Source organism: Sapajus apella, unplaced genomic scaffold (assembly GCF_009761245.1).
Source record: "Sapajus apella isolate SASKATOON/1434 unplaced genomic scaffold, GSC_monkey_1.0 scaffold149, whole genome shotgun sequence".
Taxonomy (NCBI): domain Eukaryota; kingdom Metazoa; phylum Chordata; class Mammalia; order Primates; family Cebidae; genus Sapajus; species Sapajus apella.
This window is the reverse complement of record NW_022437089.1, coordinates 2,523,897-2,668,075: the sequence shown is the minus strand read 5'-3', so window position 1 is coordinate 2,668,075 and position 144,179 is coordinate 2,523,897. Positions and strand designations below refer to the sequence as shown.

At 41.4% G+C, this 144,179-nt stretch overlaps 2 protein-coding genes, 2 long non-coding RNA genes and 1 pseudogene across 10 annotated transcripts in view; 1 reads left to right on the top strand and 4 right to left on the bottom strand.

The window, feature by feature from the left end:
* The window catches only part of LOC116541191, a 3,488-nt gene extending 1,773 nt beyond the window's left edge, over nt 1–1,715 (top strand). The window contains exon 3 of the long non-coding RNA XR_004264744.1: nt 1,147–1,715. This is a non-coding gene — a long non-coding RNA (uncharacterized LOC116541191). The remainder of the gene's footprint in view (nt 1–1,146) is intronic.
* A 2,606-nt stretch (nt 1,716–4,321) lies between these two features.
* LOC116541192 lies at nt 4,322–16,633 on the bottom strand. Its single transcript, XR_004264745.1, has 3 exons — nt 16,618–16,633; nt 9,556–9,558; nt 4,322–6,622 (listed from the first exon to the last, which is right to left on the bottom strand). It is a non-coding gene; the product is annotated as an uncharacterized LOC116541192 (long non-coding RNA).
* A 1,235-nt stretch (nt 16,634–17,868) lies between these two features.
* IL9R (interleukin 9 receptor) lies at nt 17,869–24,974 on the bottom strand. Its single transcript, XM_032265187.1, has 8 exons — nt 24,687–24,974; nt 24,157–24,268; nt 23,796–23,974; nt 23,115–23,260; nt 22,231–22,432; nt 21,567–21,672; nt 20,411–20,495; nt 17,869–18,746 (listed from the first exon to the last, which is right to left on the bottom strand). The coding sequence occupies exons 1-8, from the start codon at nt 24,835–24,837 to the stop codon at nt 18,174–18,176; spliced, it is 1,554 nt and encodes a 517-aa protein (XP_032121078.1). The 5' UTR covers nt 24,838–24,974; the 3' UTR covers nt 17,869–18,173.
* Nucleotides 24,975–55,134: 30,160 nt separating this feature from the next.
* On the bottom strand, nt 55,135–133,912 carry VAMP7 (vesicle associated membrane protein 7). Of its 7 annotated transcripts, none has more exons than XM_032265323.1 (9): nt 133,756–133,863; nt 127,373–127,557; nt 125,625–125,779; nt 118,769–118,826; nt 116,236–116,373; nt 113,947–114,037; nt 98,554–98,621; nt 82,888–82,980; nt 78,783–80,813 (listed from the first exon to the last, which is right to left on the bottom strand). In XM_032265323.1, the coding sequence occupies exons 3-9, from the start codon at nt 125,768–125,770 to the stop codon at nt 80,745–80,747; spliced, it is 663 nt and encodes a 220-aa protein (XP_032121214.1). In that variant the 5' UTR covers nt 125,771–125,779; nt 127,373–127,557; nt 133,756–133,863; the 3' UTR covers nt 78,783–80,744. The 7 variants fall into 7 exon arrangements, with proteins under 7 accessions (XP_032121216.1, XP_032121215.1, XP_032121214.1 ...); XM_032265327.1 differs by having other exon boundaries at nt 125,690–125,779; XM_032265325.1 differs by lacking the exons at nt 78,783–80,813; nt 127,373–127,557 and adding an exon at nt 55,135–55,299 and having other exon boundaries at nt 133,756–133,902.
* Nucleotides 130,088–130,214, bottom strand: LOC116541280 (annotated as a pseudogene).
* Nucleotides 133,913–144,179: the final 10,267 nt, after the last annotated feature.

Here is a 144,179-nt window from a genome sequence, read left to right as displayed (position 1 = left end):
CCATGCTCATGTATCTGTGCCCCACTGCCCACCCCTTTGTATTAGCAGCCCAGGAAGAAGGATTGGGTAACTGAATGCACAGGTTTTGTTCCGCACTGGTTTCTTGCTGATTGACCCACATGGCATTGCAAATCAGTGCTGTCTATTTTGGAGCTTACTCATATTTGGATTTGTCTTACATTAAGAGGGCAGTAGAATGGCTAATAGCACGTGGTCTGGATCCAAACCCCATCTCTTCCTCCTCATTAGCTCCTGATACTGGGCAAGTCACTTAACCTCTCTACCTCAAAGCTTGGGGCCCCTACTATTGAACAAATCTCTGATATGAATGAACTTTATAAAATAGGGGCTGCCAGCCCCACCTTCCTCCCATGAATTGTTATATTGTATAGGTTTGCAGTGAGTTCATCCCTCTTACTGGGAGATGTTTTATACAGCTTCCCAAGTGGATCCACTGAGAACCACAGATGAGAAGAGCCCCTGGAGCCTGCTGCTCCCTGTCCTAGGCTCAGCACCCCAAGGTTCAGTTGTCTTAAGAGCTGAGTATGTCTTACTCCACCTTGTACCAGGTGCTTCTGCACACCCAGCCCACCTGCGTCACTTGGCTCTGCTGGTTACACCATCTGGCATCTTCCAACCTCAGAAGGTGCTAATCCCTAGAGTTTAACCATTTTTCTCAGGGTTTCACACATAGGCAGACTCCAAATTGATTGACAGCATGCCAGCTGTATGGCTTGTGGGAGTTTTTTTTTTTCCCCTGGAATGGTCATGTTGCTACCTAGTGTTAGGGTTTCCTTTCTAGCATGAAAAAGCTCCATCCTTGATGGAGTTGGGGCATCTACATTTGCATTTTCCAACTGCATGATGCCATTGATGACACTTGTCTGTAAAATCCTGTTCTGTGTTTTACCTCAGACTTCGATGGCCAGGACACACTCACATCCCCTCCCACCCCTAACCCTTCCATGGAGCTTGAACCAGTGATATGTGAAGCTGATCCTCTGCAACATTCCTTTGATTTAAAATCTCAATAACTCCAAAGAGAAGAGGAAGGAGAGGGTCCATTTCATCAAACCAAACACCCCTACTCCCCACTCCTTCCTTACCTCCCCTTTTATTGGTTTTTGCTCCTTACCCTGAATGCAGTCAGCCACAGCAGCTGTCCATGTATGCCCTGACCATGTACAAGCACACAGCCATGGTAGATGGCAAGACCATCCTTGTGGGTAAGCAGCACAGGACCAAGCCATGCTGACCCTCAGGAAAGAAGAAATGGGAGAGGAGGGGAAGTGAGGGAATGTTCATAAGGAGAGAATCCAGAGGAAGAAAATGAGACCCTAGGCAGGGACAAGAAGTGGCAGAGAGAACCCAGAGAGCCAGGAGGCCATGGAGGGTGGAAGGAAGCACACAGAGGCCAAGTGCCAGCTCTCCCACATGGTGTCCAGGCCAGCACTGGTGTGCAGGACAGGGTTCAGGAGTAGAAGTCCGGAGGCTGTACCTGTCAGAGGGAAGAAGAACATAAGAGGCCTTCAACAAGTCGGTAGTTTTCCTAGCTTTATTAATACTTAAGGAAGTGACAATTAAAACAATACTGAAATATCTTTGGGAGGCTGGAGTGAGCAGAACGCTTGAGGCCAGGAGCTCAAAACAAGCCTGGCCAACATGGGGAGACCCCATCTCCTCTAAAAATACAAAAAAAAAAAAAAATTAGTTGGGCGTGGTGGCTTGTGCCTGTGGTCCCGGCTACTTGGGAGGCTGAGGCACAAGAATAGCTTGAACCCATGAATCGGAGGTTGCAGTGAGCTAAGACTGCACCACTGCACTCCAGCCTAGGAGACAGAGCAAGGACCTGTCAAAAAAAAAAAGATCAGTAATATTTACTGCTGGGGAAGGCTACGGGCACTCTCTTGCTAACCCTAAACCCTGACTCTGACCCTGACCTCATGATACTGTTCCCTGCAATCCCTCAGGTATGTTTCCTTTCTGCTAATTTTTAGCCTCCAACCTTCTAACCCTTAATACTATAAATACTAAACCAACCCATACCCATACCCAATCCCATCCCCAATTTAATAATACACTAGGACTTGACATCACAAGAACAGAAAGGTATATAGATCAGTGTCTAGTATAATTATTCAATTAATAATGCTCAATAAAAGAATTGTAATTTCACATTAGCATGTTTTTAAAGATTACACGCCATGATAATTAAATCCTTTTCTCAGAAAATCAAGCTGTTTTTGCATACTAAAACCATCCCTGCAAATTAACATCAAATAAATAGAATGAAGAAAAAGCCCACATAATAATCTTAACAGATGCAGGAAGTACTTTCAACAAAGTCAATATAATTTCATCATAAAAACACCCAAAAACTAGGGATATGAATTTTCAAAACACAACCATGGGCCTTTAGCACCATCTCCATTGTTAGGGCCCAATGCTTTACTACTAAGATCAGAACCAAGGCACCAATGCTCATTTTCATCACTGTATTCGACATTGTACTGGAAGTTCCATGCAGAACAAATAGGAAAGAAAAAGTAGTAAAGAGCATTCATATGTGTAAGGAAGCAGTAAAACTGTCATAGATCACGTGATCTATGTTAGGTACAGAAAATTATGAGGAACCCCCCCCCCAAAATATTATTAAAACTAGTAAATAGATTCAGCAAAGTTACAACACAAAATGTCAATACACAATAATCTGCTGTTTTTCTAGACACTAGCAACAAACAACATGAGAATGTAATTAAGAAAACAATTCCGGGCTGGGGGTGGGGGCTCACACCTGTAATACCAGGACTTTGAGAGGAGGTGGGAGGATCTTTTGAACCCAGGAGTTTCAGGCCAGTATGGGCAACACAAGGAAACCCTCTCTCTACAAATAATTTAATAATTAGCTAGGTGTGGTGGTGCATATCTATACTCTTAGTTACTTGGGAGACAGAGGAGGGAGTATTGCTTGAGCCCAGGAGGTTGAGGCTGCAATAAGCCACGTTCACACCACTGCACTACAACGTGGGCAACAGAGCAAAACCATGCCTCCAAAAACAAACAAACAAACAAAAAAGACAGATAAGAAAAATAAATTCCATTTTTAAAAATCAGCAGGCTGGACATAGTAGCTGACACCTGTAATCCCCATGCTTTGGGAGGCCAAGAGGGGAGTATCATTTGAGGCCAGCAGTTTGAGGTCAGCCTAGGCAAGACAGCAAGACCCCAACTGTACAAAAATCAAAAAATTAGTCAGGTGTGGTGGTGCACACCTGTAGTCCCAGCTACTTGGGAGGCTGAGGCGGAAGGATCACTTGAGCCCAGGAGATAGGGGCTGCAGTGAGCTATGATCATGCCACTGCACTCCAGCCTGGGAAACAGAGTGAGACCCTGTCTTCAAAAAAAGAAACTGCTCATATAAATATGGGTTTACTTCTGGACCCAAAATTCAGTTCCATTCATCTATACATGCATCCTTATGCCAGAATCATGTTGTTTTTATTACTGTTGCTTTGTAGTAAGATCTGAAATTTGGAAATGTGAGATTATGAGGTTTGTTTTTTTTTTTTGACATTATTTTGGCTATTTTGCATCCCTTGAAATTTCATATACATGACAGGATCAGCTTGTGGATTTCTGCCAAAAGGACTTTGGGATTTTAACAGGAATTGCAATGAATTTGTAAATGGCTTTGTGTAATATTGCCATATTAAAAATTGTTAAGTCTTCTAGTTTATGAACATGAGGTATCTTTACATTTATGTATGCTTTCTTCAATTTAAGCAATGTTTTGAAATTTTCCATGTACATGTCTTGTACGTTGGTTAAATTTATTCCAAAGAATATGATTACTGTTGATTGTTTTTTGAGAGACTCTCACACTGTCGCCTGGGCTGGAATGCAGTGGCATAATCCTAGCTCTATAGCCTCAATCTCCTGGGCTCAAAAGATTCTCCCACCTCAGCCTCTAGAGTAACTGGAACTACACAAGCATGCCACCATCACTAGTTACCTTTTCAATATTTTTGTAGGGATGGTGTCTGGCTATGTTGCCCAGCTTTCATTCTAAAATTTTTAAAAATTCTAAAATTTTGGTCATGAATTAGGCATAAATACTGTGATGGTTAATTTTTTTTTTTTTTTTCAAGGAGTCTTGCTCTGTCACCCAGGCTGGAGTGCAATGGCACAATCTTGGCTCATTGCAACTTCTGCCTCCTGGATTCAAGTGATTCTCTTGCCTCAGCCTCCCAGGTAGCTGGGATTCCAGGCACACGCCACCACACCTGCCTTATTTTTTGTATTTTTAGTAGAGATGGTGTCATCATGTTGGCCAGGGTGGTCTCAAACTCCTGACCTCGTAATCCACCCACCTTGGCCTCCCAAAGTGCTAGGATTACAGGCATGAGCCACTGCTCCTGGCCTGTGATGGTTAATTTTAGGTGTAAACTTTACTGGATTAAGGGATACACAGCTATTAAAGCACTATGTCTAGGTATGTCTGTGAGGGTATTTTTAGAAAACATGTCATACTGGTATGACATATCATGGCATATCATAATACTGATATGACACCCACAAGACTGCTGTGACACCTGTAAGACTGATGTGACACCCACAATACTGATGATACCTGCAAGACTGCTATGACCCCCCCCATAAGACTGATGTGACACCTGTAATACCTGATATGACATCCATAAGACTGACATGGCACCACAAAATTCATATGACACTCCTGAGATTCAGATATGACACCCGTAAGACTGATATGATGCCCATAAGACTGATGTGACACCCACAATAGTGATATGATCCCCATAAGACTGATGGGACACCCACAATACTGATATGACACCTATAACACCAATATGACACCTGCAATACAAATATGATACACACAATACTGATATGACACCCACAATACTGCTAACACACCCCTAAGACTCATATGACACCTGTAATACTGATGACACCGTAAGGCTGATATGACAGCTACAATATTGATATAGCATCGAGATTCTCACCAGGGCTCTTGGTACACAGCTTCCACTGACCTGGATTTGGATGGGGTTTGGCCTCTATAATGAAGTTTGATGTTGTCTCTGCTTTACTGACATGGCATTGATGTGGTTGTTTATAATTTCTTTTCCAGTAATTTCATATTTCTAGGAATCTTGCAATAGCAGTGTAAAGTGTAACATCTCTTCTCTTAAAGATTCCCCAGCAGTTACTGCAACTCCACAGAAAATACTCCAATGTATTTAACCAAAGAAAGACAGCCTCCAAAGAAATACAAGGTTTCTACCTGACAGTCCAATCCACAGACCCATTTCACTTCACTGCCTGCCCCAACTGGGAGAAAAAAAATGTCTCTTTCCATTTGGATTCAGTCTCATCTGCCTACAGTCTCATCTGCTCTCATGTTCCCCCAAACCATTTACCCAATGTCCACCCTTATCAAATATGTCTAAGACACTGTCCAGCCAAATCCTTAAAGTCATAGCAGTTGTGATATCTAACAAGTTAACATTGTGGTTTTTCTAAAAACAAAAATGTATTTATTTGCTAGATAATCTGCAAGAATCACCCTCAATTTGTACATCAAATAAATAGTTTAATAGAACAAAAGTCCATATATGAGATAATTAGTAAAGAAAAACAAAATCTCAGTGTTGAATGAAAAACAAATGGCAAGACTAATTACTGAAACTTAATAACATGCTGGGCTGAGTGTGGTGGTTCATGCCTGTAGTCCCAGCTACTCGGGGGGCTGAGGTGGGAAGATGGCTTGAGGCCAGGAGGATGCACTGAGCCAAGATGGTGCCACTAAACTCCAGGCTGGGCAACAGAGCCAAACCTTAAAAACACTCCCCTCCTGAATCTCTTCAGGGAGCCAGACAGAATTCTCTCTTCTGCTGCCTCCCTTGTGTTTGAATATAAAACACAAAAATAAAAGCTTTGTGGAATAAATTTAACCAAGCTAAACAAAACACTTAAACAAAAGCTTTGTCTGGGAAACTTGCTCAGCCTCATCTCAATTTCTGTTACTGGAGAGCCAAGAAACTCTGGTCAGTAACAATACCACTGACAGCGGGGTCCTGCAAGAGGTACTGTATTAGGTAGAAATTAATTTAAAATCATTAAAGATTGTCATTGGGTCATGAGAAATTGTCAAATATAACAATTCTCTCAATTGAAAAGCTAAACTAAGAAGTATATTTTTAAAATATTATTGATGGAAACAGATACATAGGATTAAGAATTCTGTTGAAGACTAGAAAGAGATAAATTAGAAGTCAAGAGAAATTTTTTGAATCAAACTGGAAACCTTGGGAAAATGGGCGATTTCATAGTAAAAATACATGTTAACAAAATGGACTTTAAAGGAAAATTTAAATACACCAATTTTCATAGAAAAGCTTGAAATGATGCTTACAGATCTCCCATTAGAAAAGGACCTCAGAGACCAGGTGTGGTGGCTTACACCTGTAATCCCAGGACTTTGGGAGGACGAGGTGGGCAGATCACTTGAGGTCAGGAGTTTGAGACCAGCCTGACCAACATGGTGAAACCCCATCTCTACTAAAAATACACCAGAAAATTACGCGGCCGTGGTGGCACACTGTCGTTAGTCCCTGCTACTCAGGAGGCTGAGGCATGAGAATTGTTTGAGCCCAGGAAGCTGAGGTTGCAGCGAGCGGAGATTGTGCCATCACTGCACTCCAGCCTGGACAATGAAGGGAGGAAGAAAAGGAACCCAGGCCAGGCGCAGTGACTCACGCCTGCAATCCCAGCACTTTGGGAAGCCGGGGCGGGTAGATCACTTGAGGTCAGGAGTTCGAGACCAGCCTGGCCAACATAGTGAAACCGCTCTCTACCAAAAATACAAAAATTAGCTGAGCATGGTAGCAAGTGCCTGTAGTCCCAGCTACTCCAGAGGCTGAGGCAGGAGAATCGCTTAAACTCGGGAGGCGGGGACTGCAGCGAGCTGAGACCTGGCTACTGCATCCAGCCTGGGTGACACAGTGAGACTCAGTCTAAAAAAAAAAAAAAATGGAAAAGAACACCGCCATGTTCTCACTCATAGGCAGGTGTTGAACAATGAGAACACATGGACACAGGGAGGGGAGCAGTACACACTGGGGTCTGTTGGGGGGAAATAGGGGAGGGACAGCGCGGGGTGGGGAGTTGGGGAGAGATGGCATGGGGAGACAAAACCTAAAATGCAATTAAATAAATAAATAAATAAATAATAAAATTAAAGAGAAAAAAAAAAAACAAAAACAGGGCCATACAGGTTTACAGCTTAGCGTTAACTAACGTTAATGTGCCTATTTTTCTGTTTTGCTGTGTTGTTTCCACTACATTAATAAACAAGGGACTAAAACACCAAGCACTGGCCGGGCGCTGTGGCTCACGCCTGTAATCCAAGCACTTTGGAGGCCAAGGCGGCGGATCACCTGAGGTCAGGAGTTCAAGACCAGCCTGAACAACATGGGGAAACCTCGTCTTTAAAAAAAAAAAAAAAAGACCCCAGGGCCATACAGGTTTACAGCTAAGTGTTAACTAGCGTTAATGTGCCTACTTTTCTGTTTTGCTGTGTTGTTTCCACTACATTAATAAACAAGGGGTTAAAACACCAAGCACTGGCCGGGCTTAGTGGCTCACGACTGCAATCCTAGCACTTTGAGAGGCCGAGGTGGATGGATCACCTGAGGTCGGGAGTTCAAGACCAGCCTGACCAACATGGTGAAACCCCGTCTTAAAAACAAACAAAAAAAAACACCAAGCACTGATCCTAGGCGCCTGTTTCTGCGGTCTCAGGCTGTGGCCGACGGTTCCTCCTCCTCTCCCGGTACCGGGGTATCTCCCCAGAAGCGCACTCGCATCCATAACGGCATCTTGGCCTGTGTGGGAGTGACACGCCCAAGCCTCCAAGAACTGACGCTCCCACAAAGTGCCCAACGGAAAACGCGGCTGTGCTCCCTCCGCCGCACTCAGCGGGGACGGGAAACCTTTTCCTCACCTTGGACGCGGCCCCGGGTGTCTCGAAGCGGCCTCTCCCAAGCGGGTCCTGATGAAAGGAAGCTGAGTCCTCACAATACACGCCCAGGACGCCGCCATGCGGATGAGGCGCAGTGCGCACGCTCTTCTTTGGCAGGAGCCGGGCGCCCCCTTGCGGCAGGCCTGGGGAATCGCTGAAAATCCGCGTCTGGATTTTTCCAGGCCGCGATTTTGGAAATTTATTTTTTATTTTATATTTTATTTTATTTATTTTATTTTATTATTTTGTTTATGTTATTTTTTATTTTATTTTATTTTAGGTTTGGGGTACATATGAAGAACATGCAAGATTGTTGCATAGGTACACACATGGCAGTGTGATGTGCTGCCTTCCTCGCCATCACCTATATCTGGCATTTCTCCCCATTCTCTCTCTCCCCAACTCCCCACCCCCCGCTGTCCCTCCCCTGTTTCCCCCCAACAGACACCAGTGTATGATGCTCCCCTCCCTGTGTCCATGTGTTCTCATTGTTCAACACCCGCCTATAAGTGAGAACATGCGGTGTTTGATCTTCTGCTCTTCTGTCAGTTTGCTGAGAATGATGGTTTCCAGGTTCATCCATGTCCCTACAAAGAACACGAACTCATCGTTTTTGATGGATGCATAATATTCCATGGTGTATATGTGCCACATTTTCCCTGTCCAGTCTATCATCGATGGGCATTTGGGTTGTTTCCAGGTCTTTGCTATTGTAAACAGTGCTGCAATGAACATTTGTGTGCATATGTCCTTATAGTAGAACAATTTATAATCCTTTGGATATATACCCAGTAATGGGATTGCTGGGTCAAATGGAATTTCTATTTCTAGGTCCTTGAGGAATCGCCACACTGTCTTCCACAATGGTTAAACTAATTTACACTCCCACCAACAGTGTAAAAGTGTTTCTATTTCTCCACATCCTCTCCAGCATCTGTTGTCTCCAGATTTTTTAATGATCGCCATTCGAACTGAAATGAAATTGAATCCGCCGTCCCGTGCCTTGATCGGAACGCACGGAGGTAGCAAGCAAAGAAAATGATCAGTTCACGCCTGTAATCCCAGCACTTTGAGAGGCCAAGGTGGGTGGATCACTTGAGGTCAGGAATTCGAGACCAGCCTGGCTAACATTGCGCAACCTGGTCTCTACTAAAAATACTAAAGTTAGCTGGGCATGGGGGCACGTGCCAGTAATCCCAGCTACTCGGCAAGCTAAGGCAGGAGAATTGCTTGAACCCACGAGGCAGATATTGATCCTGTCACTGCACTCCAGCCTGGGTGACAGAGCCAGACTCTGTCTCAAAAAAAAAAGATGGTCAGTAGATGAAACTTAATTGATTTTCTTTCTTTTCTTTTTAAGAGAGAGGGTCTCACTCTGTTGCCCATGCTGGAGTGCAGTGGCATAATCGCAACTCCCAGGTTCAGCTTCCAGCTCCCCGGTTCTAAGAGATTCTCCAGCCTCAGCCTCCCAATGCACTGGGATTACAGGTGTGCACCACCACACCCGGCACCATCTGATTTTCTTTTATTTATTTATTTTACTTTTTAAGGGGTGGGGCAGGTCTAGCTATGTTGCCCATGCTGGTCTAGAACTGCCAAGCTCCAGTGATCCTCCCAACCAGGCCTTCCAAAGTGCTAGAATTACAGGTGTAATCCTAGCCACCACGCACTGCCTGATTTTCCCTCTATCAGCAGCAATGTATAGGAATAATTTGGACTTGAAATTTTTAAAAATACCATTTACAATAGCACCCCCACAAGTGAATTTATAGGCATAAATCTAACAAAATACATACAAATATGCATTCAGAAAACCTTGGATCACGGTTGAGAGGAATAAAAAAATATATAAATGAATGCAAATACTCCTTGTTTAGGAGCAGTACACTCATTAATGTTAGCTTCACCACAAAGCTAAAGTAATGAAGAGAGTGATATTGGTGAAGGAATGGACAAACAGATAAACAGAACACAATACAGAACCCAAAAAACCTGAGTAAATACAGTCAACTTATTTTGTCAAAGGGGCAAAAGCAATTCATCGGGGAAATAAAAGTCTGTTCCACAAATGGTAACAGAGCAATCGGAAACCATAGGGGAAAAAATGAACGTAGACAAAAACCTCATAGCTCATCCCAAAAAAACACTCAAGACAGTCTATAGACTTAAATTTTCAAATACAAAATTGTAAAAGTTACAGAAGAAAATCCACATGACTTTGGGTTGGTGATGACTTCTTAAATACCATATCAAAAGCCAGTCCATAAAAGAAATAAATGAGAATGTGGACTTCATTAAAATTTAAAATGACTACTCTGTGAAATATCTTGTTAAGAGAATCAAAAAACAAGCCACAGACTGAGAGAAAATATTCACAAAACAACCCTGAAAAAGACTTGTGTGCAAAATATACAAAGAAATTCTAATACTCAACAAGAAGAAGAAAAAAACCTGAATTAAAATATAAAGACACCTCACCAAAAAATATACAGATGCTATGCCTGGATGCAGTGGCTCATGCCTGTAATCCCAGCACTTTAGACAGTGGAGGCAGGTGATCACTTGAGGCCAGGAGTTCAAGACAAGCCTGGCCAGCATGGCAAAACCTCGTCTCTACTAAAAATACAAAAATTAGCCAGGCTTGATGGCACATGCCTGTAATCCCAGCTACTCGGGAGGCTGAGGCAGGAGAATCACTTGAACCTGGGAGGCAGAGGTTGTAGTGAGCTGAGATGATGCCACTGCACTCCAGCCTGGGCAACAGAGGAATACTCCATCTCAAAAAAAGAAAGAAAGACAGAAAGAAAGAAAAGAAAAATACACAGATGGCAAACAAGCATCCAAAATAATGCTCAATAGCACTTGGCATGAGGGAAAAGCAGATTAATGTAACAATGAGGACCACTGAACATCTACTAAAATGGCTAAAATCTTTTTTTAATGCAATGAAAATTGCAACAGTAACTCTCATTCAATGCTAGTGGAATGTATAATGGTACGTTGGCTTCAGAAGACAATTTGGCAGTTTTTCGCAAAGCTAAACATGTTCTCACCATAAAAGCCAGCAATTGCACTCCTAGCTATATAGATAACTGCTTTGTAAACTTAGGTCCAAATGAAGACCAATATGCAATTATGTACAGCTGATCTTTTCAAAATGGCCAAATACTTTAAGGAGTCAGGATGGCCTTCAATAGATGAATGAATAACCAAGCTGGGTACATCCATGGAATGGAATGCTATTCAGTAAGAGGAAGGAGTGATCTGAGGTCAGGAGATCGAGACCATCCTCGCCAACATGGTGAAACCTCGTTTCTACTAACATACAAAAAAACAGCCGGGCGTAGTGGCTCATACCTGTAGTCCCAGCTACTTGGGAGGCTGAGGCAGAGGAATCACTTGAATCTGGGAGGTGGAGATCGCAGTGAGCCGAGATCGCACCACTGTACTCCAGCCTGACAACAGAGCAGGACTCCTCAAAATTAAAAAGAGAAAGAGAGAGAAAGGGGTGACGCATGAAGCCATGCAAAGATGTGTATGAATCGACATATATATCACTAAGTGAAAGAAGCCAGTCAGAAGAGATCACAAACTGTATGATCCCAAAGGAAAAACTACAGATATGTTAAACAGATCTGTGATTGATAGTGGTTTGTATGGGGTAGAGGGGTGAGTTAAATAGGGGAATAGGACGATGGAAGGAGGCAAAATGGGCCAGGTGGGAGTGGACTCAGGTGGGTGAGATTGTGCTGGGTGTGTGTGAGAGAGCCTGGGGCATGCAGTGGCAGCATGAACAAAAAGGCTGCTTATCACTTTAGGAGATAAGGGTCTCCTTTCATCATACATGAAACTATTTCAGGGTAAGTTCTGAAGAAGACTGTGCTGTGTGCGGTATAATTTACCATTTTAATCATTTGTTGTGGGGAAAGACACATGACATAATAGTTACCATTTTAAACGTTTTTAAGTGTGTATTTCCGTGGCACTATCATCTCACATTCTCACCAGCAATGCACGAGGGCTCCAATTTCTCCATATACTCACTAACACTAGTTAGTTTCCATTTTAAAAAAAGATAGTCACTCCAAAGGGTATGAAATGGTATCTCATTGTGGTTTTGATTTTCATTGATCTAATGGCCAGTGATATTGAGCCTCTTTTCATGTGTTTATTGGCATTGGATTTAGCAATGATTTTGAGTATGACACCAAAAGCACAGGAAACAAAAGAAAAAATAGGTAAGTTGGACTTCATCAAAATTTAAAACTTATGTACAAAATTTAAAACGTGGAACATCAAAGGACACTACCAAGAAAGTGAAAAGGAAACCAATCATATGGGAGAAAAACATTGCAAGTCGTATCTCCTAAAGGTATAATATCCAGAACATATAAAGAACTCAACAACAAAAAGACAACACAATTTGATAATGGAGAAAGACTTGAAAAGACTTTTCTCCAGAGAAGATACACAAATTGCACATGAAAAGATGCTCAACGTTACTAGCCATCAGGGAAAAGCAAATCAAAATTATAATAAGATACCACTTGACACCCATTAGAATAACTATTACCAAAAACAACAACAAGAAGTCTGGGCACTATGGTTCACGCCTGTCATCCCAGCATTTTGGGAGGTTGAGGTGGGCAGATCACTTGAGGCCAGGAGTTCGAGACCAGCCTAGCCAACATGCTAAAACCCTATCTCTACTAAAAATACAAAACTTTGCCGGGAGTGGTGGCACACACCTGTAATGCCAGCTACTGGGGAGGCTGAGGCAGGAGAATTCCTTGAACCTGGGAGGCAGAGGTTGGAGCAAGCTGTGATTGTGCCACCACACTCCAGCCTGAGTGACACAGTGAGACTCCATCTCAAAAAACAAAACAAACAGAAACTAACAAGTGATGACAAAGAAATGAAGAAATGTGAACATTGCCGATGGGAATGTAAACTGGCACAGCCTATGGAAAAGTTTGGAGGTTCTGCAAAAGGCTAAACATAAAATTACCATAGGACCCAGCAATTTCATTTCTAGACACATCACAAAAGAATTGAAAACAGGTATTCAAACAAAACCACGTACGTAAGTGTTCATAGCAGCCCTACTCACAATAACAAAAAAATGGAAATGTCCATCAAGAGATGACTCAACAAACAAAATGTGGTATATCTATACAATAATATGAATAATAATATTCAGTCATAAAAAGGATTGAGGTGCTCATATTTGCTACAACCTGGAAGAAGCTGTACACAAAACGTCACAGACTATATGATTCCATTCATACGAAATATCCAGAATAGGTATCCGTAGCAATAGAAAGCAGGTGAGTGGTGGCCAGGGGTCAGAGGGAGGGCAGATTAGGTCATAGCTGCTTAATAGGTGGGACTTCCTTTTGGGATGATAAAAATATTTTGAAACTAAGAGGTGATGGTTGCACAATATTGTGCATGCACTCAATGTCACTGAATTGTACATCTTAAAACAGTTAATTTTATAGTATGTGATTTTTACCTCAATAAAAACAGGAGGCTGGGTGTGGTGGCTCACGCCTGTAATCCCAGCACTTTGGGAGGCTGAGGCAGACAGATCACAAGGTCAGGAGTTCGAGACCGACCTGGTCAATGTGGTGAAACCCTGACTCTACTAAAAAAATTCAAAAATTAGCCGGACATGGTGGTGTGCACCTGTAATCCCAGCTACTCAGGAGGCTGAGGCAGGAGAATTGCTTGAACCTGGGAGGCGGAAGTTGCAGTGAGCCAAAATCGTACCACTGTACTCCAGCATGGGCAGCAGAATAAGACTCTGTCTCAAAATAAATAAAAATAAAAATAAAAATAAAATGAATAAAAAGAAGAAAACCCAGTCCCTAGTATTCCCTCACCAGGAATTGGCCTGGCATTCAAGTTTGTCCACAGTCCAATGCTGCCTGGGCCTGGCCAACCACATTCTGGACCTGTGCTCCAACCACACCGTCCACCAGCTCCTAAACCCACAGCATGGTCATTTCGGGTCCAGGTCACCTTATCTCTGAGGCCTTCACAGATGCCCAGTGATCAGCAACACCTCCTCAGGGCTCATAGGGTCTTTCGAAACTTGCCCTGCTATAAACCACACCTCATCACATGATCTCCAAGAGTTGTCGCATCTCTCTTCTTTCCCTCTCTCTCTCTCTTTTTTTTTTTTTTTTTGAGACAGGGTGTCATTCTGTCACCCGGGCTGGAGTGCAGTGGCACAATCTTGGCTCACTGCAACCTTTGCCTCCCAGGCTTAATCAGTCTTTCTGCCTCAGCCTCCCCAATACCTAGGACTATAGGCAAGCACCACCATGCCCAGCTAATGACTTTTGTGTTTTTTGTAGACATGGGATTGTGCTGTGTTGCCCAGACTGGTCTCAAACTTCTGGGCTCAAGCAATCTGCTTGCCTCAGCCTCACAAAATGCTGAGATTACAGGCATGAGCCGCCATGCCCGCCCTGTCTCATTCCAATAAGGAATTATTAGCTTTTTCTGAGTACCACTGTGTGTAGGTGTCTTGCTCAGGTGAACTCATATCAGTCTGCTAGGTATGGCTAGTGCTCTATGCAGAGGGGAGGGCCAGGCTAAGGTGACTAACTCACCTACGGTGCCTCAGCCTCCAGTGGCTTCACACTCAGGTTCCAGCCCAGAACCAGGTCTCCAGGGGCCACTTAGGGAAAGTTTGTGAGTTGAATGAAGATGTGTCCAGTCCATACAGGAGTGGCATCCCAACTGTGGGTTCGTTTGTGTGATCATGAGGTAGCCCAGGTCCCACAAGGAGCCTCATGAGCCACACAGATCCTGTTATATATAAACCAGCCCAGGGCTCCCCAGAGCCTAGCTCCAGGAAGCATATTCACACTAGTATTTTTATACTTGGTTAGATTAGAGCTGAGGATGCCTGTACCTTGCTTCCATCCACACCCTCCCACTCTCTGGATGCTAAAGATGTATTCTGGGGCCTGCTTCACCTCCACAGACCAGGATCCAGCTCTGCTGAGGCTCCCCACAAAACCCCAGAAGCTCTGCAGGCATGCAGGGTAGAAGGGCTGCCTATCTGACCCAGAAGGGGCTTTTGCCTTTGGGAGCCTCAGACTGCAGGTACTTCTTTCTGCTCAGGTTGCAGGGAGCATCAGAGCCCCCAAGAGAGCTCAGGACCCAGAGAGAGAACAGTGTCCATTTCATCCTGCCTTCAAACCCCCAGAGTGCTCCCAACCCCAGAGTACTCTTGATGCAGGGAAGGTGAGTCCAGAAATTGGGGCTTAGTACAGGAGGGCTTTTGGCTTCACCCAGGAAAGAATTAAAGAGCAAGTCGGTGGTGTTAGACAGCAACTTTTATTGAAGGAGCCGTGCACAGCAGCAGCAGAGGATACCCTTATGGAGCAGGAATACCCCATAGGCAGTGAGCTGAGTAGCAGCTCAGAGGCAGTTCTGCAATTATATTTATACCCACTTTTAATTATATGCAAATTAAGGGGCAGATTATTTAGACACTTCTAGAAAAGCGGTAGTAACTTTCAGGTTATTGCCATGGAAAAGGGCAGTATTTTCCAGGTGTTACCATGGAATGGCAAACTCACATGGCACTGGTGGATGTGTCTTATGGAGGGGTACTTTTGCCATTTCCCTGTATCAGCTACTCTACAGTCTGGTCCAGAGTTTGAGCCTTCCCTCAGGAGTCAGGTCCCACCTCCTATCTGAGTCTGGTCACAGCCCTAGCTAGGCAGATGATCCAAATGCCAGCCTAAAGCCCTGCAGTCAGGCCCTCCTGTGTTATGCCTGGGGCACCCAGGAAGAGGATGGGGCACACTAGGAGATGCCATGGTGTGTGGAACCAGTAGTCAGGCCCTCTAGGTTGAAGTCCTAATCCCAGTACTTGTGAATATGACCTTATATGGAAATAGTGTCTTTGCAGATGATCAAGTCAAGAGTAAATCGTTAGGGCCAGCCTTAATCCACTATGATCATGATTTTAAAAAGGGGAAATTTGGCTAGGCATGATGGCTCACACCTGTAATCCCAGCACTTTTGGAGGCCAAGGCAGGTGGATCACGAGGTCAGGAGTTCGAGACCAGCCTGACCAACACGGTAAAACCCTATCTCTACTAAAAATACAAGGATTAGCCGGGTGTGGTGGCATACACCTGTAATCCAAGCTACTCAGGAGGCTGAGGCAGGAGAACTGCTTGAACCTGGGAGATGGAGGTTGCAGTGAGCTGAGATCTGGTCTGTGTCAGCAGGGTTATGCTCCTGCTATAAAGCCAAGATTGCGCCACTGTACTCCACCCTGGGCGACAGACTGAGACTTCGTCTCAAAAAAAAAAAAAAAAACCTTGGCGGGGGCAGGATTTGGAAACAAATGCACACAGGGAAAAAGCCATTTAAAGACTGGAGCTTTAGCCGGGCGTGGTGGCTCACACCCGTAATTCCAATACTTTAGGAGACCAAGGCAGGTGGATCACTTGATGTCAGGAGTTTGAGACCAGCCTGGCCAACATAGCGAAACGCCGTCTCTACTAAAAATACAAAAACTAGCCAGGCGTGGTATCAGGCACCTGTAATCCCAGCTACTCCAGAGGCTGAGTCAGGAGAATCGCTTCAACCCAGGAGGTGAGATGGAGGTTGTATTGAGCCAAGATTGTGCCACTGCACTCCAGCCTGGGCAGCAAGAGTAAAACTCCATCTCGAAAACAAAACAAAACAAAACAAAAAAATTGGAGCTTTGCTGTCACAAGCCAAGAAACTAACAGAAGCTGAAGAGAGGCCTGAAACTGATCCTTCATTAGTGCCTTCACAGGGAGCATACCCCTGCTGAGACAGAGCAGAAATGGGACTTGGCCCACTCCCACTGACCACCAGACCTTGCAGCACCACCCTCCAGGTGCCATACTAGCTGACCAGACCTTGCCAACTGTCTGAGAAAAAATAAGATAAGCATCATTCCACCATAAGGGAGTTGAGTCTATCATCTGCTGGTGCACAAAGTCAGGAGAATGACCCTGGTCTTATGATAATACTTACCCCTGACCTCATGATAATACTAAAGTCCCCACCCAGGGAGGGGCTTATTGCCATTTTCTAATCATGCAACGTATGTGTTAGCATGATTCTTTACTGCATCTGATCACCGCCCCCCATATGTGTAATGACACTCACCTAACCCATAAATTATGCATGTCACCCTCCTTAAGAAACCACAATGCATTCCCCTCGGGGAGCCAGCCAAGAATCCTTCCTCCTGCACTGTCTCTCTTCTGCGCAATCTTTTGGGGCATAAGCCTTCATAAAGCCTTGTCTGGGAAACTTTGCTTGGCCTTGTATCAACTTCTGTTTCAAGGGAGCCTAAGAACATGTGATCAGGAACACTGCCAACATCTTTATTTCCAACTTCTGGACTTCGAAGCTGTGAGACAACAAATCTCTGTTGTTGTTTTAAGCTGCCCATTTTGTGGCACTTTGTTACAGCAGCCCTGGGAAACAAATGCAGGCACATTCTGCTCCATCTGCGACTCTCTCCAGACCACAGCTGCTACCCAAGCCCAGACTATGACAGGCTGAGGGACAGAAGCAGGACCCTTCGCAGGCTGCCATCAGTGATGGATGGTCACTTCCAGCCTTGACTGTCTGGGAGCTCCAGCCTCAGCTCTCAGTTTCCTGGAGCAAGAGGGAGGATGAGGACAAGGAGGAAAGAGGGTGTTGGCCTCCCAGGAACTGTCCCTGATCTTCTACCCTGCTGTCCCTGAAGCTGCCCCTGAACCTCCACCCTGAGCTCAGCCGAGAGCTGTCCCTAAGCCTCCACCCTGCTGTCCCCAGAACAATCATTGAGCCTCCACTGTGCTAGCTCAGAGCTCAGAAAGCCCAGGGCTGGTCAAACCCCACCCCTCACTCCTCCTCTGGCCCCTCCTTCCAGTCATCAATACTTTGCAACAGCCATCAAGCCCCTTTTAATCTCTAGAAAGGAGGAGCAGGAGAACACTGGGACCAGCTCCAGCCTCCATCCAGACAGGACCTCTGATCACTGCTCGGGGCCCCTTCTTAGGAGGTTCAGTCCCAGACGAGGGCTCCAGAGACTTCAGTCCATTTTCCCAAATGGACATGATGCATCAGGGACCTAGAGCGTCCAGGACCGAGGCTTGTTGAAGACAGGAGGTAGCAACATGCCCCGGAGGTCCTCATGCAGCCTGGGCCTCTGGCAGTGACCAGCCAGCATCCAGGCACCTCCTTCCTGGGTCTCCAGGCCCTGATGCTCACAGGAAAGGCCACGGGCCAGGGTTGGGATGGACCCAGAGCTCTGCATGTTTCTAGGGAAGGTTGAGGGGTGGCATCCCCCGTAGCAGTCCAAGACACCACAGTAGTCACTGCTGCTGCTGCTGCCCTCTGAGTTTGGGGGAGCTGGCCTGGTGGGGGACATGGGGGTCCAGTCCTCCTGTGGCAGATAGGCAAGCGTCTGTGCCCTCCACTCCGTACACCCTGCTGGCAGCACATCCTCTGAGCTCAGAGTCCCCAGGATGCTGGTCCCAGTGTTCTCCTGCTCCTCCTCCACGCACACAGATTTCCAGGGATACACTGGGCCACAGGTGAGCAGTGCAATGGCCTCCTGGACGCAGGGTTCCAAGGCTCCTCGTGAGGTGCCAGCACAGTCTTGGTTCAGCAGCACGCCGGTCCTGTGGGCCCCCATCCAAGTCTGGAACAGAGTGCGGGAGGAGGGAAGGGGTCAAGCAGCATGTTGAGAACTCATCCTGGGAGCAGCTGCCTCCTTTCTGGCAAGCCCAGCCTCCCTCCTCCTCCAGGAAGCCCTCCTGAAGTCCACACCCAGAGGCCAAGCAGCACCTGTGTCTTGAACATTCTGTCTTTGCTCCATGTGCCAGCCCAGCCTCAACATGGGACCCTGAGTCCCTTCAGGCCCTCATGACTCCCCCAGCACAGGGCCTGGTGCTCACAACAGCCTGAACTAAGGTACAGATGGTGATATCTGCCCAGGATAGAGCCAACGCTGACAGCATGTGCCTCAGGGCCTTTCAGCAGCTACTGAGACTGGGCACTCCTACCTGAAACACACACACACAGGAGTCACTGTCAGGACTGGTGACTTTCAAAGCACTTGGCTAAGACCAGCAGAACTGGATCCTTCTGTGGGGCCACAGGAGGCCTCCCACATCCAAAAAGAAGCTGTTCCCTTGGTGGGACCAGGAGCCTCCAGCCCATGCACCACACACACCACACCCTCCATCATTGCACTACTCTCTGGAGACCAACCTATGGCACCAGATCCCCGCCCGAGGGTCTAAATAAACCCTGGCAGGTGCCCTGGTTCTCTAGGGAAGGGCTGGTGCCTGCAACAGGATGACAGTCCAGGTGACCGTCACAATCTGTGCCCTGCTCAGCCTTGTCCTAAGCTGCCCAGGTTCTTGACAGTCACACCTACCACCTTAGGGAAAAAGACGGGTACTGTGAAAAGAGCCAGGTGCCAGTTCATGGTTCGAATTCTATTTTTGGACAAAAATCTTGAAAACTAGCCTCCTTATTGAGAGGGAAAAAGATTTTTCTGCACAGTAAGCAAGAACCGTGGTGTGGAGGGGACATCCTTGCCACAAAGGGTCCAGGGATGCCCGAGGGCATCCGGGAGTGAAGATCTGGAGAAGAGGGGTCAGCTTGGCCCAGACCCCAGGGAGGGGCCCTCACTGCTTCTTGTCCTTTGCCCAAAATGAGGAGTCTGAAGGGAAAAACCAGAGACCACTCACTGGAGCCCTCCCTCTCCCCCTCCTCCCACCCAGGGGCCATGAACCTCCAGCCCAGCAGGGAGGGGAGGGCCTGATGCAACCCCCAAGTTGCTCACTGGTTCCTCGGTTGTGGGAGCCCAACTTGGGGGGAAGGGAGGGACGTGCAGAGCCCACTGCTCAGCTGTGGTGCCAGCATGCGATCCGAGGGGGACCAGGGGACCAGGCAGAGCAGGAGCCCAGAGGCAGTGAGAGCCCCAGTGGCAGTGCATCCACCACAGACCCTTCCCCACAGACATCTTCGCAGAAGGAGGAGGTGAGGCACATGGTGGATGCAGACAGGTATAAACCAGAGGGGACAGAGATAAGTCACGAGACATTTACATTTTTTCCATCAACAATGAGACTGGAGACATGAGAACAGAACGACATCAGCAATGGGAAATAAAGCTAATTTTTTCCCCATTTGGAACATGGTATAAATCAAAATTCACTTAATATACAAAAAGGGCTCCAAGCACGGACAAGGCTGCCACATTGGCTGCCAACCCTCATGAAAGCTATCATCTTGGGCACGCCAGTTTCTAGTCAAGCCCTGCCCCCCACACCCTGCCGTGTTCTCTGCACAAACCTGGAAGTTCCCATTGTGCATATTGTAGAGGGGCTGGAAGAACGCCGCTGGAGAGGGCACGTTCCGGTAGAAGGTTCTCTTCACCCTGAGGCCAGGAGAGGCCAGTCAGAGGCCTATGGCAACCCAAGTGGCCTGAGGTCACTGCAGAGGCTGAGCCTCTCTTCTATCTCATCACATCTCAACCCACTCTCAGGTCAGGACCCATCTGGGCCTCCTTGCCTAATGGCCACATGGGACTGATTTATGCCGAGGCACACGTCCTTTACAGCGTGAGCTGCAATGGCAGGTTCAGAACAGAGAGTAGACCTCGTCAACTTCCCTGCAAGCCTGTCCCCATTTTCCCCACCTCAGGGATCACCACTCATATCTCATCCAGCCACATGTCCCCTCTATTTCTCCTCCTAAGACCCTGCAATTCCCTCTACTTTCCTGCCTCCAGCAGGTCTCCCATGTCCCCTTGTCCAGCAATCCATCCTTCAAAAGATAAACTAGGTTGTATCACACAGTTTCACACTTTCCTTTGCTCCAAGGAGAAGCCAAGTGCCCTCCCCCTTGGCCCCACCCAACTGCCCTCTCCCCACACCCTCTTCCTCACATCTGCTGCCTGACACGGCCCCAGTACCCTCTCTTGAAACCTGATATGCAGTGCATGAGGCATGATGGTTTATTTAAGGAGCGCCCTTGTCCAACTTGTTCTCTAATGCATCTGCCAGGGTGAGAACAGTGTCCTGTGCACACCAGATGCCCCAAATGTCCTTTCATAGAATGTATGAACAGATGAACAAACAGAGCTCCTCCATAGGCAGGAGACCAGGACGTTGGGCTCCTGATCTCCGTGATTCTGGGTTTGGTTGGGACCAAGCTGTCCTTATCTTCAGCCTCTGCCACAGATCCCCCTTCCCTTCTCTCCCCTGACAACTTGAGAACCCTCTTCTGGCCCACAGTGAAGACTTGAAAAGCCCACACCACTGTTAACCTCGACAGTGGAGGGGGAAGGGAGGAACCAGACAGAGGTGGCCCTTGATACCCCACCCACCACACACTCACACATGCACATAGAGATACATCTGCACACATACACTAAGACATGTACACCCTTACCCTTTCACACAAGTACACACACACACACATACACATACACACATCAGCTACCTACCTGGGCGACAGCTTGAACAGAAGGTAGATCAGGCCCGTCAGCAGGAGAAAGACAGACACACCAACAAGGATGGTGTCTGGGCGCCCCAAGGGTGGGATCAGAGGGCCTATGGGCAGGAAGGGCCCAGGGTTGTGAGCAGCCTCAGTGCCAGGAGGCTCCCCACAAACCTACATGGCAAAGGTGCACCCTTTAGTGCCCTGGGCCAAAGTGGAAGGTTTGTGATGGGCCTTGGAGGTTTGTGTCACCTGCTGAAGGACCTTGTATGAGCCACACTCCTGGGCCTCACTCTTCCCATCTTCCACATGTTGGGTCACAGGTCCATGGGACCTCTCAGCACTGCAGTGCACAAGAGTCAGCCCAGCTCTCATTAAGGACACTGAGGTCACGTCCAGCCTCCACGCAGGAGCACCAGCCCTGGTGTGCAGCCCTGTCGACCTCACTCCTAACAGGAGCCACTGACTAAAAGTTCCAAGGAAGCCCCAGAGTTGGCAGGTGTTTGATTCCTCCCTGTAGACCTCAGACCTTCAGAGGAAGGGGGTCAACTGGGGCATGGCTGCTTCAGGGACGGGCTTCCAGGAGGTCGAAGGGGTGCAGGGGTGAGGTGAACAAGGGAGAAGACACCCAGCCCAGACTCTGGAAGTGCAGGAGCCACAGCAGTGCCCACCTTGTCCCTCGGGAGCCTGGAAGCACACAGGCTGGCTCCACTCGCTCCACTGGCCTGTATAACGCTCTTCCTCTGCCACGTCATCCTCCGTCATGGCCATCTGGACACGCAGCCTGGCCTCATGGATAAAGCCAGGGTCCAGCTCAAAGGCTTCAAGTATAAGCCAGGTCACCCCAACAATGTGATCCCTGTGCTGGGCCCGCTGTGGGGGTGGAGACAGTTAGCAGGTGCTGAAGGTGGGGCTGCAACCTTCAGCCCTCGAGAATACACACGTCTTATATACTTATATAACACACACATAAACACACCTGTGTTAACACACAGGCATGCTTGCCACCTTCACATGCACACACACAGAGAAGGCATACTTCCACACTCACACTCACACACAGACACAGCTGCATTTGCCCCAAATACACATATGCACACACAGGCAAACATATCTACGGGGACACTTTCACACTCATCACAGTTACATGCACACTCATAAGCACATGCGTGTACACATGAGCACATTCACACTCACCACAGTTGCATACACACTCATCCACGTAGGCACACTCACATATACAAACGCAAGGCACCGGCACACTTGTATGTACACTTACATATAAACACACAAACATGGGTGCACATACAGGCACACTCACCACTCTTATGTGCACACACTCACAGAGACACAGGCATACTCACCCTAATTCCCATGCACATAAACAAAGCATACACGTGCATGTCAGTATATGTGTATGTACACACACACCTAGCTCTAGTTCCTCCCCTCCTCATCACTACAAGTTGACATCTCCCTGTGTAGAGTGGGGATTCTGCCCTGGGCTGCTGTTCCCAGGAGAGAGGACTCCAGAGAAAACCAGCCAAAGTGTTACCTCCCAGGCCTCTTCCTGCTTCTTGAAGGCCAGCTCATAGCTGAGAAGTGTGGTCAGCGGCTCCAAGGCAGGACTGATGATCCAGGTCAGCATGCAGTGGCCAGAGCTGACATTGCTCTGCAAGTCAGAGGGCGGATCTAGCTTAACTGGAACAGAGTGAATCCATGTGAGGCTGAAGATCCATGTGTCTGGGTCTGTCAGTCAGCACACCCAAGACTGGGGATCTGAAAGATTCCCAAGGGGCATGGTCAAGGCCCTCTCCGACCAGACACCTCACTGGGAGACTGGTCCAGTAAAGCCCCAGGCAGGACAGGACAGCAATCACTTCCACAGGCCTCTGCAGCGAGATTAGGTGGTTTCTAAATATTGCTTCCCTTTGCTTCGCAGTCAACATGCTGGGATGACTGAAGAGCATTTCACATGACTTAAATGGCACCCCGTGCCCCAACTAGCAGCCCTGCATCTTTATTTCCTGCCAAAACCCTTCCCCTGCAGCAACCACGTGGGCCCTACCCTCCCAGGGGCCAACACTGCCCCCAGCCCTGGATCTCACTTGGCAGGGACTGAGAACACTCACTGGGCCCACAGGGGTCACAGGCTGCAGGGCCTTGCCCCCAGCCCCCAGGCAGCCAGGATGTTCTTGCCAAGGGGTCCCGCCCCAGGCCTATAGCCACTGCTCACCATGTCTCCGGGGCAGGTACTGTGGGTCCACCAGGCTGACCTGCTCCCTCCCAGACACGCAGTGGTGGAAAGTGATGGTGAAATTGTCAGATGGCAGGATCACCGCCTCGGGGGGCAGCAGTACAGTGCACTCACCGCCCTGCAAGATGCACTTATGTGTGCTGCCAGGTGCCTGGTTGCTGGAAAGGCCATGTATCAGAACCACAGGGCTGCTACACTGTCCTGGTGCAGCTGCTGCAATCCTAGGGACCTCACCCTCATCCCAGCAGAGTGCTCAGTGGGTCCCCACTTGCACTCACACAGTGTCCTGTGAAAGACACTGGGCACCATTACCCAGGTGGGCATGGCCCTCCATCCTCACCTGGTGAAGAGGAGCCAGGGGCTGGAGCCCTGGGCCAGCTCTGGGGCAGACCAGTGGCAATCGATCCTGAGAATGTTGTTGGTGAGGCAGGTGAAGGTTCCAGCCCTTGGCCCTGGAGACAGTGATCGTTGGGAGCCCACAGTAAGTGCTTCAGGGCAGAGAGGGTTGGGTGGATCTGATAGCTGACACCCTCGCAGGGCAGTCACCAGTGAATGATCCCAGAATCTATTCAGGGAAGCACTGGGAGGCCTGGGAAGTGATGAGCTCTGACTCATGGTACACGGGCCAGTTAGACTCACGGAGGTGTCAAGAGGGTGAAGGAAGTGAGACTAAGGTCGATCCAGACATCGAAGGTAGGGAGGTAAAGGTCAGAGACTAGAGACTGAGGTCCAGGCTGACCCCTAGAGGACATGACCCAGCACAGTTTGAGACAAACTTTTCCCTAGGGGCTCGACAGAGGACAACCCAGTCCCCCAAACATGCCCTAGTTCTCCACCTACCTCACACAGACACTAGTGCCCAGCCCTCACCTCGTCCTTCCCCTGGGACGGAGACTCCCGAGCAGACACAGGTGCAGATGCAGATGCAGGCCAGGAGCCAGGTGCCCATGTCTTGCCTCAGGGCCTCACTCTCCAAGGTCCAGCCTGCAAGGGACTGGGCTGAGGGCCCTGTGCAAGCCATCCCTCTCTGGAGGGATGCTCCCCATGAATTGCTCCCCAGCAGAGCACTGAGTGGGTACCCCACTTGCACTCACACAGTGTCCTGTGAAAGACACTGGGCACCCTGTCCAGTCTATCATTGATGGGCATTTGGGTTGGTTCCAGGTCTTTGGTATTGTAAACAGTGCTGCAATGAACATTCGTGTGCATGTGTCCTTATAGTAGAACGATTTATAATCTTTTGGATATATTCCCATATACACCATGGAATATTACGCAGCCATCAAAAACGATGAGTTCGTGTCCTTTGTAGGGACATGGATGAACCTGGAAACCATCATTCTAAGCAAACTGACACAAGAGCAGAAAATCAAACACCACATGTTCTCCCTCATAGGCGGGTGTTGAAAAATGAGAACACATGGACACAGGGAGGGGAGCACTGCACACTGGGGTCTGTTGGGGGTAAATAAGGGAGGGACAGCAGGGGGTGGGGAGTTGGGGAGAGATAGCATGGGGAGAAATGACAGATATAGGTGAAAGGGAGGAAGGCAGCAAATCACACTGCCATGTGTGTACCTATGCAACAATCTTGCATGTTCTTCACATGTACCCCAAAACCTAAAATGCAAAAAAAAAAAAAGACACTGGGCACCATTGCCCAGGCTTTACTAATAAGGAACTGAAGCTCAGAAAAGCCATTTGACCCAGCCAAAGACTCATGGCTGCAGTGTGTAAGATGCACCCTCAAACTTAGATCCTGTACTCTGACTCAGCTAGGTCTCCAAGTCTGCCTCAGCCAGCCCATCCCCCCCACCCCGCAGGGGAGTCAGGGTTGGGGGAACTGGTCACTCGCATTCACAGGCAAGGAGCTGAGTCCTGAGAAGGGGAGATGACTTACCCAGGGTCACACAGACAACCTCTACACAATTTTATTTTTAAAATGGAGTCTCCCTCTGTTGCCCAGGCTGGAGTGCGGTGGCGCAATCTCGGCTTACTGCAACTTCTGCCTTCCCAGTTCAAGTGATTCTCCTGCCTTGGCCTCCCAGGTAGCTGGGATTACAGGCGTCCACCGCTACCGCCAGCTAATTTTTTTGTATTTTTAGTAGAGACGGGGTTTCACCATGTTGGCCAGGCTGGTTTTGAACTCCTGACCTCAAGGGGTCCACCTGCCTTGACCTCCCGAAGTCTTGGGATTACAGGCATGAGCCACCATGCCCAGCCTCTATGCATTCTCTGTCCTTTTTGTCAACTTAAATAAAGACCCATCCCAGGGTTCTGCCCCAGGAAGGTGGACAAGGATGGCAGTGGGGTATCTGTGCAACAGATGGCGCTTCCTGAACTCTGTCTGTGGCATCCCTGTTCCAAGGTGGCTGCCAAGGAGAGCACCACCAGAAGGGCAAAGCCCCCCATGCTGGAGTGTGAGGCCTGAGCCCCAGGATCCCTGTGGGAGCCAGAGGTTGGCTGGAGATGAGGGGCTGGGTATCAGGAAGTACTTGGGTGTGGGAAGGCTGCTGACGCCCTATCACCCCATTTGCAGCTCCAGATGGTACACTGATAGCCCCTAGGCAGGAAGCAGGGCCAGCCTGGTTATACAAGACTGATTAGTGATAAGGAAGGAGAAAAAAAACAGACATGCATGCAGATTACAGCACGCACACCCTTAAGAAACCTGCACATCCTCAATGGGCAGTAGGCACTACCCTAACCCCACTCCAAGCCACTCCCGACAGCGTATCCAGGTACCCACAGGACAGTCCCCATTAAGACTGATGATCAGGAAGTCTCACCCTTCCCTAGAATGGAGCGTGCAGCCTGGCACCACTAGCCACAGCATGAAACACCACGGCAAGTTCTCTGCAGCAGTGCCTGTCCGTCCCTTCTTGCAGCAGTTCCTGGAAAGGTGGGAATGGGGAAGACAGCCAGCTCTTGGGATATGTGAGGGCAGGGTTGGAATGATTACCAGGACCTGAAGGAAGCACAGGCACAACAGCCACACCTGAGAGCTGACCTAGGCCCCAGGAAGGATGACCGCTACACCAGCTGTGGAGAAACACCCATATCTGGGTAGAATCAGGCCAGGCCAGCCATAGGCTAACCCAGAAGCAGATGGCTTGAGATCGAGGAGTGGGATGGCTCCAAGCTCAGCAGGCCTCATTTCTAGACAGGGAAGAGGGATGGTAGGGCAGGATCCACATGTGACACCTGAGAACTACAAAGCAAGACGAGAGAGTTAAGTACAACGACCGCGACAGCTATCTGAGGGGAAGGTCTCTGCTTTTCCTCTGTACTGTACTGAAAACTTACACCTGTACCTGGTGAGCTGAGCAGGGCAGGGTCGCCAACCTCCTACAGGTGAGGAAACTGAAGCTCGGAGACCTGGAACCTGCCCAATACCTGGCTCCTGACACCTCTGTTCTTGGCACATTCCCACCAGCTTCTACAAAAGCCTGTGAACTTCCTGAGGGCAGTGCCTGTGAGGTAACCCTCAACACACACCCCCACAGAAGGCACCACAATGCTTTATAAATGGGGTGGTTGCAGGCAGAGCTGCCTTCCTCCATCCTTGACCACAGGGCCAGTCAGTCTGGGCAGGTGCACACAGCCCAACCCGCAGGCTCCCTGCTCCTGGATGTCACCAGGGAGGCCTCACCACAGCTCAAACAACACCTGGTCACAGGACAGTTGTGAGAGCAGGAGGGAAACCCAGTATCTGCAACCTGGGATAGAGCTGTCCCTGACACCCCCAGTCCTGCTGGGGAGCCTGGCTGACATCACTGCCCAGCACAGCCTCTCCCACATTGGGTCTATAGACATAGCCTTCAGTCCATGGGTCACTTTTTTATCTCTTCTGAGATCCCCACCTGTTCCATGGCCTCAGTGTCAAGCTCTGGCCCAGATGGCTACTGAGCCTCATGGCCTGCCTGCCCTGGTTCCCTGGGCCACTGTGAAGCTGTGGGCTGCCCTTTAGCTGGAGCCCTGCCTCAAACCACAGGCTCTGCCACACCCGCAGGAGGGTCTTCAGACAGGCTCAGCCCTTCACCCTCCCTGGCCCTCATCCCCTGAGCACTCACCTAACACCAAGCAGAATTTTAGACCAGAGCAGGCAACCATCATAGAGGCTGGCTAGGTAGCCCTGGGCTCCTCTGTGCCTTGAAGCACACTCTCCAAGTTGGCCTTATACAATTACACAGAGCCCATTATATATATATTTTTGAGACGGCGTCTCGCTCTGTCACCCAGGCTGGAGTGCAGTGGCGTGATCTCGGCTGACTGCTACGTCCGCCTCCCGAGTTCAAGTGATCCTCCTGCTTCAGCCTCCCAAGTAGCTTGGATTACAAGCATGTGTCACCACATCTCACTAATTTTTGTATTTTTTTTTTTTTTTTTGAGACAGAATCTCACTCTGTCACCAGGTGCCAGGCTAGAGTGCAGTGGCGCGACCTTGGCTCACTGCAACCTCCACCTCCTGGGTTGAAGCAATTCTTCTGCCTCAGCCTCCCGAGTAGCTGGGACTACAGGGGCCTGCCACCACGCCCAGCTAATTTTTTTTGTTTGTTTGTTTTTTTAGTAGAGACGGGTTTCACCATGTTGGCCAGGTTGGTCTAGATCTCTTGACCTCGTGATCCATCTGCCTCGGTCTCCCAAAGTGCTGAGATTACAGGCGTGAGCCACCGCACCTGGCCTAATTTTTGTATTTTTAGTAGAGACAACTTTCACCATGTTGGTCAGGCTAGTCTCAAACCTTTGGCCTCAAGTGATCCACCCATTTTGGCCTCCCAAAGTGCTGGGATGAGAGGCATGAGCCAACACACCTGGTCCAATTTTGTCTGTTTTAATGGGGGCAGGGAAGCATATCCTGGTTCTTCTGGCCCATTCAGGAGGCTGGCAGCTATTGAGGTGGATAGGATGGAAGTTGCTATTTAAGTGGACACTTGTCCAGCAAGGTCTTCTGTCAGCTTGGGGGAAGAGGAAGAAATGCAGACCCTGGTACCCTAGACGCAGCTGGAGCCCAGGGTCATGGAAGCTGCCACAGAAGATGGGGCTGGACCACATGAGGATTTCCTGTGGCACAATGGGAATCCCCAGTGCTGTTGGGCAGAGTGTGTGAGGTGCTGACAGGGGTGGGGATGAGCAAGAGGCAGAAATGGGGGCGGAAAGGCCAGCTGGAGGCAAGTACAGATACAACGGACACCCCACATAGAGGGTGCAGGGAAGACAGGGTGGGAGAGAGATGGCACCAAGACGCATTTTCCAAACACTTTCAGAGAAGAGGATGAGGAGCAGTGCTGCATCTGTGAGGGAACCCACTGTCCCCTCTGCCAGCTTCCCTCCCCATCACAGGCCTGGTCCTTCATGAGGCCCTCCCCCATTCCACGGTTGGCCTCCCCCGCTGGACGGAACCCCTGAGATTAAGTACAGCCACCTCTCGTTGTGCACAGCCCTGAACCGACAGGACCCAAGGGTTGGGCAGGGGCCATGGGCCAGGGCTGGAGTAAAGGTATTGGCACAGATTCCTGGAGTCTGCAGTTGAGACAGAAAAATGATGCCCATTCTCTTCCTGCTGTCTTTGTGAAGAGGTACCCATGTGTTGCCTGCTCTGCCCACAGCCTTGCTACCCCACTGCAGTTGAAGGTCATCACTGTGTGATGTCCCTACATGAGGCTTCTTGAGCCAAGACCCTGTCTGATCATGTTGCATCCCCTACACCCATCTCAGCTGTTCGATAAATGTTTTTCCAACCCCTCCACTCTGGCAGAGGCTGCCCTTGCTTCTGGATGATGTTCATGTTGTGAGTATCCAGAAGCAGGGCTCTGGGATGCTACTTAAAGATGTGCTGTGAGGATACCCACTCTTGGTACTAATCTACCTTATGTAGCTAAGCTCTGGAAAGAGAGTGAGCCCAGAACAGCATAAGTCACAGGAAGAGCAGGGTGCAGGTAGGGCAGAGGCGGATCCCAGCAGGGCCCACATCCTCCAGACTATCTATATCCCAGGAAACTGAGAGGGCTATGCTCTTTCCAAAACAAACCCTCTCCTCCCCGTCCTCTGCTTGGCTGGGTTGACCCTCCATCTGGAATTCCACCCTCACTTGCTGCCTCACACACAGCTCCAGTGGGGTACCCCAATCCTCCTGGCTCCTCTTCTACCCTAAAACAACCAAATGCCTGGGGGTTGCTAGAGGTTTTCCCGGCCCTGGGCCTAGACCTCAGCTCCACCCTGTGGCCATGACAATTGAAGCCCAAGTAGGCCCATTCATTCTCACCCCCACAAAGGTCAGTTCAATCATTGAGGAAGCAGAGTTCCTTCCATAATTAGAAATTCTGCCTGACAAACACAATGGCCTTCCCTCCATCCAGTTGGAGCATGGCCACGCTGGCCACAGCATAACCCATGACCCCTACAGGACTGGAAATTAGTTTCTAATCCTTGAGTTCAGCCCTGCAAATTTTGCTATCTCTAAGACATACCCAAGGCCAGGACACCAGAGGAGGTAAAGCTACGGTTGCACTCTAAAATGACATGCTTCCACAGTGGCTCCCTGGGCCCATGGATGGAGGGCCACTTGTCCCTCTCTACCTCCTGAATTTCATGCTGACTTGAGATGCTGAGAAGCCCAAAGCACAGACTCACCTTCCCAGATGCATCTGCCCAGTCCCATCACAAGTCTGAGGCACCCCCAACCTGGAGGTGACTTGTCACCCAACTGTCTCTGGGTGCACAGCAAAGACCCTCAGCCTGATTCAGGAGATAACTGCAGCAGCTGGTGACGTGAGCCTTGCACGACAAGTTCACACAGGCCGCCCACATCTGAAACCACAAGCGCATTACAGAGCTGCTCTCCCGAGCAGAGCTGAGAAGCGTCTGTGACTGCTGATCTTGTAAGCCAGGGAACTGTGAGACATGACAGCCTTTCATCCCCCATGACACTGAGGACTGCCAGACATAGACTTTAGTGATTTGTCTACTGACCGGCAAGTGAGTGTCCACTGTGTTCTTCCCAAGAAACACCACTGAGATGCATTAAACTGGCCCCAGGAGGTGAGGACCCTGTGCACATGCAGACCCCCAGAAGTAGCCACTGTAAGCAGTTAGGCACAAGTACATGCAGAAATTTCTGGTTTTTCTTTTTTGGTTTTTTATTTTGACTGAGTCTCACTCCGTCACCCAGGCTGGAGTGCAGTGGTGCGATCTCAGCTCACTACAACCTCTGCTCCAGGGTTCAAATTATTCTCCTGCCTCAGCTCCCGAGTAGCTAGGATTACAGGCACCCACCACCAAGCCCTGCTAATTTTTTTGTGTTTTTATTAGAGATGGGATTTCACCATGTTGACCAGGCTAGTCTCAAACTCCTAGTCTCAAGTGATCCGCCCACCTCGGCCTCCCCAGTTGCTGAGATTACAGGTGCGGGCCATTGCACCCGGCCAGACACTTCTTAAGCTGAAACTAATACATATTTCTTAAAGACTCCTGCTGTCCTGCCACTTTGCAGCCTTCTTGTTCCCCTATGTTTTTGCACCATCTTTCTAGGTTGGCACATAAAACCTACCTCATGACTTTAGTGGTAGTATACACCATGGTTTAATAATTCCTGCAGTGGTCTAGGCCCAGTGCCTCACACCTGTAATCCCAGAGATTTGGGAAGCAGAGGCTGGAAGATCTCTTGAGGATCCCAGGAGGTCAAGATAGTCTGGGCAACAGGGTGACACCCTGTCTCTAAAAGAAAAACAGTAATAATCATAATTTCTGCAATGAACATTTGAATTGTTGTCTGTACATGCTGTTTTCATTTTTTTTTTTTTTTGAGATGGAATTTTGCTCTTGTTACCCAGGCTGGAGTGCATTGGTGCAATCTAGGCTCATCGCAACCTCCGCCTGCTGGGTTCAAACAATTCTCCTGCCTCAGCCTCCTGAGTAGCTGGGACTACAGGCGCGTACCACCATGCCCAGCTAATTTTTGTATTTTTAGTAGAAACGGGGTTTCACCTTGTTAACCAGGATGATCTCGATCTCTTGACCTCGATCCACCTGCCTCGAGCTCCCAAAGTGCTGGGATTACAGGCGTGAGCCACCGCGCCTGGCCTATTTTCATTTTTTTAAGAGACAAAGTCTTGCTCTGTCACTCAGGCTGGAATGTAGTGACATGATCATACCTCACTGCAGCCTCAAACTCCTGGGCTCAAGCATATATGCTATTTTAAATGAAGGTAGTGAACAATTCTGGGCATGGATCTTCAACCAACAGAGTGAGTCCTACTATAGGAAAAATCGATAGGGGTGGAATTGTGGGGTCTCAGGATTAGCATTTTAAAATATTGATAGAAGCTGAGAAGTGGCCCTACAAAAAAAATTTTGCACAGACTTTTACTCTCACCAACAATGTAAGAATGCCTGTAAACCCTCACTAACAGTAAACATTATCAGTCTTTTTAATCTTTGCCAATCTAATAGGCAAGATATTTCAATGTGGTTCTAATTTGTACTTCCTTGAGTGTTAGTCAAGATAAGCATCTTTTCATGTATTTATTAGTTGTGTGTTCTTTGGGGTCCCAAATAAGGTCATATTTCAATGTGTGTATATGTATGCACACGGTAGTGTGTGTATGTGTGAGTGTAACTGCACACATGTATGTATGACAGCACATATATGCACATGTGTGTGTTCTTGTGTGGGTCATGCACATCACAGCATCTTGGGTAGGGTTTGGGTAAGACTGTAGCTCTCTGGAGTCTGAGAACATAAGGACACACGAAGAGATTGAATCAAAGTCTCAAACCCATGAAACAAACACCTTAGCAATGACAAGGGACATGTCACATTTCTTTCTAACATTTGAATTTTAATCAACTTGGCTCCCATCTTATCTGCTACAAGCATATACTGTTCTACTCACTGGAGCCATCCCTGCACTAGTGTCCTTACCAAGACAGCTTCTTTCTTACTGTCAGTGTGCCTTCTGCCTTGCTGAAGCCAGAATTTACTAACCCAAGATCAGCAGACCACACTACCCATATCATAACCTCAGAAGCAGAGACCACAAGAGCTGGATAGGGATGAAGGAAATTCTCAAAAGAAACACCAGAGAAGAGAGCTCCAAGTTCTGCATCTAAATTCTACCCAAATCTCTGGATGACCCCTGAACTATACGTCTACAGGTTAACTCCAAGGAGCCCAGCTAAGGCTAAACAACCTGAATAGAAGTTTCAGCTGTTCCCCTCAGGACAGAGTTTGCTGCCTGCTAAAATAATAAACAAACAAACAAAAACAACATAAAAAAAAGTTTAAAACACTCTCCCGAGAAATAGAACACACAGTCTCAATAATGAATATCATGCACAATTTCTAACTTCAAAAGCAAAATTATCAGATACATGAAGAAACAGAACTATGTCACAAATATTTAAGAGAAAAGGTAATCAATGAAGATTGGCTTCTAAGAATAAGTTGTTGGAAATAGCAAAGGTTTTAAAGCGGATACTCTAACTATGCTTAAAGATATAAAGGAAAATATGCTCCCAATGAATAGACAGAAAATCTCAGAGGAGAAACAAAAACTATACAAAATAACCAAGGCCAGGTACAGTGGTTCACACCTGTAATCCCAGCACTTTGGAAGGCCAAGGCAGGTGGATCCCTTGAGATCAGGAGTTCAAGACCAGCCTGGCCAACATGGTGAAACACTGTCTCTAGTAAAAATACACAAATTAGCTGGGCATGGTGGTGCACACTTGTAATCCCAGCTACCTGCGAGGCTGAGGCAGAAGAATCACTTGAACCTGGGAGGCAGAGGTTGGTTGTAGTGAGCCAAGATCACTCTACTGCACTCCAGCCTCAGTGACAGAGTGAGACTCTGTCTCAAAAAAACAAAAAACAAAAAACAAAAGGAAAAGAAGCCAAAAATACATCTTTTTTAAAAAAAAATTTATTTTACTTTAGATGCGTGCTATATGTGGCATTTCTCCCCATGTTATCCCTCCCCACCCTCCCCTCCCTCCCCAAACCCTGTTGTCTCTCTTCTACCCCCTCAATCTACAAAGAACTAAAAATACATCTTAAATAAAAGGAATAGGCCAGGCATGTTGGCTGATGCCTATAATCACAGCACTTTGGGATGCTGAAGTGAGTGGATTGTTTGAGCCCAGGAGTTCAAGGCCACCCTGGGCAACATGGTGAAACCCCATTTCTACAAAAACAAAAATACAAAAAGTAGCTTGGTATCATGGTGAAACCCATCTCTACCAAAAATACACACACACACACACACACACACACATTAGCTGGGCATGGTGGTGTGTGCCTGTAATCTCAGCTACTCAGGAGGCTGTGGCAGGACAATGGCTTGAACCCAGGAGGTGGAGGTTGCAGTGAGCACAGATGGTGAGACAACCCTGAATAGAGTGGGCCACAGGGAAAAGGGAGGTCCAAATCCCTCAGAGACATCTCAGGGATCTCATAGTCCCTTATCTAAATCCAACATGGGTCCAATTCATTCTTCAATTCATTCCTACTCGCCCTTGGGTTGAAGTGTTAAAAACCGACCTCATTTTAACCCACAAACTCTCAAAAAGAAGTGTATAATTTTTTTTTTTTAATTTAGAGGTCCCATATGTTCAGACCTTTTTGGCTTTAACCCAAAACCAAAAATTACATAAAAATTATCATGTATGCTTCCAAGGAACTTCCTTGCTCCCTGATTCTGATGATCCTTCCCTTTGCCTATCACACTCTCCTCAGCCTGCTCCTGCTTTACCCACACCCTCTCCATCTGCTCCATCCCCCAATCAACCCCCCCATATCCAGATACTTTATGCCCCTCACATACTCACTCAGGAGTCACATATGCAACTCTTAGATCCCCCCCCTAAATCTCAAAAAGGCATTGGCACATTATTTTTTGTTAGCTAATAAACCCAAGACTCATCCCTATAATATTAACAGAATGGGAGCCTGTCATCACTGCAGGAATCCAGTACTCTGGAGTAGAGAATGTCTCAAACCTCTGCATTACAAGCCACCCCAGGATCCTTTCCTCATTGCAAACAAGAGGGTCATTAGAAGAGTAAGTGTTCCTCCCTCTCTCATTGTTGGGGGGGCAGCTCTTCCTTCTAGGCTGTTACAGGCACTACCTCACCAACTTATCTGACAAGGGGGTCCTACGGGACAAGGACAGGGGCAAGGGCAAGGACAAGCACCCTAACTCTATTCCTGGATTATGATCAAGCCTCTGAAAGTCATCCTCTAGATGACTGATAGGGCATTGAGGTCGTCCAGGGTCTTATCTTTTCCATCTCTATGGATGAGCCTCAGGCAAATCTGATTGTGACTGAACCAGAGATAATGTTCCTTATTGATATGGGGGCCAGTTATTCAGCTTTAAATGTTTATTAAGGCCCAATGTGCCAGTCCTCCATTTTCCTCAAGGGTATTGCATTAGTCCATTTTCACACTGCTATAAAGAACTGCCTGTGGCTGGGTAATTTAAAAAGAAAAGAGGTTTAATGGACACACCATTCCACATGGCTGGGGAAGCCTCAGGAAACTTGCAATCATGGTGGAAGGTGAAGGGAAAGCAAGGCACATCTTACACGGTGGCAGGAGAAAGAGCAAATGGGGAACTGCCACACTTTTAAACTATTAGATCTTGTGAGAACTCATTCACTATCACAAGAACAGCATGGAGGTAATCCGCTCCCATGATCCAATCATCTCCCACCAGGTCCCTCCCCTGACATGTGGGGATTACAATTCGACATGAGATTTGGGTGGGGACAGAGCCAAATCATATCATTCCTCCCTGGCCCCTTCCAAATTTCATGTCCTTCTCACATTTCAAAATCAATCGTGCCTTCCCAATAGTCCCCTAAAGAAGTCTTAATTTATTTCAGCATTAGCTAAAAAATCCACAGTCCAAAGTCTCATCTGAGACAAAGTAAGTGCCTTTTACCTATGAGCCTGTAAAATAAAAAACAAATTAGTTACTTCCAAGATAAAATGGGGGTACAGGCATTGGGTAAATGTTCCCATTTCAAATGGGAGAGATTAGCCAAAACAAAGGGGCAACAGGCCCCATTTCTGAAACCCAGCAGGGCAGTCATTAAATCTTAGAGCTCCACAATGATCTCTTTTGACTCCATGTCTCACATCCAGGAGACACTCATGCAAGGCATGGGCTCCCAAGGCCTTGCACAGCTCTGGCCTTGAGGTTCTGCAGGGTACAGCCCCAAAGCTGCTTTCATGGGCTGGTGTTGAGTGCCTGCAGCACTTTTCCAGGTGCATGGTGCAAGCCCTCAGTAGATCTACCATTCTGAGGTTTGGAGAATAGTGGCTCTCTTCTCACAGCTCCACCAGGCAGTGCACCATTGGGGACTCTGTGTGGGGATTCCAATCCCACATTTCCCCTCCACAATGCCATAGTAGAGGTTCTCCATGAGGGCCCCATTCCTGCAGCAGATTTCTGCCTGGACATTCAGGTGTTTCCACACATCCTCTGAAATCTAGATGGAGGCTTCCAAGCCTCAACTTTTGCCTTCTACATACCTGCAGCCCCCACACCATGTGGAAGCCACCAAGGCTTGGGGCTTTCGCCTCTAAAGCAATGGCCCAAGCTGTACCCTGGTCCCTTTTAGCCATGGCTGAAGCTGGGGCAGCTGGGATGCAAGGTGCCATGCCTTGAAGCTGCACAGATCAGCAGGGCCCTAGGCCCAGCCCACAAAATGCCCTGAAGACATTTTTCCCATTATCTTGTCTATTAACATTTGGCTCCTTGTTACTTATGCAAATTTCTGGAGCCAGCTTGAATTTCTCCCCAGAAAATGGGACTTTCTTTTCTACCACATGGCTAAGCTGCAAATTTTCCAAACGTTTATGCTCTGATTCCATTTTAAGCATGAGTTCCAATTTCAGACCATCTCTTTGTGAATGCATATGACTGTATGCCATTAGTAGCAGCCAGGCAATATCTTGAATGCTTTGCTGCATAGAAATTTCTTCCACCAGATATCCTAAATAATCTCTCTCAAGTTCAAAGCTCCATGGATCCCTTAGAGCAGGGGCACAATGCCACCAATCTTTTTGCTAAAGCATACCAAGAGTGACTTGCTGCAGTTCTCAATAAGTTCCTCATCTCCATCTGAGGCCACCTCAGCCTGAACTTTATTGTCCATATCACTATCAGCATTTTGGTCAAAACCATTCAACAAATCTCTAGGAAGTTCCAAACTTTCCCTCATCTTCCTGTACTCTTCTGAGCCCTCCAAACTGTTCCAACCTCTGCCTGTTACCCAGTCCCAAAGTCACTTCCACATTTTCAGGTATCTGATGGTTTTCTTATGATAGTGAGTTCTCTCATGCCCCACATTCCTGGTACCAATTTTCTGTATTAGTTCATTTTGACACTGCTACAAAGAACTACCTGAAGCTAGGTAATTTATAAAGAAAAATGGTTTAATTGGCTCACAGTTCTACATGGCTGGAGAAGCCTCCAGAAACTTACAATTATGGCAGAAGGCATCTTACATGGTGGCAGGAGAGAGATAGAGTGAACAGGATAGTGCCACACTTTTAAACCATAAGAAAACGATCAGATATTATGAGAACTCACTATCATGAGAAAAGCAACCCCATGATCCAATCACCTCTCAATAGGTCACTCCCCTGACATGTGGGGATTACAATTTGACATGAGATTAAGGTAGGGACACAGAGCCAAACCATATCAGGTATTGATGGAAAACACCAACAAGGCTGTTTTACACCAACAATCTCTTGTAAAAGGGAAGGCTGTGTCTTTAGCCACTCCTTTTAATCCTGCTAAGTTCTAAGTTCTCCTTTTCAATTATTAGGTCGTGACTTACTCAAAAAATCACAAGATAATTTATAGCTGAGACCCTACCTTCTAACTATGAACTCACACTTCATTAAAAGAGCTGCTACAGTCTATAGACCCTCACATTCTAAAACAAGTGCCATGTGAGGTTTGTAATAATTCTATCTCTGGCCATTCAATATCAGCTGATCCCATTATCATTCAGCTTAAAAATCCCAATAAGTTCTCAAGAACCAATACCCCCTGAAACCAGAAGCCCAAAAGGGTTAGAGCCCCTAATACCAAAATGTTTAACTCATGGATTATTGTGCCCATGCAACTCACATTGCAACACTCGCATTTTTGCTGCAAAGAAATCAGATGGGTCTTACCCACTAGTAGAGGACCTTAGAATTATTAATGAAGATGTTATTCCTATTCATCTCATTGTCACCAACGCTTATGCTCTTTTGGACAAATTCCCTCCACCACAGCTTGGTTTACTGTACTTGATCTTAAGGATACCTTTTTCTGCATTCTGTGCACTAAGTCAATTTTTGTTTGCTTTCGAATAGCAAAACCCAGATACTCAAATAACTTAATAATTAACTTGCACCATTCTGTCCTAGGAATTCAGAGATAGCCCCCAACTTTTTGGACAGGGCTTAGCTAAAGAACTGTCCATCCTGCAGCTTTTCCTAGATAGCAATCTACTTCAGTATGTGGGTGGCCTGCTAATCTGTAGTCCCAACAAGGCTGTTTGTTTGAGAGAAAAATACAGTACTAGTATTGAACAAACTTGCTGATAGTGGATATGAGGTATCTCCTTTCTTTTTGAGATGGAGTGTTGGTGTTGCCATGATGGAGTGCAGTGACACGATCTCGGCTCACTGCAACCTCTGCCTCCCAGGGTTCAAGTGATTCTCCTGCTTCAGCCTCCCAAGTAGCTGGGACTACAGTTGTGTGCCACCACACCCAGCTAATTTCTATATTTTTAGTACAGATGGGGTTTCACCATGTTGGCCAGGATGGTCTCGATCTCATGACCTCATGATCTGCCCACCTTGACCTCCCAAAGTGCTGGGATTACAGGCATGAGCCACCATACCCGACCATGAAGTATCTCCTTCTAAGGCACAAATGTGCACATAAAGGGTTCAATTTGGGAGTATTTTAACCTCTGGTACAGAGAGCCTCTCTAGCACTAGTAAAGATCTTATTTAAACACGACAACTCCAGTAAATAAATAACAGCTCCAGTCCTTTTTTGGGTAGGGCCAGGTTTTGCAGAATATGGATTCCTTTCTTCAGATAAACAGCAAAACCTTTATATGAAGCCTGAAAGGGTTCTTATAATCCTAACCCTAACCCTAATACTAACTCTAACCCCTAACCAAACTCCAACCCTAAACCCTATAAGCCCAGAATATCTGAGACAGGTCTCAGTTAATTTAGAAATTTTATTTTCCCAGGGTAGAGGACACGGGCCCCTGACACAGTCTCAGGCAGTCCTGATGACATGTACTCAAGGTGGTTGGAGCACAGCTTGCTTTTACACATTTTAGGGAGACATGAAACATCATTCAATATATTCTTACATATATTGAATCAAAGCAAGGGACAACTTGAAGCAGGGAGAGACTTCTAGGCCACAGGTAGGTAACAGGAAAAAAAAAAGATTGCATTCTGTTGAGTTTCTGATAAGCCTTTCCAAATGAGACAATCAGAATATGCATCTATCTCAGTAGGAAAAGGGATGACTTTGAAAAGAATGGAAGGCAGATTTGTCCTGAGCAGTTCCAAGCTTGACTTATCCCTTAAATTAGTAATTTTGGGACCCAAGATATTTTCCTTTCACAACCCTAACCCTTAACTTTAGCCCTGATCCTGACCATAATCCCTAACTCTGACCCTCACCCTAACCCTAATCTTTGTTCTGACATTCTAACTCTTTAATCCTAATCCCCAACTTCCATCCTATCCTTATCCTTAACTCATAATCCTTCAAAAATTCTCTCTCTCTCTTTTTTTTTTTTTTTTGGTATAACCTCTAATCCATAATGCCCTAAATAGTACATCAAGCCATAATTTTTTCTAATCCCAGTCGAGTACTGAATCAAACATACAATGTCACCAGGGCAAAAAACTAAACATTAATAAATCTTATAATTATGGACTTAACAACGTTTAGCCAAATCGTAGTAAGTGGAATTTGGTACATAGTGAAAACATTATACACCAAAAAGAGGTACTTTTTTTTCAGAAAATCAAAGGTTTTTCAACATACTAAAGCCATTAATCTTCCACATACTATATAATTAAAATGATGGAAAACCACCACGTGTTTATCTCAATTGTTACAGAAAGTGCTTAAAGATAATCAGCATATTTAATGATAAAACAGCCAGTAACCTAGAGATTCAAATTTTCTTCACACGATAAAACACCTTTATGCAAAACCCATAACAATCATCATCTGAATTTTTGGGACCCAAAGCTTTAAGATCAGGAACACAGCACTGATGCTTACTTTCATCATTGTATCCAACACTGTACTGGGAGTTTCATCCAGAACAATTAGAAAAATATATATATACAAAGTCATTCATATGTGACAGAAAAAAGTAAAACTACCTCCTCACAGATCCCATGATCTCATATACAGAAAATCATAAGGAACCAACAAGAAAATATTAAAGCTAGTAAAGAAATTAAGCAAAGTTACAGGACAAAATATCAATACAAATATATATTTCTGTACACTAGCAATAAATTATATGAAAATGAAATTAAGACAACAATTTCATTTCTGAAAAATAAAAGGCTTGAATACCTCCAACTGCCCTGGAACCCATAGGGGCAGGCAGTTGGGGGTGGGAGATGGCCCTGGAGTAGGGGCTGTGGTGCTCCATGGGGACTTGGCAGCAGTGGCTGTGGGGCTAACAAGAAACAACTAAATTTCCTGGAGAATCAAAGTAGAATTCCTTAAGAACATAATGGAAAAAGAGAAGAAAACCTATGGTGGCTGTGAAAGTCCTGATGCAACAATGTCAAATGGATATCTTCTGAGTCATAAATATGTTGTAAAAAGAGAACATGCCCAAACATCAGGAACAATGAAACCCATGTTTAGTGGCCCAGGTCATTTTGCCGATAATGAAACCAATGAGGTCAATTAGAGAGAGATCTCTTCACATGTTCTGCCAAAAGCATGCACATATTCTACTGACGAGTTTCGCTATACCTACAGTGCCACAGAGATTCCTACGTTCCCATTTCACCTGAAATGGCACTAGAACTGCTGAGGCTGTGAACTTCCTAGATTGTTAATAAAATAAATTATAATAAACTGTTAACTCTTTCAGTGTTTAAGACCTGTACTTGAGTTACTATTTTTTTCATGAAGAGCACATTCCCTGTATGGAGTGGAACTATTTCATTGCAAAGAAGATTGTCTTCTGTTTTTTGCATGACAGAGTTGAAATTTGTTTGCAACATCAACAAAATAAGGACATTTTCACAAACTGAGAAATAAACAAATATGCCAATTCATAGTTGGTTTTGCCTTATCTTTTGGATATGACTTTTAAAATCAGAGCAATGATGACATAGTAAGTGCTAAAAATTCAGCATAAATGAACGTGTTCTACAAGTAAATAATGGAGATAAGTGTTTTTATGTATTTAGCGTTTTTTTTTTTTCAGAAAACTATTTCCATCTTGAAATTTCTTATGTGCTTTGATAAACTTCAGTATTGTTTAAATGTGTCCTGTCATTTTTATTGCTACAATTTAAGAAGTTTATTTAAAAACAATTTTGGAAGGTTATTAGGTACAACTTTTGAAGAAGTAACTGAACTATAGCCAGATAGTAAATAAGTCAACCATACAACTTAGAGTTCTTGTGCATTATGCCTCTTTTGGGCAATTCAAAGTACTATCTTTTCATTGACTATAAAGTGTCCTTTGCAATTTCCAAATCAGAAAGAAAAAAAAAAAAGCTGGGCATCATAGCTTACACCTGTAATCTCAGTACTTTGGGAGGCCAAGGCGGGAGGATTGCTGGAGCCAAGGAGTTAGAAGCTGCAGTGAGCTATGATTGCCCTACCACACTGCTACCTGGGCAACAGAATAAGGCCCTGTCTCAAAAAACAAACAAACAAAAAATCAACATTAATTATGTTTTTTATGAATAAATTTAACCAAGGTGCAAGACTTAGACATGGAAAATTACAAAATATAAATTCAAGAAACCCTAAATAAATGTAAAGTAACAAGCGTTGGCAAGGACTGAGATAAATTAAAGCCCTTAAATACTGTATGTGGAATATGAAATGGTGCAGGCTATTTGCAACATATTTGGCATTTCCTCAAAAAGTTAAAAATAAAATTACCATATGATGACAATTTCTTTTATTCAGTGTCATTTCGTTACAACACTGATGAGGGGAGACAATCAATCTGTGGCCAGAACCACTGTTTGTGTGGAGTTTGCATGTTCTCCCCACATCTATGTGAATTTTCTCCAGGTACTCTGGTTTCCTCCCACATTCCAAAGACGTGCATATTAGGTGAAGTGCTGTGTCTACATTGTTCCAGCCTGAGTGAGCGTGTGTGTGTGCTTCCTGCCCAGGGTTGGTTCCTGTTTTGCACCATGAGCTGTTGGGATAGAACTCAGCAGAGTTCTGGCCACCTGTGACCATAAACTGGATAAATAAATCATGTTACTTGTTTTTATTAATCCTTCTTAAATGGATGTATAGTGTATGTAAATATCAATGTTTAACATTAAAAATGTTTCCATCTTTATTTAGCAGTTTGGTGATGTTTCTTTGCCCAGAAATATGCAAAGGACTTAACTCTTGTTTATATCAATTATACTATGGTAAAATTGGTTTTATTCTGTCATTTCACTTTAAGTAACAGTTTCCAAGGACCTATTGACAATGTTAAGTGGAGACTGTATTCCCAAAAAGTTAAAAATGGGTGTCTAAATAAAATTTTGTACATAAATAGTCACAGCACCATTATTCACTATGACCAAAAACTGGTGGCAACCCAAGTTTCCATCAAGAGATGAATGGATAAACAGAATGTGATATATCATAAATTGACAGCTGGGCATGGTGGCTCATGCCTGTAATCCCAGCACTTAAGGAGGCCAAGGCAGGTGGATCACCTGGTGTTAGGAGTTCGAAACCAGCCTGGCCAACATGGTGAAACCCCATCTCCACTAAAAATACAAAAAAAAAAAATTAGCTGGGTGTGGTGGCGCGTGCCTGTAGTCCCAGCTACTCAGGAGGCTGAGGCAGGAAAATCGCTTGAACCCAGGAGGCAGAGGCTGCAGTGAGCCGAGATTGTGCCACTGCACTCCAGCCTGGGCAACAGAGCGAGTCTCTGTCTCAAAATAAAATAAAATAAAATAAAATAAAATAATAAAATAAAATAAATTGAGATATCATTCATCCAAAAATAGGAAAGAGGAAAGTAAAACGGCGCAGCCACTGTGTAAATTAAACATGGAGTTAACATATGACCCAGCAATTTCATTTCTGGGTATCTACTCAAAGGAATTCGAAGTAGGTACTCGAACAGATGTTTGTAGATCCATGATCATAGCAGCATGATTCACAATAGCCAAAAGGGGAAAGCCATGCAAGTGTCCATCAGCAGATGAATAAACAAACACAAGATGGTCCATCCCTACAATGGAATATTATGTTATGTATATTTATATTTAATCACAAAGAAAAAAGAATTGAAGTACTGATGTATGTTACAACTTGAGTGGACTTTGAAAACAGCATGCTTAGAGAAAGAAGCTGGACACAAAAGATCACATATTGTATAACTCTATTTATCTATAATACCCCAAACTGGCAAATCCATAGACACAGAAAGTTGATGAGTGACTGTCAAGCATAGAGGGAATGGGGAGTGCCTTCTTAATGGGAACTGAGTTTTCTTTTGAGGTAATGAAAATGCTCTAGAGCTAGCTAGATGGCTGTACAACACTTCAAATGCACTAAATTCCACTGAATTATATACTTACAAATGGTTATAATGGTAACTTTTTATCAAATAAATTTACCTCAGTAATAAACTCGTGTTTTTTTAATTTCCAGTGCCTTGGACTTGTCCCTCAAAGAACATGGAGCCAAATTGCAGCTTTCACGAGTCCTGGTTAATCCACTTATATCTGGGACCAAAGCCCAAGGTCATTAGAGACATAGCTCTTTCTTATAAACCAGGAGCTTTCACATTTGAACAGCAAAGCACCAAAGGGAACCTTGAACTTCACCTCAGAGATAATCACCAGATGTGCAATAGGCTTTGATCCCTAATGCTCTTCTCTCAAAAAATACATGCATGTTATAGCCTCTGTATTTTCAGGTTTGTGGAATTCATCTCACTTACTCATAAAGCCCTTGGACAGTTTACCCTGTGTTAGAGACAAATAATATAACGCTAGGTGAGGCCATGACCCAAGTCCATGACCCAAGAGCACAGAGTGATTGCAGGAGTAGCTGGGATCTGAACTAAGATACTGCTGAGTTCCCATTACATTTATAGAACATGATTAGGGACTCTTGATTTCAAGTTTCAAGGTGAGGCTGGCATTTCAGTTGGCATTTATATATATTCCCATGTAAATCTATGTATGAGCATTTTAATACATAAATTTAATTTGCTAAGGGTTTCAGCTAGTCACTTATTCCTGTCTAACTCCACCTGAGACATGGCCAGGTTGACAGTACTGCTGAGGAGCATGTTTCCTTGGATAAGAAAAGGAAATACCTGCTAAGAAATGATATTCTGATATGAGGGTTTTCTTGCCAGACTAGAGTTTTGGATAAAGGTGACTCAGTTTGTTTCTGTCTCCATGGGTTAAAAATTGGCCATCCAGTAGGAAGTGACAGAGGGAGCAATTGGGTTCATGGGGTACATGAATATATGCTTGCCCCAAGTCCCATACAGCAGCTCTGACATAATTACACTAGCTCATTGCATTTCAATACTTAAATATTAATAATTTATCTGCTTAAATATCTAATCTTACTTTACTAATTGTCCATCGTATAGACAAAGATGTTTGCAAATATTTCTATAGGTTGTCAAGATATAGACTAGGACTTTTGTCAGTTAACTCTATCTATTGATTACATAAACGTAAGTGTTTCAACCTGAAATCCCTTGCAACTGCTAGCATGGGGCTAGGGAATACAAGGTAATAGTACTGTTCAGTAAATTCTTATAAAACTGCAATAATCAGTTGTTCCATTTGTCTTCCCTTTAGCACTGAAGTTTTATTTTTCTTTATTAATCATCCCTAACATGGACTTTGATTCCATTTAACTATTTCCCTGATTTATAAATTGATGATGTTTCTCACAGATGATCTAACAAATAATGAATTTTTTTTAATCTTTAGAAAAAACACATGATCAACATTTCTACTGCTGTGACTTTACAGAATTAGCTGGACCAAGTCTTAAAAAAATTGATAAGGTTGGGCACTGGGTGCATAGGTTAAGAGAACATAAATAAAATTCCTGTAATTGAAAGCAAACTGGACTGCAGGTAACTGTGGCTGACTGAATGGGAGAGGGCAGCAGGGAGGAGCACTCATGGGCCAGGAGACCATGGAAAGCCATATGGACCTTGTTCTAAGGCCAGCAGAAATCCATTGGCAACATTAAATCAGGAGAGTAATGAGATGAGATTTTTGTTTGTAAATGAGTATTTTGCCGTTATCAAGTTGAGATCACCTATGGTGAGTGGGTGGATCTGAGTTCCTCCTGGTGGGCTGCACTGAGGAGTGCTGTGTTTGCAACTGCTCAGGAGGAAATGGGGCAGAAGAGAGAGAGGAGAAAGGAAAAAAAACCTGGGCAGGCAGGCAGTTAGGGTGGGTCTTCAGATGAATCCTTTCTTTTTTTTTTTTTTTACTTTAAGAAGAAGTTCTACCAAAAAATCACTAACTTACAGATATATATGATTATATATACAGTTTTTAATTGCATTTTAGGTTTTGGGGTACATGTGAAGAACATGCAAGATTGTTGCATAGGTACACATGTGGCAGTGTGATGTGCTGCCTTCCTCCCCTTCACTTACATCTGGCACTTCTCCCCATGCTATCTCTCCCCAACTCCCCATCCCCCACTGTCCCTCCCCTATTTTCCCCCAACAGACCTCAGTGTGTGATGCTCCCCTCCCTGTGTCCATGTGTTCTCACTATTCAACACCCACCTATGAGTGAGAACATGCAGTGTTTGATTTTCTGCTCTTGTGTCAGTTTGCTGAGAATGATGGTTTCCAGATTCATCCATGTCCCTACAAAGGACACGAACTCATCGTTTTTGATGACTGCATAATATTCCATGGTGTACGAATCCTTTCAAACAAAAGAACAGCCTCCAGGCACAGATATGGGAAGGTGCACAAGGGGACTTGCTTAAGACATGCACACAGCCACACAGATAAGAAATCCTACACAGGTGACTTGGCCAGACATTCCCGCAATGGAAAATTCCGTCCCCTGACACATGCACAGTAAGGGGAACAAAGCAATATGGAGTAACTCAGGCTAATGGCCAGCAGGTGCACTAGGAAGTTGGAGTGGAGCCACCAGAAATTCACACTTTATGCAAATGAGACACCCAGTCCTCACTGGTTTCTTATAAAAGCCTTTGCATTCAACTGTAAAAACAGCAACCCTTTTCTGGATCCTCTCTTCATAGCGGAGAGCTTTCTTCTTTCGCTTATTAAACTTTCACTCCAATCTCACCCTTGGTTTCTGCACTCCTTAACTTTCTTGGTCATGAGACAAAGAACTCCAGGTACTACCTCAGGCAATGAGAAACTTCTATGTTGTGGTTCATTGGTAAAACTATAACAGAAGCAGCTTGGATTCATCTCCGATCTTTAGATCTGCTAAGAACTTCTATGTTGTGAAACTGAGAGATAGTCACAGGAACAGTTCCAGGAAAAGAAAACTGGATCCAAAGGGGAGGAGACATTTTTCTCACAGTCGGCAGAGGCAGTAAAGTGAACTGGGTTGGCAGATTGGATTGTCAGGTAGAAACCATGTTGATTTCCTGATTTGGGGGTTATATGGTGGTGACTTGGGAGAGTGTCCCAACTTTGAGTAAAATACAGCAGAGTATTTTCTGTGAAATTGCAAATCTGGTACAGGAGTAACCACTGGGGAATCGGAGAGAAAGGATAAAAAGTATTTTGTACTGTGATTACAGGTTTCCTGTAAGTATAAATTTACTGGAAATAAAATTACTTTATAAGAAAACCATATCAATACCATACCAGGAAAATAGAGATGACATCAAACTCCATTATAGAGGCTCCATTTCAGCCAAAGCTGTGAAACCAATCACCCTCAAAAGAGTGTGAATTTCATTAACCGCCACTGTGTGGACATGATTCCATCAGTAATAGGGGCCAATGAGTGGATATTAACTACTACAGGCCATTGTGTGAATATATATTGGATGTTAAGAGCGATCTCAGGGTGCAATGGCAACAGTGGAATTTTAGGGTTATATATTTCTACATGAACCCTTCCTCTGCAGAATACTCTGAAGACTGTCTCCACTACACTCTGAGTCGTGGACAGGAAGGTTTTAATTCACCACTGAAGAGCATCAAGTTAAGATCTCCCTCCTGGCCTGGCGCAGTGGCTCATGCCTGTAATCCCAGCACTTTGGGAGGCTGAGGTGGATGGATCACCTGAGGTCAGGAGTTCGAGACCAGCCTGATCAATATGGTGAAATCTCATCTTTAAAAAGAAAAAAAAAATCTCCCTCCTGGAGCCTTGAGGAAAATGAAGTTCTTGTCTCCCGCCTCCCACCGTCTGAAGGAAGATGGTCAGAAAAGGTGGGTTCACGTGCCATCTGGTGGCCGTCAGGACTCAGCACAGGACGCTCTTGCTCACAGTTTATCTGTAGACATGCGCCCCCTCCTGGTTCTCCTGAGAAATCAATTACATTCAGTATTCGTTTACACAGTGCCATCATTTTGGAAATTCACTATCCCGTGTATTTCTCAAAAACAGTGATGGAACAATTATTTAGAAATTATATAGAATGAAAATAATATACATACAAACTAAAATTTACACAAAAATTCCCTCACAAGAGTCCATAGGCTGAAATTTGAAATGCAAAACTATAAACATTCTGGAAGAAAGCCTGCATAACCTTGGATTTGGTGCTGAGGTTTAACACATAATACAAAAAGCCAAATCACAAAAGAAAAAATACTGATAACCTAGACTTTATAAAACTAAATTTTCAACTCTGTGAAAGAGACTTTTCAGAGAACAAAGAAAAGACACAGACTGGGAGAAAGTATTTGCAAAATACATATCTAGTGAAAACAATTGTATTAAAAATACAAAAAGAAGTTGGGTTGGGTGTCACATGCCTATAATCCCAGTTACTCAGGAGGCTGAGGTGAGAGGATCGCTTGAATCTAGGAGTTTGAGATCGGCCTGAGCAACATAACAACACTTTGTCTCTAAAAATAATAATAACACAAAAAGAACTCTTAAAAAGAAGCAATAAGATAACTAAAAACCCAATTAAAATGAGTAAATATCTAAATGGACACTTGGCCAAATAAAATATAAGGATAGCAAATAATCATACAAAAGGATGGTCAACGTATCATTAGGAAATTGTAAATTAAGCAACAATGAGATCGCTGCACATCCTTTAGAACTGTTGAGCTCTAAAAGAGTGCTGACAAACGAGTTGTTGGAGGCTGAAGAACAATAGGAACTGTCATTCATTGCTGGTAGAATGCATAATGGTACAGCCACTTTGGAACACACTTTTGCAGTTTTGTTTCCAAAGCTGAACACCTCTCAACTTATAATCTAACAATTGCACCCCTAATTTGCCTGTATTGAGACAATTGCTTTGAAAAGTTATGTTCAAACATATACCAGCATGCAATTATGTACAGCAATTCTATTCACAATGGTCAAAATGTAATCAGAATTTCCTTCAGTAGCTGAATGCATAATGAAATTGGGGTGCATCTATGCAATGGAGTACTATTCATAAATAGAAAGGAATAAAGGGAGCAGATCGGGGGAAGATGGACGACTAGGAACAGCTCAGGATTGCAGCTCCCAGTGAAAGTGCAGAGGGTGAGTGGATGCTGCATTTCCACACGGATTTTTATTGTTCACGGACCAGGAGATTCCCAGGCGGAGGAGCCCCACGGGGCACCAGCATGGCTGTTTTGGCTGGCGCGGCTGTTTCGGCTGGCAAGGCTGTTTCGGCCTGCGTGGCTGCTTTGCCCTCGCCCTGGCGCGGCGGTTCTCTGTACAAAAGACACTGGTCCGGGTGTCCTCTTAGCTGGCGATTAGAGCTCTGAGACAGCAGAGTCACCCATTCATCTGAAGTAGCGAGCCAGGCCAGGAGATTCCTAGGAAAAAAAACACCAGGAATCTCAGCACCACTGTTTCAGCCGGCTCAGTGAGTAATGGCACAGGAGATCCCGGCGCCTTTTCAACAGGTGACTGGAACACTGGGAGAGAGTCGACCATTCAACAAAAACAACAAAAAAAGACTCTGAGTCAGGGAGCCAGGTGTTCAGGCTTGGCTGGTCCCACCTCCCCCCACCCCACATAAAAAAACCAGTAATTGAAAACGCTCTGGGTTGACAGTTTCACAGCAAGCACAGCTGAACCTGTGACGGTCTGGCTCTGTGGGGGAGGGCCATCCAACATTACTGAGACACTCCACCACTATGGAGGCAGTCTGAACATCGCTGAGGCAGCCCGCCATTGCTGAGGCAACCCGCCATTACCGAGGCAACCTGCCACTACAGAGAGAGTCCACCATAACAGAGGCGGGCCACAATTGCCAAGGCAGTTCTAAATACACCCATATAAACAAGACAGCAGGGAAGATCACACGGCAGCTGGGCAGAGCCCACAGCAGCTCAGCAAAGCCTCTGCAGGCAGACAGTGACTAGGCTGCCTCCTCGCTGGGCAAGGCAGCCCTGAAAGAAAAAAAAAAGGCAGCAGCATAACAGAAACTCATAAATAAAGCCCCAACTCTCTGGGGCAGAGCACCTGGGGAAAAAAAAAAAGGTGGGGGGAGTTTATGAGTTCTGCTGCAGCAGACCTAAATGTACCTGCCCAGCAACTCTGAATGAACAACGGAGCTCACAGCTCAGGACTTGAGCTCCTATAAAGGACAGATTGTCTCCTCAAGCAGTTCCCTGACCCCCGTATATCCAAAGAGCCACCTCATAAAGGAGAGAACAGACTGACACTTGGTGGGCATCCTCCTGGGACAAATATAGCAGAAGAGGAAACTGGCAGCAACCCTTACTGTTCTGCAGCGCTGCAGGTGCTCCCCCGGCAAGCAGAGCCTGGAGTGGATCTCAGGAGTTCTACAGCAGAGGGGCCAGACTGTTAGAAGGAAAGCTAAGAAAAATAAGTAACTTCAGCATCCACAAACTGGAAGTTGACTCAGAGACCCAATCTGAAAGTCAGTAACTACAAAGACAACAGGTGGATAAACCCACAAAGATGGGAAGAAACCAGCACAAAAATGATGAAAACACCCGAAACCAGAACACCTCTCCTCCTAAAAGGGATCACAACTCCTCACCAGCAAGGGAACAAGGCTGGATGGAGAAGGAGTGTGATGAAATGACAGAATCAGACTTCAGAAGGTGGGTAATAAGAAACTACAGTGGGCTAAAAGAACATGTTCTAACCCAATGCAAAGAAACTAAGAACGTTGAAAAAAGATTTGATGAAATGCTAACAAGAATGGACAACACAGAGAGGAATATAAGTGAATTGATGGACCTGAAAAACACAACACCAGAACTTCGAGAAGCATGCACAAGTTTCAACAGCCAAATTGACCAAGCAGAAGAAAGGATATCAGAGGTCGAAGATCAACTCAATGAAATAAAACGAGAAGGCAAGAACAGAGAAAAAAGGGTAAAAAGGAATGAACAAAGTCTCCAAGAAATGTGGGACTAGGTGAAAAGACCTAATCTACATTTGATAGGTGTACCTGAATGTGACAAAGAGAATGAATCCAAGCTGGAAAATACTCTTCAGGATATTATCCAGGAAAACTTCCCCAACCTAGCAAGGCAGGCCAATATTCAAGTCCAGGAAATACAGAGAACACCACAAAGATATTTCTCAAGAAGAGCAACCCCAAGGCACATAATCATCAGATTCACCAGGATTGAAATGAAGGAGAAAATGCTAAGGGCAGCCAGAGAGAAAGGTCAGGTTACCCACAAATGGAAGCCCATCAGACTCACAGCAGACCTCTCAGCAGAAACCCTACAAGCCAGAGGAGAGTGGGGGCCAATATTCAACATCCTTAAAGAAAAGAACTTTCAACCCAGAATCTCCTATCCAGCCAAACTAAGCTTCATAAGTGAAAGAAAAATAAAATCCTTTGTGAACAAGCAAGTACTCAGAGATTTCATCACCACCAGACCTGCTTTACAAGAGCTCCTGAAAGAGGCTCTACACATGTTAAGGAACAACCAGTAGCAGCCACTCCAAAAACATACCAAATGGTAAAGAGCATCAACACAATCAAGAATCTGCATCAACTAATGAACAAAACAGCCAGCTAGCATCAAAATGGCGTATCAAATTCACACATAACAATATTATCCCTAAATATAAATGGACTAAATGCCCCAATCAAAAGACACAGACTGGCAAATTGGATAAAAAGCCAAAACCCATCAGTGTGCTATAACCAGGAAACCCATCTTACATGCAAGGATACACAAAGGATCAAAATAAAGGGATGGAGGAAGGTTTACCAAGCAAATGGAGAGCAAAAAAAAGCAGGAGCTGCAATTCTCATCTCTGAAAAAATAGACTCTAAAGCAACAAAGATCAAAAGAGACAAAGAAAGACATTACATAATGGTAAAAAGATCAATGCAACAAGAAGAGCTAACGATCCTAAATATATACGCACCCAATACAGAAGCACTGAGATACATAAGGCAAGTTCTTAATGACTTACAAAGAGACTTAGGCTCCCACACAATAATAGTGGGAGACTTTAACACCCCATTGTCAACATTAGACAGATCAACCAGAGAGAAAATTAACAAGGATATCCAGGACCTGAACTCAGACCTGGAACAAGCAAACCTAATAGACATTTACAGAACTCTCCACCCCAAATCCACAGAATATACATTCTTCTCAGCACCACATCATACCTACTCTAAAATTGACCACATAATTGGAAATAAATCACTCCTCAGCAAATGCAAAAGAATGGAAATCATAACAAACAGTCTCTCAGACCACAGTGCAATGGAGTGAGAACTCAGAATGCAGCAACTAACTCAGAACTGCACAGCTCATGGAAACTGAACAACTGGCTCGAATGTTGACTGGATAAACAATGAAATGAAGGCAGAAATAAAGATGATCTTCGAAACCAATGAGAATGAAGACACAACATACCAGAATATCTAGGACACATTTAAAGCAGTCTCTAGAGGAAAATATATAGCAATAAGTGCCCACATGAGAAGGAAGGAAAGATCTAAAATTGAAACCCTAGCATCAAAATAGAAAGAGCTAGAGGAGCAAGATTCAAAAAAACTCAAAACCTAGCGGAAGACAAGAAATAACTAAGATCAGAGCAGAACTGAAGGAGATAGAGACACAAAAAAACTCTTCAAAAAATCAATAAATTCAGGAGGTTGTTTTTCGAAAAGATCAACAAAATAGACAGATCACTAGCCAGACTAATAAAAAAGAAAAGAGAATAACCAAATGGATGCAATAAAAAATGATAAAGGGGATATCACCACAGATTCCACAGAAATTCAAACCATCATCAGAGATTATTACAAACAACTCTATGCACATAAACTAGTAAACCTGGAAGAAATGGATAAATTCCTGGACACTTGCCTCCTCCCAAGCTTAAACCAGGAAGAAGTTGAAACCCTGAATAGACCCATAACAAGATCTGAAGTTGAGGCAGCAATTAAGAGCCTACCACCCAAAAAGAGCACCGGTCCAGATGGGTTCACAGCCGAATTCTACCAGACATACAAAGAGGAGCTGGTACCATTCCTTCTGAAACTATTCCAAATAATCCAAAAAGAGGGAATCCTTCCCAAATCATTTTATGAGACAAACATCATCCTGATACCAAAACCCGGCAGAGAAGCAACAAGAAAAGAAAATTTCAAGCCAATATCCAAGACGAACATAGATGCAAAAATCTTCAAGAAAATACTGGCAATCTGATTGCAACAGCACATCAAAAAGCTTATCCACCATGATCAAGTAGGCTTCATCCCAGGGATGCAAGGCTGGTTTAACATACGCAAGTCTATAAACGTAATTCACCACATAAACAGAACCAAAGACAAAAACCACATGATTATCTCAATTGATGCAGAGAAGGCCTTTCACAAAATTCAACAGCCCTTTAGGTTAAAAACCCTCAATAAACTAGGTATTGACGGAACGTATCTCAAAATAATAAAAGCTATTTACGACAAACCAACAGCCAATATCATACTGAATGGGCAAAAACTGGAAGCATTCCCTTTGAAATCTGGCACTAGACAAGGATGCCCTCTCTCACCACTCCTATTCAGTATAGTACTGGAAGTTCTAGCCAGAGCAATCAGGCAAGAAAAAGAAATAAAGGGTATTCAAATAGGAAAGGAGGAAGTCAAATTGTCTCTATTTGCAGACGACATGATTGTATATTTAGAAGACCCCATCGTCTCAGCCCAAAATCTCCTGAAACTGATAAGCAACTTCAGCAAAGTCTCAGGATACAAAATCAATGTGCAAAAATCACAAGCATTCCTATACACCAATAACAGACTTAAAGAGAGCCAAATCAAGAATGAACTGCCATTCACAATTGCTACAAAGAGAATAAAGTACCGAGGAATACAATTAACAAGGAACGTAAAGGATCTCTTCAAGAAGAACTACAAGCCACTGCTCAACGAAATAAGAGAGGACACAAACAGATGGAGAAACATTCCATGTTCATGGTTAGGAAGAATCAATATCTTGAAAATGGCCATACTGCCCAAAGTAATTTACAGATTCAACACTATTCCCATCAAGCTACCAATGACCTTCTTCATAGAACTGGAAAAAACCACCTTAAACTTCATATGGAACCCAAAGAGAGCCCGCATAGCAAAGTCAATTCTAAGCTAAAAGAACTAAGCAGGAGGCATCACACTACTGGACTTCAAACTATACTACAAGGCTACAGTAATCAAAACAGCATGATACTGGTACCAAAACAGAGATATAGATCAATGGAACAGAACAGAGGCCTTGGAGGCAACACAACATATCTACAACCATCCGATCTTTGACAAACCTGACAAAAACAAGCAATGGGGAAAGCACTCCCTGTTTAATAAATGGTGTTGGGAAAACTATCTAGCCATGTGCAGAAAGCAGAAACTGGACCCCTTGCTGATGCCTTACACTAAAATTAACTCCAGATGGATTAAAGACTTAAACATAAGACCTAACACCATAAAAACCCTAGAAGAAAATCTAGGCAAAACCATTCAGGACATAGGCATAGGCAAGGACTTCATGACCAAAACACCAAAAGCATTGGCAACAAAAGCCAAAATAGACAAATGGGACCTAATCAAACTCCACAGCTTCTGTAAAGAAACAGTCATTAGAGTGAATCGGCAACCAACAGAATGGGAAAATATTTTTGCAGTCTACCCATCTGACAAAGGGCTGATATCTAGAATTTACAAGGAACTAAAACAGATCTAAAAGAAAAAAACAAACAAGCCCATTCAAAAGTGGACGAAGGATATGAACAGACACTTTACAAAAGAAGGCATACATGAGGCCAACAAACATGAAAAAATGCTCATCATCACTGGTCGTTAGAGAAATGAAAATCAAAACTACATTGAGGTACCATCTCACGCCAGTTAGAATGGTGATCATTAAAAAATCTGGAGTCAACAGATGCTGGAGAGGATGTGGAGAAATAGGAACACTTTTACACTGTTGGTGGGAGTATAAATTAGTTCAACCATTGTGGAAGACAGTGTGGCGATTCCTTAAGGACCTAGAAATAGAAATTCCATTTGACCCAGAAATCCCATTACTGGGTATATATCCAAAGGATTATAAATAGTTCTACTATAAGGACACATGCACATGAATGTTAATTGCGGCACTGTTTACAATAGCAAAGACTTGGAACCAACCCAAATGCCCATTGATGATAGACTGGACAGGGAACATGTGGTACATATACACCATGGAATATTATGCAGCCATCAAAAATGATGAGTTCGTGTTCTTTGTAGGGAAATGGATGAACCTGGAAACCATCATTCTCAGCAAACTGACACAAGAACAGAAAATCAAACACCGCATGTTCTCACTGATAGGCGGGTGTTGAACAATGAGAACACGTGGACACAGGGAGGGGAGCACTACACACTGGGGTCTGTTGGGGGGAAATGGGTGAGGGACGGGGGTTGGGGAGGTAGGGAGATATAGCATGGGGATAAATGACAGATATAGGTGAAGGGGAGGAAGGCAGCAAATCACACTGTCATGTGTGTACCTATGCATCAATCTTGCATGTTCTTCACATGTACCGCAAAACCTAAAATGTAATAAAAAAAAAAAAAAGAAAGGAACAAAGTATCTACACATGTAAAGACATGGGTAAATCTTGCATGTATACTGCTAAGTGAAGAAAGTCAGTCTGAAGAGGCTACCCACCATTTCATCCCATTTTATATGATATTTTGGAAAAGGCAAAATGACAGATAAACGAATCAGTAGTTACATAAGGTGGGAGTTTGAAGTATTCTGTATGGTACTTTAATGGTGGATACTTGACATTATGCATTTTATAAAAAGGATAGAATTTTATAGCCCAAGGAATAAATCACAAGCTATACAAATTAAATCAAACTATTTAGGGTATAGTAGTATCCAAGGATAAAATATAGAATGGGACCAAGAATCTCACTGTATTACAAATTTATGGAAAAACTCACTGCAGGTGATGAGCAGGAAGTGTTAACCTAAGTCACTTTGGAAATGAGTAGAACCTATACACTAAAAGCAGAACAGACTACATATAAATAGTGGACTCTATTTTATAAAGTTCTTTCCCACAGGGGTAATAGTCAATTTTGAAACCACTATACCTGCAAAAAGAAAAAAAAAAAAAAACACTGTTTTTCATCTATACTCTCAATACTTCACTTCTGACACCAAATGTATGAGGGGTTTTCCCATACCAACCAATTCTCCAATTTTCTGGACACCAGCTGGGTGTCCTATAATTCAATTATGACATGAGTTAACTCGAGTTATTACATACCTAATAATTTAAGGGTTCAGTAACACCAGACTGTCCCCCACTTCAGATACTATTCACAAGGACATGGCAAGAAGGTACCATCTCTAAGGGATGAGCCCTCACCAGACATGGAATCTTCCAGTGACGTGATCTTGGATTTTTCCAGGCTCCAGAATTATATGCAACAAATTTATGCTGTTTAAAAGTTACCCAGTCTATGATATTTTGTTACAGCAACCGGAAAGGACTAAGACCCCAGTTTATTATAAAGGATATGGTAAAGAAAATACATGAACAGCCAGATAAGGGGTACACAAAACAAGGTTTGGAAGGGTCTCAAGTGCAGAGGCTCTGTCCTCATGGAGTTGGGGTTTCCATGATCCCCGCACATGGATATATTTATCAATTTAGAAGCTCTTTAAACCCCATCTTTTAGGATTTTTTAAGAGACAAAGTCTTGCTCTGTCCCCCACCCTGGAGCGCAGGGATGCAATTATAGCTTACTGCAGTCTTGAACTCCTGGCCTCAAGCAATCCTTCTGCCTTAGTTTCCTGAGTAGCTGGGACTACGTGTGCACACTGCCACACCCAATTGTCTTATTTTCTGTAGAGATGGAGTCTTACTGTGTCGTTCAGGCTGGCCATAAACTCCTGGCCTCAAGTGATCCTCCCACCTCTTTCAGGGATTTATATGGAGGCTTTATCACTGAAGATTGATTTATATGGAGGCTTTATCACTGAAGATTGATTATTAACTCAATCTTCAGTCCCCTTTCCTCTCAGAGGATAGGATATGAAGCCAAAAGTTACAAGCTTCTTATCATGGCTTGGTATTTCTGGTGACTGTGCCCCATCCTGAAGCCATCCAGGAGCCCACCAAGAGTCCTTAGCAGAACAAAAGACTTCCTATTACCCGAGAGATTTTCAAGGCATTTAGGAACTCTGTGTCAGAAACCAGGATCAAAGATCAAACATGAGAAAAAAATATGCTCTTAGCACCCCTATCATTCAAGAAATTGTAAGGGTTTTGAGAGCTCTGCACCAGGAAATAGAGACCAAACATATATTTATTATTAAATCACAACCTATAACTTGGATCAACAACAATAAATTCAATGTTTATACTAGAACAAGGGATTAAATAAATGGCAGATGGTGGAAGCCAATTCCTTGCTGTTGGAGTCAGAATTTACAGACAAGAAAGCCAGGGGAGGCTAGAATAATTCCTGTGATAACAGATCAGAGTCCATTGATTGGAGACAGCAGTATAAACTCACATGTAGCTTAATATATACACAGATGGATCCACATAGAAATCTTTATAATTAGATGTGTATATGTAGGTTAGAACACACACATATATATTTCCTTGCATTGTCAGCTGTGAGGGAGAAGATGCAATAAGCATATTTACCTGCCAGATATAAGTACTTAAAACTATACTCTAATGAGGGAAATCAGTGCTTTTTGAAGAAATGCTAAAACTAGGGCCAACACAGTAAATATATGAGCCAGGGTACTCTTGAAGTGTCAGAAAGAAATTGTTAAACAAAACAAAACAAAACATTCAATTATCTCCAAGGAAAACAGAAGCCAATGGAAAAAGCTCCCAATGGCCACAGGTAGGAAATCAAAGCAACAAACTCTACTCTACAAATTCTACTGTAAAACAGATTCTACTGTACAATTGGATAATAACCAAAAGATTGAAGTAACTATCTGGTTGTCTATACTGGTATAAATAAATGATTAAGTAAATACACAAATGGACCAAATAGAAATATCTTACACAGATGAATTCCAAATACCTGATGTAGACACCCAGCCATCAAGGAGGTAGAGCTAACTCCACACTCCTTAATTGTGGGCTCTGCATGTTTATTTCCTCCAAAAGAATACATACAGTATGGACATGGGGAAAAAGTAACTTCACAGTGAGAAACCTAAAAACACTACCTCAGCCAGGTGATCAAAATTAACATTAATGGTGACAATGCATCTTAAGAGCATGAAGAGACTAGAATAGCACTACAAATCTGATCTGCTTCCCCCAAACCCATAACCCCAGCCTAATTATGAGAAAAACACAAAGTAAACCACAATGAGAGATATTGTACACAATACCTGACCAATCTTTCTTACACTGTCAAGGCTATCAGAAGGAACGTCTGATAAACTGTCACAGGCAAGAAGAGCCTGACATGACAACTAAATGTCCTAAATGTAGGATCCTAGATGGGATACCAGAATAAAAAAAGATAGAAATCAGGGAAACCAAATAAAATGTGGGCTTATTTAATGATAACATACCAATATCTGGTCATTAATTGTAATAAGTGATGTTAGATGTTAAGAAGACATCTGATACATTTTTCTTCCTAATTTCTGTGTGAATCTAAAACTACTTTAAAATAATAACTTTATTCAAAACATTGTAACATTTTTTCAAACATCTGTTTATTTGTACTAATAATTAAGGCTATACTTTCAGAAATCATTTCTATAGTTCGTTATAGTTTCTTTTCTGTGGTTATAACTTACACATGTCATGTGGCAGAGCATTCTGTACCATTTTTGGTCCAGACTGCTGCCTGATTCTAGAATCTCAAACATAAGCCAATTAAGATCTGCAAACCTAGATGTGTTGTAATTTTGTCATTTAACAGTTGGGTCCTGAAAAAGATGGCCTATTAAGCTGAAGTTAATTAACAATTATTTAAGATCATCATTGGGTCATGAGAAATTATCAAACAGACAATTCTTCCATTAAGAAAAGCTAAAAAATATATTTAAAAAATTGTTGCTCATAAAAAGAGAGTGCAAAACCATATAGAATCAAGAATTCCGTATAAAACTAGTAAGAGAGGAGAAATCGAAGGCCAAATAAGAAACCAACTGTATCAAACTGGAAACCTAGAAGAAACAGGTGATTTCCTAGTAAAAATACACATTAACAAAATGGACTCTGAAATAAGGAAACTATGAATATTAGCATAGAACAGTTTGGAACAGTGCTTAAAGATCTCCCGATGGAAAAGACCCGAGGGCCATCTGAGTTCACAGCTTAATGTTAGCTGATCTTTTTAATTAATTCTGATGTTACAGTCACACACCACAGACATAGGTGGTGGTCCTATGAGATTATGTGGAGCTTAAAGATTTCTGCCTAGCCATCGTGTCATAACCTCATGGCTCAAAGCATTCTTTTATATGTTTAAATAGATACATAAATACTTCCCATTGTAGTAAAAACTGCATACAGTATTTGGTACAGTACCATGCTGCACACGTTTGTACCCTAGGAGCAACAGGCTATACCATATAGCCTAGGTGTGGCTAGGTGTAGGCTATACCATCTGGGTTTGTGCAAGTACACTCCATAATGTTTGTGCAATGATAAAAGCACTTAAGGACGCATTTCTCAGAAAGCAGCCCCTCCTCAAGTGACATTTGAGTGTATTTTAAATGGCCAAAGCCTAGGAGAAAAGTGAGAACTCAATTCATGTTACAGTTTAATAACAAAGCTTAATGGAGTTAACATATTTCATCTAATCTAAGATACCAGTGATTGTAAGACACACATTCTTTTATGTAACATTACAAATATGCTGCCAATTAAACTGGCTTTGTGAATAACAACAACAAAAATGTTGTGAGTTTACTTCTATTAATGCCAGGAAAGTAAAGTGAAAATGAATTATGGTTTTGACATGTTAAAGCAAATAAGGAGGAGGTCATTACACTAAGGTCTTCCCTAAGCAAACTTAACCTGGAGGCATTTCTAGTAACTCACTTTTAAAAAATTAACAAACCAACTGAAGTCAATCACAAAGAGCCCAGCAGTTGGTTGGCTATATGGCTAGGGATGCCCATGGAACCATTCTCCAAATCAGGCAGTCATCTAGCTGGAGCCAATCAGGCCATTTCTTCACTTAGCTTCCACCTCTAAAAGCTCTGCTCACTCTGCGAGTGTGGAGCACATAACGCGTTTTCTGTTTTGATGCTTCTCAATTCATGAGTCATTCTTTTGTACAAATAAACTCTGTTTAAATTTATTTTGCCTAAAATTCTTTTCACAGACATAAGTATACTATTTATACTTAAAATAATGTTGTGTGTTTTAAGACACCTACTCTTCAATATTTTCAAGCAGTTTAATACTGTAAGAATAAGCCAATGAGACACAAATAAAAGCAACTCTGTAGAGTGTGTGTCCTGGGGGCCCTGAGGGGACTCCCTGTGTTGCTCTCAGGGTTTCCCTTTACTCTGTACCAAGATTTCCCCCAGAAGCAAATCCAAATCTGGAAAAACACTTGGGCTTGTGGTGATGATGAATATCAAACCCTCAACGAAAGGACACTTTTGTAAAATAAAATAAATATAACATTGATGGCAGCGTCAGGCTGTGTCCTGTGTCCCCTGTGCCCTGAGTCCCAGAGGCAGCCAAACATGTTTCCCCCACCCTCTTGTGGCTGAGTAGGAACTTCTCCCAGGCCCAGAGACTGCTGCTCCAGACCCTGGCCCTGTGTTGCTGCTCTCGCCCACCACCACTGTGGAGAGGGCGCAGGGAGGAGGCGGAGCTGGGCCTGGAGCAGTGCTGCACTCAATGGAGCCAGCAGGAGCCAGGGACAAGCTAGAGCCCCCCTGGAGCCCACTGTCCTTGGAGCTGCCACTATGGGGCTGGGCTGAGCTGCCTGCTGTCAGGAGAGCAGCACTGTCAGACATGAAGGGGCAGGCAGAGAGGGGCCCAGTGAGGACCTGGAGCCCCCACCCCAAGCTGCAAAGAGGTACAGCTGGGACTGCCTGTACACTCCATTGAGTGAGTTGGAGCCCCACCCTCCAAGCACAGGACCTGGGCATCTCTGCATTCTGCACCCTCAGGGGCCTGGGAGGGGGGTCCTGCCTGCCCCCAGAGGCTTGGGGATGTCTGCTCCCACTACCTGGCTTCTGGCTCTCAGCACCTGCTCTAATCTGCATGGGGGTTTGGGGCTGAGCCCAGGTGCTATCACAGCCTGGCTGGGTGTGCATATGCTAGGGGCAGAGCTTATATGCCAGCCCCCTGCCATGTTGGCTCCCTCTGGACTTTGGGCACAGACAGGTGCTGGGGAAAGGCTGAGGGGTGGGCTGAGGGTGGCTTGGTGCTGGCCTGTAGGTGACCCTTACCATAACCAGCCTGGGGGCCACGGATGATAGCAGGAGTCAGAAAAGCTCCTGGGCAGAAAGGGGTAGGTCCCTGGTGAGGCCCAACCTTCAGGCCAGACAGGACCTGAAGGCTGGAGGCTGGGCTGCCAGTCATGCCGGGAAGTTCTGGTGTCATTCCAGGCCTGCCCATGGCCACACACGGACCAACTGTCATACACTTACACTTCCGCCCCTCTGAGGCCCATAAAAGCCCCAGGCTCAGCCAGAGCAGAGCAGACAATGGGATGACCAGCTGCAAAGAGGAGCTACCCTCTCAGCTAGGAACTGAACACTCTTCAAGACCACCTAGCTGTGGAAAGGAGTTACCTGCTGTGGGTTGCCTCTGAGCTGTTTTATTGCTCATTAAAGCTACTCTTTGTCTTGCTCAACCTCTTGTCTGTGTACTTCATTCTTCCTGGTTGCAGAACAAGAACTTGGAATCCACCAGTGGCAATAATAAAAGACCTATAACACAAACAGGGCTGAGACAGGCCCCTCGCTTGCCACATTGTGAGTGAAGAGAAGGAGAGAAGAGCTGCAGCCCTTCGGGGAGCCCAGACCTGGGAGCTATCCCAGTCAAGGCCGTGACTCCTTCTTTGGGGCCCTGCAGTTCCTGCTGCCTCCAAGCTTCTGGGTGCCACTGTGTTCCCTGGTGCCAGCTGTGGAAGCTGCTTGTGGTGTGCCTGGTCCAGCCGCAGCCTTGCAGAAACCCAGCACCCATGCTGGCACCTGGAGCTGCCTGCCCCACTGCAGCAGCTGGTGCCTCTGACTGTGCAGTGGCCAGACCCTATACTCGCTCGCCCACCACTCACCACTTCATGCCTGACTTGCCCTTGGCAGGCATGGGCTCCAGGCCGGTAGCATGAGCCAAGTGCAGCCTACCAGGCCAAGTGGGCAGAACGAATTCAGCAGGCCAGAGCAAACTCAGGCAAAGGTGCCACTAGCCACAGAAGTTTCCTGCCAGAAAAATGACAGGATCCTTAACAACATGAGAAAGTAAAACATATGGCAGTGCTCCCTCCTCTGCACTCAGGGCATGTACAGGAAGCTTTTTCCTTACCTTCTGGTGTCCTGAAGCTGCACCAGCATGGCCCCCAGGTGTTCCTTAGCCACAGAGGGGTCTCCCAGGTGGGTCCTGAGGAGACGGAGATTTGGGTCCTACCTGGGAATGGCCCCCAGGTGTCCTGTAGCCATAGTGGCACCTCCTGGGTGAAACCTGAGGAGGACAAAGCTTAATCCTCACTGTGGAGGTGCCAGATGTCTGTGCGGGGAATATGAGGGGAAGGTCCAAAAAGGCGGTTTTTTTTTATTGCATTTTAGGTTTTGGGGTACATGTGAAGAACATGCAAGATTGTTGCATAGGTACACACGTGGCAGTGTGATTTGCTGCCTTCCTCCCCTTCACCTATATCTGGCATTTCTCCCCATGCTCTCCCTCCCCAACTCCCCACTCCCCGCAGTCCCTCCCCTATATTCCCCCAACAGACCCCAGTGTGTAGTGCTCCCCTCCCTGTGTCCACGTGTTCTCATTGTTCAACACCCGCCTATGAGTGAGAACATGCGGTGTTTGATTTTCTGTTCTTGTGTCAGTTTGCTGAGAATGATGGTTTCCAGGTTCACCCATGTCCCTGCAAAGGACACGAACTCATCGTTTTTGATGGCTGCATGATATTCCATGGTGTATATGTGCCACATTTTCCCTGTCCAGTCCATCATCGATGGGCATTTGGGTTGGTTCCAGGTCTTTGCTATTGTAAACAGTGCCACAGTGAACATTCGTGTGCATGTGTCCTTATAGTAGAACGATTTATAATCCTTTGGGGTTTTGTGTGCCCTCTACAGGCTGTTGGGGGCAGCGCAGGATGCTCAGGTGCTCACTGTATAGTGGTGCCCATGGACCTCTCCTGCGGTCCCTGTGAATATCTGAAATCCATTGTTCTGATAATCACATGCCATGATTTTGGAAGTTAAAACTGAAAGAGAGCCTACCATCCTATGCCTTCACCAGAATGGACAGAGATAAAAACAAAGTAGATGGCCAATGGACAAAAGTCAATTGATGTCCTATGTATCAGCAATTATGTATGGATAAAAGTGGAATTTGAAAACTGGAATATGGTATTTAAAAAAATCTATATCATTTGTAAAGTGTCTGTTCATATCCTTTGCCCACTTTTGAATGGGATTTTTTTTTTCTTGTAAATCTGTTTTAGTTCTTTGTAAATTCTTGATATCAGCCCTTTGTCAGATGGGTAAATTGCAAAAAAAACGATGAGTTCATGTCCTTTGTAGGGACAGGGATGAACTTGGAAACCATCATTCTCAGCAAACTGACGCAAGAGCAGAAAATCAAACACTGCCTGTTCTCACTCATAGGTGGGGGTTGAACAATGAGAACACGTGGACACAGGGAGGGGAGCACTACACACTGGGGTCTGTTGGGGGGAAATAGGGGAGGGACAGCGGAGGGTTGGGAGTTGGCGGGGGATAGCATGGGGAGAAATGCCAGATATAGGTGAAGGGGAGGAAGGCAGCAAATCACACTGCCACGTGTATACCTATGCAACAATCTTGCATGTTCTTCACATGTACGCCAAAACCCAAAATGCAATAAAAAAATAATAATAAAGAAAAAAATCTATATGATTTACAACAGGCCTCAAAATTAAAGTTCTTAAGTATACATTTTTTAAAAGGTACACATATGCATTCATACAACCTGGAAACACAGTTGAAAGAAAATGTAAATAAATGGAGAGATATTCCTTATTCACCATTGGTAGACTAGACATAGTTAAGATAAAAATTCTTTCAAAGTTGATTTATACGTTGAGTGTAATCTCAATCAAATTCCCAGCAAACTGTTTCTAAACCTATAATAGACAACATTGAATAAACACAAACTTGAAGAACTCACACATCTGTACCCCAACACTTATTACAAAGCTAAAGTAATGAGGAAAATGTGATAATGATCCTTACCCCAACACTGATCCAGAACCTAATCCTAATCCCTAAACTTAACCCTATGCTGACACTGACCCTGATCAAACCCTTACCCCAATCCCAATCCCAACCCCAACCCAGACCCAGATGCCAACCCCAACCCACATTTTTAACCCCAACCCTGACCCTGACCCAATCTCTGATCCTGACCTTTAACCTGACCCTGACCTCTGACTCTAACCCTACCCCAATTTTCCCCAGTTCAACTCGAGTGTACCTCTTACCTTATTCTTAGCACTAGCTAAGCCTAAGACTAAATCCAAAAACATAATCAAAACTCAGTATTATCCCGAAGTGAAACTCAACATCAATTTCATCCTAACCCTAGTGGTAACACCTACCATAAGTCCTAAACCAGAATTTGAGCCTGTACCCTGAAATTGTAACTGACCCCAGGTTCAGCTGCTTGCTACTTGAGACAAAACTCAAGATATAGGAGTTGGTGAGAGGAAAAGCAGGTTTATTAAGAAAGCCAGCAAATCTAGAAGATGACATGCTAGCATCCTAAAGTACCATCTCAAGTCACCACAAATTTTAGGTTCCTTTTATGTTAAAGACAAGGGGTAGAGGAAAGAGTTGGGATCTAGAAGGGACCAACAACTTCAGATATCTGGGTGCCAGTGAGGGCCCGAGGAGTTTGGGAAATTCTTTGTCCTTGGTCAGGTCAAAATGCTCTTATATATCTTTAACAAAACAGTTAGTTGTTTACATGCATTTTCTTTAATTCCAGAGTTAGCTTTAAAAGCTACATGATTGCTGTTTTTCCATATTATCTCAGTGCTCTAAAATTATCCTAGCCTATGGGAAGGAATGCGTAAAGGCCCCTTAAACAAAAATAGGATTAGTTACATTAGTTTTTTTGTTTTTGTTTGTTTGTTTGTTTTTTTGCTGTTTCACTGTTACAAAACCATCCCCGTACCTGAACCCAAATCCAGAAATCTTGACACTTAATCCAAATGTAAACTAGGATCCAACTGAAACCTCTAAACCCTATCCTGAGCCTAAGCCCAAGTCCCAACCACAATCCTAAACTCTATGCGACCTATTTGTCAATCATAACCTTGACCCAAATACAAAATCACAAATCCTATCCACATCTGAACCCTAGTCCTAAACACTAAACCCTAACCCAATTGAGGCCACAGTCCTATACCCTAAAAACCCAGCCCAAGTCAGAGTCTAATCCCAAACCCCAACCAGATTCCAATCAGACACTGACACCAAAACTGATCCCAACCATAACACCAATACCAGCCTGATCTTGAACCAGAAGGTGAACTATGAACATGAACCAAAACCCTGATTCAAACCCCTAAACTCTGAAGTCAAGCTTCAGTCAGAGCCTATGCACAGACCAGGACATAAACTGCAATCCAAATCTGAATCAAACTCCAACTCCAATTCCAACCCTAACCCTTACCATAAACCTTGATCCCAAACTCTGAATTCCAAACACATTATGACCTGACCCCTGACCCCTATACAAATCCAAAATCCTTAACCACAATTGAACACAAACTCAAATTTTAAACCAAATGTAACCTGACCCAAAACCTAAGCTCTAAACCCAAGCTAAACCTGAAGCCAAACATTGAAGCTGAATAAAACCCTAGTACAAACTCCTAGACTTTAAAACCAAGCTTAAGTCAGGACCCAAACCCAGTCATCCGAACCATACCATGCCCCAAACTCAAACCCAAACCCAATCCTAACTCCAATTACAATCATTACGGTACCCCTAATCTTAACTACAAACACTAATCCCAAACTAACCCAAAATCAAGCCCTTAACCATAAAAATGACATCTGGGCCTGTGGCTCTGCCCTCTAGGGGCATGGCTCCTTCTTTTACTCCCAGCTTCACCCACTGCTCCTCCATCTAAGGATGAAACTCCTCAGTCTGGGCCTGAAGCTCATGTGGCTCAGCCTTTTGTTTCCACAACTTTGCCATTTGGGTCCAGGCTCTTTCCTGTAACTCCAGGGCAGCACCATCCTTTAAGCTCAGGACCCCTGCTCCCTGTGCTCTGACCTCTGCCCTCCTCTGGGCTAAATCTGCCCTCTACCACTGTGATCTTGGCTCTGGCATCTGAAACACTAAACCTGAACAAACACACTAACTCCCCTCTGCATTGAAACTGAGCATAAGTGAGAGACCAAGTTCAAGCCCAACCATGAGCCCCAATCAAACCCAAACCTGAACCCCCTCAAAACTCCAGAACACTACACTTACATGTGAACCAGAACATGTACTTGAACCCCTAAACCCTAAAACTAAGCCCTAGAACCCTAATTCTATCCTCGACTTGACAAATAAGCCAAACCCCAAGCCCATCCTAATGCTAACTCTAATACCAAATCCCAACTAAAAGTCAAACACTGAATATAAGTCAGAACCTGAATCTGAACGTTTGAACCCTAAAACCAAGCCAAAGTCAGAGCCCAAGCCTGAACCAGAACACCATTCCATATCAAGGCCAATGCTCTTCCCAAGTTTGACCTCATGCCACCCTAATCCAACTGTAATCAGGCCCCTTGAGATTTCAGCATCCCAGCATTCTAGTGACTGAAATAATGAAAATTCTGATCAGACTATTGCTTACACATGTTAACTATTCACTTTTTTGCCCATTATTTCTTGTTTCCACAATATAGTTATAAACTGCTGACATATTACTTCTTTGTCAAGCAGGAGGCGATAACTTCAGGGCCACACAAAAAAAATTGGCAGACGGAATGAATGTTTAGAAGGACATTGGGACGAGCTGCTGACGCCCAAAAGTCTGGTTGTTCCAGGTGTTACCTGAGATTGAAGAAACACAGACTTCCCCCTTCAGTTCTCTGAAACACCCTCTCCCTTATTCCCTAGCTGCATAAAAACTCCTTGTTGCCTCTTTTTGTTAAGGCCGATTTGACAGATCTTGCTCTCTTGTCTTCTTACTTTGGCAATATCTAATAAACCTTTCTCTATCTCCAAGAACTGGTGTCTCAGTGGTTGGCCTCAGCTGTGCATTGGGGTTCCACGACACAATCACAATAATCCAAAACAGCCCCAACTCAATTCTAGCCCAAGTTTCAGTCAAAACCAGCACCCAAACCCTAACCCTAACTGAACCCAAGCCAAGCCCTAGCCTCAGCCCTGAGGTATAAACCTGAGCATGGACCTAGACATTATACCAAAAACAACCCTGATCACAAGACCAACCCTAAACTTTAAAATCGTACTTGACTCCTACTCAGACCTCACATCTAAACCCTAAAGACAAATCCAGAAAAGAACACAAACATGAACCTTAAACTATAAAGCAAACTCAAACCCAAAGGCGAACTCTCAACCAGAATCTGAACCTGAACTTTAACCCTAAAACTTAATCCTAAACATGAACCAGGAGCCAAACTCTAAACTTGAACAAGAACTCATACCCTTAAATGCCAAAACCAAGCCTGAATCACAGCTTGAGCTGAATCCTGATCAATAATCCTACTGGAATTCCAACCCTGAACTTTGACCTCAACCACAATCCTAATCCAACCACAATCAAAAACAAAACCCTACTCACAACCTGAACCCTATCCCCAATTCAGGCTAAGCCTTAGCCCCAGTCCATTCAAAAAACAGGCCAAGTCCCAGCCCCAGCTCCAGCCCACGCCAAGCCCTAGCCTGAGGACTGAGTCCAAACCCTTACCCCAATCCCTAAATCGATCCTGACTCAAACTCTGTCCCCAACTGTTCCTAACCCTACCACATACCCAGCCCTAAATTATTAAAACTATAAACTCCAACCTCAACATCCAATCTAAGCCCATAAACACAAACCTGAACTAGAACTGAACTCAAATTTCTAAAGCCTGAACCTAAGCTGGAATCCCTAAACCCTAAAACCAAGTCAAGTCAGAACTCAAGCCTGAGCATCATAACAAACCAAATTCAAATCCTGACCCCAACCCCCAAACCTAACCCTCACACCCCACATCCACACTTGATATCAACCCCAGCCCCAGCCTCCAAGCTAGAGATAAGCCTGAGCATGAGCCAAAGCCAAATCTCAAAAGCCATTCTGAACCAAACACCAACCTGAATCCCAACCATAATGCTGACTTCAACCTAGGACCAAACCTGCCTGGGTTCCAAACCCTGTCCCCAACCACAACTACACCAAACTAAAGTCCAAAACAGGAAATATGGCCTAAATCCAAACTGTGAAATTAAAGCATAACTTGCTCAAACTCTAATCATTAAAGCCTAACTCAAACTTAAAGACAAAACCTGAACCCCAATCAAAATCCTAATCCAAAGCCGTTAGCCATAATATTGAAATGGAGTCAGAGACCAAGTCTGGTCATGATTGTGAACTTTAATCCAAACTCCGAACCTGAAACTAAAATTGAACTCTTAAATCCTGAACCTAACTGGAGCCTAACTACACTCCAGCCCAAGCCTGAATCCTAAAACCAAACCAAAACCTAAACCCTGTGCATGAGCTACACCCTGATCTCAACCTGGCCCCCAAAAGGCCTAAGCATGAATCCAAACTCAAACTGGTACTCTAACCCTAAACTCAAACTGCAAACATAACTAGAACACTGTACCTGACCACTAACCTGAATTCAAAACCCAAACCCTGAAACCAAGACTGAGGCTAGACCCAGGCTGAGGGATAAACCCTGACCTGATCCTTTACCCAAATCCTGATCCCAATGCTAACCTCAACTTCAACCTTTCCCATGGTCCCAAACTCAAACCCAGCCTCAACACCAGCCCAAACCCCATCCCAATCCATGGCACCAACTCCAGTCTAAGCAGAGCACTAGTCTAAACCTAAGCCCAAAACTCTAAGCTGAACCGCATTCCAAACCCAGACACAACCATAAATTAGAACCAACATTGTTCTCAGCCCAGACCCCTAGATCCAAACTTGAACCCAAGTGAACCCCTGCATCCAAACAGGACCACACTGAAACCTGGAGCTCTATTCAAATCATATACCCGATACCTGACCCATGCCCTGAGTCGGACCTGGAGCCAAATAGAGACTCTAACCTGAATTCGTACCCAAGCCTAAATCCCTAAACATAAAACCATTGCCAGAGTCTGAGTCCAAGCCCATGCCCAAACTATAAATCCAATCTAAACTTAAACTGAAACCACAACTTAAACCCTGAACTCAACCCTTACACTAACTGTCATCTGAAACCAAACTCCAATCAAATTTGCTCTTGAACTCTGATAATGAATGACAGTGAGACCACAGGCATAAAATTTAAAACTTATCAGTGTGAGAGCTCAAGCCCAAATGTGAATCACTCCAGCACTGACTTCAAACCTAAATCATAATCCTGAACCCAAACCCTAAATTGTAAATCTGCATTCAGAACTGAACATTGAACCCAAATCACTAAACTCCAAACCCAAGTCAGAGCCTGAACCTGAACATGAAAACCCTAAATCCAAATCTGAACCTGAACTAGAATCTAAACCCAGCTAATCCCAATCCTATTACCATTTTCAGCCCACGCCATAAACTAGCATAAAGCAGGTTCACTGTGCACTGGTTACCAGCTTGTCTGGGTCTGGTGACACAAGTTATATGAAGCAAATTTATTAATTATAAATAGGTAGCAAGAGAAAACAGAAGTCTAGGATTTACTGTGAGCCAGTCCCCCAAGGCTCAGGAAAGCTGCTCAGGGCAGATAGGTAGAGTCTTGTCTGTGTATGCCTCACTTGCACTGCAACTGAAAGGTCCTGGAAAGCTGTCTGCTCTGGAGTTTATACCCTGGGAAGTACAGGAACTACTTGTTTAAAGCATTGTATGACATCCTGTTCTGGGTGAGGGGCACTGGAACAGAGCCTGGGCTGTTCCAATTGGTTCTTCTTATCTCAGGGTGTTGCATTCCCAGACATTTTACAATTATTCTTGAGAATTACGAGAAAAGAGGAGAACTGGGATGGTCCAAGGATATCTGGAGAACTATCCTGCACCTAGCTCCAACCTAAGCCTCTGCCCTAACCTCAATCTGTCAGAGCCCAAGTTCTAGCCCAAACTGAGCTCTGGTCAGAGCCCCATCATGAACTGGATTCAGAGCCCAAGCTTCAACGCAGACCTCAAACTGAACCAAACCCCAACCTGAAATCCCAGCCTCAGCTCTAGCCCAGAACCAAACCTCATTTCAATCATGTCCCTTCACCTAACCCCAAATCCTAAACCCAAATACAAATCCAAACTCTGAACCTGAACCAGAATGCAAGTCTACATCCATAAACTGTAAAATCGAACTCAAGTCAGAGTACAAGCCTGAGCCCAAACCAAATTTCAAATTAAGCCCAAAGCTCAGTCTCAACATCCACACTAACCCTAACCCAAACCTTATACCATAAACTCTAACCATAAATATAAACCTTAATTCCAAACTCAAAATCCAACCCAGACTTGAACCCAAATTCTTAGGCCATAAAACTGAGCTAGAGTCTTAACCTGAAATGGAACCCCTACACTCTAGGCCTAAACTCAAACCTGAGCTAGAATCTTACCAAAACCCCTAAACCTGAACCCATACCTGTAACCCAACCAATCCTAAACCTAACCTATACCCTGACTATGACCTCAATCCTAAATTTGAACTTGATTCCAATTCAAAACCTTTAATCTGGCTGGGTGTGGTGGCTCATGCCTATAATCCCAGCACTTTGGAAGGTCAAGGTGGGTGGATCACTTGAGGTCAGGAGTTTGAGGCCAGCCTGGCCAAGATGATGAAACCCCATCTCCACTAAAAATACAAAAATTAGCTGGGCATGGTGGTGTGTGAGGTTGAGACAGAAGAAGTGCTTGAATCTGGGAGGTGGAGGTTGTGGTGAGCCAAGATCATGCCACTGCACTCTAGCCTGGGCAACAGAGCAAGACTCCATCTAAAAACAAACAAACAAACAAAAACCTTCAGTCTGAGCATGAATCCAAACCCCAACAAGAATCCCAACCCAATCCCTGATGTCGGCACTAATTCTAAAACAGACGCTCAAGCTTAACTTGAACCCTAACCTGAACTCAATTTCCTAATCCGAAACCTGACACCTGAACTTGAACCTTAGGAAATAAAACACTATAATTGTTTTATGGCACTGAGTTTTGAGGTTAGGGCTATTTTGCACTGGGGTTCAAGTTCTGGGCAAGATGGAGAAAGCATACTCTACTGTGTCTCTCCCACAACTATAAATCCTAGAATGTATGGAGCAGCTGATTCGAAGACTAAAAATGTGTGTTAACTGGCAGACTGAAGATCAGAACCTGAAGTATCACCAAGCCTGAAGTATTTCATTTCTTTTTCTTGTGACACCATGTAGACTCCAGAGGAAGCCCAAAATTTAACTCCTAGATTCTCAACTGCTAATCCTAATCCCCAATCTTAAACCCTAAAAACCCTGACACCTGATGAATTTACCCATTTATCATTATGAAACAATCTTCTCGCCGGGCACGGTGGCTCACACCTGTAATCCCAGCATTTTGGGAGGCTGAGGTAGGCAGATCACGAGGTCAGGTGTTCAAACCAGCCTGGCCAATATGGTTAAACCCTGTCTCTACTAAAAACACAAAAAAAGTAGCCAGGTGTGGTGGTGTGTGCCTGTAGTTCCAGCTACTTGGGAGGCTGAGGCAGAAGAATCACTTGAAACCAGGAGGCGGAAGTTGCAGTGAGCCGAGATCGTGCCACTGCACTCCAGCCTGGGTGACAGAGTGAGATTCCGTCTCAAAAAAACAAAAAAGAAAGAATCTTCTCTATCCCTAGCAATATCCTTTGCTCCGACATCTACTGCAGTTTTCTCTTTATTACTGTCGGCATGGTATAGTTTCCCTCCCATGCATTTACTTTTAGCCTATTTGTATATTAACATTTAAAGTGAGTTTCTTAAAGATAAGAGTTGACTCTTTCTAAAAATACACGTTGACATTTAACACTTTATCTTTTAATTGATGTATTTCATTTGGAGAGTTTCTATTGCTTAGTCTTCAAGGTCAGTAATTTCTACTGCAATGTCTACTAGCTCATTAACCCAATCCTGTATATTTTACATCTCAGAAATCCTAGACTTAATCTCTAGAAATTAAATGGACCTTTTTTATTCCATGTCTCTGCTTACCTTTTAGAACATATGGAATACAATATTAATAGCTGTTTCTATGTCTTTGCTAATTCTAACATGTCAGTTCTCCATTTATTTGAATGGATAGGTTTTTCTCCTTTATCGTTGGTCGTATTTTCCTGCTTCTTTGTGTGACTGGTAATTTTTGATTTGCTGCCTGACATAGTGAGTTTTTTTTTTTTTAAATTTATTATACTTTAAGTTTTGGGGTACATGTGCAGATCATGCAGGTTTGTTATGTAGGTATACACGTGCCATGGTGGTGTCTTGCTGCATCCATCACGCAGTCATCTACATTAGGTATTTCTCGTAATGCAATCCCTCCCTAGTCCCCCCACCCCTGCTATTCCTCCCCTAGCCCCCCACACCCCCAGGCCCCAGTGTGTGATGTTCCCCTCCCTGTGTCCGTGTGTTCTCATTGTTCAACACCCACTTATGAGAACATGCTGTTTGGTTTTCTGTTCTTGTGTTAGTTTGCTAAGAATGATGGTTTCCAGTGTCATCCATGTCCCTGCAAAGGACATGAACTCATCCTTTTTATGGCTGTGTAGTATTCCATGGTGTATATGTGCCACATTTTCTTTATCTAGTCTATCATTGATGGGCATTGGGGTTGGTTCCAAGTCTTTGTTATTGTGAACAGTGCCACAGTAAACATATGTGTGCATGTGTCTTTATAATAGAATGATTTATATTCCTTTGGGTATATACCCAGTAATGGGATTGCTGGGTCAAATGATATTTCTATTTCTAGATCCTTGAGGAATCACCACACAGTCTTCCACAATGGTTGAATTAATATATACTCCCCTCAACAGTGTAAAAGCATTCCTATTTCTCCACATCCTCTCCAGCATCTGTTGTCTCCTAATTTCTTTAATGATCACCATTCTAACTGGCATGAGGTAGTATCTCAATGTGGTTTTGATTTGCATTTCTCTAATGACCTGTGATGATGGCCTTTTTTACATATGTTTGTTGGCTGCATGAATGTCTCCTTTTGAAACGTGTCTGTTCATATCCTTTGCCTGCTTTTGGATGGGGTTGTTTTTTTCTTATAAATTTAAGTTCTCCATAGATTCTGGATATTAGCCCTTTGTCAGATGGGTAGGTCGTGAAAAATTTTCCCATTCTGTTGGTTGCTGGTTCACTCTATTGATAGTTTCTTTTGCTGTGCAGAAGCTCTTAAGTTTAATTAGATCCCATTTATCTACTTTGGCTTTTGTTGCCAATGCTTTTGGTGTTTTAGTCATGAAGTCCTTGCCCATGCCTATGTCCTGAATGGTATTGCCTAGGTTTTCTTCTAGAGTTTTTATGGTGTTAGGCCTCATGTTTAAATCCTTAATCCATCTAGAGTTAATTTTTGTATAAGTTGTAAGGACAGGATCCAGTTTCAGCTTTCTGCTTATGGCTAGCCAGTTTTCCCAACACCATTTATTAAATAGGGAATCCTTTCCCCAATCCTTGTTTTTGTCAGGTTTGTCAAAGATCAGATAGTTGTAGTTGTGTGGTGTTCTCTCTGAGGCCCTGTTCTCTTCCATTGCTATGTATCTCTGTTTGGTACCAGTACCATGCTGTTTTGATTACCATAACCTTATAATATAGTTTGAAGTCAGGTAGCGTGATGCCTCCAGCTATGTAGGCTCTGTTTTGGTTCCATATGAAGTTTAAGGGTTTTTTTTTTTTTTTTTTTTTTTTCCAATTCTGTGAAGAAAGTCATTTGTAGCTTGATGGGGATAGCATTGAATGTATAAATTACTTTGGGCAGTATGGTCATTTTCATGATATTAATTCTTCCTAACCATGAGCATGGAATGTTTTTCCATCTGTTTGTATCCTCTCTTATTTCCTTGAGCAGTGGTTTGTAGTTCTCCTTGAAGAGGTCCTTCACATCCTTGTAAGTAAGTTGTATTCCTAGGTATTTCATTCTCTTTGTAGCTATTGTGAATGGGAGTTCACTCATGATTTGGCTCTCTATTATTGGTGTATAGGAATGCTTGTGATTTTTGCACATTGATTTTGTATCCTGAGACTTTGCTGAAGTTGCTTATCAGTTTACAGAGATTTTTGGCTGAGATGATGGGGTTTTCTAAATATACAATCATGTCGTCTGCAGACAGGGACAATTTGACACCATCTCTTTCTATTTGAATACTGTTTATTTCTTTCTTTTGCCTGATGGCCCTAGCCAGTTTTTGCCTATTCACTATGATATTGGCTGTGGGATTGTCATAAATACCTCTTATTATTTTGAGATACATTCCATTAATTCCTAGTTTATTGAGAGTTTTTAGCATAAAGGCTGGTGAATTTTGTTGAAGGGCTTCTCTGCATCTATTGAGATAATCATGTGGTTTTGTCTCTGGCTCTGTTTATGTGACAGATTACATTTATAGATTTGCGGATGTTGAACCAGCTATGCATCCCTGGGGTCAAGCCAACTTGTGATTTTTGATTTGCTGTTGGATTTGGTTTGCCAGTATTTTATTGAAGATTTTTGCATCAATGTTCATCATGGATATTGGCCCGAAATTTCTTTTTTAGTTGCGTCTCTGCTAGGTTTTGGTATCAGGATGATGTTGGTCTCATAAAATGAGTTAGGGAGGATTCTCTCTTTTTGTATTGTTTGGAATAGTTCCAGAAGGAATGGTATCAGCTCCTCTTTGTACCTCCGGTAGAATTCGGCTGTGAACCTGTCTGGTCCTGGACTTTTTTTGGTTGGTAGGCTATTACTGCCTCAACTTCAGACCTTGTTATTGGTCTGTTCAGGAATTCAACTTCTTCCTGGTTTAGTCTTGGGAGGGTGTTTAAGTGACCAGGAGTTTATCCATTTCTTCTAGATTTACTTGTTTATTTTCAGAGAGGTGTTCGTAGTAATCTCTGATGGTAGTTTGTATTTCTGTGGGATTGGTGGTGATATCCCCTTTATCATTTTTCAATTGCATCTATTTGAGTCTTCTCTCTTATTAGTCTGGCTATTGGTCTATTTTGTTGATCTTTTCAAAAAACCAGCTCCTGGCTTTACTGATTTTTTGAAGGGTTTTTTTTTTTTTTTGTCTCACCCTCTTTCAGCTCTGCTTTGATCTTAAGTTATTTCTTGCCTTCTGCTAGCTTTTGAATTTGTTTGATCTTGTTCCTCTAGTTCTTTTCATCATGACGTTAGGGTGTCAATTTTATATCCTACCTCACTTCTCTGGTTGGCATTCAGTGCTATAAATTTCCCTCTAGACACTGCTTTAAATGTGTCCCAGACAGTCTGGTAAGTTGTGTCTTCGTTCTCATTGGTTTTGAAGAACATCTTTATTTCTGCCTTCATTATTTATCCAGTGGTCATTCAGGAGCAGGTTGTTTAGTTTCTATGTAGTTGTGCAGTTTTGAGTTAGTTTCTTAATCCTGAATTCAAATTTGGTTGCACATCACAGTGAGTTTTAATTTGTGTGCTGTGTTTGTATTTCCATAGAGTTACCTGGAGTTTGATCCTCCCAGGTCTTACTTTTAAAATTTATCAAGCTGGATGACAGCTGTGTTTAGCCTAGAGCAGTGGTTCTTAATCAGGGGCAATTTTGTCCTCCCAATTTTGTGAAAACATTTGGGACATTTTTGGTTGTCAGAACTGGAAAGACAGTGCCCTGGCATCTAGTAGATTGATGGCCAGGGATGCTGGCAAAATACTATAATACAATGCACAGGACAGCCCCACATGACAAAAAATATCTGGCTCCAAATGTCAACAGTGCCAAGGTTGAGAAGCTCTGGCCTAGGGCTATTTATTCTCCACTACTGAGGTAAGACATTTCTGGAAACTCTATCAAATACTCTGTGAATCATGAAGTTTTTCAGTTTGAATGCATATACAGACACTACTTCTGGTCCTGTGCGAGTGCAGGAAACTCTTCCTTCTAATCTTTTTTTGGGTGGTTCTCTCCCTGCCTAGTTTCCTCATATCTAGGGTCCTTTCTGTGTAGCTCTCTCCTCTCCAGTACTCTATCCTGCAAAGACATTTGTCTTGATCTCCTTGGAAATCACAAGTCATGTCTCAACCCAGGGAATGTGCCAGGCTCTGCCTGGGTTCCTCTTCATTGTATTATGACCTAGATACTCTCTCAACAGAATAAACTGGTACAATTGTAGGATTCAACTCTTTGAAATATCACTGTCCTTTTTTGCCTAGTGTCCAGTGTCTTGAAAATTGCTTCATATATTTTGTCTGTCTGGGGTGTTATTTCAGGCCGGTGGGTAAATGCCGTCTCTGTTACTCCATCTTGGCCAGCAGTGAAAGTCTAAGTTGCAGTCTTGAATTTAATATTCTCTATGAGGCTTTTAAAAGTTTTCTTTGTGCTTTTCTAAACTTGGAATGGAGATTTAAAAAGAAAAATCATGGTGTCAGCCTGTGTATGTTAGTTTTCTTATACAGAATATTGTCATGATTTTCCTTCTCTTTGGAAAAGAGACGTAAAAAGTCACAGCATATTTTGGATTTAGATTGGGTTTAATAAACAGCATGAACCCAAAATAATCTTCTACAGTGTATTCTGACCAGAAGAATGCTTTAACTTACCTAAATTGTCTTGATAAAGCAGTAGAGCCAATCTTATGAATGAGTCTAGGAGGAACTGGGTTATACTAGACTGGCACCATTGCTCTTGCCAGAAGCTGAGAATTTCATAGAATCCCCTTACCCTAAACTGTTTTAGGGTTAGCTTTTCTCAGTGAGATGAACTTATATGAGACTTGGAAAGCAGAACAAAAGTGGAGGCCAGTACCCTCCAAGGGACACAAAGATGCTTAGGTGCCTGGTGTCCCAGATTTTCCTCAGTCTTCTTCATTCCATATCCAACTCATTCTGTGGACTGCTAGTCATGCTGACCAAGTGGGGCTACAAGCCTATTACTTGGTACTTGCATCAGATCTACTGAGGCTGTGGCTTCCATAAACCTTTTCATATGTCTCTCTTCACACACAAACTTTGGCAAGTGTTATTAGTCTGCTCTCACACTACTATATAGATACTACCCAAGACTGGGTAGTTTATAAAGCAAAGAGGTTTAATTGACTCACAGTTTCACATGGCTGGGGAGGCCTCAGGAAACTTACAATCTTGGTGGAACGGGAAGTAGTCACCTTCTTCACAAGGTGGCAGGAAAGAGTGAGTGTGTGAAGGAGGAACTGTCAAACACTTATAAAACCATCAGATCTCATGAGAACTCCCTCACTATCATAAGAACAGCATGACAGCATGTGGGAAATTGCCCCCATGGTCCAATCACCTCCCACTGAGTCCCTCCCTCGACATTTGGGGATTATAGGGATTAGAACTCAAAGTGAGATTTGGGTGGGGACACAGTAAAACCATTATCAGCACACAGACATACAGGGATTCTCAGGTTTTCCAGCAAGCTCTGACCTGTCCACCTATGTCAATGCCTCAAGTGAAAGCACTCAGGACTGTTCTTCTGGTACCGGTCTTCCAGACCTTCACTTCCGTTTTTGACACATTCGTGTAAGCTTGAATCCTGTATTAAACTCCTGGTTTCCATAACACTTGTCTTGGCTCTGCTGTCTTCACTGGATTCACACGGATAGACATGCCAACCATAACCACTACTTTACCCTGTTTATTATACTTGAGAAGATGGCATTGCAAGAAATAGACTTGCTTCTAATGTAGAACACTTTGGTAGGGTCTACGGCACTGCTGTTACTGTTGTTATATTCATTTCCATCAAGATACCCTGGGAAGCAACCCAATATCTTTGTCTATTTTGAGGCCAGAAAAGATAGATACCAACAGAGTCAAGTAAGAAGAAACCATTATCTAAAGGCACACACATTCACTATTAAGGAAACTTTTAGATTGTGACAGTATTCGACTTTTTGCCAAGGGTTAGATGTAAAGAGAAATAGCTGGTGTCACTTCTTCCTTTATTCATAACAACCAAATAAACAACCATCTTTTCTTTTTCTCTGTTAGAGAATGGATACTTCAGTTGAAACCTGAATGAAGCCTAGGGAGAACTTAAATAGGCTGTTTTTAAGTTACTGCAGCCTGTACAAAAACACATTCTATACCTGACTTTAGCCACCTTACATTCAGAGGTCCCAATTATGATTATTTTGTGACTTATTTGTGTATTTTTTTACCTGTTTTTCTTTTATTTCTCTTTAGCTAACCCTGTTTGCTATATTGAATTATTCCCTCCCACTGTTATGCCTTTGCTTTGAGTCATCTTTTTCAGAACCAGTCATTTAACTTTAGATAGAAAGATTTTTCAGAATTGTGCTAAACTGGATGAAAATCTCTCAGGTTCTTTTTTCAGTTCTGTCTAAATCATGGGCTCAATATGATAGTTGTGAAGGCTGTGTGATCATTTCAGAATCTTTCCTTGGTTTCAGTATGGGCTATATATTTTTAACGTTCATTTGTGTCTTGGTTTTGAAGAAATTCTACACACCTGAGATTATGCTATTGATTTTTTATGGAAAGGCTCCACGTAACACTTCTTAATATATTTTCAGCATAAGTAAAATATTTTTGTTCTGTACACAATGGCAAATGTCATCAGAAGAAATCAGGTTCCAGAAAGAACTTTTAAAACACACAAATCATTGTATTACTCTTGAATTTTATTAACGTCCTCAGTTTGTGCATCATTTAAAATGAGACATGTGCTTTAAAAAGCATTCTTATACATAAATAGACCAAGGAACGGTTAGGTAATTGATCCCTAAAACATGCACATCAATTTTATTCAGGTGTGTATAAGAAAGGGAAATAAGCTTTAAACCTTTTTCTTTGGATTAAAAACATTTGGAAATTATTCAGGAATGCCAAATGTTTTTCTGGAACAGATGTATTTTCCAACAGGAAATGCTGATGCAATTAAGAGGCATTAGTGTTGATAAAGGATACTGGAAAAACATTTGTGCTATGCTAGATAAACAAGAAAAGAGTTCAAGTGGGCCTAAGATACATGTCAAATAAATGAATCAGGTAGCATGAATTGAAAGGTTTGGATGGAAGAACAGGTACCATGAGTGAGATTATGGGACACATATATGTTCAAGGCACATGACTAGGCTAAACAGGTGGCTAGATTTTACAGGGTAATTTGATCATTCATTGCGAAAGTGTAAAATGTAATATAATTTCAATTTAATGGCACTTATTGATAAATAAATGCTATTGGATCTAGGGTAGAAAATGTCTTCCTTTCAGATACACACCAAAAATACATACTAGGTAACAGATGCCAGTAGCCATATGATTACAGTCCAATTTTCTTACCCTGCAGTTAAATCGTTGTTAAACTGTTTTGTATTAATTCTATATGTCATACTGTCTATTCTCTTTAAAGTTTCACAAAAGAATTCTTCAAAACTAGGCAGATTTAAGAATTTATTAAACCATAAAGAATGCTCAAACTATTATTCGACAGGAGTCAAGCCCAAGCCCTGGAGTTGACTGCTGACCATATTCAGTTTGGGCTTTTCCCAGAATGGAAACATTTTTCCCCACACTACCTCCCTTTGCACAGCTAAAATGCTAGTACATCCACTGTAGTTCCCTTCTTTTTCTTTGGCAAGTCAGAGGAATTTACCTCCCCACCCCCTCTACTACACATTCTATTAGCGACACAATTGCCCCAAATATTCACAGAAGAAAAAGGAACATATTTTAAAAAAACTGCAACCTTCAACAATATTTAAACCTTCATCTTCTCAAATCAACTGCAATGGGAAAACAGAAGATATCAAGCTATCTGTATTGTAAATGATCAGCACACTGAACTTTATTCCTGAAAGTGAATACTAGGGGGACAAGGATAATTCTGTGTGCTTCTAATGGGCTAGCAAAATGTTCCCCATCTAATTGAAATAAGAATGTTTCATAGTTTACTTGTCTGAGTTCTTAGAAGCAAGCAGCACCAACATCATTACAATTCCCCAAATAACAACTATCATCCATTTATATTGTTTTGAAGCACCTAAAACTTTTCAATAACAGAAGACATTAAGATGAGATGTTAGCAATACTATCTCTTGAATACTTTTGTGTGCGCATACAAAGTTTCTCCATAGTTTTAGTAGATAGCTCATAAGACTAGTGGCGACAGTTTTGTGCAATTAAAAACAAAAATGTTTCTCTAAATAGATGACACTAGTTAACAAACCAAAGAAATAAACAAAAGCCTTTTTAAGGCTACTGCTGCAATGAATGGTTCAATCTGAAGTTTACAGGAATAAACTGGTTGATAAGACAAAGATAAATCTGGAGGCATAGAACAAGATTTTAAAAAGTGAGAAGAGGGTTGAAGAGACTGGCAGATACCATCTGTCAGTATGTGAAAGGCTTGAGTCACATGGATTGCTTTTAACTCCTTGTTCTCTCATATCCTTAGTTAATGTTAACTTTTTCTTTCTTATTTCTTCACACAGCTTGGCCATGTAAATCCACCACAGAGAGGTGAGACAATGATATAGATGAACACCTGGAAGGAGGAGGCGGGCAATTTTATTTTCTTGACTCATATTCTTCTAAATAACATATATAAGAAAGTAGAACCTTATTAAGAAATACTTCTTATTCCATTACAGAAGAAGTTATAAAGTAATGAAACACACAAATCATGTATTTTCCAAGACAGAAGTGTAGTTAAAATTGTCCTTTTTGATATAACTCACACCCACTTGAATTCTAGCGTTTTCTTCAGTGGGAGAGAAAGTAGTGGGGTTGTTGCTCTTCAGTGGTAACTTGGCAGAATCAAGGCTCATTGAGCAACTCTTACTGATGTGCCAGTAACAAGTCATAAAACATCACAAATAACCATAATTCTCCTGAAGTATGATTTCATTAACTATATTTTTAGGTTTTGCACATGAATTTTTGATTAATATAAGATATAATTTTTAATTAATATAATATTTTAGAAGCCTGAGTAGAAGGCTTTCATCTGTATCACTTATGAGCAAGAATATTGCTACAAACTCTTCAGTGGATAACGACACAATAATTACGATGACCAAATCAAAGAAAAGCAGATGATACAAGTAACACTGCAAAAATGCTGGTGCTATTACAGATGTGTTTGCTTTTTCATTCTAGAATTATAATTTTAAATTATGATATGAAATAGTCACTACTTGTTCATATTATTACATTACAAAAAATAGATTTTAAACATTAGGTTCACTACGTTAGTCACTTTATTTTGATTTTTTGATTGTTTTTGTAGAGATAGGGTGTCACTATGTTGACCAGGCTGGTTTCAAACTCCTGGCCTCAAGCAATCCTCCCACCTCAGCTTCCCAAAGTGCTGGGATTACAGGCATAAGCCACTGTGCCTGGCTTTGTTTCGCTTTAAATTACAACTTTTTGAGATCTTTAAGTGACTGATTTCATTAATTGCAAGCTTGGAAAAAGATGTATTTACGAATTGCATGCCCTTCACTCTAAAAGTAAGCAAAGCATTTTTCCTTGTAGGGAACTATAAATATTGCCAGGGTTGGGGCAGATTACAGTAGATTCTGTTTATTAATGAATAGGTTGAACTTCTGACATCATATTCACACACACACATACATATGCCACAATTGTAAAATTTACCAACTTGATATAAAATTGACTATTTGTCACAGCTGTAATATAAGGATTTTTCCAGCTGAAGTACATCTAGTTAGGTGACAATACCTTTTGGCAAAGATTGATATTGCATTTAGAGCTGTGCTCTGCATGTCCTAAGTAATCAGTAAATATATTCTGAAATTAACAATAATTCAGCTGTACAAATCAACCTAAATTTCCGGACCAAATAATAAGAAGCTAAGCTCAGGAGCCTAAAATGTGCCATTAGAAAGAAGAGCCTGAGCAAGGAACCATTGAAGGCCATGACAATTACTTCCGGTATCAAATCTATAGATTTATGACTGTTCTTCTCTTTTAGATAAATCCAGCTGTCTAAGGCAGAGGACCCTCAAGCTGTGCTCAAGGAGAAGGAGGGTCAGAGGTATCTGCTTGGAGGTAAGCTTTGGGCTTCTGGACATGACTGGATGAAGGGGAGGAAAGGCAACTTTATCTGGCCATGAACTACCACAGAATAAAGCACCCCCCATCTGTTAGCAATAGTTCTTTAATTTGTGGTTTAGGACCGCTTTACACCCTCAAAAATTACTGAGGACTCCAAATGGTTCTTGTTTAAGGGGGATTATAATTATCAGCATTTGCCATATTAGAAATTAAAACTTTAAAAATACATAATTAATTTAAAAATGACAATAATAAACCTATTACATATAAACAGAAATATCTTTATTTAAAATAACTACATTTCTGTGAGGTCAGTTTTATATGTCTCTTTATATATACTAATTCTCAATAGGAAGGAGGGGTTTAAATAGAGATATTTCATAGTGACTTCATAGGAAAGGCACTGCCTGGTCATCTGTTTCACTATTAAAAGGCATATGTAGCTCATTTCAGAGTGTTAATCACTGAGAAAGAATTCTAGAACCTACTTTCTTAGAGACTGAAAAATAAAGACACACACAAAAAGGACAAAAACTTACAATTGATACGATGATAATGATGATAGTGAGCTTGAGGTTCTTCATACACATGGCTCGGGCAAGATTTCTGCTAGTAGTTTTGAAGGTGACAGACTAGAAAAGAAGCAAGAATTGTTTTAACCCTGGCACCAACCATGTGAATGATTTGCAGTAACAGCATTTTACTTCCATTAATTCTGCTGAAGTCCAATGATCTCTCTTTACAAGTAGAGACTGGCCATTTATACTCAATAGTTGCCAAAAGCAACACTCTGCCAGGTCTATCATAAGCAGTATGAGCCTAATGGAAAGTCTTCCCTCTTTTTTCTTCTCCAATGCAGCAACATTTTCCTCTCTATGCTTCTAATAAGAAAGGCTCCTTTAAAGTCAGCTGGCTGCAAGAACATTCTCCTATTCTGCCCAGTATAATTCTGGGACTTTGAGCCATAAAAACCTGTTTGATTTCTGTAGGAAGATACGTATTTACTTTTGTGAGAGCCAAAACCCATAGAACTTCATTCCTTCTGCTATCCATTTTCTTTTGCATAATCAATTTCTCAATATCTACTGAACGATTCCCACCAGATACAAGGAATTTAAAACAAAAAGGCAACCAACCAACCAACCAACCAACAAAACTCCCTAATAATCCAGCAATTCCACTCTAGGTATGTACCCAACAGATGTATGCACAAATTCACCAAAAGACATACAAAAATGTTTTGGACAGCACTACTTTTCATATCTTAAACTGGAAACCACCCAAATGCCTATCAATTGTACAATGCATAAATTGTAGGAGAGTCATACCATGGAATACAATACAGTAATGAGAATTCACAATCTACGACTACATTTACATAATTTACAATCTACATGTCACAGATAAATCTCACCAACATCATTTTGAGCAATAGAAACTTGACATAAACAGAATACTTGCTACATTTTATTTATTTATATATTTTTTGAGACAGGGTCTTGCTCTGTCACCCAAGCTGGAGTGCAGTGGCACAATTACGACTCACTGCAGTCTCGACCTCCTGGGCTCAAACAATCCTCCCACCTTAGCCTCCTGAGTAGCTGGGACTATAGGTGTGTGCCACCACTCTCGGCTCCTGCCATATTTTATTAATCTATATGGAGAAATCAGGACAGTGGTCACCTTTGGAGGGGAGCAGTGACTAGAAGAAGGCAGAAGGGAGCTTCTGGGGTACTGTTCATACTCTAGTTCTTAATTTGGGTGTTGGTTCTACATGGTATGTTCACTTTATGAAAATACAACAAGTTGTATGCTTACAGTTGATGTATTTATGTATATTACACTTCAACATATCGGTTTTTAAAAATCCACTCCCTTAACCATACATTCCTCTCCAACCACATTCTCCACAAAGTCTCTGCAGTAGAACAACTGACAGTGGCACCAGCCTTTGGGTTTCACTTGCTGAAGACTACACAGGATGCCACATGGAGGCACAGACCAAAACTGATTACATCTAGAACTAAATATATATGTTGAATAGAATATATGCATTGACTAGAACTTTTGAGAAGAACCAGTGGTTAAAGTGAGGAGACAAAAAAAAGCAATGGGGTCAAACAGTCCTTAATGGAACTAAGTTAATATGGGAAACAAGATAGAATAATACTAATAAAAAATTTCTAATAAGTATCCTCAGATACAAGACATAATTGCACTAATTTTAAACAAAGTCATCAGAGGACATGAAAAATTAAATAATATTCAAAAAACTATATTTTAATAAAATGACTGGCATAATTTTTTAAATGCAGAACATAAATGACCAAAAACAGCTTCTGCAGTAACAACTCAAACAATTTGCTCTGAAAACAGGGCAAAATGTCTAGGTTGTAAATTATGAAAGATGTAAGATACATGGAAAACTGATCAAGCAAATCCAGGATCAATTTATACAATCAACAGATATTTAACATTTATTATGTGCCTGGTACTGATTTAGGCACCTATTAGCAGTCACAGGAGAGAATACAGCCAAAAGACAAGGATCAATAATCCAAGGACTAACTGAAGAAAATATCCCCAAACTAAGACAGACTTAAATCTTCAGACTAAAAGGCCCTACCTACCATGTGGTAAGAATATTGAAAAAAGTCAAATGTTACACTTTTAGTAACATCTAAGAACTCCAAGCTTTTATTTCTACTCTACTTTTATTTTTTTCTGCCTTGAAGTATAATTGGCAAATAAAAATGGTATATATTCAAGGTATGTAATGTGATATTATGATACATGTATACATCATGAAATGATTACCACAATCAAGTTAAGTAAAATATCTATCACCTCACATAGTTACTTTTTTGGGTGTGTGGTGAGAATGCTTGAGATCTATTTATATAACATATTTCAAATATTCATTATTAACTATAGTTGCCATGTTGTATGTCAGATATCCAGAACTTATTCATCTTATAACTGCAAGTTCATACACTTTAACGAACAACTCTGTCTACCACCCCCAGCAACCACTGTTCTACTCTTTGCTTTTATGAACTCGACATTTTTTAGATTCCATATATAAGTGAAATTATACAGTACTGTCTGTGTCTGGTGTATTTCACTTAATATAATGTCCTCTAGTTGCATTCACATTTTAGAATTTTTTTTCCTATTCTTTGAAAAATGCTATTGGAATATCAATAGAGATTGTGTTTAATTTTGTATTGCTTTGGGCAGTATGGACGTTTTAATAATATTGATTCTTCCAATCCAAAAACAGGATATCTTTCCATTGATTTGTGTCTTTTTGAATTTCTTTCATCAATGTTTCATAGTTTTCATTGTACACATTTTTTATATCCTTGGCTAAATTTATTCCTATTTTACTCTTTTTGATGCTATCATAAATGGGATTTAAAAATTTTTCCTTTTTTTTTTTTGAGATGGAGGTCACCCCTCTGTCACCCAGGCTGGAGTGCAGTGGTGTGATCATAGCTCTCTGCAGCTCTGAATTCCAGGGTTCAAGCAATTCTCCATCTTCAGCCTCCCAAGTAACTAGGACTACAGGCATACCCCATCACACCTATTTTTGTTTTGTTTTGTAGAGATAAGGTCTCACTATGTTGCCCAGGCTGTTCTTGAACTTCTGGATTCTAGAGATCTTTTGGCTTTGGCCTCCCAAAGTATTAGGACTATAGGTATGAGCCACCATGCACAGCCTTGATTTCCTTTTCTAATAAATTATAATCTAGATATTAACAGTGTGATTTAGGGGAGGGGAAAGTCACCCAGGAAAAAAAATAAGTGATTTAGGAGGATTTGGATCACGTCCAGTGGAGCTGGAGACAGATCAAGCCAGAGGGCAGTCAGTCAATAATGCCTACATAATAAATAAAACCCTAATAAAAACTCTGAACACTAAGGCTTGGGTAAGTTTTCCTGTTGGGCAATGCTCTGTACATGTTGATACCAGGAGAGTAATGTGTCCCGACTCCATGAGAGAGGACAACAGAAGCTCTACATTTAGTATCTTCCCAAACTCCACCCTATGCACTTTTTTGCTTGGCTGATCTTACTATGTATAATTTGCCTATAATAAACCATAACTGTGAGTATAATAGTGTTCATGGAGTACTATAAATCCTCCTAATGAACTATCAAACCTGAGGGTGGTTTGGGGAATCCTCCAAATTTGCAATTGGTGTCATAGGTGAGGGTGGACTTGACTAAACTGTGTAGCTGTTCATGCCATGGCTCCATTGTGAGTGGATGGCTTAACTGAGATCCTGTTGCTCTGCCCCTCTGCATTGCCAATCAATTTAGCCTTGAAACCTCACTAAGTTCTTTAAGCCATAGTACCCTTTTTTAACTTCTTTCCATCCAACATCAGACAAGAGTATCTGGGAATGAGCCTTCCCAGTGACATGGGATACACTTATATCTAAAATGCTGATCAATGCTTTCAGAAGAGAAAGATTTTGATCAAAAGGGGGAAATGAGAAAACAAAAACAACTCAGAGTAGTCTGAGCTATGTGAGGTATATAAAATTTATCAAGCCCAGAAGACACGAGTATGGGACATTAGTCATACCCCCCACACAATTCCCAGAGGGGCAACTGTTAAAAGGCATTTTGTGGCTGACAAGCTGCCTCACCCATTATCTCCATTTTCCTGGAATGTGTGATACCAAGAACAATGTATAGCCAATCAATCAATAGCTTACGTTATTTTAATGTAAATTCTTGGTAAACAAATTAGATACTGCCTCTCCTTTTTTCCTTTAAAAACCCACTTGTAACTGCTGCTAATCAGAGCATACATTCAGGGCAACTTGAATCTATGCTCCTGGGCTGCAGTTCTCAAACTTGGCCCAAATAAAAACCCTGTAAAATGTATAATTGTTGTACTTCTCAGATGCCTAAATTCTTCATGCACTGAAATGCGGCAATAATCAGAGAATTTTGAGAGAAAATGATCTTAATCCTAGAATTCTACACCAGTCAAAACACTGTTCAAATATGAGACCAAAATAACACTTTTGCTCTTGAAGGGATTATCACCCATAAACTCATATGAAGAAAACGTGTGGGGATACACCAAAGAGTAAATCACAATAAATAATTAAAGAAAGAGGAAGATGATGTGGATGAGAAAAAGCAGTGAGCAATGGAACTAATAAATCTGAACATAGTTGTGTGATTCAATAGGTTGTAATGGAGATTCCTCCACCATCATCAGGTCAACATCTGAACACTGACAAACCACCTGTTTAAAACAAGTTCACCTATAAAGAACAATTGTTACACTTTGCCAAAGCTTCCCTTGGGGCTGGGATGGGGGTACGTAGAAAAAAAACCAAGATATAAAAGTCCCTGGCAGAATGACAAAGGCAAGCTGAACAGCCAGCCTGATGGTCTCTTCACTCCACATAGATAGTTTCATTTCAGCCTTGGGAATCTGTGAGTCCTATACCTTTATAGTGGGCTGAATGGTAGCACTAAAGATATGCCCGTGTCCTAATCCCTGTGAATATGACATATGTGATATTATCTGGAAAAAGGGTCTTTATGGATGTGATTATATTAAGAATCTTGAGATGAAGAGAGTATCCTGGATTATCCATATGAGCCCTAAATGACATCACAAATGTCTTTATAGGACGAAAGTAGGTGGAGACTTGACACACATGCAAAGGAGAAGGTAATGTGAACACAGAGGCAGAAACTATAATGATATAGCCATAAGCCAAGAAATACTGGCAGCCACCAGAAGCTGGAAGAGGCAAGGAACAGATTCTCTCACAGAGCTTCTGGAAGGAGTGTAGCCCTGCTAACACTTTAATTTTAGCCCAGTTAAACTGATTTTGAACTTCTGAAATTCAGTAGTGAGAAAACAAATTTTTTGTTGTTTTAAAGCCACCAAGTTTGTGATAATTTGTGACAGCAGCCACAGAAAGCTAATAACCATATATAAAATGTTGAAAACCAAACATAAAAAGACACTCTTAAAACCAGCCAAAGAGGGCAGTTGTGGTGGCTCATGCCTGTATTTCCAGCACTTTGGGAAGCCAAGGAGGGAGGATCACTTGAGCCTAGGACTTTGAGACCAACCACAGCAACACAGGAAGACCCCCGTCTCTACAAAAAATTTTAAAAACTAGCTAAGTGTGATGGTGCATGCCTGTGGTCCTACTTGGGAAGGTAAGGCAAGGCAGGAGGATCACTTGAGCCTGGGAGGTGACAGCAACAGTACACCGTGATCGTGCCACTGCACTCCAGCCTGGATGACAGAGAGAGACCCTGCCTTAACACAAACACAAAAACAAACAGCCAAAGGTGGGGAAATAATCATTTTTCAAGTAAGACGAAGAGAGATGACAACCTCTTCAAGAACATATGAAAACCAGAGAAAAATGAAATGGCATTTTTAAAGCACTGAAATATTTTTTAAAACTGCCATTGTAAAAAACTAAAAAAACTATATGCAAAGGAAGTATCCTTCAAAAAAAGATTAAAGATTTTCAGACAAAAGCTTAGAGAATCTCTCATCAGTAGATCAATACTATAAGAAACAATAAAAGAACTTCTTCAGTTTGAAGTGAAAAAAAATTGTACATGGAAATAGAACTGCAGAAAGCAAAAAGAACAACAGAAAGAATTACAGGCATATCTCCTTTTATTGTACTTCACGTTATCACACTTCATGGATAGTTTTTTTTTTTTTAAACAAATCATGGTCTATGGAAACCCTGTGATGAGCACCATTTTTCCTTTTTTTATGCTTAGCCTGCACTTTTTTTTTTTTTTTCCTTTTGTTAAGGTTTCTTAAGTAGGTATATACATGCCATAGTGGTTTGCTGCACCCATCGACCCATCATCTATATTAGGTATTTCTCCTAATGCTATCCCTTCCCCAGCCCCTCACCCCCCTACAAAGGCCCCAGTGTGTGATGTTCCCCTCCCTGAGTCCATGTGTTCTCATTGTTCAACTCCCACTTATGAGCAAGAACATACCGCAGCACAGTTTGTCTAACAGCATGTACTCACTTCATGTCTGTTTTTTGGTAATTCTTATAACATTTCAAACTTTTCATTGTTTTCATTCTACCTGTTATGATGACCTGTGACCTTGGATGTTACTATTGTGATTGTTTTAGGGTGCCATACACTGTGCCTATATAAGATGATGGGGCTAACTGACAAATGTTGTGTTTTCTAACTGTTCCACTGACCGGCTATTCTCTCATCTCTCTCCCTCTCAGGCCTCCCTATTTGCTGAGACACAAAGATATTGAAAATAGGCCAGTTAATAGCCTTACAATGGCATCTATGTATTCAAGTGAAAAGAAGAGTCACACATCTCTCACTTTACATCGAAAGAAAAAATTAATTAAGCTTAGTGAGTAAGGCATATCGAAAGCTGAGATGGACCTAAAGCTAGGTATCCTGTGACAGTTAACCGAGTTGTGAATGCAAAGGAACACCTCTTGAAAATTAGGAGGGCTACTCTACTGAACACACAAATGATAAACCAAAACAGCCTTACTGTGGATATGGAAAATGTTTTAGGGGTCTGGATGGAAGATTAACCCAGCCATAACATTTCTTAGGCCAAAGCCTAATCCAGAGCAAGGCCCTAACTCTTCAATTCTATGAAGGCTGAGAGAGGTGAGGAAGGCGCAGAAGAAAAGTTGAAAGCTAGCAGAAGTTGGTTCATGAGGTTTAAGGAAAGAAGCCATCTCCACAACATAAAAGTATAAGATGAAGCAGCAAGTGCTGATAGAGAAGCCACAGTACGTTATCCAGGAGACCTAGAGATCATTGATAAAGGTGGGTATACTAAACAACAGATGTTCAATGTAAACAAAACACATTTCTTTTGGAAGAAGATGCCATCTAGGACTTCCATATAGAGAAACCAATGCCTGGCTTCAAAGTTTCAAAGGATAAGCTGACTTTTATTAGGGGCCAATGCAGCTGATGGCTTTAAGTTGAAGCCAATGATAATTTACCATTCTGAAAAACTAGGCCCCTTAAGAATTATGCTAAATTGATTTTTTGAAGGGTTTTTTTGTGTCTCTATCTCCTTCAGTCCTGCTCTGATCTTAGTTATTTCTTGTCTTCTGCTAGGTTTTGAGTTTTTTTGGTCTTGCTCCTCTAGCTCTTTCAATTTTGACGATAGGGTGTTGATTTTAGATCTCTCCTTGCTTCTCATGTGGGCATTTATTGCTATATATTTTCCTCTAGAGACTGCTTTAAATGTGTCCCAGAGATTCTGGTATGTTGTGTCTTCATTCTCGTTGGTTTTGAAGAAGATCTTTATTTCTGCCTTCATTTCATTGTTTATCCAGTCAACAGTCAAGAGCCAGTTGTTCAGTTTCCATGAAGCTGTGCGGTTCTGAGTTAGTTTCTGAATTCTGAGTTCTAACTCAATTGCACTGTGGTCTGAGAGACTGTTGGTTATGATTTCCGTTCTTTTGCATTTGCTGAGGAGTGATTTACTACTAATTATGTGGTCAATTTTAGAGTAGGTGTGATGTGGTGCTGAGAAGAATGCATATTCTGTGGATTTGGGGTGGAGAGTTCTGTAAATATCTATTAGGTTTGCTTGATCCAGGTCTGAGTTCAAGTCCTGGATATCCTTGTTAACTTTCTGTCTCATTGATCTGTCTAATATTGACAATGGGGCGTTAAAGTCTCCCACTATTATTGTGTAGGAGTCTAAGTCTCTTTTTAAGTCATTAAGAACTTGCCTTATGTATCTCTGTGCTCCTGTACTGGGTGCATATATATTTAGGATCATTAGCTCTTCTTGTTGCATTGATCCTTTTACCATTATGCAATGTCCTTCTTTGCATCTTTTGATCTTTGTTGGTTTAAAGTCTATTTTATCAGAGACAAGAATTGCAACTCCTGCTCTTTTTTTGCTCTCGAATTGCTTGGTAAATCTTCCTCCATCCCTTTATTTTGAGCCTTTGTGTATCCTTGCAGAAGCTGGTTTTTCGAAAAGATCAACAAAATAGACTACTAGCCAGATTAATAAAAAAGAAAAGAGAGAATAATCAAATAGATGCAATAAAAAACGATAAAGGGGATATCACCACAGATTCCACAGAAATACAAACCACCATCAGAGATTATTACAAACAACTCTATGCACATAAACTAGTAAACCTGGAAGAAATGGATAAATTCCTGGACACTTGCCTCCTCCCAAGCCTAAACCACGAAGAAGTCAAAACCCTGAAGAGACCAATAACAAGGTCTGAAGTTGAGGTAACAATTAATAGCCTACCTCCCCAAAAAAGCTCAGGTCCAGATGGGTTCACAGCCGAATTCTACCAGACATACAAAGAGGAGCTGGTACCATTCCTTCTGAAACTATTTCAAATAATCCAAAAAGAGGGAATCCTTCCCAAATCATTTTATGAGACCAACATCATCTTGATACCAAAACCCAGCAGAGACCTCAGCAAGAAAAGAAAACTTCAGGCCAAAATTCATGATGAACATAGATGCAAAAATCTTCAAGAAAATACTGGCAAGCCGATTGCAACAGCACATCAAAAAGCTTATCCACCATGATCAAGTAGGCTTCATCCCAGGGATGCAAGGCTGGTTCAACATACACAAGTCGGTAAACGTAATTCACCACATAAACGGAACCAAAGACAAAAACCACATGATTATCTCAATTGATGCAGAGAAGGCCTTTGACAAAATTCAACAGCCCTTTATGCTAAAAACCCTCAATAAACTAGGTATTGACGGAACGTTATCTCAAAATAATAAAAGCTATTTACGACAAACCAACAGCCAATATCATACTGAATGGGCAAAAACTGGAAGCATTGCCTTTGAAATCTGGCAGTAGACAAGGATGCCCTCTCTCACCACTCCTATTCAATATACTACTGGAAGTTCTAGCCAGAGGAATCAGGCAAGAAAAAGAAATAAAGGGTATTCAAATAGGAAAGGAGAAAGTCAAATTGTCTCTATTTGCAGACGACATGATTGTATATCTAGAAGACCCCATCGTCTCAGCCCAAAATCTCCTGAAACTGATAAGCAACTTCAGCAAAGTCTAAGGACACAAAATCAATGTGCGGAAATCACAAGCATTCCTATACACCAATAACAGACTTAAAGAGAGCCAAATCAAGAACGAACTGCCAATCACAATTGCTACAAAGAGAATAAAATACCTAGGAATACAACTAACAAGGAACGTAAAGGATCTCTTCAAGAAGAACTACAAGCCACTGCTCAACGAAATAAGAGAGGACACAAACAGATGGAGAAACATTCCATGTTCATGGTTAGGAAGAATCAATATCGTGAAAATGGCCATGCTGCCCAAAGTAATTTACAGATTCAACACTATTCCCATCAAGCTACCAATGACCTTCTTCGCAGAACTGGAAAAAAACCACCTTAAACTTCATATGGAACCAAAAGAGAGCCTGCATAGCCAAGTCAATTCTAAGCAGAAAGAACAAAGCTGGAGGCATCACACTACTGGACTTCAAACTATACTACAAGGCTACAGTAATCAAAACAGCATGGTACTGGTACCAAAACAGAGATATAGACCAATGGAACAGAACAGAGGCCTCGGAGGCAACACAACATATCTACAACCATCTGATCCTTGACAAAGCTGACAAAAACAAGCAATGGGGAAAGGATTCCCTGTTAAATAAATGGTGTTGAGAAAGCTGGCTAGCAGTGTGCAGAAAGCAGAAACTGGACCCCTTCCTGACACCTTACACTAAAATTAACTCCAGATGGATTAAAGACTTAAACATAAGACCTAACACCATAAAAACCCTAGAAGAAAATCTAGGCAAAACCGTTCAGGACATAGGTGTAGGCAAGGACTTCATGACCAAAACACCAAAAGCATTGGCAACAAAAGCCAAAACAGACAAATGGGACCTAATCAAACCCCACAGCTTCTGCACAGCAAAAGAAACAGTCATTAGAGTGAATCGGCAGCCAACAGAATGGGAAAAAATTTTTGCAGTCTACCCATCTGATAAGGGCTGATATCCAGAATTTACAAAGAACTAAAACAGATTTACAAGAAAAAAACAAGCCCATTCAAAAGTGGGCAAAGGATATGAACAGACACTTTACAAAAGAAGACATACATGAGGCCAACAAACATATGAAAAAATGCTGATCTTCACTGGTCATTAGAGAAATGCAAATCAAAACTACATTGAGATATCATCTCACACCAGTTAGAATGGGGATTATTAAAAAATCAGGAGACAACAGATGCTGGAGAGGATGTAGAGAAACAGGAACACTTTTACACTGTTGGTGGAAGTGTAAATTAGCGCAACCATTGTGGAAGACAGTGTGGCGATTCCTCAAGGACCTAGAAATAGAAATTTCATTTGACCAGCAATCCCATTACTGGGTATATACCCAAAGAATTATAAATCGTTTTATTATAAAGACATATGCACATGTATGTTCACTGAGGCACTGTTTACAATAGCAAAGACTTGGAACCAACTCAAATGTCCATCAACGATAGACTGGGTAAAGAAAATGCGGCACATATACACCATGGAACACTATGCAGCCATAAAAACGATGAGTTCATGTCCCTCATAGTGACATGGATGAATCTGGAAACCATCATTCTCAGCAAACTCACACCAGAGCAGAAAACCAAACACCGCATGGTCTCACTCATGGGAGGGTGTTGAACAATGAGAAAATATGGACCAGGGAGGGGAGAATCACACACTGTGGTCAGTTGGGGGGACTAGTGGAGGGACACCGGGGGGTGGGGAGGGTGGTGAGGGATAATGTAGGGAGAAATACCAGATATAGGTGATGGGGGGATGAAGGCAGCAAACCACCTTGCCATGTGTGTACCTATGCAACAATCTTGCATGATCTGCAGATGTACCCCAAAACCTAAATTAAAAAAAAAAAAGCTTAAGATACTTACACCCAACTCTATTAAAATTCGTATTACATCTAAGTAGAATAAGCACTTCAATTATAAATATACTTCATATATTCAAGAAGGTCGAGGAAAGTATGCACATGCTAAGGAGACACATGGAAGATATAAAAAAGATCCAGAACAACTTGTAAAGGCTTGTTCTGTCATACACAGGACAGAAAGAGCAGATTGCAAACTGCAACAGAAAAGATAAGTAAACTTGAAGACATAGCAATAGAAACTATTCTAAATGAAACACAGTGGAAAAAAGACTGAACAATGAACAAAAGCATCAGTGAGTTGTGGGACAGCTTGTAGTGGCTTAATATAGATGAAACCGGAAGCCTAGAAAGAGCTCAACATTTTCAAAATTTGATGAAAACTACAACAAACTCAAAGCCAAAGAAATATAAAGAAAACTATACCAAGGCATGTATATTACAACCAAATTTCTTAAAACCAATGATAAAAGGAAAATCTTAAAAGCACAAGAAGAAAAAAAATACACTCTGTGTATGTAAGAATGACAGCAGAATTCTTGTCAGAAACAATGTAAAAGACAGTGATGAACCACTGCTCATCAAGTATTAAAAGAAAAAAAATCACTATCCTAGAATTCTACACTCAGTAAAAATATCTTTCAAAAAAAAAAGGAAGTGAAATAAAAACTTCTCTGATATACCACACCTGAAAGAATTCACTTCCAGTAGATCTACACATCTGAACAATAATGGAAGATTATATGTTAAATTAAAGCATGCAGGCATTAAGAAATAACATCAGATAGAAACTCAGCCTACATTGAAATGGCAGCTACATGGGTAAATAGAAAAGACTTTCCTTATTATTTAAATCTCTTTAAAAGATGATCAACTCTTTAAACAAAAACAATAACAATATATTTTGTAGTTTTTAATATATGTGTAAATAAAAGCATGTCAACAATAGCATAAAGGCCAGGAAGAAACAGATAGAAGTATACTATTGTAAGGTTCTTATCTATTTATGAAGTGAAAAATACCACGTGAAGGGAGGTTATAAGTCAAAGACATACTGTAAACCCTACAGCAATGAGAAAATAATGAAATGAAGAGCTATAGCTAATAAACTGACAAAGGAGGCATAATGAAAAAACAAATATACTAAATCCAATGCAAGGCAGAAAAATGAGGGAGAAGGGAACAAAGACTAGATGACACAGATAGGAAAAAAATAGCAAGATGGCAGATTTAAAATTTTCCAATGAAGAAAACTCCAGGCCCAATCTGCTTTACTAGTAAATTCTTCCAAACATCTAAGACATATAATACCAATAGTACCCAAACTCAGAAGACAGAGAAGTAACATTTCCCAACTTGTTTAATGAGGCCAGCATATTCCTGATACAAAAACCTAAAAAAAATAAATTACAGACCACTATCTCTTATAAATGTAGATGCCAAATTCCTGAACAAAACAATAGCAAATCCAATAAAGTGTTATATAAGAAGGATAAGTCATGAGCTTGAAGGGGTGCAAAGTTGGTTTAACATTCAAAAATCAATGTAATTTACCACATTAACTGAATAAAGGAGAAAAATTAAACAAACATCTCAATAAATGGAGAAAAAGCATTTGACAAAACCATGATTAAAGCTCTCAAATGAGGAATTAAAGGGAATTCTTCCACCTATTAAAAGGCACCTACAAAAAAATCTACAGTTAACCACAAATTTAACATTGAATTTATTTTTTTCAAAAAATACTGAATTTTCCCCCACAAGATGGTCAATAGGCAATGATGTCCATTATTATCTCTTGTATTCAGTATTATGTAGAAGGTTCTAGCCAGAATAAGGCAAGGAAAATTAATAAAAGGCAGGAATGTACAAAACAGTAACCTCACGTAGTTTTTGCAAGGTTGCAGAATACAAACAAGGTCAATATACAATAACCAATTTTATTTCCATATACTAGCAATAAAGAATTAAAAATGATACATTAAAATTTGTAACAGAATACAAAAGATGGTCAATAGGCAATGAAATTCTCTTTTTTTTGCACTTGAAATTCTCAAGTGCAAATTTAACAAATATGTGCAAGACCTGTACGTCAAAAACTAAAAAATACTGCTGAAAAAATTTTTTAAAATTCTAAGCAAAAGCAGAGATACGTCATGTTTATGGACAGAAAAAAATCTATACTGTCAAGGTATCAATGCTTCCTAAATTGACCTATATATTAAATGCAGTCACAAAAGATACATGTTGTTGTGGGGGTTTTTGAGAGATGGAAAACAAGCCTATTCTAAAACATATAAGGAAATGCAAAGCACCTAAAAGAGTGAAGACAATATTGGAGAACAAGAATATAGTTGGAAGACTTATACTACTTAATTTTAAGAATTTTATAAAGTTATAGTAATCAACACAGTATGGTACTGGCATAAAGACAGACAAACTGACCAATGGAACAAAACAGAGAATCCAGAAATAAAGCCCCACAGAGAACGGGTAAACAAATTGTGGTAGATAGATTCTATAAAGGAATAATACAAAACAATAAAAAAGAATAAGTGATTACTATAATCAAAAACATGGATGAATCTCACAGGCATAATGGTGAGTAAAAGAGGCCAGACAAAAATAAATTTTAAGAACAGGCAAAACACTATCTATGGTGATGTAAGTCAGAAACATAACTACATCTGTTGGGGATTATTAACGGGAAGGGGCGTGAGGGCAGCCTTCTGGAGTGCTGGAAATGTTTTATATCTAGATCTGGGAGGTGGTTACATGGGTATAGATATACATAAAAAATAATTGAGCTATACACTTAAACGCAGTACACTTGATGCACTTTGCTGCATGTACGTTATTGTACCATAAAGAGAGATACCTGTTAGTTCATTAGTACCTTCTGTTGTTTTCAGTCATGAAGTCAACAAAATTAAGACTTTTATTTGGAAAGTACAGATTATACTAGTATTGGTCAAAGACAGACCATTCCAGCTAAGCAGAGTAAGCTTCAAGAATTAAGAATAACTAAGAGAACCTGGAAGTATCAAAGAAATTGGTCTACAGCTCTGGAATCAGACACTTCTCTGTTCTCTTTGCCCCCTAGCAATGGGTCACAAAGTGAGATCTAGAACCCAGGTGTTTTGACTTCCTGTATGGTACCATCACTCCTCCAATTACAACATGCTTTGATGAAAAAACTGTTTATAAACTCCTAGGAAACCTAATAGTAGCCTGTATATCTCAAAACCTGCTGCTAATGGATGTCCCTGTAAAATTAACAATAATGATGAACATTTAAATAGCTCTTACTATGTATCAAATACGTGTTATGCACTTTTAATGCATTATCTGATTTAATCCTTAAAATGCTATCAAGTAGGTACATCTCCATTTTACAGAAGATGATCACTGATGCACAAAGAGCTTAAGTCATTTGCCTAAGGTCACACAACTAGTAAGTAGCAGAGGTGGGATTCAAATCCAGGCAACCTGATACTAGAGCTTGTGTTTTTAACCACGACTATCTAGCTGTCAGTCACAAGGAACATAATCACTATTTTGTTTCAAGGTGTAAATCTGTACTGTACATTTAAATTTATAATTGTGTAGATCCAAATCGTAATTGATCTCTGCCGTCCTTCTGTTCACCATATATCTACCAACTTTCCTTAAAACTTTCATCCACTAACTGCATTGAAAATGTGAGGACATATGGAATCGTAGTATAAGCAGCTCACAAGGGCACGCTGTCTCTTTTAAAGCTTATTGGCTCTTTCCAATCCATGTCTCTTGATTGATACAAGAAAAGATCAAACTATCAGTGTAAGCAAGAAAGTGAACTGTCCAGTTTTCAGGACTCATACTGGGCCACAAATGGCTTGCACATCTGTTTCATGTTTTACTAATTTGTAAAGTGAACAGACTGGTACATGTAGCTGAGGTGCTAAATTTATATAGGCATCAACCCAAAGCTTTAGAAAACTGTTTCTGTATATTGAGCAAATTTTCCAAATCAAAGCTACCTTAATGGCTCTATTGGGGGATGATGGCTTTTTTTTTTTTTTTTCCTATGCCTCATTGTTATTCTCATTATTACAAAGTAATCACATAATGGAGATGAGAAAGGAAAAAGAAACCAAAGTTATTGAATGTAAGGCATTTCCCAATTATGTTAGCTATCATCCACAGTTTCTCTACTTTACATCCTGAATAATATTATCAGATTCCATACTTACAGAATCCACGAGATTTTCTGTTTTGTCAATCAATAATTCCAATCTTTCTCCTCGCTGAGCTACCAGATCTGAAAATATTGGAAAAATAGAAAAGATCAAGTTTTGCAATACATATTTTCTATCATTATCTTTGTTATAATTTAAATAAATCTGATTTCAATTACAACTGGTATTTTTGACAGCTCATATTTACTACAGAAGTACTTAGGCCTTTAAGTATATGTATGTTGAATAAAATAATTTTTTTTTTTTTAAAAAGTAACATAACTTAATGAATACACTGTCCTGGGGCGAAAGGACAGGCAGGCTTTGCCCACTGGTGACACCACTGGAAACCAAGGACTAGGCCACCTGGAGTTCCCATGCCCAGCAAAACTTCACCACAGCCTCCAATAACAATGGCACCCTAAGCGACGGAGAAAAATACAGACATGGCTGGTGCTGTTTACAGCTGAAGAAATTATACACAGACTACATACACTACTGCATGTACCCATAAGCAAAGTCGAAGTGCCCTACCCAACCAACACTACAGATACATCCTCAGGAAAAAGTCCTTGCGTATTAAAGCAAACCTAAAAATTGGAAGAAGTGACCATATTATTAACAACTATATGCTAATCAACTGGAAAACGTGGAAGACATGGATAAATCCCAGGATACATGCAACCTACCAAGACTGAGTCAGAAAGAAATAGAAAACCTGAACAGGCCAGTAGTGAGTAATGGGATTGAATCAGTAACAAAGTCTCCCAACAAAATCAAAACAATGCCCAGGATCACCTGGCTTCACTGCTGAACTCTATGAAAGTTACAAAGAAGAACTAATATCATTTCTCAAACTATGCCAAAAAATTCAAGAGGAGGGAATTCTCCCTAACTCATTCTACAAGGCCAGCATTACCCTGATACCAAAACCTGACAAGGACTCAACAAAAAAGCAAAACTGCCGGCCAACATCACTGATGATCACAGATGCAAAAATCCTCAACAAAATACTAGCAAACCAAATCAAACATCACATCAAAAAGATAATACGTCATGATCAAGTGGGATATACCCCAGGGATGCAATGATGATTTAACCCATGCAAATCAGTAAACATGAAACATCCCATCAATAGAATGAAGGACAAAAGCTACATGATCACCTTAATAGATGCAGAGAAAGCATCTGATAAAAAAGCGTATGATAAAATTCAACATCTTGGGGTGGCTGGCAAGATACTTGAATAGGAACAGCTCTGGTCTGTGACTCCCAGAGAGATCAATGCAGAAGGTGGATGATTTCTGCATTTCCAACTGAGGTACCCAGTTCATCTCACTAGGACTGGTTAGACAGTGGGTGCATCCTATAAAGGGTGAGCTGAAGCAGGGTGGGGTATTGCCTCACCTGGGAAGCTCAAGGGGTTGGGGAACTCCCTCACCTAGCCAAGGGAACCCATGAGAGAGTGTGCCGTGAGGAACAGTGCACTCCAGCCCAGATACCACGCTTTTCCAATGGTTTTTGCAAGCCGTAGACCAGGAGATTCCCTCTGGTGCCTACGCCACCAGGGCCCTGGGTTTCAAGCACAAAACTGGGCAGCTGTTTGGGCAGACACTGAGCTAGCTGCAGGAACTTTTTTTCATACCTCGGTGGTGCCTGGAATGCCAGCAAGACAGAACCGTACGCTCCCCTGGAAAGGGGGCTGGAAGCCAGGGAGCCAAAGTGGTCTAGCTCCACAGATCCTACTTCCACAGAGCCCAGCAAGCTAAAATCCACTGGCTTGAAATTCTCGCTGCCAGCACAGCAGTCTGAAGTCAACCTGGGACACTTGAGCTTGGTGATGGGAAGGGTGTCCACCATTACTGAGGCTTGAGTAGGCAGTTTTCCTCTCACAGTGTGAACAAAGACACTAGGAAGTTCGAACTGGGTGGAACCCACAACAGCTCGGCAAAGCCACTGTAGCCAGACTGCCTCTCTAGATTCCTCCTCTTTCTCCCTAAGACAGAGCACCTGGGGGAAGGGGTGGCTGTGGGCACAACTTCAGCAGACTTAAATGTTCTTGTCTGCCCACTCTGAAGACAGCAGCAAATCTCCCAGCACAGCATTCAAGCTCTGATAAGGGACAGGCTGCCTCCTCAAGTAGGGTCCTGACCCCTGTGCCTCCTGACTGGGAGACACCTTCCAGCAGGGCTTGACAGACACCTCATACAGGAGAGCTTTAGGCTGGCATCTGGCAGGTGCCCCTCTGGGATGAAGCTTCCAGAGGAAGGAACAGGCAGCAATCTTTGCTGTTTTGCAGCCTCCACTGGTGATACCAAGGCAAACAGGGTCTGGAGTGGACCTCCAGAAAATTCCAGGGGCCTGACTGTTAGAAAGGAAACTAACAAACAGAAAGGAATAGCATCAACATCAACAAAAAGGACATCCATACGGAAACCCCTTTGGAAGGTCACCAACATCCAACACCAAAGGTAGATAAATCCATGAAGATGAGGAAAAACTAGCACAATAAGGCTGAAAATTCCAAAAACCAGAATGCCTCTTCTCCAAAGGATCACAACTCCTCATCAGCAAGGGAACAAAACTGAACTGAGGATAAGTTTGATGAACTGACAGAAGTAGGCATCAGAAGGTGAGTAATAAACTCCTCTGAGCTAAAGGAGCATGTTCCAACCCAATGCAAGGAAGCTAAGAACCTTGAAAAAAGGTTAGAGAAATTGCTAACTAGAATAATCAGTTTAGAGAACATAAATGACCTGATGGAGCTGAAAAACACAGCACAAGAACTTCCTGAAGCATACACAAGTATCAGTTGCTGAATCAACCAGGCAGAAGAAAGGATATCACAGATTGAAGATCAACTTAATGAAATAAAGTGTGAAGATAAGATTAGACAAAAAAGAATGAAAAGGAAAAAATGAAGTCTCCAAGAAATATGGGACTATGTGAAAAGACCAAACCTACATTTGATTGGTGTACCTGAAAGTGACAGGGAGAATGGAAGCAAGTTGGAAAACACTCTTCAGGATAAGGAGAACTTCCCCAACCTAGCAAGACAGGCCAACATTCAAATTAACGAAATACAGAGAACACCACAAAGATATTCCTCAAGAAGAGCAACCCCAAGACAAATAATCATCAGATTCACCAAGGTTGAAATGAAGGAAAAAATGTTAAGAACGGCCAGAGAGAAAAGGCTGGTTAACCCACGAAGGGAAGCCCATCAGATTAACAGCAGATCTCTCTGCAGAAACCCTATAAGCCAGAAGAGAGTGGGGGCCAATATTCAACATTCTTAAAGAATTTTTAACCCAGAATTTCATACCCAGCCAAACTAAACTTCATAAGCAAAGGAGAAATAAAATCCTTTACAGACAAGCAAATGCTGAGAGATTCTGTCACCACCAGGCCTGACTTATAAGAGGTCCTGAAGGAAGCACTAAATATGGAAAGGAAAAACTGGTAGCAGCCACTGCAAAAACATACCAAACTGTAAAGACCATCAACACTATGAAGAAACTGTGTCAACTAATAGGCAAAATAACGAGCTAGCATCATAATGACAGGATCAGATTCACACATAACAATATTAACCTTAAATGTAAATGGGCTAAATATCCCAATTAAAAGACACAGACTGGCAAACTGAATAAAGTCAAGACCATTGCAGTGCTGTATTCAGGAGACCCATCTCATGTGCAAAGACACACATAGGCTCAAAATAAAGGTATGGAAGAATATTTACCAAACAAATGGAAAGCAAAAAAAACAAAAACAAAAACAACCAGGGGTTGCAATCCTAGCTGCTGATAAAACAGACTTTAAACCAAGAAAGACCAAAAGAGACAAAGGGCATTATTATATAATGGTGAAAGGATCAATGCAACAAGAAGAGCCGACTTTCCTAAATATATATGCACCCAATACAGGAATACCCAGATTCATAAAGCAAGTTCTTAGAGACCTACAAAGAGGCTTAGACTCCCACACAATAATAGTGGGAAATTTCAATACCCCACTGTCAATATTAGACAGATCAATGAGACAGAAAAGTAACAAGGATATTCAGGACTTGAACTCAGCTCTGGACCAAGTGGGCCTAATAAACATCTACAGAACTTTCCACCCCAAATCAACAGAATATACATTCTTCTCAGCACCACATCACATTTATCCTAAAATTGACCACATAATTGGAAGTAAAGCACCCCTCAGCACATGCAAAAAACTAGAAATCATGACAAACAGTCTCTCAGACCACAGTGCAATCAAATCAGAACTCAGAATTAAGAAACTCACTCAAAGCCACACAACTACATGGAAACGGAACAACCTGTTCCTGAATGACTACTGGATAAATAACAAAATTAAGCAGAAATAAATAAGTTCTTTGAAACCAATGAGAACAAAGACACAATATACCAGAATCTCTGGGACACAGCTAAAGCAGTGTTTAGAGAGAAATTTATAGCACTAAATGCCCACAGGAGAAAGTGAGAAAGATCTAAAATCAACACCCTAATAACACAATTAAAAGAACTAGAGAGGCAAGAGCAAACAAATTCAAAAGCTAGCAGAAGACAAGAAATAGCTGAGATCAGAGCAGAACTGAAGGAGACGGAGATGCAAAAAACCCTTCAAAAAAAGTCAGTGAATCCGGGAGCTGTTTTTTTTTTGAAAAGATTAACAAAACAGTCCTCTAGCCAGACTAATAAAGAAGAAAAGGGGGAAGAATCAAATAGACACAATAAAAAATGATAAAGCAGATTTCACCACTGAACCCACAGAAATACAAACTACCATCAGAGAATATCATAAACACCTCTAGGTAAATAAACAGGAAAATCTAGAAGATATGGATAAATTCCTGGACACATACACCCTTCCAAGATTAAACCAGGAAGAAGTCGAATCCCTGAATAGACCAATAACAAGGTCTGAAATTGAGACAGTAATTAAATAGCCTGCCAACCAAAAAAAAAAAAAACCCAGGACAAAATGGATTCATAGCCGAATTCTACCAGAGGTACAAAGAGGAGCTGGTACCATTCCTTCCAAAACTATTTCAAACAATAGAAAAAGGGGGACTCCTCTCTAACTCATTTTATGAGGCCAGCAGCATCCTGATACCAAAATATGGCAGAGACACAACAAAAAAGAAAATGTCAGGCCAATATCCCTGATGAACATCAAAGTGAATATCCTCAATACTGGCAACCAAATCCAGCAGCACATCAAAAAGCTTATCCACCATGAACAAGTCGGCTTCATTCCTGGGATGTAAGGCTGGTTCAACACATGCAAATCAATAAACATAATCCATCATGTAAATAGAACCAATGACAAAAACCACATGATTTTCTCAATAGAAACAGAAAAGGTCTTCAATAAAATTCAACACTCACTCATGCTAAAATCTCTCAAAAAATTAGGTATTGATGGAACGTATATCAAAATAGTAAGAGCTATTTATGACAATCCCACAGTAAACATCATACTGAGTGGGCAAAAAGCAGGAAGCATTCCCTTTGAAAACTGGCACAACACAAGGATGCCCTCTCTCACCACTCCTATTCAATATAGTATTGGAAGTTCTGGCCAGGGCAATCATGCAAGAGAAAGAAATAAAGGGTATTCAAATAGGAAGAGAGGAAGTCAAATTGTCTCTGTTTGCAGATGACATGATTGTATATTTAGAAAACACCACTGTCTCAGCCCAAAATCTCCTTAAGCTGATAAGCAACTTCAGCAAAGTCTCAGGATACAAAGTAAATGTGCAAAAATCACAAGCATTCCTCTACACCAATCATAGACAAACAGAGCTAAATCATGAGTGAGCTCCCATTCACAACTGCTACAAAGAGAATAACATACCTAGGAATACAACTTACTTACAAGGGATGTGAAGACCTCTTCAAGAACTACAAACCATTGCTCAGGGAAATAAGAGAGGACATAAACAAATGGAAAAACATTCCATGCTCCTGGATAGGAAAAATCAATATCGTGAAAATGGCCATACTGCCCAAAGTAATTTATAGATTCAACGCTATCCCCACCAAGCTACCAATGACTTTCTTCACAGAATTGGAAAAAAACTACTTTAAATTTATATGGAGCAAAAAAAGAGCCCATATAGCCAAGACAATCCTAAGCAAAAAGAACAAAGCTGGAGGCATCATGCTACCTGACTTCAAAATATACTACAAGGCTACAGTAACCAAAACAGCATGGTACTAGTACGAACACAGAGATGCAGACCACTGGAACAGAATAGAGGCCTCAGAAATAATACCGCACATCTACAACCATCTGATATTTGACAAACCTGACAAAAACAAGCAATGGGGAAAGCATTCCCTATTTAATAAATGGTGTTGGCAAAACCAGCTAGCCATATGCAGAAAACTGAAACTAGACCCCTTTCTTATATGTCTTATACAAAAATTAACTCAAGATGTATTAAAGACTTAAATGTAAGACCTAAAACCATAAAAACCCTAGAAGAAAACCTAGGCAATACCATTCAGGACACAGGCATGGGCAAGGACTTCATGACTATACTACCAAATCAATGGCAACAAAAGCCAATATTGACAAATGTGATCTAATTAAACTAAAGAGCTTTTACACAGCAAAAGAAACTATCACCAGAGCGAACAGGCAACCTACAGAATGGGAGAAAATTTTTGCATCTATCCATCTGACAAAGGGCTAATATTCAGAATTTACAAGAAACTTAAACAAATTTATAAGACAAAAACAACCCCATCAAAAAGTAGGCGAAGGATATGAACAGGCACTTCTCAAAAGAAGACATTTATATGGACAACAACATATGAAAAAAAGCTCATCATCACTGGTCATTAGAGAAATGAAAATCAAAACCACAATGAGATACCATCTCACACCAGTTAGAATGGTGATCATTAAAAAGTCAGGAGACAGCAGATGCTGGAGAGGATGTGGAGAAATAGGAATGTTTTTACACTGTTGGTGGGAGTGTAAATTAGTTCAACCATTGTGGAAGACAGTGTGGTGATTCCTCAAGGATCTAGAGCTAGAAATATCATTCGACCCAGTAATTCCATTACTGGGAATATACTCAAAGGATTATAAATCATTTACTATAAACACACATGCACATGTGTATTTATTGCAGCACTGTTCACAACAGCAAAGACTTGGAACCAACCCAAATGCCCATCAATGATAGACTGGATAAAGAAAATGTGGCAAATATACACCATAGATTACTATGCAGCCATAAAAAAGGATGAGTTCATGTCCTTTGCAGGGACACAGATGAAGCTGGAAACCATCATTGCCAGCAAACAAACACAGGAACAGAAAACCAAACACCGCATGTTCTCACTAACAAGTGGAAGTTGAACAATGAGAACACATGGACACAGGGAAGGGAACATCACACACCAGGGCCTGTCAGTGGGTGGGGAGCTAGGGAAGAAATATCATTAGGAGAAATATCTAATGTAGATGATGGGGTGATGGGTGCGGCAAACCACCATGGCACGTATACCTAAGTAACAAACCTGCACGTTCTGCACATGTATCCCAGAATTTAATGTATAATAAAAGAAAAAAGAGCAAACGTGTAACACAGAAATTCCAATGGGTCAGGTTGAAACATTTCCATTTTCATCCATAATTTTAGCAGTATGATGACATAGCTCAAAAGGAAAATAGGATATTCTACTTTCATATATTCAGATAGAAATATATAGTTCAAGGTATCAAAAAAAAAATCCAACATCTCTTCATGATAAAAACTCTCAATAAACTAGGCATAGAAGGAACATCCCTCAACATGATAAAAGCTATTTATGACAAACCCACAGCTGACATCATACTGAATGGGGAAAAACTAAAAGCCTTTCCTCTAACAACTAGAAAACTCTTACCACTCCTATTCAACATAGTAGTGGAAGGATGCCCACTTTCAGTACTCCTATTCAACACAATACTGGAAGTCCCAGCCAGAGCAATCAAGCAAGAGAAACAAACAAAAGGCATCCAAATTGAAAAACAGGAAGTCAAATTATCCCTCTTTGCAGATGATATGCTCTTATATCTACAACACCCTAAACACTCCACCAAAAAAACTCCTAGATCTGACAAATATATTCACTAAAGTTGAAGAATAGAGAATCAACAAAAATCAGTACTGTTTCTATGCACCAATAATGAACTTGGTGAAATAAAACTTTATGAAGAAGGCAATCCCATTTGCAATAGTTATGAAAAAATAAAATATCAAAGAATAAATTTAACAAGGAGGTGAAAGCCTCATACAAGGAAAACTACAAAACACTGAAGACAGAAACTGAAGATAACATAAAGATATGGAAAGACATATGGTCATGGATCATAAGAATGTACATTATTAAAATTACCATAAGCCCAAAGCGATTTACAGATTCAATGCAATCTATATCAAAGTACCAATGCCATTTTTCATGGAAACAGAAAAAAAAAATCCTAAAATTAGTATTTAGGAACCAAAAAAAGAGTCCAAATAGCCAAAGCAATCCTGAGCAAAAAGAACAAAGCTGGAGGCATCACACTACCTGACTTCAAAACATATTAGAAGGCTACAGTAACCAAAAAAGCATGATTTTGTATAAAAACAGATAAAAGATCAAAGGAATAGAAAAGCCAGACATTGATCCACGTATATACAGCCACACATGTATGCCAACTGATTTTCAACAAAGGTGCCAAGAACGTACACTTGGGAAAGGACGCTCTTCAATAAACGGTATCGGGAAAACTGAATATCCATATGTGGAAGAATTAAACTGGTCCCCTGTCTTCCATCATACACAAAAATCAACCAAGACAGATTAAAGACTTAAATTTAAGACCCAGAATTATAAACCTACTAGCAGAAAACATAGGGGAAAAACTTCAGAACACTGGTCTTGGAAAAGATTTTATGGCTAACACCTCAAAAGGACAGGCAACAGAAAGAAAAATGGACAAATAGGACTATATTAAACAAAAAAAGCTTTTGTACAGCAAAAGAAATAATCAGCAGAGTGAAGAGACAACAGGTTGAATGGGAGAAAATAGTTGCAAACTATTTATCTGATAAGGGAATAATATCTAGAATGTACAACAATCTCAACAGGAGATATACAAATAATCCCCTTAAAAAGTGAGCAGAGGACATGAATAGCCATTTCTCAAAAGAAGACATACAAATGGCCAAGAGGTATATGAAAAAAATGCTCGACATCATAGAAATGTAAATAAAAGCTACAATGAGATATCGTGTTTGATACAATGAGATAACCAGTTTGAATGGTTACTAAAAACACAAAAAATAGCAGATGCTGGCTAGGATGATAAAAATAAACACTTATACACTGTTGGTGGGAATGTAAACCAGTGCAGCTACTATGGAAACCAGTGTGGAGATTTCTCCAAAAACTAAAAATTGAACTACCATATAACCCAGCAATCCTATTACTGGGTATTTATGAAAAGAAAAGAAATTAGTGTATCAAAGGGATACTTGTACTTGCAAATTTATTGCATCCCTCTTCACAATAGCAAAGATATGGAGTTAACCTAAGTGTCCATCAATGGATGAATGGATAAAGAAAATGCGGTACATAAACACAATGGAATGCTATTTGACCATGAAAAATAATGAAGTCATGTCTTTTTCAGCAACAAGGAATAACTGGAGGTTTTTATGTTAAGTGATACAGGGCAGACACAGAAAAACAAATATCACATGTTCTTACTCACATGCAGGAACTTAAACAGTTGATCTCATGGAGTTAGACAATACCGCAATAGATACCAGAGGCCAGTAAGGGTGTGGGTATGGGGGACGGGGCAGGGAATATGAGAGGTTGGTTAATAGGTACAAATATACAGTTAGATATAATGAATAAGTTCTAATGTTTGATAGAAGACTAGGGTGACTAAAGTTAACAACAGCCTATTATATATTTCAAAATAGCTAGAAGAGAGGATTTGAAATGTTCCTATCACACAGAAATTATAAATTCTTGAGTTGATGGACACCCCAAATATCCTGACTTGTTCATTATACATCTTTGCATGTAACAAAATATCACACGTACCCCATAAATGTGTACAAATATTATGTATCAATTAAATAAAAGATACTAAACAGCTAGCTCTTTTCCCTGCCCCATGGGAGAATAGAGGGAGAAGATGCTGTCTGCAAGCCAGGAAGAGAGCTCTCACCAGAACCTGACCATGCTGGCACCCTGATCTCGGACTTCTAGTCTCCAGAAATGTGAGAAAATAAATTTCTGTTGTTTAAGTCACCACATCTATGGAATTTTGTTATGGCAGCCTGAGTTAAGACAAATGATCTCAAATTAATAACCTAGTTTAGTAACTTAACTTTCCACCTTATGGATCTAAAGTTAAGTTACTGAGTTAGGTTATTCAGATATTAAACCAACCTTGTGTTTCTGGAATAAATCCCACTGCATCATGGTGTATAGTCCTTTTTGCACATTGTTGGATTTATCCTGCTAGTATTCTGTTGAGGATTTGTTAAATGTAGGAAACATTTAAAAAATTTTAAAAAAAAAAAAAAAAGGGTTAACTAAATGCAAAGCTAGCAGTAGGAAGGAAATAAATATTAGAGTGAAAAAATTAAATAGAGAACAGAAAAACTATAGAGAAAAAAATCTATGAAACCAGAAGTTGGTTCTTTAGAAGGATCAATAATATTGACAAACCTTTACACAGAATGACCATGCAAAACAGAGAGAAAACTCAAATTACTAAAATCAGGAATGAAAGAGGAGACACTACCATCAACCTTACAAAATGAAAATGATCTTAGGGGAATACAAGCGTATGTAAATAAATTAGGTAACTTAGATGAAATGCATAAGATACAAACTGCCAAACAGACTCAAGAAGAAATAACAAGTCTGAACAGAGCTACAGCAAGTATAGAGACTGAATCAGTAACTTCAGGCTGGGCAGTGGCTCACACCTGTAATCCCAGCACTTTGGTAGGCCGAGGCAAGTGGACTGCTTGAGCCCAGGAGTTTGAGACTAGCCTGAGCAACATGGTAAGACCTTGTCTCTACACACACACACCACACACACACACACGCACACGCACACGCACACACAAAACAAAACAAAACAAAACAAAAAACAAAACAAAACAAAACAAAACAAAAAACAAAACAAAAATTAGCTGGGCGTGGTGGCACATGCCTACAGTCCCAGCTTACTTGGGAGGCTGAGGTGGGAAGATCACCTGAGCCCAGGAGGTAGAGGCTGCAGGTGACCCTCCCACCAAAGGAATGAAAGAGGAATGAGACAGAATCATGTCACTGCACTCCAGCCTGAGTGGCAGTAAGACCTCCATCTCAAGAAAAAAACAAAAAAACTTCGCACAAAGAAAAGCGCAAGCTCAGATGGCTTCAAAGGTGAATTCTACCAAACATTTCAAGAAGAATTAATAAAAAACTTTCACAAACTGTTTCCAAAATAGAAGAAAAGGGGAATACTTCTTAACGCATTCTATGAGCCCAACATTACGCTGGTATCAAAACCAAACAAAGACATCACAAGACAATGACAGACCAACACCTGTTATGAATACAGACATTTAACAAATCCTCAACAGAATAATAGCAGGATGAATCCAGCAATATGCAAAAAGGACTATAAACCATGATGCAGTTGGGTTTTAGAAACACAGTGCGTTGGTTTAATATGTGAAAATCAATTATTATAATACATCACGTTAATAAAGAACAAAAACCATCATTTCAATAGATGTAAAAAAAAAAAAACTGACAAAATCCAATACTGTTTAATGATAAAACCACTCAACAAATGAGAAAAAGAAACTTCCTCAACCTGATAAAGGACATCTATGAAAAAACCACAGCTAACCTCACACTCAATTGTGACTCTTCAAGATCTCCCTAAGAGCAGAAATAAGACAATGACGTCCATTCTTACCACTTCTATTCAACATTACACTGGAGGCTCTAGCTAGGGCAATTAAGCAGTAAAAAATGAAAAGCATCCAGATTGAAAACGAAGAATTAAATCTATCTCTATTTCCAAGTAGCATGATCCTATATATAGCAAATCCTAAGGAAACTATTAAAAAGCTATTAGAACTAATACATGAGATGAACAAGGTTGTATGATACAAGACCAATTTACAAAAACCAATAAAATTTCTGTACACTAGTACTGAACAATCCAAAAATGAAAGAGAAAAATTCCATTTACGATACCATAAAAAATACTTAGGAACAAGGCAAGAAGGATGTGAGAAGAGATATTGTTAAAGAAAAATTATTCTGACACTTGTTAAAAAAATGGTAAGGCAGATTTCGAGATTACTGCAATAGGGGTCAAGGCTATCACAACGGAGGAGAGAGATTGAGCTCAACTCCTAATACAACCAAGACCAGTGGGGATTTGTGGCCAATGAACAGTGAGGAGGTCAGAGGATAGAAAATAACTAAGAGGAGACATCAAGGGCAAGGGGATTCTCTCTAAACTGGCCTAACAGGATTCCTGGTAAAAGCTGGCCAGACTTATATATCAAATATAAGGGATGAGGAACTTGATCAGATATCAAGGGTGAGGTATTAGCAGGATTCTTTGCTAAGACTTCCTTAGGCAGGCCAAGAACAGAGCCCAAGGATGAGACCTAGTTTAACAGAGTGCTCAGATGAGCTTGTCTAAAATTTGGTGAAACAGAGTCTTTGTCATGTAAGACTTACACACTGAAAACTACAAAACATTGTTGGAAAAAATTAAAGAAAACCTAAATGAATAGAAAAAAAGTCCATGTTCAGGGATCAGAAGTTTAATATTGTTAAAATGGCTCCCCTAATTGATCTACAGATTTAACAAAATCCCTATCAAAATCCCAGATAGCTTTTTGCAGAAATTGACAAGCTCACCCTAAAGTTCATGAAAATGAAAGGCACCCAGAATAGTCAAAGCAATTTTGAAAAAGAATAAAGTCGGAAGACTAATATTTCCTGATTTTAAAACCTACTACCAAGCTATAATAATCATGACAGTGTGGTACTGGCATAAAGATAAACTGAACAGAACTAAAGGCCCAGAAATAAAACCATACATCCATTGATAATCAATTTTTGATAAGAATGCTAAGATCATTCAACAGGGAAAGAAAACCTTTTCAGCAAATGGTTCTGGAGCAACTGTATATACATATTCAAGTGAATGAAGTTGGATCTCTTCTTTATCCCACACATAAACGTTGACTTAAAATAGATCATAGAAACGTAAGAGCTAAAACTAGTCTTTGAAGAAAATATAGAAGTAAATCTTCATGATCTTGGCTTAGGCGATGGTTTCTTAGAAATGATATCCAAAGCAAAAACAACTAAAGAAAAAAACAAATTGAACCTCATAAAAAACAAATCGAACCTCATTTTTTAATAGCTTAATTGAAACATAATTCACATATCCTACAGTTTACCCATTTAAAGTATACAGTCAATGGTTTTTACTATATTCATAGAAATGTATAACCATTGCTGCAATCAATTTTAGAATATTTTTATCATCCCTAAATGAAACCATGTACCTGTTTGTAGTTTCCACATTTTGATTATTAATCCCATTTCTAATAATTAATCTCAAGAAAATAAGGAAAACATAATAGGCACAAAAACATAACAGTATTGTTACTGTAGCACAAACTTCTAAATCAGTCCTACTTAAGAGTGTTTGCAACTGACTAAGTCTATAAGCATACTGTTCAGCCCAATTGACATTATTTTTATAGCAAGAGGGTCTCAATGAAGGAAGCACAACACTGATTGACATTCTTAGGCAAGCTCCTTATCTAGCTGCAAAACAGCACTCTGAGTAAACACTGCGCTACAGAACCTATGCGTCCAAAATTCAGGAAATAATTATTTGGCTCTTACTATGTGCCAGGAACTCTGTAGTATGTACAAAGTCTTCATATATGTTACCTCTTTTATACTGGTAACGTTAAGTTCTGTTATCATTTCCTTATTGCAGACTAGAAAATAAAACTTGGGTTAGAGGATGCTTAAGGGCTAACAGCAGGTGGGAAAGGAAATTGAGACTCGAACTCAGGTACAGAGAAGTTCAAATCTTGATTACCGTACTAGATTGCCTCTACAAACCTGAATATAAACTATGATTATAACTACATATGTATACATGTGGATACAAATTTAAAGGAAAGAAAACGGAAAATAATCTTTAGGATGGTGAGATCAAGAGTAAGTATTTTAAGAGGTCTTTTCATGATTTGTAACTGTTCTAGGGATAAATGTAAAAGTACTTCAAATAGTAAATTCAAGATCATACATGGACATTTGTGAAATTTAACAATGTCTCAATTAAACATTTTATTAGGCAATTATGTAATCATTTTCATTCAATTTTGTAAAAGTTTTGCCCTTAGAAGACACATTTAAAAGAGTTATTTTCAAACTCGAGTATGCATTGGAATCCTCTGGAGAACCTGTGAAAATAGATTGGTGGGTCCCACCCCTAGTTTCTGACTCAGCAAGTCTGGAGTAGGCCGAAAATTTGCATTTCTAAGAGGTTCACAGGTGACGCTGATGTTGCTAGTCCAGGGACCACACTGTGAGAACCAGGGCTTTTTGAAAACTAGCATTGGGTGGGTGCGGTGGCTCATGTCTATAATTTCTGCACTTTGGGAGTCCAAAGCAGGAGGATGGCTTGAGGCCAGAAGTTCAAGACCAGCCTAGGCAACATACTGAAACCCCATTTCTCTCTATATATATTTTAAAAATAAATAAATAGAAAATAACATTTAAAAAACTAGCAGAATCTTAAATCTAAATACCACTGCATAAACCAATTGAAAATACACTTGAAGCATTTTTCTGGATTATTTTAATGTGCTAAACAGGCTCCTGATAAAATGAATCTGGGCCATTAGATGGAAATTATAACATAGTTTATTTTTTTGGAAGTAAACAACAGTTTTTTGGTCCAATTATTTCTTTTAATCAAGAACCACAAACTTTCTAAGAAGGTCAAAAAATTATATTTTAGCAGTCTAATGATAGTATCAGCTATCTGGGTATCTCCAGCCAAAACTGACCAAATTACTCTAAACTGCTGAAATATCATAAGGTTCTTAGAAATTAGTCTTGCTAAGCAAATAATAAATTTAGAATGAAGAACAGTTGCAAATACTAAGAAGAAACCATTTGCACAAGCAGACAGCTGACAGTCTCAGCTGACAATTAACTTCCAATGGTAAGAATAAGGAAGTGCTATTTCGGCTTCTCCAGAATAATTTGACCTCAGTCAAGTAATCTGTTATCATTTTTGCCCACATGCATGAAATTATGCCATGAAACATACCTATGTTTCTGACCATAATTCCTTTCAGTTCATCCACTTGGGCTTGAGTCTCCATCACTTTGTCTAGGCCCTTATTCTCGGAGTGATGCTTCTATAAGAAAATAGATTTTAACTTATGGTATCCACACATTATTTACAATAGGATAACAAAAATAAGAGGAATGACAATTTACACCGAGGAATGCTATAAAATTATGTCTCTATTGATATAAAAGATATATGTCACTTTCCTGGAAAAATGTTATAATACCTACAAAAAATATGGGCAGCATAAAAAATGCTTCCATATAAACTGTAAGTATATAGTCTAAAAATATTACCTTATTTTAAATAAATTAAAACTAAATATTATATCAAACATATATGTGACTTGTGGGGCTGAGGTTGTGGGGGGGTACATATAATCTGTGCTCAGACAGGGAAGAAAGGAGAAAAAGAAGACTATAGTTGAGGCAGTGGGGGAAAGAATGCTGCAAAATTGTTCCCCACTTCTTGAGTATGATGACGTAGGGGCTGGACCAGCTTCTTAGCATCTGTTCTTGTATCTGCTAGGATCATAGCATATAAACTGTTTTTATTAGCTTATCACATGATCTAGAATCTAAGAAAGACACAGAAAATATATATTTTGAAATTATTATCCATAGTTAACAATTACAGGGTGCTTAATACACAATGTTCCAGTCACTTCATTGTGTTAAGTGTTTCAAACAGGGGATATTATTTAATCCACCCCAAAACTCTATGAAACGATGCTATTATTATCTCAATTTACAGCTGAAGGAAAAGGCAGAGATTCGTTCAGAGGGTCACATAGATCTGGAGCTAATGACAAATTGATTAATTTGAATGTTTTGTTTCTAGCTGACCCTATTTACTTTTGACTAAGCACTGGTATTTTTGTATAGTTCTACAGAGATGAACATTTCTCTGTGGGGAGTATGAAACAAACCAACTGCTCAAATAATAAAGGTTTATAAGTAACCAGTTTAAAGGAACTTTATTGTCAGAAGTGTGTGTGTGTGTGTGTGTATAAAATTTAGAAATGTAATACTCAGAATATTAAAAACACAGAAGTTAAAGTATTCAATTACAATACCTCTTTTTTTTTTTTTAACTCGCAACAAAATCATAGCTAGAGCTTAGGTATTTATACTCAAATAGTTTCATGGATAAAAGGAAAGCATTTTGAAAGGTGTCTCACATCATGAAAATATAAATTAAAACCACAATGAGATACCATTACGCATCGACTGGAATGGAAAAACTTAAACAGACCACAGTAAGTGTTGGCAAGGACGCAGAGACACTGAAACTACTGGTGAGAATATAAAATGGTACAACCACTTTGGGAAAAAAATATGATTTAAAAAAAAAAATTACACATTACCTACCATATGACCTAGCAATTCCATTCCTAGGTATTTATCAAAGAGAAATAAGAACATATGTCCACACAAAGACTTGTACATGGAGGTTCATAGCAGCTTTATTTGTGACAGCTGAAAACTGGAAGCAACCCAAACATCCAGCAACAGGTGAATGGATAAACAAATTATGGTACATGCATATAATACTACTCAGCAAAATGGGGAACAAACTACTGATTTACACAACATGGAAGAATATCAAAAGCCTTACACTGAGTGAAACAAGACACAAAAAAAATCATACAGTATAGACTGTATGATTCTATCTACAGAAAGTTCTATAAAAGACAAAACTAATTTATAGTGAAAGAAAACAGATCAGTGGTTGCCTGGGGCAGAGTGTTGGGGAGGGGACCAACTGGTAAGGGCTTGTTGAGGGAATTTTTAGGGTGATGAAAATGCTGTCTTGAGTACAGTGGTATTCCACAGGTATATACACATGTAAAGCCTCACTGAACTGACAATTAGGAATTCATACAGGTGAAGAGAGTTTGAGTTTCAAATTATTAATTTGGGTTGTTGGAAAATTAAATCTGCCTCATGGAAGGGTAGACAGGTTAAAAGATCATTTGGCATGTTGAACACATTTAAGCATTAGATGGGTAGTTGAGCTAGATGATCTTCAATGTTCTTCCAATCATGAGATACTCTGACCACTATTAATAGAGAATACAGGGAATATCACTGTTTTCTACTTTAAAATGGCCCCTTTACAGTTTTTTTTAATCAGAGAAGTTTTATTATGTTGACTTACAGTAACACAATCAGAAAACTATATTGCAGGTCAGGGGCCCCTAGATTCAGTGTTTGAAAGTAATGAATTATGAATCAAAATACCTTATCGTGAGAAAGATCTTACCAGCTGTGCAGCCAAGACACTTGAGAACTCACTATTCATGGCATATGGAAGTGCTGTCTGTGCTCTTGAACCATAGGTAGTCTGGAACCTCTTCTTTATCTCATTCAGAAAATTAAAGGCTCGGGAACGTTCAAAATCCTGAAAAGAGATCAAGGAAGAATTCACCTTTAGAAAATAAAAAAAGATGATGTAAGTGATTAAGAACAACAATAAAAACAGATAACATTTACTGAGCAATGATTCTATGAGGAAGAACTGGCATTGATCCTATCTTAAAGATAAGTAAAGAATGGCTCTGAAAAAGTAACTAACTTGTCCAAATGTCCAATAACTAGTAAATGAAAGAGCTGAGAGTGAGTCCAGATGTATCAGGTCACTGACAACAGAATATAATGATACCTAGGTTATCAACTTCTTAATGTCAGGAATTGGGTTTTACTTCTTCCATATATTTCATAGGATCTATTAGAAGGCCCAACACAAGAATATGTTTAAAAAACCCATAATAATCATATAGTCTTTCACACACACAGATAATACTACTGACATTAACTTCCAATTGAAGTTTTTCAATAGTGGTGGCACATTTGAAAAGATCAAGTAACATACTCATGTCTAATCCCAGCCAGTCAAAAAGTATGTGTGTTCTCTAGAAGAATGCCTGAGAGGAAAAAAAATGAATGTCTATATGTTTATTTATGTATGTTTATGTGTATATCAATTATAGCTCGAGATATATGAGGCTCAAATCTATCCCAGATTTCATAATATTTTTCATCTACTCCAAGCTCTTTCACATCAGTCATTTCACATATAGCTGGATTTTTCCTGCTTTTAGAAAATACTGTGAAGCCAAAGATAAAAATCACTGTGATGATCTCTGTGACATTCATTTCCCTTTCATCCAAGATGCTTAGTCTAAGCCAAGGGTTCTTAAATTGGGGTCAATGGTCCAAATTCAAGGGGCCTTCATACTTGGATAGAAAAAAAATCACATCATTTTTATCAATCATTAACTTACATTTCAATTGTGAATATAGGTAATATATTCATAACTAGAGTAATATTAAATAGTACCTGTAACTGTCACCAACAGAAATATTTTTTCATATACCATCACAGTTATAGATATCTCAAAATACTGTTTATACCCATCATATCAATTATTAGTTATTAGACCCATGACTAGATCTTATTAATGATTTCATAAAGCATATACAAGTTTTAAAAATATTTTGAATATTATACATATTTCAATATAATTGGTTTTGTTAGAATCATGTGTGTTTTATACATTTAAAACCATTCTGGAAAAGGAAAATTAAAAAAAAAAAAAAAAGAAAACAAAAGCATTCTGGGAGTGTCCCACAAGTGATGAGTCTGTGATACAATAAAGATTAGGAACCCTGATCTATGGCAACAATGCCAATTCCATGTCTCTTGTCAGTAGGCACTTTAGAAATGAGCATGCAGCCAATAAGACACGAAAGGAAGTTCACTTTGAAAGCAGGGGGAGGGGAGGGCATGCAGCTGGGAAAAGCTTCCTCATTCCTACAATAAGACACTCAAGAAGATACAGTCCCTCTTCTTTGGACATGAATAAGTAAGTATGTAGCTCTGTGTAACCATAATGGCAACCTGTCTGGGAAGAAGGAGACATTGAGGAAAGCAGAGAAGAGAAAGGACCTTAATGACATCATTAAGCTACTGAGAATTTTGGGCTGAGAGCCGACAAATAGTCAAACCTAACCAATGTAAACTACAGGTTTATATAGCTGATCATAATGTATAGTTAATTTTGTTTTTCCAAAGTTCATATACATTAAATAAATCATTATTGATAGGAGTAATGACATTGTCCAATTAAATATTCCAGGTAAACAATTTTTGAGAGGTTTTTGACATCAAATAATTGTAATTATGAACACCAATTCTCACTACGCAATAGGATAAATGTAGAAGTTGGAAGAAGCTAAAACTTTACCAAAATTGAACTGATTTGCACATACCCCAGTATCAAGTTTTCTTATCATTTGCCGCTCTATATGACAAATGCAAATGATAAAAAATTCCAGCTATGTAAGGTTTGCATCACCTTTACCCACCATAGGTACAGATCAGCAGTCCCCAACCTTTTTGGCACCAGGGACTGGTTTTGTAGAAGACAATTTTTCCATGGACTGGGGGAGGGCGAATGGTTTTAGGATTAAACTGTTCCGCCTCAGATCATCAGGCATCAGTTAGATTCTCATAAAGTGTGTGCAACCTAAATCGCTCAGATGCACAGTTCACAACAGGGTTCGCACTCATATAAGAATCTAATGCTGTTGCTGATCTGACAGGACGCAGAGCTCAGGTGTTAATGCTTGCTCATAGGCCGCTTACCTCCTGCTGTGTGGCCTGGTTCCTAACAGGCTACAGACCTGTACTGGTCTGCAGCCTGGGGGTTGGGGACCCCTGGTATAGATAATTAAGAACTGACTATATTAACAGTACACATAGTTAAATAGCAATATGTCTTCAAGTTACTTACATCATCAGTGATACAAAGATATACAATCCTGTCTTGGCAGATGTAATGAAACAAATAACTGTAGAATAAAAGATATAAAACTTACTGTGGTTATAAGCAACATCACTTTTACTTCTATCTTCTATCTATGTATAAGCAAGTTCAGTACTGCGAATGTTGCCATATTATTTATGGATACAGTCTATTTTCCCTCTTCCCCTTCCCAATATACCTGTTTCTTTCAAGTCAAACTGATAGGAGTAAATAAGAAATAAAAAGAAGATCTCTATTCTGGCTTCACAGCACAACAGCAAGTGTATTACCCATTAGAACTATAGCTGCAAAAGCATAATTGGACTCTTAAGGCATGAACAAGAGATAACATCTTAGGAGTAGCATGTAATTAAGAATAACCCCCAATAGGCCATATGGTTTTCTTTGCTTTTTCCTAAGTTCTTAAAGCAAACATCTCTTCTACCAAATTCTCAACATCTGAGTATCTACTTGAGTTAGTTACTGTGCTGGATGCTCAGGACACTGAAAAGCAAAACCACTAAAGTCCCAGTCTTCACAGGGATCATTGTGCAAGGAATTATAGTGCAGCATGGCAAACAGTATGGCAGAAAGTTAAAAGCAGAGTACATGATACTCTGGGTACATATTAATAGATGAGGCACAAAATGAAGATTTGCCAAAGGGTAACCAGAAAGATTTCCTGCAACAAGTGACATCTGATTTAAGACCTGAAGAATAACAGATGGCAAGGTAAAGAGTGAACAAAAGGTCAGGCATGGTGGCTCATACCTGTAATCCTAGCACTTTGGGAGGCTGAGGCAGGCAGATCGCTTGAGCTCAGGAGTTCAAGACCAGCCTGGGCAACATGGCAAAACCCCGTCTCTACAAAAATTAGCCAGGTGTGGTGGTGCACACCTATAGACCCAGCTACCTGGGAGGCTGAGGCAGGAGGATCGTTTGAACCCAGGAGGTGGAGGCTGTAGTAAGCCGAGATTGTGCCACTGCACTCCAGCCTGGGTAACGAAGTGAGAACCTGTTTCCAAAAAAAGTAAGCAAAGACTTTTTCCAGAGAGGAGCAGCAAGCATAAAGGCCTAGAAATAAAAGAGTGCAAAACAGATTTAGGAAAGTAAAATTGGTTCACACAGAAAACGTAAATTATTTGGACAGACAAGGCTGGACAAGTAAGCAAAAATCAGGTCATACAAGATTATAAACTGTGCATTGTCCTAAGAATAATGAACAAGTATCTAAAGGTTTTAGCCTAGGGAGGCTGTGATCAGATTTGCACTTTAAAAAGGACACATTGGCTAGAGTGTGGAACACTGACTCAGAGGAGGACTAGACAGAAGACTACTGTAGTATAACTACTGGGTAAGAAATGAGGAAGGAAATAAACTAAAGTAGAATGGGTAACAAAGAAAAAGGAACAGAGAAGAGAGATAGGAGGTAGCATTTATAGAACTTGGTGACTGGCATGAGACAGGTTAACTCAATTTTGCCTCCCAGATTTGTACCTTGAGCAAGTGGATAGTTAGATAGGTGTACCTGTTGAATTATGTTAATGTTCACATAGAGGCCTGACATGAATTACAAGGAGATATAGGAACTCAGGCAAAATCTTGTCCTCTAATATTCTAAAACTATTTGCACCATTTCCACCAATGACTTCCACATTGCCATATCCAGTAGCTCACTCTGAAACATATGACGGTGTTGACCGCTTCCTTTTGGAAAGTGTTTTCTCTTCACTAGATTTCTTGACATCAGCCTTGCCTGGTGGTATAGACTGAACTGTGTCCTTTCAAAATTCGTATGGTACAGTATGACCATATTTGGAGATAAGGCTTTTGGGAGACACTTAAGGTTAGATGAGGTCATGAGGGTGGGGCCCTCATGATGGGATCAGTGGCTTTAAAAAAACAGGAAGAAAGAGATCACTCTCTTTCTACCACCTGAGGACACAGCAAGAAGGTGGCCATCTGCCAGCCAGGAAGAAGGCCCTCATCAGGAACTGAATCAGCTGGCACCTCACCCAGTCTCCAGAACTGTGAGAAACAAGGTATCTGTTGTTTAGGCCAGTCAGTCTACGGCATTTTGTTACAGCAGCCCAAGTAGGCTAATATACCTGGTTTATATCATAGTCTCCTTCCGCTACACTACTGTTTTCTAGCTTTCTTAGCCTCCTGCTTTTTTTCACACTTACTCCCTGGAGGGCAGCATCCACTCTTATGCTTGGTTGTTTGTTTTCAGCTATCACAATTATGCTAATAATTCCCAAATCTCGATCTGACCTAAATCCTGAGCTCCAGAACTACCTACGCTACTGTCTACTAGACATATCCAACTGGACATACCACAGATAGCTTAAACATGACATGCCCAAAATGAAAGTCATCCCTTTCCCCATAAAATTTGTTTCTCCTAAGCCAGACTTGTGAGTCACTCAGTGCACACGCCACAAAAGGTAACAAGGTATGATCCCTGTCATCAAGAAGCCTACAGTCAGGAGACAGAGACAAACAATCATTTCAATTATAATACAGAGATAGGCCAGGCATGGTGGCTCACACCTGTATCCCAGCACTTTGGGAAGGCCAAGGTGGGCAAACCACCTGAGGTCAGGAGTTCGAGACCAGCCTGGCCAACATGGTAAAACCCCATCTCTACTAAAAAAAACAAAAATTAGCCAGGTATGGTGATGCTCACTGTCATTCCAGCTACTTGGGAGGCCGAGGCAGGAGAATCACTTGAACAGGGAGGTGGAGGTTGCGGTGAGCTGAGATCGTGCCATTGCACTCCAGCCTGGGCAACAAGAGTGAAACTCCATCTCAAATAATGATAATAATAATAATACAATGTGATAAGTGTTACAATATGAACAAACTAGATGCTATGTAGAATCTTCCAAGTCCCATTAAGAAATTTTACCCCGAGGGCAGAGAGTATCTGTTGAAGGAAGGAACATAATCAGAACTGCCCTTTTAGAGGCATTAAAGTATAAATTAATAAAGTATTTGGCAGAGAGTATCTGTTGAAGGAAGGAACATAATCAGAACTGCCCTTTTAGAGGCATTAAAGTATAAATTAATAAAGTATTTTGTTTGGGGCCTGTAAAGTGAGCAAAAGTTTACAAGGAGGCTTAGGAAGAGAACAGCATTCCTAGAAGATAACAAAAGCATGAAAAAAAGTACCAAAGCTCGAAATAACACAGATGAGAGAATTGCAGAGTCTTATGGAGATAAGAACAGAAAGGTCAGGAATGTACAAAATGGTGAAGTATGAGTTTGCTTCATTCTAAAAACAGTGGATTTTAGGCAAGAAAGTATCATCACAGGGATGTGAAATACAGACTTAAGGTGGGAGTAACTAAAAGCAGGAAGAACAGTTACGAGGGGGCTCTAAGAAATGAGAAGTAATGAAGGCCTGAACTAACACTGTAAAAGTTGGGGTAGAGGAGAGGAACTGAATTGAAACACTTCTTGTACGAGAATGGCAAGGATTTGGTGAAGAAGTATGATTCTGAAGTTTTAGGCTTAGCCAATCAAGTGGCCAGTGATGCTATTAAAGATAGGAATAGCAAGATGAAGAACAGATTTCAAGGGGAAAAAGTGTTTAATATACAATAAACTGGAATTAATTATTTTGGTATACAGTAATAAGGTATTTTTTACTGGGATAAAAAATGATTATAGCGAAGAAGATTAAAAAGAAGAAAAAAAGAAGAAAAAAGCATCTTGGTGATGATGGAGTCTCATTCCAGAAGATAGAGGGGGGCACTAGGTAAAGACACAGTTAGAGAGGCATGGCAGACAAATAACATCTCCTTCTGCTATAACTGCATTTTTTTTTTTTTTTTTTTTTTTTTTTTGAGATGGAGTTTCGCTCGTTACCCAGGCTGGAGTGCAACGGCGCGATCTCGGCTCACCGCAACCTTCGCCTCCGGGGTTCAGGCGATTCTCCTGCCTCAGCCTCCTGAGTAGCTGGGATTACAGGCACGCGCCACCATGCCCAGCTAATGTTTTGTATTTTTAGTAGAGACAGGGTCTCACCATGTTGACCAGGATGGTCTCGATCTCTTGACCCTCGTGATCCACCCGCCTCGGCCTCCCAAAGTGCTGGGATTACAGGCGTGAGCCACCACGCCTGGCCCCTATAACTGCATTTTAATTGGATTACATATTGTAGCCTCCCTTAAAGCTAGATATGGCTGTGACTAAATTCTGGCTCATAATAGATGAGTGGAAGACATATGCCCTATTTTCCAGTCTTGCTTCTAAAAGGACGGCATGCACGTGCTTTCCCTGGACATTTTCCCAGGAACTGCCTAGAAACACACAGATGATAAGTCTAATATATTTTTAGAGAAAGTATAAAGCCAAAATCATAAAAGGCTGGGATTATTTAACCCCTAACCTCTAGGCCTAAGAACCTATGCTGGCAGGAAGAGGACTACAACATGTGTACAATTCCCAAAGATGATATACTCTTTAACTCCTATTTTGGATGTGGCCAAAAAGGAAGAACTCCCTGGAGAGCAAAGCCAGGAGTCAGAGAAACAAGGTGAGGGAGTTCCTCCAAGAAAACAGAATCACTACCACACCCCCGTCAGAACAAGGAGGCTTTGAAATTGTGTGAGGCAATAATTATTTGATCATTACTTGAAAGCAATGACTTCTACATGTTTCTCATTTTTCCCTTTTCCTAATGGGAATTTGTAACTCTCATTGAGATGATCCTTTTCTTATCTCACCATTGTCTATCGGGTTAGGCTGGGACAGCAGGGAAAACATATGACTTGCCTTTTAGTTTATGGTCAGTGGACCACAGGAGACACACCAGGGCCTGATGGAGAGAACTGTGTACCACCTAGACATGCTGGACTTGGAACCAAACACAGTAACTAGATAGGTCTTTGGAGCTACCTCCTCAGAGAAGAGGCATATTCTATGTTTGGGAATAAAGGTTCACTGAGACATCTGGGTGGCCAGAAGAGTACACTGGAGACTGTAACTCATCCCCTGATATCCTATAACTTCCTCCAGAGTAACAGAGTTTTAGTTGAGCCCACGACTACATAGCCAGAGATGACAATTCCTGGCCTCCCTTCTAGCTAGGTTGGCTAAATGACTGCATAGAGAACAATAAGATGTAAGTGGAAACTTCTCAACAATATAATATCAGGCCACTTCTGGGCCCTGTCTTTAAAATTACTGACAAGCAATGGGATATAACAAGCACCAAAGGAGCTGCGTTGGCCAGAGATGGAAAATGCGAATTGCTCTGGGAATTAGGGAATTGGAAATGGCAGTCACCCCAACAGCCCAAACCACTCATCTCTGGACTATCTCATTAATATTAATACTGTATCTTGGGTCTCTCTCACGGCAGCTTACAGTGGATCTTAAACTGTATAAACGGTTAGCCATAGAAAGTAATAAGGACCTCCTTCTATGATGAGAACTAAGGAAGTAAGGCTAGAATAAGTAACAGAAGATTTTTAAGAGTCAATGGGTAAGGTTGAGGCATTTTTTTTTTTTTTTTTTTTTTTTTTTTTTTTGAGATAAGTCTTGCTGTGCCACCCAGGCTGGAATGCAATGGCACGGTCAAGGCTCACTGCAACCTACGCCTCCTGGGTTTAAGCGATTGTTCTACCTCAACCTCTCAAGTAGCTGGTAATACAGTTGCCTGCCACCACACCCGGCTAAGGTGGAGGCACTTTTTAAAACTAATTACTAAGATTTCCCATCTATGCCCTCTCTAATAAGCCACCAGCATGATCTTTCTAAAGCAAAACCTAACTGTGGGCAGGGAGCGGTGGCTCACACCTGTAATCTCAACATTTTGGGAGGCCAAGGCAGGCGGATCACCTGAGGTCAGGAGCTCGAGACCAGCCTGGCCAACATGGTGAAACCCTGTCTCTACTAAAAAAACAAAAAAATTAGCTGGGCATGGTGGTGCACACCTGTAATCCCAGCTATTCAGGAGGCTAAGGCACGAGAATCACCTGAACCTGGGAGATGGAGGTGGCAGTGAGCTGAGATCACACCACTACACTTCAGCCTGGGTGATAGAGTGAGACTCTGTCTCAAAATAAATAAATAAATTAATTAAATTAAATTAAATAAATACAAACAAACCTGACCGTGTCACGACCTGACTGAAAACCTTCAACGCCTTCCCACTGCTCGTAGGGTAAAGTCCAAAGTCTTCATATGGCCTACAAGGCCCTACACAACTTTTCTTCTACCCATCTCTCTAGCTTTATTTTCACCATCCTGGGCACCAGTCACAGAGAACAGTCTGCAGTTCCCTCAATATGATCTCATGCCTACATACTTCTCTACCTGCTGTTCCTTCTACTTGGAATACCATCCTCCTATGTACTGCTTTCCACCCTCCCACCCCTGACATCGTGGATTTGACTGTCTACCCTCATTAAGCTATAACCCTTAAGAAGGCGAATATTACATTTCTTGTTATATCCCCAGCACCAAGCAGAGTACCTGGCAATAGTTAAGTGCTCAGTAAATATTTACTGAAAGAATAAACAAAGAAACATTATCTATCTTATCTGAATCATTTCACATATCATACAGCTCTAGAGAAAAGTCATTTTTACATTTAACATTTCCATATCTTTCTTCAAAATAAAATAATAACACTTCAATAACAGAATAAAATAATTACAAGATGCATTTATAAGTAATAAAACCAAATATTTTCTAAGCTGGTGAAGTTTACTATTCTGTCAGCTTATTCAAATTATGTACCTAGAAGCTTATTTTCCACTTTTCTACCATTCTGATTACGATAACAGAATTCCCTTCTTTCATCCCATACCACATCCAGAACAGAACTCACTTGCCATGTGAGTATGTTAGTTTGTTATTTTCAGAAGGTATCTTAGCCAGAATCTGCTCTGTCACCTCCAGGAAGTTTCCTCCACACCAAGCATGTTTGGCAAGGATAGTGGTCCCCCTGGCAACAACAGCAAAAAGAATGGCCATGGCTTCAGTCTATCAAAAGGAAAAAGACACAGATTTAGAATATTTATTTGACATAATCTTTCAAAAGTAATTTAATGTCATTTATCAACATCTACCTGGAAATAGTATCTAACAAGGTACTGTAACATGAAACTGAACAACCAACTTAAGAGCAGGCTTAACAAGTTCAAAGTTTTATACAAACTTACAACCTAAGCCATACTTGTACGCACACATATAAAGAGACATACAAAACACACACACACAGACACACACACCCCATTGATAGAATCCATTTACAAATTATTACAGCACAAACAGATATCGCCCTTTTGAAAAGCAATGACCATAGACAGCAAAGGGACACAAAGATGTCTTCATTCTTTAATGCAGTAATTCCATCCTGAAAATTTATTCTAGAGAAATAGTTCAACAGAAGTTAAGACTCTAGATTCACAAAGATAACTATTAACAATAATAGCCTATATTTATTGTTTACTATGTGCTAGGTACCATTTTAATTACAGCTAGTGCTCGACTTATGACCACGATTGGTTCTGACAGACCGGTGGTAACACGATTTGGTCGTTGAGTAGGCTATATGCACGCGGAGATGGTAGTCCTGCCGGAAGCTGGTCCGCACTGTCGTACGCCCAGCTGGGCAACGTTTGCGCTGCCAGACGCGGAGCAGTAGTGGCTAGCGATTGTGGTCATAAAGTCGAATGGTCGTAAGTTGCATAGATCGTAAGTCGATCAATACCTGTACTTTATAATTATTAATTCATTTAAACCTAACAACTCAATGAGATTATACACTATTATGACACTTTTGTTATAGATGAGAAAACTGAGACGACTTATAAATTTCCCCCAAATTACAGAGCTAGTAAGTGTGGAGCTGCAATTTAAACCTAGGCAGTATGAAACACAATAGCAAATTATAAACTGCTTGAGATCAGGGAATGTGCAGATTCCTTATTGGAATATCAGCATGTAACGACAGCACACATTCCTACTGTCTAAATGAAGTTGTTCCCCAGGGTTGTGATCTTGATCATCTTTCTGGAATTCTCTTTACACATACATAGCAAGTTACAGTTTCCAAATTGCTGTCTTATACCTTATTTCCCTTGATACTAAAGCCTTCCTAACTAAGGATGCCACTGTTCTTTTTTTTTTTTTTTTTTGAGGCAAGGTCTTGCTCTGTTGCCCAAGCTCCAGGCTAGAGTGCAGTGGTGTGATCTCAGCTCACAGCAGCCTCCATTTCTCTGGCTGAAGTGATCCTCCAACCTCAGCCTCTGGGGTATCTAGGACTACAGGTGTGTGCCACCACGCTTGGCTATTTTCGTATTTTTTTTGTAGAGCCAGGGTTTCACCATGTCACCCAGGCTGGTATTGAACTCCTCAGCTCCAGAGATCCACCTGCCTTGGCCTCCCAAAGTGCTGGCCCTGTTGTGTTTCTTCAAAGCATTGTTACACATTATCTCTGCTCCTCTGCCTCCTTTTAACTCCTGTACTTACTATAATCTGGCTTTTGCCCTTAACACTCCAAAAAACCATGCTTCCAAAGGTCACCAACAGCCTCTATGTTGCAAAATACAGTGGTTGCTTCTCTATTCTTACCTTACTTGACCTCTCAGGAACAGTCAACACTGCTGACCAACCCTCCTTGAAATGCTCCTACATACATCTTTGGCTGCTCTTTCAGTCTTCTTGCTGACTCCTCCTCCTCCACCTGACCTCTAAATGTTGACTCTCCTCCGGGACTGATTCTGTGTCCTTTTATTTCCAGATGAGCTCAGTTAGATCTGCCATTTTAAACATGATTTATTTGCTGAAGATATATTGCATACAGGGAAAAAAAAAAAAACAGTGCCACAGATAAAACCCAAAGCACAACCAACAGTTGAGGGAAAGGAAGATAAGGACTGAGGAGGACCAAATGGGAAACCCAAAAGTGTGGTGGCCCAGAAGTTGAAAGGAAAGAAAGAGAATGAAGACTGTAAAACAACCAGTGACGTTTTATAACAAGGAAGGAGGTCATTGCTTAGGGTCAAAGAGACATACAGTAGAGAGGAACAAACACAAAGAGAAACAGAGATAAGAAATCATATGCTCCCTGAAATAGAGAGATGAAAAAGTAGCAGCCTCAGCCCCAGTGCGGGTTCAAGAAGAAAACTGAACTTGGCAACAAATACAAAAAGATCTAGTGTTTTAGTGGACTGTGAGTTCATTATGAACCAACAGTATGAGATATTGCTTAAAAAGGCTTACATAATCTCAAAGTACATTAAGAAATAGGGTGTCCTACCAGTTTAAGTATTAGTAACATTACACTCTGTGCTGGTGAGAACACGTGAAATACTGAATTCAATTCCGGGTAGAATATTTAACGAGTGGACAAAAGGTAGACAATATGGGTGAGAGACATGGAGATTGTGTCATCTGACAACTGGATGGAGGAACTAGAGATATGTAACATGAAAAAGATGACTTGGAGGGAACATGACAACATTTTCGAGTTTATATAAAGTACAGTCACCTTGAACAGGCAGCACATTATTCCAAATATAACTAGGAACAATGGATATAAGTTATAGGCAAATAGTGTTTTATTCAATAAAAGCAGTCCCCAACTTAAAAATGACTGTTAAACAGTGGGTACAAAGCAAGAGAAACTTTACTTTCTTTCCAGATGTCACTAATAGAATTCCTCTCTCGTATACTGCTAAAAATCCCACCTATGAAGTCTTTTTTTTTTTTTTTTTTAAGATGGGGTTTCACCATGATGGCCAGGCTGGTCTTGAACTCCTGACCTCAGGTGATCCGCCCGGTTGGCCTCCCAAAGTGCTAGGATTACAGGCGTGAGCCACCGCGCCCGGCCCCACCTATGAAGTCTTACCTGCCCCCATTGTGTCTTGTAATAGAATCCATAACATCTTGATGACTAGTGGGATAACAAAACAACTGCAGCACAATGAACACTGCACTTGAAGTTGGAAAACCTGGCTCTGCTAATTATTAGCAGTATGTAAATGTCTAATAAACCATAAAGTGTTATATAAAGATAAGACTCAAGAAGAAAAAGAATGGAAAGATAAACTAGAGAGAGAAGGGAAAAAAAAGATAATGCAATATAAAGGAAAGTCCTGTATCAACACTGTTCCTTTTTGTTCTCCTATTCACTCCTCACTTGGTCCCACAGCCATCAACCCAATTTTACTTCATTCCTGCTAAGAATCCTGTATTAGTTTCTTGTAACTGCTGTAATAAAATACCAAAAACTTGGTTGCTTAAAACAACAAAATGTATCGCCTCCCAGTTCTGAGGGTTAAAAGTCCAAAATCAAGGTGCTGGCAGGGCCATGTTCCCTCTGAAACCTGTAGGGGAGAATCTTTCCTTATCTCTTTCTAGCTTCTGATAGTTTGCTGGCAATCCTTGGCATTTCTTGGCTTGGAGGTGCAGCACTTCGATCTTTACCTCTGCAGTCACATGGTGCTCTCTGTTTCTGTGTCTTCACATAGCATTCTCTCTGTGTCGCTTCTCTTCCTTTATATGGACCTCAGTCATACTGGATCAAGGGCCCACTCTACTCCAGTATGACCTCATTTTCAATTACATCTTAATTACATCTGTAAAGATCGTATTTCTAAATAAGCTCCCATTCACAGGTACCACGGGTTAGGACTGCAACACAGCTTGCATGTTCAAGAAGAAAACTGAGCTTGGCAATTAATACAGAAAGATCTAGTGTTTTAGTGGACTGTAAGTTCATTATGAACCAACAGTATGAGATATTGCTTAAAAAGGCTTACATAATCTCAAAGTACATTAAGAAATAGGATGTCCTGACCTGTTTTTAAGTACTAGTGCCATTACACTCTGTGCTGGTTAGAACATGCGTGAAACTGAATTCAATTCTGGGTAGAATATTTAACGACTGAACAAAAGGGAGACAATATGGGTGAGAGCCATGGAGATTGTGTCATCTGTTGACTGGCTGGAGGAATTAGAAATAAGGTAACATGAAAAAGAGAGGACTCAGAGGGAACGTGACAACAGTTTTCGAGTTTATATAGAGTACAGTCACCTGGAACAGGGAGCACATTATTCCAAATATAACTAGTAACTCATATCACCCAACTTGCCTCCCTCTCTAAAACCTCTATCCCCTCTTTTTCCTTGCTCATATCAGAGGACTGTCCTTAGAGATAAGGGCTAGAAGTCACCCACAATAACTTGCAGGTAGAAAAGCTTATTTCTACCGTGTTAAGGTACTAAAGAAAGAATATTTTTGTTCTAGTTGTTGGGATTCCAAAAAAAAAAAAAAATGCTATAAGGGAATTCAAATGAGAATTATAAATGCAGTTTATAATTGCAGGACACAAACTAACAACAAACCTCCATTTTAAACTGATAAGAACAGATACTACACCTGATCTTAGCCAAAAGGCTGACAGGCAATGCAAATCTCCATTTTAGAAACTCACTGTTCATCCCAAATAAATCCTACTCTTCCCTCTCCAGATACTCAGGTCACCCAATTTGCCTCCCTCTCTGAAACCTCTATCCCTTCTTTTTCCTTGTTAATATTGGAGGACTGTCCTTAGAGCTAAGGGCTAGAAGGGTCACCCACAACAGCTTGGAGTTAGAAAAGTCTGCTTGTACTATGTTAAGGTACTAAAGGAAGGATATTTTTATTCCAGTTGTTGGGACTCCAAAAAAAAATGCTATAAGGGAATTCAAATTAGAATTATAAATACAGTTTTTAAACAGAGGAATTATTGTAAATTGTGGGGACGGTCTTCAGGTCCACTAAATTAAAAGTTAATAAAATGATACTGTTGGTATAACAACATAAATGTCACAGAGAGCATTATTTATAGAAGAAAATGCATCCAACGTTCCAAACAATAAGCTTACAATGGTACTTGTAGAACATATCCATTTGTAAGTAAGGAATTGCCTGTATAAAACCATTTGATAATAAAATAGTAACAGCAATGATGAAAGTGCTCCTCCCCAGAGGAAACAACTTCAAATAGAGGTTGAAGAGAGTTTCAGGTAACTGAGTAAGAAGAAAGGCCAAGTCCAGGCGTTTTGAGAAATCTTTTAATTCTGCATTTGTATTTTGATAACGCTGAAAAATGTATAAGAATATTCTGGATCATCTACATGTATATCTTATGAATGACCAAATGGGACACAATTCAGGGCTGCACTTGCATTCCTGTCCATAAAGCAATAGGTGTCAATAAATCACCTAAAATGACAATGCTTAATGTTTACATCTTAGAAGCATCTGGCTGATCTTAGGTTGGCACATCCTAAATTCATGACAGTCATGACTCAAGCACTCTTGTACTGCTGTTGTTTTAAATCAGTTATAAAGACAAAATTTGTCTTTTGCAGCAATGATTTACAATGGAAAGATATCTGCATGGAATAAGACTTTAATTTTAACAATTGAGGCTTTTATCTTACATCCTGAAAATGACAATGTGGCAGAATAACATCACCACTTAAATTATCTCAGACTAAGGAGAAAATAATACTCAAAAATGTGTTTCTACCAAGTAGAAACCAAATGATACCAAAACATGCTGTATGAACAGAGGTTATACAACTATTCAAATAAAGTAGTAGAATTAACTCACTACCTAGCACATGGTGACAGTGAATGTAAAATTTTTTAAAAAGTTTTCTGTATCATTATTTATATTACTGCAGGATGATTTATTCTGTTAATTCTTGCAACAGTTCATTGGCAGAATGTTCCATAGGAAATATACAAAGGAAATAAATTTTTCCCATTCTTGTATCATGAGCAGACCATTAAATTAACTGGCCCACCAAAGTAAGGCGGTACACAAGGTGCTTGGGAAGAGATGGGAGATCATTTTAGGAGGAACAGATGAAACAAAAGAAGGCATAGAGGTGAGAGCAAGGTAAAAAAGGTACATAAACTAGCCTGATGAGATGGAATGGTCCACCTTTGGTGAATGAGAAGATTGAGGAATACAGTTGATGGCCTTACATAGAGAAGGTCTTGTATAAATCATGTCATTTAAATTTGATCAAATAGGGACTTTTTCTATTTCAGTTCAACACATATGTACTGAGGGCTTACTATATGCTAGCCAAAGTAGACACTGGAGGTATAAAGTTGAGGAAGAAGGGACTCCTATACTTGAGGGAGCCATGGTACAATTGAGGAAGACAGATATAAATAAATGCAATAAAGTGTAATAAGTGAATAATCTAAGAATGTCCACAATTGCTCAGGAAATTTCTTAATGATTTGTGATGATCTGACCTTGGATGAATAACAGGAATGCAGGTGTCAGCCTATGCCTTAGGAATTTTCTCAGTATACTGTTAGGATTATTTCTCCTTGGAAGAGAAGCCAAAGTGTCTATTTTATCCTACTTTCCCATTGCTCAGCACGGTGCCTAGCAGTTAACATTCCCTCAAATATTTGCTGAATAAATAAGTGAACATTGAGCATATTTTGGTTTTAAATATACTATAAATGGTAGATAACTTTATATTCAGAAAGGACCTGGTAAGAATAATATTTTCACAACCAAATTACCTTTCTAAGTAAGATAAAGCAGCTGAGCTAACAGTAATCCAATCCCCAAGTCTTCCATCTGGGTCTTAGAAGGAATAAAGTAACTATAGATAAATCATGAATTCTGATGCAATGACCTTGGAGGAGATAGAAAAATGAAGAATAAACACTGCTTAGAAAGGGTAAAAGAAGAGGTGTTTATGAAAAGTCATGTTACAGGTCAAGATTATTCCTGTTGGTATTACAACTATTCTTTCTGGACGATGCTCTGAGACGCAATCCAATCCCTCTGACTTTCTTAGGATAGGATCCCACCCTTTCAAGTCAAGCACCTGTTTTATTTCACATTGGCCAATATATAACATAACCCTATTTCTGTTTTCCCCTCTAGACACAAACATGTAAGTTCCTGAGAGTAGCAACCTAAGTCTTGTTTACAGCTGTATCCCCTGCACTTAAAAAGAGTGTCAAGTGGCCAGGCGTAGTGGCTCACGCCTGTAATCCAAGCACTTTGGAGGCCAAGGCGGGCGGATCACCTGAGGTTGTGACTTCAAGACCAGTCTGACCAACATGGTGAAACTCCGTCATAAAAAAAAAATAAATAAAATAAAATAAAGAGTGCCAAGCATAGATCAGCCACTCAATAAATATTTGTTAAACGTACGAATGGATCTGCTCTCAGCCACAAGAATTCAAAGAGAATTAATATCCCAATCATGACTGTATCTCTGGGATCAAGGGAGGGAGAATGGAGGTACAGGTAGTTGAAAGCAATTAATGAGGCAGAATGAAGACAGCTGATTCTGAGAGTTACGGGAGAGGGAGATGTAAAGCATTTACCAAAGACGCTAGCACGTGGTCAGAATTTGATAAACATTGGCCGTTAATAAAAACACCAAACAGGTCTGAAGCTGAGGAAACAGGTCTAGGCGGAGACATCGTTCCTAGCTGAACAGAGGAAGAAGTGGACTGTCCATAATGAGCAGTGGAGGAGGGCAAATAAGGGGCTAGGAACCCACGAAAGAGCATAAACAGGTGAAGCGAAAGTGACGTCATCGAATAGGAAAGTGACGTCATCGAATAAGGACGTAGAGAGTTTTTAGACGACTCGGTCGATCTCGAGAGATTTAAATGCTACAGAAAGGTCTTGTAGAATGCAGACTGAGAGAAAATTAACATTTTTTCCCCTCCTGTAACGACAGCTTCAGTGACGAGTTCTGACACTGTTTTTAACGCGAGGCCTTTCCAGCGGCAAAAGACGCACCTCGCCGAAACCGGACCTGCCAGACAACCGGTACTGTGGCCACCGGAGAAGCCCAAGTTACCCTTGCACTGGCTACTCGCTCCACCCCGGCACCTTTCCGTCGACACCTCCGCCCTCCCTCCGCACTTGTGTCCCCGCCTCCCACAGAGCGCGCCCCACTCCATTTACCTGTCCGGGCACCTTCTGAGGGCGCGCGGGCTCGGGACCGAGGCGCGCGGGTCAGCGCAGGGTCGCCAACCTGCGCCAACCAGAGGCTGGGACCGGAAGCCAGTGACTTCCGTGTGAAGCGCCCCGCCTACGCGTGGCCTCTTGGGAGTGGGAGCGCTCCTCCAATGGCAGCAGACGACAGGGCTACGCCTGCTACGTTCCCAGCACTACGCACTTTCCAGGAGCCGTAGTGCATTCTGGGAGTAGTAGTTCCGACTGGAGTATCGCTGACTGTCCAGTTCCGTGGACAGCTCTTGTCGTAAACAACGTCAGGGCCGGGCGCGGTGGCTCACGCCTGTAATCCCAGCACTTTGGGAGGCCGAGGTGGGTGGATCACGAGGTCAAGAAATCAAGACCATCCTGGTCAACATGGTGAAACCCCGTCTCTACTAAAAATACAAAACATTAGCTGGGCATGGTGGCGCGTGCCCGTAATCCCAGCTACTCAGGAGGCTGAGGCAGGAGAATTGCCTGAACCCAGGAGGCGGAGGCTGCGGTGAGCCGAGATCGCGCCGTTGCACTCCCGCCTGGGTAACAAGAGCTGTTACCCAGCTCTATTTTCCCCTCTAGACACAAACATGTAAGTTCCTGAGAGTAGCAACCTAAGTCTTGTTTACAGCTGTATCCCCTGCAATTAAAAAGAGTGTCAAGAATAAATCAGCCAGTGATCTATGAAAAAAAAACGTCAAACGCCTTATGGGGATCCACGCAAATGAGAGAATGCAGGCTAGATAAAGACTCTACCAGCAATGAGTAGGCGGCATAAATGAAGAGCCAAGCTTGTCCCGTCTCTCCTGCTTAGTCTCAGTAGGCAACATTGCCTGTTTCTTCACAGACAAAATAGAATTCATCTGACAGGAACTGCCTCTATTTTTGCCATGAAATTTTCTTATTTTCTTGTACTCCTCACCAATCCTTTGTCCTATTCTTTAGCACTAATAATAATAAACGACTACTCTTCTTTGATCTAAACCCAGGCCTCTTCCATCCCTATTCCCTGTTGCCGACTCAGAGTCAAGCTCTTCTGATGAACCCTTCTGTCCCATCACTCCTCAACGGCTCCCTGCTTACTTGCTCTTTTACAATCAGGACTTAAAAGGTGTCAAAATTTCTCTTATCTAAAACATTCCAAAGTCACCTTTCTTAACCCTATACCCCAAGCCCCCTCACCACACATAGATAAGCTAGTGGTCTTTCTCCCATCTCTCCTTTACAGACAAAATTCTCAACACTGTTGCTAAAATGAATAGATACTTTTCAGCCATTACCATATTTTAACTCTGCAGGATTTTAGTTTGATTATTTCCTTTTTTTTTTTCTTCTGAGACCGAGTCTCACTCTGTCCCCCAGGCTGGAGTGCAGTGGCGCGATCTCAGCTCACTGCAACCTCCGCCTCCTGGGTTCAAGCGATTCTCCTGCCTCAGCCTTCCCAGTAGCTGGGAATACAGGCGCTTGCCACCACGCCCAGCTAATTTTTAAAATATTTTTAGTAGAGACGGGTTTTCAACATATTGGCCAGGCTGGTCTCCTGGTCTCCAACTCCTGACCTCATGATCAGCCCACCTCAGCCTCCCCAAGTGCTGGAATTACAGGCATGAACCACTGCGCCTGGCCCTTATTCCCTCCTTTTTGAACTCCTTTATTCTCTTACCTCTTTCCAAGATGCTACACCCTCCCGCTTCTCCTCTTACCTCTGTGGCAGCTCTTAATTTTCTTTTGAAATGCTCGCATTCCATAGGGTTCTACCCTATGCCATCTTCTCTTCTTACTCTTCACACTCTTCCTGGTGATCTTAATCATTCCCCTTGCTTTATCTTCCCTCTGCAAAGGTTCACATTTCACATTATTAACTTAATTATATTGCATTCAGTATCTGTTCTTTAAGAGGCAGCATATTATCTTAGAAAAAGAATAAGTTTTAGAGTCAGACAGATCTGAGTTACTAAGCTGTGTGAACTCTTAATTATATTGCATTCAGTATCTGTTCTTTAAGAGGCAGCATATTATTTTAGAAAAAGAATAAGTTTTAGAGTCAGGCAGATCTGAGTTACTAAGCTGTGTGAACTCTAAGCGTTGGCTCTCTTTAGAACTTTCAGGACTCTAGCAAATCCCCTTACTCCATATTCTCTCCTTAAGTAATCTCATCTGTACCCTAAACTTTGTAATATAATTAGCTGTCCATGTAAGATGTGCCTGATTCCCTTTTGCCTTCCACCATGATTGTAAGTTTCCTGAGGTCTCCCTGTCAAAGGTATGTGAACCAAAACAACTTTATCTTGAATAGCAGCTGGGTAAAATGAGGCTGAGACCTACTGTGCTGCATTCCCGGATGGTTAAGGCATTCTAAATTGCAGGATGAGATAGGAAGGAGGTCAGAACAAAATACAGGTCATAAAGACCTTGCTGATAAAATGGGTTGCAGTAAAGAAGCCGGCTGAAACCCAACAAAACCAAGATGGCGACAAGAGTGACCTTTGGTCGTCCTCACTGCTACACTCTCACCAGTGCCATAACAGTTTACAAATGCCATGCAACGTCAGGAACTTACCCTATATGGTCTAAAAAGGGGAGACATTAGTAGTCCACCCCTTGTTTAGCATGCCATCAAGAAATAACCATAAAAACGGGCAACCAGCAGCCCTCCTGGCTGCTCTGACTATGGAGTAGCCACTCTTTTGTTCCTTTACTTTCCTGATAAACTTGCTTTCACTTTACTCGATGGACTCGCCCTGAATTCTTTCTTGTGGGACATCCAAAAACCCTCTCTTGGGGTCTGGATCCGGACCCTCTTTCCTGTAACATCCCCAGCTGTGTTCTTGTAGAGCCTGTAGAACTGTGAGTCAATTAAACCTCTTTATAAATACCCAGTCTCGAGTAGTTCTTTTTTTTTTTTCTTTGAGGTGGAATCTCGCTCTGTCACCCAGGCTGGAGGGCAGTGGCATGATCTTGGCTCACTGCAACCTCCATCTCCCAGGTTCAAGTGGTTTTCCTGCCTTAGCCTCCTGACTAGCTGGGATTACAGGTGCGGGCCACCACCCCCAGCTAATTTATGTATTTTTAGTAGCGACGGGGTTTCATTATGTTGGTCAGGCTGGTCTCAAACTCCTGACCTTGTGATCCATCTGCCTTGGTCTCCCAAAGTGCTGGGATTATAGGCATGAGCCACGATGCCCAGTCTTTCAGGTAGTTCCTTATAGCAATGCAAGAATGGACTAATACACCATTTCATCAAGTTACCAAAGAATGGAATCACCTTTGTAATCTATGATTTTAGATAGTTTAAGTTTACGGAATAAAGGTTTCACTTGCCATTTCCAGCTACCCAGCCTGGAATTATAGAATGAAAAGTTTAGAGAGAACCTGATCCAATTGTACATACGAGAAGTTTCCTGGTCTTGGCAAAGATTACAAAGCTAAGAAGAGATGAAGCCTGGATTAAAAACCGAAAGTCTGTTGGGCTAATATGAAATAAACATCATATACAAAGCTCCAGTCATATCTGAGACTCTGATTTTATATTCTGTTTAACAGGAATGAATCATGATGTGTTTTTTTTTTTGCCTTGAGTTTTATTTAACGTTTGCATAAGCTTGTCCTTAATAAAGATATTTTACCTCTTATATAATAAGGTGTGGAAGTTGATGGTTTAAATATGTGAGGTCTTGATCAAAAAACTCTCAAGAGAATTGAGAGCAAAGTTGAAGGACTATTAACAAAGGCAGGTAGTTACCATCTGGCAGCAGCATATCTAAACTAAAGACTGTGGGGTGTGTGTGTGTGTGTGTGTGTGTGTGTGTGTGTGTGTACACCCATGCAAGCAAGTTCAGAGGAAGGAGAGATTGGAGCAGAATTGTACAATCACAGGTTCAGGACCCAACACCTGTCCCCAGCCCCACTTCATTCAACACTGGGAGTTTCCCCTACAACCTTCCAACTTAGTGGTTGTCTTGGATTCTCGTTGGAGAAGGGACTTCATTACCATCCCTTTCCCAAAGTCAAGTCAGAAATATTTGTCTCAACAACAGTTAGGTGATGTCCAAAGCAATGGTCAGAAGCTGGCCTAAAGCCTGCCACTTCATCATGTTTGTTCTGTGAACCATTCAATGAGTGAGCGAGTGAGTGAATGTACACAGCCTAATTTCCTTAATATGGTTATTTTCAGCATCTTGGGTTACCATAGTGAATGGTGGGGCTATCTGGACATTTAGAAATAGCTCCTGTATAAGTGTCCATCCCAGGGCTGGCAAATGCAGACCCTAGAAGGGCAGGCCAGGAGAGCCCTATATCCCAGTGGGACAGAAGAAATATTTGCCTCCTGGGAATTCGCTATATCAATAGGTATAAAATAATTGACATTTGAGTATGGGCCATATTTCTCTTTGCAGCTTATTCCAGTCAGAGTCATCACATAACTTCCTCAGTTCATTTGAGCCATCAGTGGTTCTAACACCAGCTTTTGCAAAGCAGTTGTGAAGAATTATTTTTCTTTTCTTTTCTTCTCTTTCTCTCTTTTCTTTCTCTTCTCTCAATTTCCTTCCTTCCTTCTTTCCTTCCTCCCTCCCTCCCTCCCTCCCTTCCTTCCTTCCTTCCCTTCATTCCTTCTTTCTTTCTTCTTTCTTTCTTTCTTTCCTTCCTTCTTTCTTTCTTTCTTCTCTCTTTCTTTTTTTCGACAGGGTCTGGCTCTGTTACCTAGGCTAGAGTGCAGTGGTACGATCACAGCTCACTGCAGCCTTGAACTCCTGGGCTCAAGAGATCTTCTTGCCTTAACCTTTCTAGTAGCTGGGACTACAGGTATGTGCAGCCACCCCAAGCCAATTCCTTCTGAGGTGTCTGTGTTCCACATAGCAGTAAGATTTCTCATTACATTAAGAACATGCCATTTCTTTATATCTGCAATAGGAACACTGTTTTTCATAATGTGTCAAGCACTGTCAGCATCCACATTTTGATTATTTATCATGTCTCAGTATAATAGCTGCTTGTAGCCATGGTGCTGGCAGGCAAAACAATTATATTAAAGACCGCAGATGTGTTTGATTTAAACCTCCGATGACTATGTGCAGCTATTGGTAATAAGTTTTCATGTACTGGCAAGCCATTTTTCTCTCTAATCGTAGAAGCCATTCCCTAAACAACCTGCTAGATATCAGTGCATTTTTGTTAATTTTATATATACACAATTAAATTGTGTGTATATAAAGGACATTTAAAATTATTCATATAGATGATTTTAATTTCTTGTTCCTCTCAGCACTCTGGCAAAAGAAGGCTGATAACCCAACTCTCTTTATATATTTATTTTTGTCCGGAGAAATATTCTTCTGTCAGAGCATGCCTCTGGTTTGGTTGCAGATTACAGAGATATAGTAGATGTGCCCCATGGGTACATCTATTCAGATTTTGCTTCTTACTTTCAAGATCTTCAGCAAACAGAGTTATTGTAGATGCTTCACCTTTTAGGTGACGTGACATGATATTGTGATAATGCTGAAAGCATTGTCACTTGCAATAAGACTTGACATCAACTCTCATCTGGAGAGCAATTTCATTAGCATTTTCTAAAAACCAGTGAGTGTGCAGATATAGAAATACCTGCTCTGATTTGGCAAAGTTTTTCAAGTGTTTTATTTACTAAGTTAGCATGTTTTGCTCCTCTCATTCTGTTATTAATTTCACCTCCCCTGGCTGCTTGTCTTTTTATCTTTTCCTAATGTCTAAGAAACCTATGGAATATTCTTATAGAAATTCCAAATTCGAAGCCTATTTCACTGTTTGACTTTACTTTCTTACTGACTTACTTGTAGCTCAGTAACTGGAGAAACTGGCAGCTAATGTTTCTCTTTAAAGCCACAGCTAACGCATTGCATGCAGAGTAGCAGAAAAGGCCTGCTTCACAGAAAATGAACATTCTAAAAGGGAAAAGCCTAAGGGCAAGCCCAAGGCTTGGTGCAGAAGGTGGAAGCATAGCAGTGAGGAGGCAACTCATTTTCTTAAGCTTCGAAGTTTCTAAAAATAGCAAAGCTGATGTCAACTTCATTGGAAGGGCTAATTTGAATTATCTTAATAACCAAGGTATACTATTGACTTTGAGGTAGATGCTGTTGCTATCAGATATTGAGTGATTAGTTTTAAGACATAAAGTGATGAAACTGAAGGACAGCACTGTGTTTTAAATTATCCTCTCAAAATTTTGATGGAAAATTAAGAACAATTCCAGTTCAAAGTTCTAAGCATAAAATGAGGGCATGTCCCATCTGTTGGCTCTCTTCTTTAATTTGATGTAAAGAATCCATACTCTTATTTCAATCTTAATGTCCATGTGTACCCAGTGTTTAGCTCTCACGCGGTATTTGATTTTCTATTTCTGTGTTATTTCACTTAGAATAATAGCCTCCAGCTGCATCCATGTTGCTGCCAAGGACATGATTTTATTCTTTATTATGACTGTATAATATTTCACGGTGTTTGTGTTCTACGTTTTCTGTAACCAATCCACCATTGATAGCACTTAGGTTGATTCCATGACTTTACTATTGTGAAGAGTGTTGCAATAAACATATGAATGCAAGGTTTCTTCTTAATACAAGAGTTTCTTTTCCTGGAAAAACTACCTATTGGGTATTATATTCACTATTTGGGCAATGGGTTCACTAGGATCTCAAACCTCAGCATTATGCAATATACCCTTATAACAAACCTGCATACATACCCCTTGAATCTAACATTTAAAAAATAAATGTTTTTTAGAAAAGAATCCATACTGTAATGAAATGGTAAACCACAAAACTGGTGTCCTCATGAAAAAGGTCTATAACTTGGCATTCGATTTTTTCCACCTTGGCTCATTTCAGGATTTTGGCTAAAAATCCTTCAGCATTTAATGAATTATCTGTTGGTGGAAGGTGCTGGATCTGTTTCTCTGCACATGTACAGATTTTTGTTATCTATCACTTTAATAATCAGACAACAGCTGGGACAGGTTCCCATATGTTTTCCTTTCTCCAATGAATGAATGAAGAAGGAAGATGCCCATATAAGTTATCCCTACATATGCAGGGGTAGAAATACATCTTTAAGTCATTGTCATATAAGTCATCTATGATTTCCAACCTGGAACAGACCAGGCATGCACTCACCTTTGAGTTTTTGCGTCGTCTTACGTCAGCTGTTTACTCTGCCTTGAATGCTGAACCTCCAGATCTGTGTGCGTGTCTTTCTTGTTATTCAGGCCCCTTCTCAGACAGACTTTCCCTGACCACTGGCTTCTCATTAGCTACTTGCCACATGTTCACTGTGTACATATTTTCTTGTTTTCTTTTCTTATGATAATTAAAATAATTATGTTTTTATTGTTTATTGTTTCCATTTACCATCTTTAGAATATACATTTCATACGGGCAGGAACGTTATTAGTCTTGTTCACCACTCTTATCTCCTCAGGGTAACACAGAGCTTGTGCTCAATTACAGTTTGTTGAAAGAATGTATACTAATAACAAGGGCTAACACTCCTCATTATCAAAAAGTATTCTAAGATAGATATATATTACTGTATTTAATCGTCACAGTAATGGTGTGAAGTGATAACTATTATCAGCAACCCTTTTCCAGATAAGGAAAACCGAGGCTTCTAGCCTCACAGACAGGCTCTTGGCTTCCCAACTACGCCCCTCTCGGGCAATTTTCAGAAGCTCTTTAAGAGGGACCACAGTGTCGAAGATCAACTCAATGAAAGAAAACGAGAAGGCAAGAAAAAAAAAAAAGAGGGACCACAGAGGAATGGGCAATCAGTGTTGGTTGACCAAATTGAACAGTTCCAGTTGGGCACATAATGTGTTTGCTTCTGTGCCTCCCTCATTTCTGTTACTGTCTCCTCCTTCACAAGCGGACGGACCCTGTGAACTTCTTCGAGATGCAAGGAGACCAGATTGGCTTTGGTTTTCTTTTGTCTCCTCCCCACCCAGCTTGGGATTCATGTGAAGCATTTCTCTGAAAGAAAGGAGACTGTTTTTAATAATGGGGGAAAATCACTGATGGAGCGCACCCCCATAGTTTAATACAGTAAGACCTAAAGGCCTTGCTCTAAATCACCCCCGAGTTTGGGGCCACAGAGGTAGGACTGCAAGTCCAGCCAGAAAGTAGCTGTCTGCTGGACCCTTCTCTCTCCAACACATTCCCAACGATTTTTTTCCCTGGTACTACTGCTGTCAATTTTATTTCAAATCTGTGGCTTGCATCAGTTCCCTGCAAGGACACAAACCCAAATACTTCAGGTAGCTCGAATGCAAAGGTGATGGTTTTCCTGCTATGTTTGTTTGAAAGCCATGAGTCCATACTTAACACGTAACGCGAATGAAATCAGGGAATGTGTGTGTGTTTTTAAAAATTCTTCGTCTTCCTACATTGAAGATTACATCTTCTTCACACAGCTGTGCAGATCATTAACTTTGTTGAGAGATGGAAATACTTTTTCTAAGAAGGCAGTAAATTCCTAAGTATAATGGAAAGTCACACAAATTTAAGAGAGGTGTAGAATATTCAAATATGTGTGGTACAATGATAATTGCTATGAGATATATTTTATTAACAAAGTGGGCAGAGGAAGGAAGGGAAACACATTAACATTATTTGTTGAGTTTCTGCTATGTCCAAGGCACTAATACAACAGTACACAAAAGGAAGTTCCTGCCTTCTCGGAGACTGCATTTGTTGAGTTCCCCTTATGTGTCAGGCAAGCATTCTTACATTCTGTTTTGAATAATATACATGGTTTTAATGAATATTCCAACAATTCTGGATAGTATCTTCTTGAAGTCCATTTCTTGAAATTTCAGCAACAAGTAGAATTTTAAAAACAATCCATAGATATCTCCATAATGTAGATATATCTAAGGATATAGTGAACAATGGGGAGAAAACTTAGGTTTAAAGAGGTTAAGTACCTTAATAGTAAAGCTGAAAATCAAATCCAACGTCTGTTTTGAATCCAAAGTACCCTTTATATTAATATAATGCAGCTTCCTCTGGGGCCAAGCGCAAGCTGGCTTCACAGCCGAATTGCATCTTGAAGAAAAAATGTTACTGCTTATGTAGTAAATCCCACAAAAAGGACTTCTCTTTTTTGCAGTCATTAAGGCAGCATAATTCAGTTGTCCCAGACTTATTGAGAGTTATTCATACAGGTTTATCCTGACAAATTAAAAAGGCCAGCATTCTAGGTATATATGTTTAGAAGCTACCACTGTAACTTTAATTTTTACTACTTGGAGTTTAAACAGAGTGTTCAATTCAACAAACTTTTACCCAGACATCATGTGCCAGGAAGTGTGCCAAGTAGTAGAGATACATGCTCTCACAGAACTCCAATAATATTCATGATTGATTATTAAATACATGGTAAAGTGGAAAAACATACAAGTGTAAGAGTACTCATGTCCTGGTTTTAGTAACAACTCTGCCACTATCATATGACTTCACTTTGCTTACTCTCATCTGTAAAATTATGAGGTTGAATTAGCTGGCCTAAGAATTCTTCCAGTTTTAAATTTTTTGATGATCTGGCTGTATTAGAGTCTGACAAAAGCTTTGCTTTAAGTGACTGCTTTTCCCTTTTAAATTTTGCTGCATTCTATTTTTTGGTGCTTGATACTGAGGAGTAACACTGTTGATTCTCACTGTCTTTGGGTTGGGAAGTGTAGGCAGTTGATACAGGTAGAAATTATATCACAATTTGTATTGCCCAAAGAGGACCACACCATAGGAAACTCTCTGTTATGTGATCATGAAGTGAGTGTAAATGTTCATTCACCAAGAATTGGTGATTTCTTCCTAGAACCATTAGCCTAAAACATGGTTGTATAGATGAGCTACTTCAGAATCATCTAGGGTTAGCTGATAACATAGATTCCTGGCCTACAAAGTCACATTTTTGAAGGTGCAACATGAAGATCTGTATCTGTAGCAAGAGACCCAGATGATTCTGATAAGCAACATGATTTAGAAAATGCTGGAAAAGCAGAGACTATGACAAACTATTTATTTAATCCCCAAATCTCAAAATGGGATGAGATTTAATTCTAAACTGGGGTCAGATTTTTCAGTTTGCAGTAGTGCTTCCAGAGTTAACAACTCTGACATGAACTGTCAGAATATTCTTTAGTAAATATAACCTTAATCGCTAATTCTGCAGTTTCAAGTCTGTTTATTATCCCTAGCAACTAGTACCCTGTAATTTGGGGTTTAATGACTCTGGAATACACTACTACCAAGGTCAAATTTCAGTTGCCAGTTTGTAATACAAATGCAAATGAAAGCTGTCACCAGATAGGAACTATAAAACCTTATTGTTTTCAAATACTGTTCAAAGCCTACTTTCATTTAATAAGT

Bases quoted from the DNA above. Each gene is read 5' to 3' on its own strand.
- IL9R (XM_032265187.1), bottom strand. From the start codon at position 24,837: ATGGCTTGCACAGGGCCCTCAGCCCAGTCCCTTGCAGGCTGGACCTTG. The intron at 21,673-22,230 runs GTGGGCACTGCT...TCCTGCCCATAG, and splicing joins CCAGGCTCCCGAGGGACAAG to GCCCTCTGATCCCACCCTTG. The intron at 18,747-20,410 runs GTTTGTGCAGAG...ACTCTGTTCCAG, and splicing joins TGCACAATGGGAACTTCCAG to ACTTGGATGGGGGCCCACAG.
- VAMP7 (XM_032265322.1), bottom strand. From the start codon at position 125,770: ATGGCCATTCTTTTTGCTGTTGTTGCCAGGGGGACCACTATCCTTGCC. The intron at 118,827-125,624 runs GTGAGTTCTGTT...TTTATTCTACAG, and splicing joins CTAACATACTCACATGGCAA to TTATTTGTTTCATTACATCT. The intron at 80,814-82,887 runs GTAAGTTTTTGT...TCCTCCTTCCAG, and splicing joins TCATTATCATCGTATCAATT to GTGTTCATCTATATCATTGT.